We start from the raw sequence: 124,540 nt of genomic DNA, 5'->3' as shown, positions 1-124,540 counted from the left end.
TACCTGTATCCATGATCCTAAATAGAAGTGAGCCTTCCTGGGCTTCCAGACTGCACTGTCTCTCAGCCTCATGGGGACCAGATGGGTGGCGCTGTGATCCGGACAAATTATGCACAATACGCACTAAACGTAGACCACTTTAGCCATCTTAATTAGGCACCGATAAAAATATTTGGTTGGAAAGATATTTTGTTGTGGGAGGGGGTATAATTTAATGTAAATTTGTTATGTGGTCGATCAATTTTGCAGTTAAAAAGATGTGAATGCTATTTTTTTGACCAGTTTATTCTTTTCTATTTTCTCTCAGACATTGTAGTGTTCACGTCTAGAAGTTTAATATGTTCCTTCCATGCCTACTTAAGGTGTCCAATTTTTTCTCTAGCTTCTTGAACATATGGAATACCGTTATAATAACATCCTGTCTATTCATTTTGTCATCTGTGCCATTTCTGGGTCCGTTTTTGATTGATTTTTGCATGCCTCATCATGGGTTGTATTTCCCTGCTGCTTTGCATGCCTGGTAATTTTTTGTTGGACATCAGATATTGTGAATTTTATGGCACTGGGTGCTGCTGGATATTTTTGTCTTTCTATAAATGTTCTTGAGCTTTTTTTCTGGGATGTGGTTAATTTCTTGGAAATAGTTTGATTCTTTCTGGTCTTGTTTTTAAGGTTTGTTGGGCTGGGCAAAGGTAGCATTAGTCTAAGGTTAGTTTTTTCCCACTACTAAGGCAAATTCTGGTGGCATACTGGTTAAGTGCTATGGCTACAAACCAAGAGGTCGGCAGTTTGAATCCGCCAGGTGCTCCTTGGAAACTCTATGGGGCAGTTCTACTTTGTCCTATAGGGTCGCTATGAGTCAGAATAGATTTGACGGCAGTGGGTTTGGTTTGGTTTTTTTTGGTTAAGGCAAATTCGTTTTTAGTACTCAGCCCATTGCTCTGTGACTGAGGAGGTTTTCCGCTCTGCCCTGCCCTGTGTGAGCTCCAAGGATTGTTCCTTTTATTTGGATGGTTTACTCTCTGCCTGCACACGTGTTGATCAGTACTCAACTGGAAACTCAAGGGGTCCTCAGAAAGTCTTCTCATCTCTATACAATTCTTGCATCTTCCCTACTAACTCTAGCTACCTTGACCTCTGTAGATTCCCAGCCCTATCTCTTCAACCCTGGGAGACCTCTGCACTCTGCCTGGATTCCCCTCCCTGCGCCATGACCTGGAAACTCTCTCCAAGCAGTAATGGGACAATCACAGGGCTTACCTTGTTTGTTCCCTTTCTCTCCAGGACCACTGTCTGTCTTTGCCTGATGTCCAAGGTCTCGAAAGCTATTGCTTCATGTATTTTATCTGTATTTTCATTTGTTGCAGGTGAAAGGGTAAGTCTAATCCCTGGTACTCCCACTTTGGCAAGAAGCAAAAATCTCCTTTCTATTTTCAGGAATCCCAAGTGTTGTCTCTGTCTAAAAATATATGGGTACCACTAGAGAAAGTGGTCCAGCAGGCCTCATCAGTAGACACCACTTGTCTTCCAGAACCTAGATGATGTACACAAAGTAGGAAATGTTCCTTGGGAAGAAAGAAGCACAGAAAACTTGTGTATTCTTCAATTCATGTGTATGCAGACCAGCAATAAAAATGGAGACATGGGTTGAAAATAGGAGAAAGGCTCTTATTTTTTCTGACTTAAAGGAGTAGAAAAATAATTGCTCCTGTAGGTACTTGTGAGCTCTTTGTGATTCAAGACCTTTAGGGTCTCCAGAATCTACTGAATCTGAGATGTGACCTATTGAAAAAGCTTGCTGCGGCTTCTGGTTGTCTATTTCCTATTTACTTTTCATCATCATTGGAGGCAGTGATCAGACTCATAGTCGAGGCTGGACTCGTGGCTTTGCTTTCCCTTCCACACCATCTTCTATCATGTGCTGATGGCTATTTTTATTTATGTTCCCATAACTAAAAAAAAGTCATCAAGACAGTTCTGACTCATGGTGACTCCATCAGAGTATAACTGTGCTCCACAGGGTTTTCAGTGGCTGATTTTCATAAGTAGATTGCTAAGACTTTCTTCTGGGGTACCTCTGGGTAGACTCAAACCTCCAACATTTTGGTTAGGAGCTGAGTGCCTAAGCTATTTGCACCACCGAGGGACACCTCATTTTCCCCTAAGATAGCTCTTTAAAAAGCTTCTTTTCATTTTTGAAGTTGGAATTAGAGTCATCACAGGCCATGATGAATTTTTAAAAATCCACTATTTTGAGTCTTTTCATACCACTGTATCTACCCACATTTATTCAAATGATACTTCTTTATCCCTTTTCTCATCCCTTATCCAAGAACCTATAATAACTCCTACGGTCTAAACATTTCTAACAGCATCTTCCCTACTTCCGCAGCATGTTCTTAAGTGGAAAACTGGGCTAAAAACCAAGAAGCAAGTTGATTTACTGCAGATTTCTCACACATGCTCAACAAATTAATTTAATCCATACAAAAACCCCATGGCCGTGGGAACTATTATTTCTGTTTTACAGATGAAGACACTGAGGCACAAAGAGGTTAAGAGAGGGCCTCAGGTCAGCCAGCAGGTAAAATGGCAGAGTGGGTCAGCCCCAGGCTGCCCGGGACTGAGGCAAGGTCCTCCACAGTCAGTTCTCCCACCTTCATCTGCGGCCGCCACTGAGAGCCCCCATGAGGTGGGTAGAGAACACAGGGTTCTCCAAGTTCATTTGACCCCAGAACCACTTTTTAGTAGCTCCCCTTTAGAATAAATAGGAAATGCTGACCTTGTGCTAAATCCCTCTCTGATTCTCAGCATACTTCAGCACTGGCGAAGCCGTCAACTAACAGGTTCTTGTCCAGCAGACTAGTGAACTGAAATCAGCCAGACACAGTGTTGGAAGAACAGAAAGGTTTATTCACAGTTTGCAAACTGGGAGACAAGCAGGGTCTGTGACCTAAGGCTGCCATCTCCCTGAACCGGGGCAGATTTGCTCCTTTTATAGGGAGTGACATACACATGTATGACCAGTGAGGGGAGGATCTTCAGTCTTTTGATGCGTGTGCAGTCCGCATAATTTTAGTGAAGGGGTTTTTGCGCATCACTCTAAAAAGACTGCAGGCAGCCCTGAAAAAATGGTGAGGGCTCGCTACTGCCACCCCAGGAAGGTCATATAGCGGTTAGATTCAGAGTCAGTGAGCCTGAGCCTGGCCTTCTGCCAGGAGAAAACAAGAAACCTGGGGATTTGACCAATCATGGTGCAGTGCTGCAAAATTTGTAACAAAAATGTAGCAAGAGTAGACTTTTCTGAAAAACAACTATTATGGGATGGTTAATAATCCTTTCATGACTGCCTGCCTCACTGGCTTTCTAGCTGGTACATGGTGGTTTTCATTATTCTCCAATACAAACCCCAGCCCGGGCAGCAGGTGCTGCCATCCACGTGACAGGTGTTGTGCCCCAGTTCTCCACAAGCCATTGCACCTGAATGTTCCCTCTCCTTCCTACAACACAACCCGCAAGGGCTGCCTCTCTGGAATTTCTTCATCCGTCTCAGGGTCACCCAAGTGCTATTTGTTTAAAAATCTGGCCAAACCTCAGATCTAAGAAATCTCTAATTAGTCCCATCCGTCTCTGATGGAGGAGCCCTGGTGGTGCAGTGGTAAAATGCTCGGCTGCTAACCAAAGGTCAGCAGTTTGCACCCACCAGCCGCTCCAAGGGAAAAAAAAAAACAAAAAAAAACTAGTGCCAGCTTCCATAAAAACCGCAACCTAGGAAACCTATGGGACAGTTTTACTCTGTCCTATTTGGAAACCCTGGTGGTAGAGTGGTTAAGTGCTACAGCTGCTGACCAAAAGGCTGGCAGTTCAAATCCACCAGGTGCTCCTTGGAAACTCTATGGGGCTGTTCTACCCTGTCCTATAGGGTCGCTATGAATCGGAGTCGGAATCGACTCGACAGCAATGCGTTGCTGTGAGTCGGAATCGACTCAAGGGCAGTGGGTTCGGTTTGGGTTTATCTCTGACAGGTCGTTTACTCTGTTTCTATCGGCACCAAATGTGGATGTTTACACAGGTTTGCATCCCTCGACTGGTTTCTTGTTGGTCCTAAGCTGGTGCTTACTTTAGGGGCAGGCATGTTTTCACGCCTCATGACAAAAAGTTGTGACTTGAATGTAGGACCACAAGTTCTACAGGCACCACATCTCCTTAACGTCTTCACTTTTCTGTCTTAAAGAGAGGACAGATTTGCTTTGAAAGTCTGGCAAGTCCTATAATTCAAACACTGCAGTAGCTACCCCTCAAAGCCTTGCAAGTTCCTCCTAACACCAGGGGGCTTTGAAAAAAACGTTTTCTAGTGTACAACCATGCAGTGTTCCTGGCTTTGTTACACAGAAACAACGAAGGCCAAACCTTACCTATGAGGAGCGAAAGACTTGGGTGTGGGCGCTGAGCATCTCTTAGCCCAAGGCCTCAGTCACATGGGGGAGAAAAAACAGAGAGAGCTTTGGCCAGACTTAATTGAATTAGACCCTTTGCTGGAGATATGTGTTGAGCTGCAGTCTGCCTGTAGTGTTTAGAGTGTTCCTTTCTGTCTACTAGAAAGTCAATGCAAAGCACACTGCCTGACACAGTGCAGGCAGAGGTTGGGACTAAAGCTGCTTTGGGCCTGCTGTGCCCTTTGACTGCCTGGCTTGTTCATCAGGCAGGGCCCTTGGCTCCTCTTCCTGGCTTTGGTCAGGAGCCGTAGGGAGCTGTTCAAAGATGTCCCAGACATGTACTGCTGCCTTGAGTTTTATTATGCATGCTGGCCTCTACCATTTTAATGCAAGATTCCAATAATGTACATAAAGTTATTCGAGATACTTATAATAAGTCACAATTTGGAAGACTCCAGATGTGTTAAATGCTATTGCCATTAGGAGGACATATTTTGCTTTCTGAAGGTAGTTGTGTCCCTTTAAGGCCGCCTGTCTACTTTTGGATAAGATGCACAAAAGAGCCAAAGCCAACACCCACGCATTAGGGTTAGTAATGCTTCTACAAGATACCAAGCACAGGGGAGGCTAAGACTGAGAAGCAAGATTTTGAGCGATGTTCTCCCTGTCAACCTGATGAGCCCATCGTTGCTGAGACTGGTGCAGCGGTCAGGTGCCAGTTCCTGTAGCTGTCAAGTTGATTCTGATTCATGGCGACCCCAGGCGTTTCAGAGTGGAACTACTCCACAGGGTTTTCAGTGGCTGTGATCTTCCAAAAGTAGATTGCCAAGCCTTTCTTCTGAGGTGCCACTGGGTAGATTTGAACCACCAACCTTTTGGTTAATAGCCAAGTGATGGCTAACTAATTTCTGGTTAGGCTACTCCTGTTTGAAAAGTAATGAGTCACTCAACAATATATTTTTAATTCAAAACATATCCTTTTACCTGGCAACCCCTATACCTAGGAATCCAGCCTATTAAAATTATATCGCTCAAGTACAAACCCGTTGCTGTTGTTGAGTTGATCCTGACTCATAGCGACCCTATAGGACAGAGTAGAATTGCTCCATAGGGTTTCCATGGAGTGCCTGGTGGATTCGAAATGCTGACCTTTTGGTTAGCATCTGAATTCTTAATTACTGCACCACCAGGGCTCCAAGTACAAAAGTCACATCTAATGGATCCCATTCTTCCCGAATACGTCTACCGAATACCTAATGTGGATGTTCACAGTCTTGCATCCATTAGGACTGACTGGTTTTCCTTGAGCTGAACCAGTGAGTGCTGTCTTAGGGGGGATGCATACGCAATGTCACCTTGAAGACTAAGGTGTCCTGACCCAAGCCATGATGTTTTCAGTAGCCTCACATGCATGTGAAAACCGGACGATGAATAAGGAAGACAGAAGAATTGATGCCTTTGAACTGTGGTATGGGTGATGAATATTGAATATACCGTGGGCTGCCAAAAGAACGAACAAATCTATCTTGGAAGAAGTACAACCACAATGATCCTTAGAAGCAAGAATGGCGAGATACGTTTCACATACTTTGGACATGTTATCGGGAGGGATCAGTCCCTGGAGAAGGACATCATGCTTGGTAGAGGGTCAGCGAAAAAGAGGAAGATCCTCAACGAGATGGACTGCCACAGTGACTGCAACAATGGGCTGAAGCATAACAATTGTGAGGATGGTGCGGGACCAGGCACTGTTTCATTTTGTCCAATATACACAGAGTTGCTATGAGTCAGAACCGACTCAATGGCACCTACCAACAACATACGCAAATTCACTGGAGCACTATTGTAATTGCAAAATGTTGCAACTGAATGACCACCAGCCAAGGAATAGCTGAACAAGGCGGGGCGGGGGGGCAGCCTTGGAATACTGTATCATTTAAAAGAATGAGGTAACGTCTGTAAGTACTGACTTGGAAAGATGAGGCATAAGTGAAATGTCGTAAGAAATACTATGTAAAAATAAAAAACAAAACTTAGCACTAACCAGTACATAGATTAGAGCAAAAAAACAAACCCAGTGTTGTCGAGTCGATTCCGACTCAGGTTAGAGCATGACCCCAAAAACATGAGTGTGTGTGTGTGTGGCTGACTGCCCAAATTAGGGAAAATGTCAGAAACAGGACATGTGAAATTGCTAATAACAGTTACTTTAGGGGACACTGGAGAAGAAAAGGTAGTTTTTTACAAAAAATTTTATAGTAGTGGGATATGATTTTTTAACTTTTTGTGTTTTCTGGGTTTTTTAAAATTTATTGTGCTTTAAGTGTAAGTTTTCTGGTATTTTTTATATTAAAAAAACCAAAATGTATAAAAAATTTCAACATTTAGGGTAAATAGGTAAATTCAGCAAACTGTAAAGTGAGCTGTAGGCTTTAAGTCACTCTTACTCAGTATCTCCAGCTTACTTTTTATCCATGTGACTTTGGACAAGTTATTAATCTCATAGAACCTCAATTGTTCTCATCTTACAAATGGAGGAGAATTCCTATTCTAACTACCATCCATAATTGTCACACTAAAAAAAAAAAAAAGTTGAAATAAGATCACATGAATGCAGGAATGTCAGACTGCAGTAGTAGAGTTTATCTGCAAGCTAGAACAAGACTCAAGTATATTTAATTTTCCTTTTAATAGTAAGGCTCTCATTTTTTACTGAGAAGGTGTGTGCCTTCTCCATTGGAGGCTCCTGGCAGTGCCCAGACTGCCCTGGCTCCAGTTCAAGTGCTTCACACAGGACAAGTGCAGGGTCATCTGGTGGTGGAACATCGACTGGCAAGCTGAAGGGTTATTTCTTCTTGTAAGGTACCCGATACTGTGTCTCTTCCTACCCTTCCCTGCTCCAGAGGGCAGAAGAGCTATATGATAGATGGAGTTGATCTTCCCCTTTCACTGGGTTTTTGTTTTTAGGGTTTTCATTACAAGTAATTTCTGACCACCCAAAAGATATCGAGGTGGCTGGCTGCTTAACTGAGGACAAATGGCTCCCCACTAGCTCTCATATGATCCCGAGCCATGATTTTAACCAGTGAACCTGAAACTAGAATGTCTCAGTAAGAGTAGTGGACAAGTAAGCCACCTTTTGCAGAAATGCCAATCCTAAAATTCATGTTCTTTTACCCTGTGCATGCATTTGCTGGTATTGTGTAGTTAAAATTATTAAAATACCACACGGTGCATTATATTTTTTTTCTCCTAGCTTTACTGAGGTATAACCTACATTCTAAGTGTAGCTACCACCTCAATCAAAATACAGAATATATAGCATCACCTCAAAGTTTTCTCTCAACTCTTTGCTGCCAGTTTTCTCCCCAAGCCCCAGCCAACCACTAATCTGCCTTTGACTCTTCTAGAATTTCACATAAATGAAATCATATGTAGCCAATTGTGTCTGGCTGCTTTCACTTAGCATGATGCTTTTGAAATTCATTCACGTTGTTTTCTGTATCAACAGTTCATTCCGGTTTTTATTGCTGAGAAGAATTCCATAGTATGGATATGTCACACATTGTTTATCCATCCGAGGGGACTTTTGGGTTGTAGGTATTATCCATGACACTGCTGTAAACATTCCCATACAAGTCTTTGTAGGGCCACATGGGTTAACCTAGGAATAGAATGGCTAGATTACATGGTAGGTGTGTGTTTCGGTTGGAAGAAACCACCAAACTGCTTTTCAAAGTGGCTGTATTATTTTACATTTTCACCAACAGTGCATGAAAGTCTGAGTTGCTCCACATTCTCGCCAACGCTTGGTATGATCAGTCTTTTAAATTTTAGCCATTCCACTGGGTGTAAAACAGTATTCCATTGTGTTTTTTATGTGCACTTCTCTCATAACTAATGTGGAAACCCTTGGTGGCATAGTGGTTAAGTGCTATGGCTGCTAACCAAGAGGTCGGCAGTTTGAACCTGCCAGGGGGTCCTTGGAAACTCTGTGGGGGCAGTTCTAGTCCGTCCTATGGGGTCACTGTGAGTCAGAATCAACTTGACGGCAGTGCGTGGGATAACTAATGATGTTGGGCCTCTTTTCATGTGCTTACTGGCCATTCATCTGTCTTCTCTCAGGAAATGTCTGTTCAAATCTTTTGTCCATTTAAAACAAAATTGGGTTGTTTCTCTTAAGTTGTAAGAATTCTTTATGTATTCTGATACAAGTCCTTTGACATACATTCTTTTATATAGGTATATCTTACTTCATTTCGAAAACCTAAGAATCTGCTATTCTGTTTAGGATTGGGAAGGCATAGCTGGAAGTTCGTATGTTTATAAATTGTGCCATGTTGGACACTGCTGCCTCTGATTCAAGGTTGTAATAGGGTTGGGTTTTGCAACAGGCTCAGTCAGCAAGAGCTCCATAAACAAAATTCTTTTTTTAAAAAATTTTTATTGTTTTAAAAGTTTACAAATCAGGTCAGTCTCTCATACAAAAATTTTATACGCCCTGCTATATACTCCTGGTTGTTCCCCCCTTAATGAGACGGCACACTCCTTCCCTCCACTCTCTATTTTCATGTCCATTCAGCCAGCTCCTGTTCCCCTCTGCCCTCTCATCTCCCCTCCACACAGTCTCATGTGTCTACTTGATCCAAGAAGCTCACTCTTCACCAGTATCAGTTTCAATCCCATGGTCCAGTCCAATCCGTCTGAAGAGTTGGCTTTGGGAACGGTTCCTGTTTTGGGCTAACAGAAGGTCTGGGGACCATGACCTCTGGGGTGTTTCTAGTCTGTCAGACCATTAAGCCTGGTCTTTTTATGAGAATTTGAAGTCTGCATGGCACTGCTGTCCTGCTCCCTCAGGGGTTCTCTGTGGTGCTCCCTGTCAGGGCAGACATTGGCATAGCCAGGAACCATCTAGCTCTTCTGGTCTCAGGCTGATGTAGTCTCTGGTTTATGTGGCCCTTTCTGTCTCTTGGGTTCATAATTACCTTGTGTCTTTGGTGTTCTTCATTCTTCTTTGCTCCAGGTGGGCTGAGACCAAGTGATGCATCTTAGATGGCCACTTGCTAGTGTTTAAGACCCCAGACGCTACTCTCCAAAGTGGGATGCAGAATGTCCATAAACAAAATTTGTCTGTCTTTCTGAGCTATTTCTGCTGGGGCTTATTTTAAAGTTTTACATTTTACTGTGTTTCATATCATTGCAATAATACTAGGAACTTCTCTCAAACATTAGACTGAATACCTGTTGGAGGATTCTAGATCAAAGTCTGAAAAGAAATGAGGAGGTAAGGCAAGGGGACTGACTGAAGCTTAGCTTCAGAGGAGAGATCTAATAACTCCTGTAAAATAAGACAGAAACTAGTAGCTTAACTATTTAAAACCATGACTTTCTAACTGATCAATTACAGTAACGTGTAGCCTAGGGCAAAAATGGGTTTTCCACTGTTTTATTATGTTCATATTGCACTGATATCAACGATTGTCCGTTTCAACTCTTCTAGTAGAACGGATCTGTATTGCAAGTCCTCGAACGCTACCTTAGAGAGTCATGGCATAAAAAATAGCTAGGCAACCTCAAATATTTTGAATACTTGCATTGCAATTTTTTTTTTTTACTTTAAAATGACTTTCAAAGGCTGCAACTATTCAATGGTGGTTGAATTGGTATTCAATCAATCAAATTCACAATACCGATTCTATGATTCTTAAAAGTTTTATAAAAATACTGTTATTGTTTCTCAATGATGAGCACATGTGAAATGTAGGAAATAAACGCTAAACCCTTCGTTATGCTCACGGTCATTCAACGTATGTGCTATCAATGATCTGGCTTCATCAGTCAGGAAAAGGATGGGACCCTGTTCTGCAGGGGAGTCATCAGTGAGGGCAGGAAGCGCCGCTGTCTGAGGAGCCTTTCTGACGTTCGGAACCGCCCCTATCTCCTGTTAGTAGTGCATTCTGCTGGCAGTCTGCTGGGCTTTGGCCCAACCCTGAACATCACGCGCCAATACCGCATTCATGTACTGCACAAGCTGGCTTGAAGCAGTGAAAGGTGATATCGACCCAGAGCGCCAGTGTTTTTTACTTTATTAAACATTAGAGCACAAATGGAGGTCCCCTGTGGAGGAGGGTAAAGGACATTGGGGAAGAAGAAAGGGACACTCGAGAGAGGGTCACACACTAGCACCCCATCTTCACAAAAAGGGCTCGATATTGATCTCCAGGGAGGAGCAGGGCATGGTCAGCTCAAATTTGGTGATGACGTCAGGATGAAGGACCCCAAGCTTCCCGATGCTCTGACCCCGGGCAAAGATCTCAGCACATCGCCCAGGGAAGAAAGCGGAGCCTGGAAAACAGACAGCGAAAAATCAATGTTTCTCCTAGAAAAAAATGCCAATAGATATTTAACACTAAAGCACTTTAGTCTACTTAAAAAAAAAAAAAAAAGCAAGCCACTCTTTAAACCACTGGCTATGAAAAGAGTGCCTCCTTACACTTTCTAGTAGTAAAAGTACATGATAATACACCAAGGTGCTTGTGCATGGAAAATTCAGCTTTATTCATAGATACTTGCTGGATTAGTCTATAGCGAATGCATTTTCTGTTCAGAACATCACTCATCTACCTTATTACACAGAGAAACACACCAGCACTGTCATCTGCAGGCTAAGGTGATCAGCCGGATCTGGTTACAGCCCACAGTGCCAGAATTTGGCTCGCAGTTCTGTCTGAAAAAGAGCCTTCCAAAAAATACAGCCAGAATTCTCCTTAGAAGCAAGGATGGCAAGACTTCATCTCATACACTTTGGACACGTTACTAGGAGGCACCAGTCCCTGGAGAAGGACGTCATGCTTAGTAAAGTAGAGGGTCAGTGAAAAAGAGGAAGACCCTCAACAAGATGGACTGACACAGTGGCTGCCACAATGGTCTCAAAGGATGGCGTGGGACTGGGTAGCGTTTCATTCTGTTGTACACAGGGTCTCTGTGAGTCGGAACCGACTTGATGGCACCTAATAACAAGCAGTTTGGGAGCATCTATTGGAAAACCATAGCAAAGGCCAGCCCCAAACTTTGAGTCAGGCAAGAAGTCCTGTCTTAGTTTAGGGATGAATGCATTGAGCAGCTTACTGAAGCAGTAACAGTTCTTGAAGTTTAAACAGCTTATGAAAGAAAAAAAAAAAAGAGCCAGTAACACCAAAACCCAAAAAGCACATGGGCCCGCTCCATATTCACTAGATTATCTGCGCCACAGAGGAGTTTATCAAGGCTCTCTACTCTATGGAAGCTTTAAAAAAAAAAAAAAAAAGCTGACTCATTTCTCTCACCATCAAATTGAAAAGGGTCAGGCCCACGGCTCCTGACTAACCCAACTGAAGCACTTACTGCCATAAACTATAAATACCCAGCAGAGCTGGGCCACAGCCACCAGGCTGCCATTTCAGAGCGAGTGCATTATTTATGAAAGGGTAAATTGCTGAGTCTCTACTAATGGCTCCAAGGTCAGCATAATTCAAGGAATAGAGATCTGAGTTCGGGTAGGGGGAGGGGATCCTGCTACTGTCAAGTCTGTTTACCATACAGAAACCGGAAGATGGCATGTGTTACCAGACCCTCACAGGAGGCTGTTCATTTCTGGGGAAAGGCCTGAAAACGTTTTCTGCTGTCATTCTTAAACAACCCCAATGCAACCTGGCTGAAATAGAGGGTGGTCTGTTTTGCACATAACCCAAACAAAATTCGGCTTCATTGTCTATTAAAGCCAGAGTTTTAATGAACTGCATTTAAGTACAGTAAAACCTGGTTTCCATGTTTAAGATGGAAACCTGCCAGAGAAGGAAAACTCAAATATTTTCCATGAAAAGGAGTGATAGAAAAGTGGTAAGACTGCATCATGTCAAAGGCAGAAAACACGCGAGACCTGGAAAAACAAGGCAGTCCTGTCGAGTTCCGGCTCTCACAGGTTTCACTGTATTTGGCTATGTGTGCTAATTCACACTTGGGGAGGGGTCAGGGAGGGAAATCAAATAAAATAATATAAAATATTTTTACGTATTGTATAGAGCCTTAGCGAAATGCGAATGTTACTAAATGTGATAAAGATGGCATATTTTAATTCTATCACAATGAAAACCTAACCTAAAAAACAAAACTATTTCCCCCCAAAAAGAAGAGAAATCTTCTGTGATGAAGAAAAGTTTGTATAAAGTACTGACAGGGTACTAAGGCAGTATCATCAAGGATCAGGGGAACTGAGAAGCCCTTCACTCCACCACCCCCGCCCTTATGCAGAGCTGTATCTGACTGAGTAAACCTTTACATCTCAGGGATAACGCCAGCCGTTCAGAAGGGAGGTTCAGATCTTCTGATAACCAGCCTTAGGTTTAAGAATCCTCGCTTTACCGAAATCCTTCTTTTTATCTATCTTCAACTCCTATTTGATTGGATTCATTTTTACTGATGCATAAAACCAGACTCTTTCAGAATCTAAGCCAGATGTGTGCTACATCCTGACAGTGTTAGCAAAAGAAAGCCTACGAGATAAGAACTTTAGAATTTTTACTTTATAAAACAACTTTCTGAGTCAGCACTTTTTAGCAAAAACTCAGTTGGTAAGCACGATAATGTCCGCTGGACCTCTCTCCAGAAGTTTGGATCAAACTTTGCTCTAGCTCATTAGCCAGCTAGGTATGCGGTCAAACAAAAATATTCATATCAGTAAATATAAATTTTCTCTCTTTTCAAAGAAAAGCAAACAGAAGTGAAATTCAATATTATGCTTTATTAAAAACATATCCACTCTGAGAGTATTCTAAATCATATGAATGTCCAAAGCTCTCGAACCAGCACGTTGACCCCGAGAGTCACTTCAGATCCTCAATCGGTCCCGCGGAGGGGCTGCTTCCACGTGCAGCAGCCATCACAGGGGCCTACTGCCCTCGCCTCTAATACTAATCCTCCCTGTTGCTGTTGTCAGTTGTCATCGAGTTGATTGTGACTCATGGCGGCCCCATGTGTGCAGAGTACAACTGCTCCATAGGGTTTTCAAGGCTGGGACCTTTTGGAAGCAGATCTCCAGGCCTATCTTCTCAGGCATCTCTGGATGGGTTTGAACTGCAACCTTTCGGCTATTAGAGTGCCTCACCATTTACACCACCCAGGGACTCTGATCTTCCCCCACGCACCCACATGTAAAAATTAAGTCCAATAATGGGATTTCTGATGTGTTAAAAAAAACTGTATACTTTAAATTGTGATGACAATTTTAACATTTCTTGCCATTTTTTCCATTTCTAATCAGGTCAGATTATGACATAAACACTTGGCATGAATTTCTTCTTGATGCCTCTGTTCAATAAGTGCACGGCTGACCTTCTGGTCTCCATATATACAAATTGAGAGATACATAAAAGAGCCTTCAAGTTTTTAAGACAGCCTAAAAACAGTGCCACTTGACTGACCTTGCATGGGAATTAGAAATACTCAAAGAAAAATTAAAATTACTAAAATGCAGGCATTCTTTAGTGCTTTTAAAACATTTATGGCTCAAACCCAACTTTGCAGGCAAAAGTGAAGCATTTCAAAGGGCAGAGAGAATAACTGCTTCACCAACAAAACAAAGGGAACACGACTCACTAAGGCACAATAAGGCCTGAGTTCAAAGATGAGAGCATCTCCACCATCAGCAGAAGGAAGGCTGTTTAGCCCAGTAACTCAGGCAGATCAATGCAGTCATCATGCTGTAACGAGGACCAAGACATCTTCCCAGAAGTCAAAGAAGCCACATCTGAATGGAACCTAAATACGGGTCTCAGCTTGTGAATAATCAGAACTGGATGGTAGCCAAAGGCTACTTTAACTTAACAAACAAAAGCATTTCTGGAGAAAGAGCCTAAGAAGCCCTGGTGGTGCCACGGTTAAGCATTCAGCTGCTAACCTCAAGGTCAGCAGTTCGAACGCAGCAGCAGCTCCTTAGGAGGAAGATGTGGCCGTCTGCTTCCATAAAGATTTCAGCCTTGGAAACCCTATGGAGCAGTTCTACTCTGTTCTGTAGGGTCGCTACGAGTCGGAATCAACTCAACAGCAATGGGTTTGGTTTGGTTTTGGGGAAACAGCAGCATGTTGTATCTAGACACGTACAGTTGCCAACACAAGGAAAATCGTGTTGCCTTCTGCCTCGGAACTCTAAAATTCAAATTCTATGATCAAACTATGTTACATTTCTTTTATTCACATATTTAAGCCTAAATAGAGGTCCTGGTTTACGGGTATATCAAAGTACATAAATAATGCAATTTTCAACCCGTGCCCCAAGTGCTCCCCAGCAAAAAGCCTCACAGTCTCCTTTTCCACCAGTTCCTCACAGATTACACCGTCAGCTTTGCACAGTAAAACCACTTCCCACACAAAACGGATTCCGGGGAAAACAGTGTTCCTGTTGAAATACATGTGGAAGCCCGGACAAAAGAAACAGCAGTTAAGCACAAATAAGAATTTAATTTCCAAAACTTAGTGGGGTGTAAGTAAGTCCCTTAATGAAAGCTTTTGTAGCATCTCCTCCAAGGCTATAATTGCCTCTCTGTGCTCAAACGGCAGGACCACTTTGAGGACCTTGGGGGTAATTCTTGGGCCGTAATCCAGCCCAGCACCTAGTCTTTAGCACATTTTCTGGCTAATTGACCTTCAAAGAGTTTGTGAGCGCCCTGTCTTGCTCGTTGCCAAACACCTTTCACAGTTTCTTTTAGCCCAGTCTTTCTTTTAGAGTAATATTATAGGCCAAGAGTTGGGAGAGGCTTTCCACATAGAGTCATTCCTATAATTTTATGAAGCTTCGGAAGTAGAAGCTTAAGGGAGGTATCTGAGCAGACCCACAATCCGAAAGGATCAGACAAGTGTTATCAAGTATGATAACAATCTTAGACCTCCTGCCATTGGCTATATTTGACTAATTCGTATGGTACTTCATTTGGCCCATCTCTAAAAATCACCTACTCATACAATTTTACTTTTCCCTTTCTTCATATTATTAATACACGCTTTGGTGTTCAAACCCACATAACTGCTTACAATGTGGAACTTGACCACCCAAGTTTTTTACAAAAAAAAAAAAAAAAAAGATCAAAACAAAAAGAAGGGTGGGGAACACCAGAAAAGGAATGTCCATATATCACATATATCATAGAAACTAATTGAAACTTATCATTGTGCACTGTGAAACAACCAACCAAATTCAAGGACCAAAAACACAAAATACAGAATTACAGAGATATAGTACACCATTGGGCCAAGTGAATATATTTAAATCTCAGCTTTAAATTACTGATTACGTAATATGGAGTCTGTGGGTGGGTGGGTGAGTGATAATCATTTAACCATCTGACTTGAAGGCTGGCACCTTCCCAAATTCTCTCTCTCCTCCCAAATCCTTAATTCTCTTGCAGTTAGATATATATAATATAATCCATTCCATGGTCCAACAACCTATCCTCAAAAATCACAGGAAGGAAAAAAATCTCCAGTGTCCCATTCTGGAGTGAAATTGATGGACTGGATGACAGGGAAAAGAGTGGAAAAGGGTTGAAACCATCATTTCCCATGCTGGACTTTGTCCTCGTTTCCCACCAGTTTTCTGAGGATATAGTAACCGTTACTTACTGTCTAACTCTACCAGCACTGGCGGCACAGTGGTTAACAGCTATGGCCGCTAACGAAAAGGCTGGCAGTTTGAATCCACCCGCTGCTCCTTGGAAACCCTCTGTCCTCTACGGTTGCCATGAGCTGGAGTTGACTCTACGTCAACAGGTTCTGCCAGCACATCATTTACTTGAATCCACAATCAAAGCCCATGCAAGCAGCGGTCAAGAAATCAGACCACATATTGTATTGGGCAAATCTGCTGCAAAAGAGCTCTTCGAAGTGTTAAAAAGCACCTATGTCACTTTGAGGACTCAGGTGTGCCTGACCCAAGCCATGGTATTTTCAATCACCTCATATGCATGTGAAAGCTGGACAATGAATTACAATGAATAAGGAAGATTGAAGAATTGGTGCCTTTGAGTTATGGTGAAGAATGCTGACTATACCACGGACTGCCAAAAGAAAAAACAACTCTGTCTTAGAAGAAATACAGCCAGAGCACTCCTTGGAAGTAAGGATGGTGAGACTCACTCACTCAAGGATGGACATGTTATCAGGAGGGACCGGTCCCTGAAGAAGGACATCATGCTTGGTAAAGTAGAGGTCAGAGAAAAAGAAGAAGACCCTCAATCGAATGTATAGACACAGTGGCTGTAGCAATAGGCTCAAGCATAACAAGGACTGTAAGGATGGTGCAGGACTGGACAGTGTTTCGTTCTGTTTTACGGAGGGTCGCTATGAGTCGGAGCAGACTCGACGGCGCTTAACAACCACCACCAGCGTATCAATATCACCTTCCTTTGCTGAAGCAGAGAAAATACAGAATATAGGGCCTATAAAACTGAACACACACTTATGATACCATACGTGTGAGCACGGTTTCATTCTTCATGGCAGTTGTTCTCAAAATTTTAGAACCAGAAGTTATTTGAGGCCACCAATAGAATTATACAAAAGGGGGAGGACCCAAGGGGGAAAAAAGCACAATGTAGGTAAGACATTAACCTATATAAAAGGAAAAAAAAGTTTAAGAACATGGGAAGAAAAACTGGCATTGGAAACACACGCACACATGCACACACTTTTCCGATCCTACTACACTCTGGGTTGGAAGAAAACAGCTCTGTAAAGTCCATTTAATTTGTAAGTGGAGACTGAATAATTTCCAACTGGTAATATAAAACACCCACTTTCCCTCCAGATGTGTACAATTCTTCACCTTACATCTGAAGTGAAATATTTATGGTACCTAAAGTCTTTAAAGAGAGGAGACCTAATCCTTTGAGTTTAATGGCTATCTTTCATCCCTTTCTGAAGATCAAAAGAAAGAAAACCCCCTTACACAACTTTACAGTGCTAATCCCAACACACCTGCAGACATCATTACCTCTTAAAGCTTAGGAACTGGACGTGAGAGGAGAACTGGGACCTACTTAGCCCCACAGCATGGAACTCGGAGAAGATGCCTGTGTTCACAGTGACTTTATATCAAGACAGGACATGGCAAAATTGGTATTACAAATAAAGACAGGATCCTGGAAGACCTTACTCTTGAAAATTAATCGGCAAAGCCCAGACTGCACAGTCTCCTAACCAATGGAGAAATACCTTTGATAAACAATCACCTTCTTTTGTGAATTTGTGCAGAGAAACCCATAATTTATTTCCATGACTGTCACTTTTTAACATTCCTTATGAAAAATTTAATTAGCTGGCCAAAAACTAAATGATTAAATAGAAAATGCTAGGGAAACATAGGATCTATTCTGAAGTCTAATCTAAACTGTGTCTCTCACAAACACATACACACTCAGATTTCAAAGCCTGACGGAGGGCAGGAATGTGGCAAGAGTTTAAATGTGATCCATCTAACTGCATATTTAAATCAGTCTCAGCTACACTTATGTACAAAGGATTTTTAACCCTAGGTTAAAAAGCGTCTCCACTATCTGCTTTGAAAACTCCTTATTCCTAAATAAGGCACCATTCTACACTTGTCTGACACTTAAATCATTTTTCCAAGGATTTTCACATTTCTTCAGACAGATTTAAAATAACACCTTCAAAAATAAATGGTATGGATCATCCTACCTTCCTGGGCCTGCATATGGCTTTTCCCTGAGAAAAACCTGGAAGACGGCTACTCCTCAAACCAAAGATGAGCAGCTTATTACTTTCTCCACAATTATAGTGAAATAATAATAATAATAGACCGTTGTAGGACTAATTATGGACAGAAAGGCAATGTTGAGTATATGAGACTGTATTTGTAATTTCACATCAGATAACTTATTCAATCAACCTTTGGCCAACTTGGAGTAAACGTAACTTCTAACATGTAATCACGACAGATGTGTTTTCTTTTCAGAACTACACGTCAGCTGACAAGTAGGGCGTGTAGAAGAAAAAGAAAAGTGAAAGAATAATGACAGTGTGAAAATATCGTATGTTGCTTTCTACTCATCTCCTTCCATCTGCAGTGAAAGCAGCGAGTCAGCCCCAGAGCGGCCCTGGCAGAACCCTCTGTGGGACAGGCATGTCACAGATGGGAAAAAGGGAAGCACAAGGAGATTAGGAAACTTGCCGAAGGCGAGCAATCGTATAGCCAGAGAGCAAGCTGGAGGTGAGAAGAGCCACTGAACCGGCACCTCTGTGTGTGGCCCACAGGTGCAGAAGGCCGATTTCATAATGTTTTTAAGCTTTTGGTCAAGCTGTCCATTTCATGTTTGCAAACTTCTAGTTTAAAATAAATAAACAAACCTAAAGAAAAAAAAAAAAAGACCGTGATAACTGACCAGCGCTAACTTAGCACGTAGCCAGGTACGCTCTGCAACATTATTGTTGTTCTTGTTGCTGAGAGTCTTTGGGTCGATTCCGACTCACAGCAACTCCATATGACAGAGCAGAACTGCCACACAAGGCTTTCTGGGCTGTAATCTTTATGGCAGCAGACTGCCAAGTCTTTTTCCTGTGGAACCACTGGTGGGTTTGAACTGCCAACCATTTGGTCAACGAACAAGGCTAAACTGTTGTACTACCAGGGCTCCTTTCTGACTATCTAGATATATTCATATATTCTATCTATCTAAATATATGTAAAAATACATATATTTTTTCTCCATTACAACATTTCCTAATACTTTTGGAAATGTAATGCCCTATCATTTATTTCATTTTGTTACTTTACCACTGACACAGTATTAGATTTAATATATTATTTTAAATGACTAACTTGATTATATTTGGGAAATTTTAGGAAACTTTAAGACAGACTAAGGAGCCCTGGTGGCACAGTGATTAAGAACTCAGCTGCTAACTGAAAGGTTGGCAGTTCGAATCTACCGGTTGCTTCATGGGAGAAAAATGTGGGAGTCTGCTTCCAGTACCTAGGCATGTAAGATGCCCATAAGTGCCTGGCATTCCTGGGCATTTTTCACATTCACAATGTGCCACTCCCTGTGACAGGATGTCCTATTATTACTAAAATGTCAGATAGATAGTTGCTGCTGAGTCTACTCCGACTCGTGGCCATGGGACTATCTACAACAGACTCTTACAGATACCCTTAATCATGGCACCTAAAAGAAAAGCAAGTGAAATTGAGTTGTACAGAGAAGAGTGAGGCTATTTAATCAGCATCACTATGGTAGTCATGAACTTCCTGATCTCTGTAAGACTAGGATTCAAAGGTTTTTTTTAAGACAAGGACCCTCCGCTCAAAATCTTATTTACAAGTACATATACAAGTGGATTTTTTTTCTTTAAAGTGGTTTATAGGTGGAAACCCAAAATCCACTTTAATAGTTGGTGCTCTAAAACATATCCCCTGGGAATGGCCAGTGTCTTCATTAGCTGTAAAAATGCAAACTGGAAATAAATGCCAGTGGTTAGCGACAACACAGCCTAAAAGGCAGCGAGATGCAAGTGTGTCCATGAAGCTAATGCACACAAGGGTGGGTGGGATGAAACCATTACATATGTGGATATGAGAGGAGAGCCAGCCATCTGAATTGTGTTCAAACGTGAAGGGATACTCCATTTACAAGCAAGGGAGCAAGGGAGAGAGAATATGAAAATGATTTTAGTAAGAGTTAATTTTTAAATAACTTAGGAGTTAGCTTGAAACTTGATTCAGTAATCTTAGAGTTGGGTAGCATTTTAATATTGCCAAGAAGTTCAGGAAGGAAAAAAATCAAAATATAAGCTGTAAATTAAGATTAGTTTAATCTTTAAGAAAGAAAAACACCCAACTACCAGTGGCTTTAACAAGGCAGAAGTTTATTTTGCTCATGTCAAAGTCAGAAGCAGTGCTCCAGGGAACTGAGGCCTTTCTTCTGAGTGGCCATGTGCTCAGCAGACTACCCCACACTTATCAACCCCAGGGATTCATCTGATATGTTTATCTATTTTTCCATCCACCCACTCATCAATTCTTTTAATCCCTCCATCAATTTAAGAGCTGGCTTGGCCACTTAGAAGGCTGACATTTAATATACCAGGGCACATTCTCCAAAAGTTCACCGGGCACAGGGGCTTAACCAATCCTCTGCAGCACACCACTGTGCCAAACAGGATGCTGCCAAGTAGACACATGAGACTATGTGGGTAGCTTGTGTCTGAAGAGGAGATGAGACAGCAGAGGGGGTCAGAAGCTGGCTGAGTGGACACGAAAATAGAGGACGGAGAGAAGGAGCGTGCTGTCTCATTAGGGGGAGAGCAACTAGGAGTGTATAGCAAGGTGTATATAAATTCTTGTATGAGAAACTGACTTGATTTGTAAAATTTCACTTAAAGCACAATAAAAATTAAAAAAAAAAACAAACAGGATGCTGCCAAATTCTGAAAGTGATGAAAGTATAACTGAGTCTTATATATGTGTAAGATAAAAATGAAATAGTCAAATTTATCCTTAAAATTCTTTAACTTTCAGGACCTGGGCCCTTGAAAGATCACAGGCTAAAAATGAACTTCTTTAACAACTCTGCATTTGGGTAGTGGCACCCTTTTCTTCAGAATAGTGTAAGCCAATATCTAGACTGGGATCAGGAAAAAAAGGAGCACAAGGTGGTGGTTATGGATTAAAATTGTGTCCCCCCAAAAATATGTGTTGTAAATTCTAACCCCTATACCTGTGATTGGAGCCCTGGTAGCGAAATGGTTAAGAGTTAGGTTGCTAACTGAGAGGTCGACAGTTCGAATCCACCGGGCACTCCAAGGGAAGATGTGGCAGTTTGCTTCTGTCAAGATTACAGCCTTGGAAACCCTATGAGGCAGCTCTACTCTGTCCTATAGAGTTGCTATGAGTAGAAATCAACCTGACAGCAATGGGTTTTGGGTTTAGTTTGGGTTTTCTTGGGTATCACACAAGCAGCATTGACATGGAAGATACACAAAATGCATGCATTTTTGTATATGCTACTATGGCAGATAGATGGCTGTGACAAGACTTTCTGTCCACTGATTGCTCTCTCAAAGTCATATGTGGGAGGCAGCCTGCAAGTGCCGTTCATGGTTTCCTTGTGGAAACTATTTATGTGTGATCATCAGAGCTTTAGTGTGTGACATGGGCTTTGAGAATTAAATAAAAATTGTTCGCTTTTTAAATTTAATTCAAAAAAGTTATTTAACCCATCATTAATTATGTCAATTGCTAAAAAGAAAAAAAAAAAAGTTGACAATATCCAAGCTATTTTTTGTATCGAGCAAAAGTTAAAAGTTAAATTCACTAAAAATAATTTTTAAGAAATTATTTTTTCAATTGTTTTACTTTTGCTGAAAAATAAGTTTTAAATGATTTTAAAGATGTTTGGATTATTACTGCTACTATTATGTATTTATGTAAACTGCTAATTGGTATATCTAATTTGATATATTATAATTCACATAAGTAAATAAATAGCATTAAAAGTTATGCAGCAAATAGTTACAAAGTTAAATGTTAAGTTTTTTAAATTGTTTAACTTAAATTTTTATTCAGTCATTCTTAAGCCTGAAATGAATGAAAAGAATAAGTTTTATACTTTGTCTTTTATGTATATAGCACAGATATAAATATAGTACATAAAGAGATACATAGAGTATCTGTGGTATTACAATTTCATGGAGGGGTAATTACGAAAAAAAAGTCTAAAAATCCTCTTTAGAGAAGAGATAATTAAGAAAATAAAAAAGGCCGAGGAAGACTGTTACAGCAAACCTATCAGAAGGAAAAGTAAGCCAAGTCATTGAACGTGGGACCTGCTGTAGAGCACGCCAATCTGCTGTGAGTACTGAAATGTCAAGTATGGACCAAAACGCACAAAAAGAGGGTGCTGAGTGGAGAACTTCACCTTGAGCCCCTTAGAGAGAGTGAGGCAAGCGCAGTAAACACGCTCAGAAACACTGCAGGACTAAGTGAACAGTATGGAGGTTTTATAAACATGTTGAGTCTTTAATAAAGACTCAAAAGTCAAATAAGCTAACAAAAATGATAGTATTTAAAAACTTGGCCTCCACCAAAAAGTAGAGAACCAGTGTTTTTTACACTGAGTAATAAGATCAAGAAGCTTAAACACTTCCAAACTTTAGTGCAACGACGCCCCTGCTGAGGGGAGCTCAATGTGGACGCGCCACACACACCCTTCTTTATTCTGGTCCAGAAAGTTCCGTATAAATCAAATCATAAGCTGAACAGCCTTATTTCAACAAGTTGTCCAATATACATTTTTCTCATACATTTCCAAGCTCGTATTACACTAAAAACCAGTGTGAAGACCAGGGAAACATCACAATTTCACCCATATTTTGTAGCATCTGAAACCTTTCACAGGTGTCCTTAAAGAGGAAAAAGGTCATGACCTCCAGGTCAAGTCAATGATCGTTTAGGTGTTACTGTAACAGAAGGTGCCTAAATAACCCTTATTTGTACATATGGTGGAGGATTAAATGTGCGGATTACTCGCAAGGTTATTTTTCATTGCACAAAATGAATTCTGAGCAGCATGAAAGCTAGAATTGTCAAAACTAAACGGTCTAAAAAGTCTATCTCTTCATCAGAGGTCTTGTCTGAAGTTAAACTGAAGTTTTCTATAGAACTGTGAATAATCAAAACTGAAATAGGTAATAAAGAAGGTAAAAAAAAAAACCACACTCTCAAGTCATCGCAGCCAATCACATCCAAAGCCCACTACATTCTACAAGAAATTATTTTCGCCACTGATTTGCCCAGCAACCACCGAACTGTTCTAAACACAAAAATGTTGGGAATTTTCCTTGCCCAGAAGTGGTTTTTGAAAAGGATAAATGCATTTTAACATACATAATTTAGTTTGCAATAAACCACAAAAACGAAGGGGAAAAAGCCTGAAAAAAAGTATATACATATGCTAAAATAATCTGATCAAATGCCACCAAAGTATTAAAGCCCTTCTGAAACCTTTAAAATGCCCTGCAGTATGCTAAAAAGTTAAATGTGGTTCTCTTGCTCTTTTTTGTTTTCACTCAACAACTAACCTTATTCTATCATCAGCTCAACATTCTATCTCATCCTATGCTCTTAATTGCAAGGGTGTTCAGCAAATAAAAGATATGTCAGACTAAGTGCCCATGGCTTCCAGCTCTAGCTGCAGAAACACCACGTCTAAGGGTTTCTGCAGAGACCCACACACTGCGGAGCGCTGCTGCCAGCGGAGCAAGCAAGGTTACACTCCAGTGTCAACAGAACTCCTGCGGATCATTGCGGTGGTCAATGAAACGAGTTTCTAGGTTTCTCTTACAATGGACAAAAGCCAGGTTTCTCAAAGAAGAATTAAGTTCTTTCCCACTCATCCCTACCACCAAACAAAGCAGCAAAAAAGGAACCTAGTAGTGTTCATTAAAAAGGACAGAAATTAGGTGTAACTTCTAACGTAACTGACATTAGCAGGAATCTGGTGAGCAGACTTAGGTCAGTTATAACTGCAAAACCACCAGGGATTTTTAATTATTAAAAAGTAAACCATATGTCAGAGTAATAGAAGACAACCCAATAATCAAGACTAGCAGGGAATAGTAGTTCTTAATTTGTTTCTACTCTACTGTTTGGTACTTTGAAGACCTTTTCCTAGCAGAAAAAGCTATGTGCAAGACAAGAGCATAAATCTGAGGTGATGAGGTAGCTAAACACACCCCAGCAACCAAATGCCTCTGTACGTACGTGTGTATTGTACGTGTGTGTGCGCGCGTACATAGAGAAAGAGAGAGAGACAGAGAAAGAAGAACTAACACCAGCTTTGCTAAACTTATTCTGACAAGCCACTTTTTTAGGCCTTGATTTATTTAACCATAGAAAAAGGATAATAGTATTTCTCATTAGATTATCAAAAGATTTAGAAATCCCTACAAGAAATGAGAAACTATTATTTATAATGATACTGTCTTTGGCTTCATGGCTCTCACAGAAGGCATCTATGAAACAAGCGCTAGAACCAGGCAGATGTCCAGGACTCCAGGGAGACTGGCGCAGCCGATGGTGGGGATGGGCCAGTGAAAGAAAACATCCTGCCCTTTTCCAGAGGAAACCAGTTAGACACAATGAAATACGTGCTGACCTGGGCCAAGCATGTGGATGAAGCTCTACCAAAGCGTCTCAAATTCATAAATCTTGCGCAGTTCGTAAATGTAAAAACTTTAAACCACTGCAGTATTCTATTTTGAAAGCCAAAGTAGATTGGAAAGGAGACTCAAGAATGAGTCTGTAAATCTTCATACTAAATCAAAACCCATAGTAACAGGTTGGCCTAAAAACTGAACATAAAGATCTTGTACCACATCAAAAGTAGTTATAGCTTATGAATGTATTTCTTAATTAAAAAAAAAAAAAAAACTCTCAAAAACACTCCAAACCAAAACAGCATATGATAAGTACGGAAATTAAGTACAATCATCAGAATATTCTGTTTTGATGTGGAAGCATATGGGATTCAAGTTACAGTATCATACGTTTAGAATTATAAAAATCTGACTTTTTAAAAGGAGATCAACATAAATTAGCTGTATCATAAAAGGTTCCAAGTGGCACAAATCATGAAATTTTCCCAAAACTGAAAGCTATAACTTTTACCTTCCTGGAGTTTCTTAAATCAGTCTTCTCTTTGGCTTGTAACTATGGCCACCATTCAAACTCAAGTCTTCATTTTCACTGCTCTAGGATATACAATAATACCTTCAAACCATTCTTTTTACCACTACTCTTCATGCCATCCACCCTATATATCGCCAGATAAGTCCCTCTAAATTACAGACCTAATCACACCATTGCCTGCTTTAAAAAAAAAAAAAAAGGAAGAAACAGCTTTAATACTCCCCCCTCCCCAACTTAGCTGAAACCCTTGTTCTAGCATTTAGAACTCCATTAGTCCCAAGCTCCTTCTTCACCCTGCAGTCAAACCACACTGGACTCCCTGCTGCTCTATACACATCACATGTTTCCCATCATTTTGACTTTGTTCATATGGTTTGCTTTGCTTCCTCTGTCTCTGCCTATTCCTTCAAAAGCTCATTTCACTTGCCAGAAGCTTACTAATGGTCTTCTAGATGCCCTCAAGAAGGCGCACGATTTCCCTCTTTTGAAACCTAAAGACACTCTTCTTAGCAGCTTAGTTTGAGATGGTTTGGCGTGGTCTTTTCCCCGCTGGTTCCTTTTTTTTTTCCCTTGACAGCAGGGCCTGTGTCCTATTTACCATTATCTTCTTAAAGCCTGCCTCATGACTGGGAATGCAGACTTCTGAGAAATAAATGTCTAAGAAACTTACTGAGACCAGAAAGTCACAATATTGAAGTGTTGGTTTATAGAAATATTGTCAATACAGAAGTTACACAGAGTATCATATCTACAACATACTCTCCCCCAGTGGCCCATTCAGCTCTTTGCAACCTTTCCAGTCAGAAAGCAATCAGACCTCTCACACAGCACAGTCTGTGTTGGGGAACCAATTTTTACCAGTTAACTGCTTATGAAGTAAGATTTCTGAGAAAAGGCTCTGTAGAGAACATAAAGAAATATGTCACAGGAGATTACAGGTTGCTATTAGAGTGGATGGCAAGGTCTTTAGAGCAGAATTCTAGGAAAGTAAACCAGTGAACAAGAAGTAAGGCAACGTGGCCTCGGGGAAAGGACACTGGGAGGCAGGAGCCCTGGGTTCTATATGCGTGGCCCAGCCCACCTCACCTAACTCACCTGGCCCCAGTTCCCTCATTTGTAAAACCAAGGAACTGGACTGGACAAACCCCTAAATCCCCTCCAGTCCTAACACTCTAAAATTCCATAAGCATAACACATGTCTTTGTGGAATATTTCTAATGAGACATGTGGCAGAAAATGCAGGTAACAACTCCTTGCATCACCGAAGTTCTCAAATTTATTAAAAAAAAAAAAAAAAAGACAATCCACAAATCAACCTAGAAAGACTCATACATTTCAGGTTAGTGTATTTTCAAAAAAGGCTTAAAATAAACACGAAACAGTAACAAAAGTTAAACAAAAACAACTTCTGAGGATTAAGAGAAGTAAACCTAAGAGAAAAACAAAAATATTTTCCACTCTGCCTTGGACAAATGTAAGTAACTACAAATAATACTTTGAAAAATGAATGCTCCATTAGAAATTTAAGATGCCAACAATGGTTATAAAAATGAGGCAGACAGTAGGAATCATTGGTAAAATATTTCTTTCAAGCTGTTTCAGGATCTCTTGTGTTAGCACAATGAACTTAGATTCAAGCTATGAGGATTTAAAAAGCAAAAATTTCAGAATTCCTTGGACAATGAGGAACTAACATATTAGGAATATATGTGCCCTTCCTAGTTTTTTTTTTTTTTTTTTTAGATAGACTAACTTAATCAACCGCCCAAGACAAAGATTTTACTGTATTTGGGCTTTTAAAAACCAAACCCGCCAACGTCGATTCTGACTCACAGCGACTGTATAGGACAGAGTAGAACTGCCCCATAGGGTTTCCAAGGAGCAGCTAGTGGATTCGAACTGCTGACCTTTTGGTTTCCAAAACTGCTGACTAGGGTTTCCACTTGGGCTTTTAGGAGGGATGATTCCCACTCTTCTCAGTCTACTTTATGACTAACATATGTAAGAAGCCCCGGTGGTACAGTGATATGGCTGCTAACCAAAAGGCTGGCAGTTCAAATCCACCAGGCGCTCCTTGGAAACCCTACGGGGCGGTTCTGCACTGTCCCCCTCAAGGATTGCTATGGCCTAGAATCAACTTGATGGCAATGGGTTTTTCACATATGTGAGGTCTTTCGGAGTCAGTTCTGAGGTGTTTTTTCTTTTGCCCTAAAGGCTTCAGACAGGCAGCTTTCGAGCAGCCTATGCTCTCTCAGCTTCCAGTTTGGACTTATAGGTTCACCATGGTGCTGGTGGCTTGCAGGTGCCAGCAACTAGGGGTTACCATGGCTCACTGGAACAAAAATACATGGTGTGGATTTACACGTGCTTTGAAAGGCATTTTCTTAAAATGCTGGAGGGAAAAGGGATTTTTCTGCAAAATACTAACAATTAACTGAAGTTAAGCCTTATCCTCGCCCCTCCAACCAAACCAGGAATCTTTACCAAAAGTACAGCTCAGCCCCTTCTGGGTTCAGTGGATCTGTCCTACCTTCTGATGCTTTGATCACGTAGCCCCCTTTCCTTTCACCAGGAGGCACATTTAGCAGCTGCATGATTCTGTCCAGAAGCCCGTGGATTATCTCAAACCCAGGGCTCTTGTTATAGTGAACAGCACAGAGATGCCTGTAGTTCCTTGCACCTACATCTAGAAAAATAAAAGAATTGGTCACATGCATCATTGCTTTAGAAACTAATTTATGCCAATACAAATTTCAGCAAAGTCAACAAAAAAAGAAAGCTGATTAATAAACATACAGAGAAACATTTAGCCTCAGAAGTGCAAAATAAGATAAAATAGCCTTTCGCAACCATCAGTTTCTCTAAGATGTTTTTATTTAGGGAGATGCTGGTGCAGTGACTGTAATGCTTGACTGCAGTATAAATTGGTAAAACCCTTTGTAAACAATTTAGGACTATCTATACCAGAGCCTTAAAACTTCATACTCTTTTACTCGGTAATACTATCCAAAGGACATAACCCTAAATACAAAAAAGGCTTTAGGTAGAAAGGCATTTGCTGCAACATTATTTCCAATAGTGAAATTCAGAAACAACTAAATAGGGGCGTGGTTACATAAAATACGTGCTAAGTACTAGTAATACTACATTTCTGAATCTGCGTGATGGCTGCACTGGTGTCTACTTTATTATCACTGTTTGAACTCTATATGGTTGATACATACATTCCCTACAATTAAAACATGAAAACGAAGCAGAACACAACAGTTTATGAAAAGTACCATCACAACTATATATGACTATAACCATAAGCCAAAACATTCCATGCACAGGAAAAAAGACTGAAAAGAAATATATCTATATGTTAACAGAGGTCACTATGAGTCAGAATCGACTCACTAGCACACAATAACATCATGTTTGAGTGAGGATAATTTTTTTCCAAGTTTTATCTGTTTTCCAATTTTTCCTTGATTATATGTATTATTCTATTCTGAAAATTAAAACAAATTCTAAGAACTTGATATTTGCAACAGCCCAAGTGTCCTCTCATGGGCAAGCGGATAAATAAACTATGGTACATCCATACAATGGAATACTACTCAGCAGTAAAAGGGAGCAAACTATTGACAGACTTGACAACTTGGATAAGTCTCAAAGGCATTATGCTGACCGAAAGATGCCAATTTCAAGAGATTACATACAGTGGGATTCAATTAAATGATATTCTGGAAAAGACAAAACTATACTGACAGGAACAGCTCAGTTGTCTGGGGTTAGGTGCGAGGAGAGAAGGTGCTACAATGGTGCGATTTGAGGGGATTCTGGGGTGATGGAAACATTATGTGTCCCGACTATGGTGATGGTTACATGAATCTAAACCTTCGTGAAATGCATCTTAAAAAAAAAAATTGCACAGCATATCAAGGTAGACTCAAATCCAGTGGTGTCATTTAACTTTATAATAGGTATATATACTTGGGGCCCTTTAATACTTCTTCATTGCTCCAAGATAAACACTGAATGGATGTTGACCTCGTTTTGCTTTTCAAATTAAGGGAAAGAACAAGCTAATACCTATCTGAGGAAACAGCTGAAAATAAAAAATTGCTTCATATTAGCATATTTTGACCAAAAACTCTCCCCCAGATTGGTTCCCACAGATAATTGTTACTAGCCATAGCGGACACAAAACAGATACACCCAGCCCTTCCAGATATCTAAATTATAAAGGGTCCCTGGGTAATGTAAGCTGTTAAGCACTCTGCTATTACCTAAAAAGTTGGCAGTTCAAGCCCACTCAGAGGTGCCTTGGAACACAGGCTTGGAGATCTGCTTTTAAAAGCTCACCATCTGGAAAATCCTATGGAGCAGTTCTATTCTGCACACTGGGGTTTCCATGAGTCGGAATCAACCCAATGGCAACTAACAACAACTGAATATACTCTGTGCCAGGTACTTAATACCTATCTATCTATCTATAATGTTTTAATTCCCAAACAATCATACAAACCCACCGACCAAACCCACTACCGTCGAGTCGACTCTGACTCATTGCGACCCTATAGGACAGAGTAGAACTGCCCCATAGAGTTTCCAAGGAGCACCTGGTGGATTTGAACTGCTGACCTCTTGGTTAGCAGCCTTAGCACTTAACCACTACGCCACCAGGGTTTCCAACAATCATACAAGGTAGGTATTATTATCACTATAAAACAGTTAAGGAAAAAAATGCTCAGAAAGATTAAGTAACTTGTCCAAAGCCAAACTAACTGGCTAAAACTAACCATAATTAATAACCAGGATTTAACCAGCATTGACTCTAAAACCCATGCCCTTCACTATACTGTGCACCTTAAAGGATTTAGGTGGAAATAAACAAATTAGGGCAAACTTATGTATGGATGTATACCTACTTTACATAGTCAAAGATGTGCATCTGTGAAATGACTTTGATACAATAAACCAGTGTTTTAATTTTTTTTTAAAGTTCCCATGCATTTATCCTTGATAATTATAAATTCTATGTAATCAACTGGAATAAATTATTTTAGAAGTCAATAAACTAAATTATATTAGAAGTCAGTCATCAACAGTATTGTAACTCATGGGAAGTATATTCTGAGTTAAATTCCTAACGGAACCAATGTGGAGAAATAACCATTCTTGCCATTTAATATTTCTGGGTACCTACTGTGTTCAAGGCACTCCAATCCAGGTATCCATAGAGAGTAGAGATTAAAGCCTGTACAGAGCTTGCTCTGACTAAGGCCTCAATAATTATTTTCTAAGTAAATGAATAAAGCCTGGTAAGGGAGGGAAGGCACACACAAATAATCATCAAGGCCAGGACCAGCCGAGGGACCGCATTCTAAGTCAGCTCAAGAGCCAGCTGATGTGGAAAACGTATCATACGGCTGTCGCTCTCCATCCCCTCTGTTTTCAAGGAAAAGAACTTTGGTCTCTAAAAGCTTATAATCAAAGGTGTAAGAATAAAAGATCAATATTAAAACCTGGTGGGCATGAAACCAAACTAAACTAACCACATGCATAAACTAAAATGGGGCCTGATTCATCTGTGGATGCCCGCGCCCTCCCTCTCTAGCTTGCTCTCGTGCTTTTTCTGTCTCTCCCTGAAGGGGAAAAAAATGAAATGAAACAGAACCAAATTATCCCTTTCATACTGCTGGCTTGCTTCTGGGTATCTCTGCCATGTGGTACCCATTTGTTGGTGTCACATGCTTCCACTTGAATACACAGACACGTATTGAAACGACTTTGTAGTTCCATTTTTGCTGTGAGGGACTTAGCCCAATAGTAATGCCACCCTTCAGAGCTGGGCAAAAGAACTGCAAGTTTATTTTGGTAACCTCTGCTTGGGAGTGCTTTTTTCCTGATCTCCAAATTATGTAAAACTTGCCTTTCTGATAAGAGTGCAACATCTGGATTAAAGTCTTAGAATTTTAAAAAACAAATTAAGTGATATTTGGTGGTCAGAATAGTGAAATTACAATAAAAAATACAGGGCCTTAAAAAAATATATATTTGATTTCATTCCATAGAAGTCTCACGATGTTTAACAGCACACACATGCAATAATGAACTGTATGTTTTTAGAATTAATTTTGCAATGTTTTTAAGAGAGGCCACTGACTTTTAGGACTATATATTAAACACACCATAAGAATTAGATTAAACTCATTAATCAGGTCCCCCCTCTCGGCCCCACCGACTGGCTGGTTTTCACATCTCCCATGGGCTACCATTCCATCTAGACTTTTTTCCTCACATCTTGCTAAGATGTTCCCGCTACCGTAGATGAATTGAATGAAAAGAGAAAATAACCACATACTCCGTTCCACCCATTCCTCCTACAAGAAACTGCTAGGTATAGTAAAATTCCCATTTCCTGATATCTTGCACCGAGAGGCCATATTACATCACAGGAAGTTCACTGACTGCACGCCACAAAATAAGAACGATTTAAATTTCATGCCAAAACTAGAGTTTGTTGGAAATGCCTCAGTTCTTTATAACTTAGTTAACAGACCTCTTGTGTCATACCATCAAACAATTCTGCTTTTTAAATGGGCCTGCCAAGTATGTCAGGCTAAATTATACATGTATTTCACAGACTTCAAAGTACTGCCTGAAGAGGCTGATCTAAACCACCCAAAGGAGGGGCAGCTGGCCACGACTCTATAAACTGAAAGAACATGCCAAATGATTTTTCAAAGAAGAGAAAAGGAAAAGAATGTATGTGATGTCCCCTGGTAGGTGACTACTGCACATAACGCAGATGTTTAGAACAGGCTCCTGCTCAGTGGAGATCCTCTTTCACCAAGGTACCAGCGAGGAAAAGCAAACGAGGGGTGCTAGGTTATGTTATCATATATGGGACAGACTGGAAAACAGCAGAGCCTTCGAGAGAACCTTTCCGTCCTTGTTCTCATCCGTATCCACGAGGCCCAAATAAAGATACTGGGAGAAGGGGGTTCTGGGAGACCAATAAGGTTTCCCGGCTAATCAGGGGCTGATCCTAAGCTTGAGATTAATACTGTGGCCAAGCTCAGAAAATAAAGATAAATCACCCTGATGTTTAAGTCTATTCCATCCAACAAATTCACTTTAACATTAGTACCTGAAAGACCCAAAAGGTGGTATTGCAGATATTACATATCCCTAGAGAATTTCAAGGTCGGCCTAAAGGATTACAAGAGCTGAAAGCATCCTCCGAAGATGTAACACCTTGAAAAATGATACCTAATAGTGGGAAATGGGAACTTTCATACACTCTTGGGAGGACTGTGAACTTTGAAACAATCCTTCTTTTGAAAGAGAATTTGACAAGGTATCAAACATGGACTGACCCATTTTTATTTCTAAAGTACGTATCTGCACAAAAGTACCTGGATGTTCACTGCAACACATTTTTAGTAAAAGCCTGCTAACAATCGAAATATTTATCACTACAGTCTAAGTCAATAAATTATAGTGCATCCCTATGCCAGAACATCATGTAGCCCTTAAGAAGAATGAGGCGGATGGATGTCCACAGTATGCATTCATAGGACAAAGCAAGGTGTCACAACAGAACAAGTTTTATCTTGTTTTTGTAGATGCTACAAGTATCCATAGCTATGGCTCTATAAAGAAATGTAAAACATATGGTTGAATATGCATAGGAAATGCCTAGTATTAGGGAGAAGTGCGATACTTATATATATATATATATATTTTTTTTTTTCCAAATGGCTGATTTTTTGGAAGTAGATTGTCAGGCCTTTCTTCTGAGGCACCTCTGGGTAGACTCAAACCTCCAATCTTTTGGTTAGCAGTTCGCATGTTAACTGCACCACCCAGGGACTCCAGATACTTTTTTTTTTTTTTTATGGCTTTAACAAAGAGAAATTTATTCTCTCACAGTCTAGGAGGCTAGGAGTCCAAATTCAGGGTTTCAGCTCCAGGGGAAGGACTTTTTAATAAAAAGAATAAAATTACACTTAAGTTAAAAGTATGTATTCTTGAAAGCTATTAAAGATACTATAAACATACTTTCAATTCAAAAAATAAACATAGTAAAACTTAAGAACAATCTTTCTTGTAACATTTTTATATTACAGCCCTAAAGTATAGGGTCTTTCTTTTTTAGATAATGCTGAAAAACCACGAAACAAATGCGAGGAGAAAACTATGACCTTTGCAATGCACAAATGAAAAGTTGTGTCCTCATAGGTTGGTTTTTATTTCATTAACGTAAACCTGGAATGGATTTTTATCTATTAAAAAATATCATATTCAATGCATGGCAAAGCACATTATATTCACGTTAGCCGATCTTAACTATGTGGAACTAAACAAACTAAAATAACTTTCTATATTAAAAATGATGTATCTGTACAGCGAAGATGCCATCACATATGCGAATGATGCTGCTTCAAATATTGTAATGTTAATCCTCCTTACACCCATACTTTTTGAATTATTAATTGGAAGTTCTACATGCCAAAAATATGAAATAGTAAAATTAAGTTAATCCAGACTGGTGACATAAGCTCCCTTCAGAAAACCACATTCCACATGTGGATGCTTCCATTATTTGATGGCTGTTGAATAAATGGACAATTTCTAAGAGCTGAGAAAATACAGCACAAGCCTGTAATCAGAAGTTTTTACCAAGCTCTTTATCAAGAAAGAGTTTCACGAGAAAACTATAAAGATCTGCCTCCATATTTTAGTAGCTTACAATATAAGACAGATCCACGAACACTAGAGTACATACATATATGGTACAAACTGGCAGCAGATTGAAAGAATAAACCAAATCACAACAGCACAGTGAACTAGTTTATGGTCTATGGCAGCCATGGCAGTCCAGAGAGGAGAAAGGAACAGGAATCGTATATATTGAAAGTAAAGTTAAAAAAAAAAAAAAAAAAAAGTGGATTTCCACATTCAAACTAGGTGGGGTGAAGAAAAGTAGGTGATTCTCTGATTTAGACAAGCTTCATAGAGAATATGAAATTTCAGAAACTATTTAAACAGTACTTTGGGGGGCTAGGGAAATGCAGTTTGTACCAGGATTGCAGCAATGCCTTGGAGGAAGGCGGGTGGCGTGAGCAAGAAAGGCAGGCTTGGAGCGATGTGCTTGGGAGGAAATCCAGGTAACTGGAGCTCTCTGAGTGGTCAAGGGCTGTTAACCTACTCCATCTACTATAATAGTTATTAACATCCAAAAAATTTTAAATGCAGTAGTTGAAACTAAGGTGCAAGGCAATTTGATTATCAGTGTTCTTCATAGATATATGTCCAAATGGTAATTGTGTCATGTTAAATCTAAATCACCTGATGTACTTTACAAGGCCAAACTAGGTCTTCCTCTCTTAGACTCTTGATCCTTTTAAAGGTAAACAGACTCAACCTCGTGATGTGTTTCCTCCTGTCCTTTCTGTGAGATTTTAGACATACCAGCAGCTTCAGTGACCATCAAGGAATAAAGTGTGATTACAGGATTCAATCTGCATTTAATAAAAACCTGGAATATATGACTTCGCGAAATATAGTTGTTTTTCTGGGCACAAAGATTAGCAATCCATAATTAGGTCCTTCGTCCCCCTGAAGTAATGTGTTTACCATTTTGTCTATAGTTTAGTTATTCCGGACATCGAAGAGAATAAACAAAAATATTAACAACCAAAACCCACCAATAACTCACCCAGATGCCCCCTAGGAGTAATTTCAGTGCTGGCTCTACGGACTTCCCTGCTACAAAGCTGAAAAAAGTATCCCAAGGCAGTCTGCATTCAACTTCTCATTCCAAACACACATGCCACTCTGCCCAACAAAAGGCATCAATCAGCTTCGACTCTTGAGTCGTGACTAATTTTTTAAAATGTTGCAGCCACTTTGGATCTGGAGGTTCAATAAATGCAGTGGCTGGCGCAGCCTCAAAGAACCTGAACGTGTCTGATTTAGAGAGGAAGTGTTAGCACTTGAGAAGTGTGCTTGGCTGAGTCTCTAGGCTGGCAGCCTGACAGCCTTACACCACATAGACCATCAGTCAAAGAAGTCCTCACTGGCATAATAAACTGTCCCATTAGGTCAAGCATGAGAACAGGGGCTGACAGTCCATCTACTCTGAGAGGGAGGCAGTCAGATAAAATGTGTGGGAGGCATATTGAAATCCAGCGTGGATTCCATTTTCATTTCCACTGTGGAAGATATACTTACCTACACAAAACTGATGTGAGCCTGGGAGTGTTGGGTTTTTTCTTAATATTATTCAACATGTATGTAAGTGGCAGATGTTGCTCATTCCTCTGTGCTCCTGGGGCACCTTCACGTTCCCTATGAGCACTATCTGTAAGAATCTGCTCACTGCTCTGTCTTTCCTTTAAGACTGGAAACTCTTTCCCCTGTATACCAAGCAGTCCCTAGCAAAGGAAAGGAACTCCAAAAAACTTTTCTATCCATGCACTGAGCTAGACTGCCCACTCTCGCTATCTACCCACCCCTTTTGAACTAGTACTTTGAATATTACTCCCGCTAATGAAGATTTGAGAAGCTTCCAAACTAACTGGAAAACTCTATCATTTGATTTTTGACAGTCTAGATTTTTTCTTCAAAGAAAGTCACCTTATCTGGGAGGATATGGCTAATATAAATCCAACAGAGAGGTGGTTACTGCTTTGAGACAGTAAAAACACTCACGCTCCATTTACTGAAAAGGAACGGGAGATGAATTACTTCAAAAACACCATTCCTGTTTTCTTAATTCCAATGTTAGTACTTTTTGTTTTTCCTATCCTAAAAGAGGGTGCAAAAGAAGAAAAAACCAAGTAAGTCAAAGGTTCAGATAAACAATAGTCCCAAGGACCTTAGCAAAGTGATATTAACCCTTTAATGGCCAGCTAACGTTTTCATGACCAGAATGCTAGCTAGCTGGCCTGCGGGATAGCTGACGTACCGATAACAATAATGAGGATATCAAACAGTACTAACTACGTAGTAAAACTTTTCAAAATGCAATTTCATTTCACCCTTACAACAAATCTAATAGGTGCCATTATTTTCCTCATTGCGAAGATGTGGAAACTGAGCCACAAAGAGGTTAAGTAAATTGCCCAAAGTTAAGCAGCTAGTGAGTGGCAGGCCCTCTGACTCCAGTCTCTCTGGACCCCTGATGCTGTGCTGCCTCGCCTACACAGACCTCCATGTGCGCCAGATGACAAGCTGGGGACCCACACACACATACTTAGGATAATCCGCCAGAAAAGCTTCTTCTGTTATGAAATAAAATCCAGCCCTAAATAATAAAACAAACCCAACCCCACTGCCATGGAGTCGATTCCAACTCACATCGACCTTATAGGACAGGACAGAATTGCCCAATAAGGTTTCCAAGGCTGCGATCTTTATGGAAGTAGACGGCCACATTTTTCTCTGGAGGAGTGGCTGGTGGGTTCAAATGGCCGACCTTTTGATCAGCAGCCAAGCGCTTAACCGTTGCACCACCAGGGCTCTTTGCTAAACATAAAACACCCCAAATAAATTAAAACCAACCTCTGTTTTCAAGACGGTAGACTTACTGTGTACATTTACCTCCCCTCCTTCTTCAAATCCCACTGATATGATAGAGCAGTTTAAAGAAAAAGAATAAATCATTATGGGGCATGGGAACAGGAAAGAATAGTATCAGACAGAATTGAATTGATGGGAAAATAGCAGAATAATTACAACTAAAAACACGTATAAAAGAAGACTGCTCTTTAAGTAGACAAGAACCATTCTTTCTGATGAAGCAAAATATAGCAGAAATGCAATCTTTGAGTTAAAAGTATATGGACTGGGTTTCTGGGGTGAACACCCGGGTGATTTGTTAAAAGATGGCCTATAGCATTAATGCTTAAGAACAGCTCTCTAAACAGGAAAGTCATCTCCAAGAATAAGCCTTGGGGCCAGAAAGAGAAGCAGAGTAGAGTCCATGCCTTCCCAACAAATACACACCTCCACCCAGGACTGCACTGCAGTAAAGTGCTCATACCTACATTGAAACCTCCCTTGTGGCAATTGTGAGGATTCCAGCTTGTTTCCCGCTGTCACCTTCTAGGCTCTGAGCCTCCAGTCCACTAGCCTGCACAGCCTCGTAGGGAGCCCTTGCAATTAGAGGAGAGGCTTATTCCTGAAAAGCATTATAGTATTATAGAACTTTTGAGGAAGCTTAGTCTAATTAGCCAAATCCAGTATTTATAAATATGCATGGATATAACCAAAGATCAAAACAGCATAAAAATCAGAGAGCTAAGATGAAAGGCAACAAGTCAAAGCAAACAGAAAAATCCGACACTGGAGTTATAACAAATTCTCAGTTATCTCAACCAATGGAGGATTTGAGGCACAAGAACCCTCAAACTATTTGCAGCTGGCAAAGAAAATGCTTTCTGATTTCTATTCCAGATTTACTGCCCAAAACACAAATTCTACATAGACTGCTATTAAAATGAACTTTTATTCTCTGAGGACACGTGCACTGAGACTTAAACTTTAGCTCTGGCGTCAAGTCCAATAGTTCTACGTGACCCTACACAAGGCACCACTTTTCTAGCTCAATTTTCCTATATATGTTACATGGGGATATTTCTTGTGCCATCTGTCTCAAAGAGATGTTTTAACAATCAAAAGATAAAAAGTATACTTAAAATCTTTTTTTGAAAAGTAAAAAGTACTATACGAATGCAAGGCAATGCTGTTAACTAAAGATAGGCTGACATTGGCGAATGGACAGAATCCAGCCTTGGTTGAAAAGTTACTATGGACAGTTGATATAGGGTCAAGGTGGTCATACCTTTAGAATATTTTCTAAGATGGGTAAATTCATAACCAATTGTTTCTGACTAGTTTTGGTCATTAAGAATGATGCCACAGTATCTTCTTTAGGAGGAAGCTAAGGAAAAGGCCTTTGCATCTGCCAGCTTATTCAAAAGAACGTTCAGGAAGTCCATAGATTCTAGAGCAAGAGTTGCTGAATAGACAATGCTGGGTCTTGAGCTGTTAAATCCAGGGAACCTAGGAAACGCTGCCAGCGGTTTAGTCATTTGAGGGCACCACTCACCAAGGACCACCAGAAAGACAGCTTGAAGCAATCACAGTCTGGCTTGTGTCAGAGACTAGAGACATGGATGTCTGCATGGAACAGGCCTCCCTGACAACCAGGTTTAGGTATTTACTAAATATACAATATATTTATCAAACAACTCCTGTGTTCCAAATGATGGACCAAGCTACTTCCAGGACTAACAAGCCCAGATCATACTCAAAATGGAAAGAAAGTGATATAACAGAGATTGTGAGGAGTCACGATAAACTAGAATGACTTGATATGAAGTACATTAAAACGATATGCCTAAAAGTCATGTGATAAAGGAAAAAAAAAAATTTTCCACAGTACTTTTCAAGTTGAGGTTTTAATAGGGCTCTTCATAAATCTTACCAAATTCTTTGCTAAAATGTGCTTTACATGAAAAGGGATAAGAGACACAGCAACCAACTATCTAGACCTTGCTTGGATTCTGACTCAAATAAATCTACAATAAAAACTACCTTTATGAAACTGGGAAAATTTGAATACTAGGCTAGATATTTGATGATCTTATGGCATGATAACGGTGTTAGATTATTAAAAGAAAAAAATAAGAACAAAATAGAAGTAGTGATCTTTATTTTTCAGAAATATATACTAAAGTATTTACTGACAAAATATTATAATGCCTAGGATTTACATTAAAATAATATGGGGAAGTAGGTGGGGGTATAGATGAAGGAGACTGGTCACGTGTTGACAGTTGTTGACACTGGGTGCTGGGTTCATAGAGGTTAATTACACTATTTCCTCTACTTGTACATGTGTTTGAAAAATTTCATAATGCAAAAAAAAAAAAAAAATTTTAAGCATATTCATCGACGGTGACTCATTCTTACCTCTGCTAGAATCTTTTACTACAATGTCTGAGATTTCAAACAGCTTCAGAGGAAGGGGCATCTTCCGATTCGCGGCTATTGTCTTTAGAAGGCCAGGAAGAAGGGTAGTGCGTGCCACCTGCAGGAGAAGACGTGAAACTGCACTGACCAAATGGGAACCAAACAGATCTTCTCGGTTAAAGACAAGCCAAAAGACTCCTTGGCTTCACAGGAAGATATTTCAGGAAAACCCAAATCATTTTTAATTGTCAATTCCAGGACCACTAAAATAACTGAAAAGACTCTGGCTTCCAAACTTACAAAATGAAAAATCAGAAATCTGATTAAAAGTAAGTGAGCAACATGCGTCTGCTTCGACTCAACCCCTACAAGTACGCCAGCACAACCAACCAGACCACATCCCGCAACTACCCAGCGTCCCTCTGAGATGACGGCAACATACGCAAGCCATCCCTGCCCCTCTGTTGATAGGGAAAAGTGGCACACATCAGTAATGATAACCTGTTTATCTGTTGATAAAAAAAAAAACAAAAAACGATAAAGCAGGGGTAAAATATAGAATCTGTCAAGTCTAAAAGACATACTCACTGTCATTTCTAATGTATTTGATGCAGAAATATTGATTCTTAAAACCGTGCTAAGCCATAAGTATTTATAGTACCATTTAATGGATTTCTGTTTGTTTTCTTCCCACTTACACAAAATAGGTACAACAGGCTGTAAACCCTAAAGAACATAAGAGATACCATATCTTAATAAACCTATCAAACTTGATTAATAAAACTGGGAGAAAAAGGGAAATTTGGAATAAATCAAATAAAAATCCATTGAGATTTACTGAAAATCACTCTAACCAAATACAGTGACCTCAAAAAACATGAAAACTTGTTATCGCAATTCTTCCGAAACCAGTCAAAGGATTCTTCAAAGCTCCGGTACCGAATGTCGAGGAAGAATCCAGGTACTTGACGCATATTATTTACCAATCGGTTATTTAATTAGTGTAGCTCTAACCTAGGTAGCTCTACGGAATTTAGTAGGTTTAATATTTACTATTAAAGTATCATTCTCATTAAAATCTTTCTAAACTCTACATGAAACTGCCAATAAACTAGAAAATTACAATGAAAGACAAAGACAGCAGAGTCAAGAATTTAATGGGGGTACTGAGAACAGGTTTTGATTCTTTTATTACAAATGAGTAGAAAAGAGATGAAATTTGAAAATAATATTTAAAAAATCAATTATGAAATGAAAAGTTCAGACTAAAGAGACTGGGCCATTTACAACAATTAAAAAAAAAAAGAAGAGATTGGGCTAGATAGCACAAAGCAAGTGAGAACCAACTATAAAGTTAACTAAAAAATAATAAAAAAAACTTTTAAGAATTTTTGCCAGCAAAGCCTGTAAGAACCAACTACAAACTTACCCAAAAAGAGATTAAAAAGCTTGTAAGACTTTGTCATTTGAAATATAATGACAGAAGCGCCTTTTCCTAACCCATGCATTGCTTCTTGGTTTTTACCTAAATTCTTATCTACTTAAAATTCGTACCTGAAATTCTGCTGTTTTAGGATTACTTATGTGCACTGCCTTTGTTGCAGAGATATCCAAACCAAGTTTATCAGCAATATCTTCTTGGGAGCACTAAGAAGTACATACAAAATAGATCAATATGGAAAAACAGTGGCTAAATTTAATATAAAAATTATTTAATGCTGTAAGTCAACTTATGATGCTCTTGTAGCAATGTACATTCTCTACATAAGTCAGTAAGTTAAGAAGAAGGTAAGCATAAACATACATCTATTAATTTCAGGCCCATAGCAGATGCAACTTAACATTAATAGTTCTCTTACCAGAACTTCTAACCTTGATTCAGAGCTAAGGTGAATGTTCACATGGAGATGGTGGTATTATCTGCACCTCCGGTCTTATTTATAGATTCCTTACCCACTCCCTAAGTCTTACACATTTCTCTGTCTTTACCTAAAACACCCCCCCAGCCCTACTTGCAGCCATCCCGGAAACCAGTGTGGTAGGTAGAAGTCAGCCCTGGTGGTACAATGAATAAGCACTTGGTGGTTCAAATCCATCCAGCCACTCCTTGAAAGAAAAGGCATGGCGATCTGTTCCTGTAAAGCTTGTAAGCTTAGGAAACCCTATGGGGCAGTTCAACTCTGTCTTACAGGGTTGGTATGAGTTGGAATCGACTCGATGGCACACAACAACAACAGGCAGAAGCTACACAAATAAACTCACTGACTATTAGACACATCATGTCCAATAAATGAGACGAGATGATAGAAATAATGTGCCTGGCACAGAGTAAGCACTTGATAAATATTAATGATGATGATGATAAATAAATCATTACTAAGAATGAACAATGATTACACACCTTGATGCTAGCTTTCTGGAAAAGAATTTAAAACTTAACATGAAAACTAACGTGCCATCATATTACTGTACTATTTTCCAACATTAGGCAATATCGCTCATCTCACTGTTCTACAAATGGTCTTCAAGGACTAAATGATCTGTTTTCGCTTAGAAAAAAGGATGGTATAGAACAAGTGAACTGGTAACCACTTCCTGCCAGTTCTAGTGACTCTTGCCATGCTTTCTTGGGAAAGATTCTGAAGCCACATCCAGGCTGAGCAGAAGAGGGTGCTGGGATCTATGATGGCTGCAGAGAACAGTGTGTGTGTGTTGGGGCGGGGGGGGCGGAGGGGGAGGGCAGGGCCAGGCCTGTGGCTACAACTGCTTCTTCTATGGCATGGGGAGTTTTTGTAACAAGATTTCAAGATTTAGATATGATGTCATCACTAAACGAGGACATGCAACTTACACGATGCAACTCACTCTCAAACAGAACTAGCACTGACTGTCTCCATAAAAGAATAAACTGCTCCGCAGACACGTGGCTACATAGCTAAGTATATGAGTAACCTTGTGCTTTATCACAAGGGTGGACAATAAGATACAGCAATAAGAAGCAGTTTAAATCAAGGTAGCCTTAAGTGGCAATAGCTAGGTATATTAAAAAAAAAAAAGTTGCTGTCAAGTCGATTCCGACTCATAGCAAACCCCCAAGACAGAGCAGAACTGCCCCATAGAGTTTCCAAGGAGCGGCTGGCGGATTCCAACTGCTGACCTTGGGGTTAGCAGTTGAGCTCTTGACCACTACACCACCAGGACTCCAAGTTAGGTATATAGGAAGGTACATTTTAAAAATGTTATTTATATGTTTATTTTAAAGTGTTAGATAAAAATATAACAAGTAAATGAAGCCCATAATTTTTACAGATATTATTGCTTATAAGGCCAAAGTAGGTATTTTGTATTAAAAGAGAGTTAATTTAAAAGAAAATATTATAACCAGCATGCAGATATAGCAAAAGTCATAATGATGAGATGTGAATTCCTGATATTTGGAAAATGAAAAACTATTCTTTAGAAAGAGGGGCTGTTACTCTAGTGCGAAACCAGACGCACCTATACAGACCCTCTTTGCACCTGAGGCTTCTAACTTTCTAAACACCTTTAGTGTTGTAGTTCCTAGAGGAAAAGTCTTCTCACAAATCGGAAACTTTCCACCACCCTGCTTCTTCCCCCCTAGTGGAACTGTGTTTTAAAGTGACTTCTGACAGCACTGTTCCCAACAGCCCTGGTGTGGCAGCTCAGTCACAGGCCTGGGATGCAGACAGGCCTGGGCTTGAATACCTGGTCCACAGTGGGCTGGCTCTGTGGCCTGGGACCAGTTACTTAAACTAACTGCTGGTAAGACAGGAACGCCTGCCTCACAGGGCTGGACTGTGGAGAAATGGGACTAGGTCCACAGAGCCCTCGGTGTGGGGTGAACACTCTGCAGAGCCACCACAATTCGGGGTCAGAGTATGTGCTCTTCTCAGGGAAAATACATGCAAAACTGTTCACAATAGTTAGTTCTGTTAAGGAAAATAGGATTTGAAGTGGGGAAGGGAACTGAAGGGGAACTCCCATGGTTTAGTCTACATAGCTCTGTAAAGTCTGAATCTTTTGTATTCCTGTGCCATTTATATAATTTCAAAAAATAAAAATAAACTTCTCTGTTTTTTGCATTTCATTTTACATGAAATCACCGATGCTCATGTCTCCTTCTCTCTCTCTCTATATGTACATACACACAGAAGAAATACAACCAGAATGCTCCTTACAAGTGAGGATGGCAAGACTTCAGCTTGCTTCCTTTGGACACGTCATCAGGAAAAACTGATCACTAGAAAAGGACATTATGGTTGGTAAAGTGAAGGGTCAGTGAAGGTGAGGGAGGCTTCTTGTGGCATAGGTTGACACAGTGGCCGGAATGATAGACTCAAACACAGCAATGATCAAGAAGATGGTACAGGACCAGGCAATGCTTTGTTCTGCTATACATAAGGTCACTATGGATTGGAGCTGACTTAACGGCACCTAACAACAACATATATATATGTATATATACATAAACACAGAAGCACATATGCGTGTGCACGTGTGTGTATATATGTATATATACATGTATGAACAACATGGTTCTACAGACCCAGCATACATAGTATGGGGCTATGGAAAAGCACTTAGGAACCAAAGGTCAGGATTCTGGTCACAGTTTTGCTTCTGTGTAAAATTGTTAGGTACTTATCCTCTCCAGGCCTCAGGCTTTTTCACTGGTGTAGTACCTGGCAAACAAAAGATGCTCAACAGAAGTTGTGGGGAGAATAACTGCTCAACAAGAAAAATGAAGGTGTTGAACTAGAAGATCGCTAAGGTCCTTCCAATGTTGATGTGCCATGAACTGGAGATGCTCAAGAAAGGGCCGTGAGAGAGGCCGTATCTCCTTATGGTCACTCCTACTCCCACCTCCAGTAAATACTCTAAAGGGGTGAGAATTTTAGGGCTAAAACGAGCTATCTTTTTTGGTTGTTTTTGTGTGTTTTGCCCTCGGTTGTTAAGCTGAAACTTAGTTGAATACTCAGGAACTACACTGTATGCATCACAGAAATGCTCAGCAAAACAGAAAAGAGAATTACAAATTGCATACACATTTTATTCTTTCAAATGGTCAATCTGGTGGCGGAGGGGAGCATCCATCTCTTCCTGTAATAAAAGTCATTTCCTGATTTAGGCTTTTTATGTCAGCTTTTCAACTCAAAGCAAATGTTTGTGAACACATTCAAAGACAAAGAAATAAGTTTAATGTGGAACAGTCCAAAAGCCCTTAACCAGGGTGGCATCTCGTAGGCATGGCCATAACCAAGTTAAGACCAAAAGTTTCTAAATTGATAAACTTGGTTCTGAAATTCATCAGAAACCCTCAACATTTACATGATACTATAAAATATGTTGCCATTTAAGTCACTTTTTCTAGTCCTTCATATTTTTCTGTTACTACAAAAGAAATCTTCAATACTTATTTACCAGATATGGTATAATCTCAAATAACAAAGCCATTCTTCTAGAACCTGGAGATTTTAGTTGTCTAGATTTTATAAATTCACATAGGAATCGTAGAATAAATAATTTAGAGATTCAAAGTAAACAAGCAGCTGAGCAGAAAAAGCACGTAAGACGTACCAGAGCAAAGGTAAGCCCCTCAGTGAAGCCAGCTGCCGCCATGTCATGTCTTAGAAGTTCTGTGAGCTTATTAAGAGGAAACTAAAGAAAAAAAAAAGGATTCATTGTATTTCCATCAATCAAATTTCCTATTTTTTAACAAAAAGATTCAGACAGAACACATCATTAAAGAGAAAGCCTTTCTAAGGTACTGTTAGTCCCACCATCACCTCCTCCCCACGCGTCACCCCACTATTCATACAGATGCACAAATCCCCTCTCCCACACACCATGCCTACCTTCAACCCCAGTTCAGAAAATGAATTTCCCAGTTTAGAGATTCAAAAGGGCTCCAAGCTTGAAACCTGTCTTTCTTCAAAGAACTAGTCATCACAGGTTTTCAACTTACTCTGATCAATTGGGCATCTCTTTTGTATCCTCCCAATAGCAAAAGCCTCTCATAGCATGCCAAAATCCTGTTTAATCTCTCTGTTCGGCTTTTCTCCCAGTCCTCCTGGCACTCAGTAATCAGTTCCTAACAATAAGGTGTCTTTATTTAAAGGTGCAATCTTACTTGATTAGCTATGGTGTACGTTTTCGGAAGACTCATCTGAATGTTGTTATATCCATAAGCAATGGCGGCATCTTCTACAATATCACAGGCATGGATAATGTCAGCTCTGGTTGGAGGGATTTCAATCTCGATCTGATTCCCATTGCCTATGACTTCTGACTTTAAATGCATCCTGGTCAGAAGTTTTGCAAGATTTTCTGGAGTTTCTCTGAAATAGGAATGTATGAAACATAAGCTTCACTGGATTATTTAAAACATGTTAATATTCTGCTTTAAAATATCCTACTACCTGAAACAGTAACCTTTCTTTTTTGAGTTCCATTTTTGTTAGACCCTACACATCCTAAGAGCTGATGTTCCATCAACACTTAATTGACTCTGAAGGGGAATCAAAACCCTCTTCCAAGCATTCTTTCAGGAAAGATTAAATACTCTCACATGCACGTCATTCTTGAGTTCTTTCAACAGTAAGTAAGTGAAGTTTTCAGAGCATACCTGATTCCAATTTTTTTGTTAATTAGATCAGCTCTCACTATCTCCTTTCGGTAAGCCAGCTCCTTAAAAAGAAAAAGAATAGTTGAGAAGCTTAAATTCAGGGCTTCGAACTGGTTCCTTCTGGGTCGCCTCTCTGCTGAGAATTTGCAATCCACTCCAGATATACTGACTCAGAATCTATAGTTTGGAAAGATCCCCAGGTGATTCTTATGTACAATAATTTTGAGAGCCACATTGTTAAAATGTAGATTCAGATTCAGTATATCTAGGAGTAGAAAGGCAAATTCTCAGCAGGGGGTGGAACTGGAAGAAACAATTTGAAGCCCTGCTTAATCATTCCCCATCAGATACCGTTTTTGACTCTTTCCAATTTTCTTGTTGTTGTTGAATTTCATTACCCTCCCAAGAAATTTTCATTAGAGCCAGAGATTGGAAATAAATCCGGTGTTTCAAAACATTATTATGGAGGAACAAATTCATTACATTAGATTCATATATGAACATTTTATTTGCTAGACAATTCACACTGCTGGGAACTAATATAAAACACCAAACATTTTTCTCTTATTTCTGATTAACCACCATTCCCTATAGTAAAATACTGGCACACTGCATCATTTCTAAGACGTTTATAAATCTTGCTAAAGATTTTCCATTTCATCTCATGCAAGCAGGTGTATGTGACCGAGAGAGAATAATTCAAGCAACACAATGTACTGTCTGGCACACTAAGTCTACCGTGTAATGAAGATATTCCTTTCTTATCAGTGCCCAGGTTGGGGAATATAATCTACATTCCATGCTGACAAGCACTTGGGCACTGGGCTTGCTCTCTTGCTCCTGCTACAACAACCTCACCATGTAAAGAACATGGATGGAGGGATGGGTAGGGGGATGGGTGGATGGATGGGTGGGTGGGTGAATGGATGGGTAGGGGGATGGGTGGGTGGATGAATGGATGGGTAGGGGGATGGGTGGGTGGGTGAATGGATGGGTAGGGGGATGGGTGGCTAGGTGGGTGGGTAGATGGTTGGATGGATAAGTAGGTAGACAGAAGACTGACATTCTACAGCCATTATTATGAGCATTGTTCTCATCATCACCATCAGTAAGCAACTTCTTAAATACTTACTGGAAAGGTATGTGATTTCCCATTAGCAAAAACTACCTCAGTTGCTTCAACCCTGAAAAAACAAAAGCCAAAAATAAAGTACTTTAGGAAAAGCCGTTGCTGTGGAGTCAATTTTGACTCATAGTAACCCTGTGGCATGAGTAGAACTGCCCCATAGGGTTTCCAAGCAGCAGCTGGTGGATTCGAACTGTGAACCTTCTGGTCAACACCCAACCTCTTAACCACTGTGCCACCAGGGCTCCACGTAGGAAAAAAAGGGCTGTAAATTCTAGAAATGTGTATAGTTAACAAATCTTCCACTTGATCTACAACTATAGCTTTAACACATTCCATCCATTCGCATTCCAACACTACTGTTGGGTTAATCTTCCTGTTTACAGTATTACTGTCCTATTCCATCGCCACGGGCTCCCATGTCCCTTTAGGCAATGCCCACTTGATATGTTTACTTCCCACTACTCCAAAGCATGTGTCTATATATGGACTCCTTGCCAATATTGATGTACACAGTCTAGGCTTTACCAGGGTGGTTTGTTACACAACCAACACTAAATAAAAAAAAAAACAAAAAAACTGATAGAACCACTAAAATGCATATTAAAAAAAAAAAAAAAGATGCTGCCCATACAATTTCAGTCACGTTTTCTACAGATATTCATTTATTTTTAATTATAATTAATACTCTAGAATAAACTATAATGCCAGCACACAGTAAGGGACATGTAGGTTTGTTAAGTAATTTTTTTAATTGAAAAAGATGTGCTTTGAAAGAAATATAGCAATCACACTGAGATATACCAGGTACGTGCTGTGCTCTTACAGATGCTGCTATGCCTTAGTGTAGCTGTTAGTTCTGCTGTTCCCCACCTTTACTTTCTCAAACTCAATCATCCTTAAACACAGCTTAAGTTTCACTCCTTCACGAAGCCTTCCCAGATCGCCTCATTTGACAGTAACATGCTCTTACAAACACCTAGAACATCACTGAAACTTTTAAAAATACTTCAGTCACTTTTTATTTATTTTATACATTATTTCTGTATATGTCTTATGTTCGAGTTTCAGGAATCATAAGCTTCATTTTTATATTTAGCACAAGGCCTTAATGCCTTGCCTTCAGATCAGTGGGTAATCAATAAAAAGAAACCCAGTGCTGTCAAGTCGATTCCAACTCACAGTGACCCTACAGGACAGAGTAGAACTGCCCCATAGGGTTTCCAAGGCTGTCATCTTTACAGAGGCAGACTGTCACATCTTTCTCCCAGAGCAGCTGGTGGGTTTGAACAGCTGATCTTTCGGTTAGCGGCTGAGCACTTAACCACTGCACCACCAGGGCTCCTTAGGCAATCAATCAAGGTGCTAACTGAACTTACGTGAATTGATTCTCACAATATTCACTGAACATGGTGACAATAATATCAAGGACTATTTTTGCCTGCAAATGGAAAAAAAACAGCATGGTTATCTATAAATATACCTTCTCTTCACACAGATGGAAATGAATATTTAATATAATTTAGTCTCCAAACATCTAAAAGTGGCCATTTACATGTACGTTCTAAAAAAGGAAGTGGAATAAAAATGTATGAGCTAAAGTAGGGCCATTTTTATCGCAGATGTTCTACATTTATGCAATTCTGAGTTATAATCCGAGATTGAGATGAATGAATCACTTGCTTTTCCTGCCCCCACCCTTGGATTCACCAAGTTTCAAAAGACAGAGAAATGGCTAACTACTGGAGAAAATCTTATCCATCTCATAAGTCTCTGCATGGCTAACTACTGGAGAAAATCTTATCCATCTCATAAGTCTCTGCAGCCAGGCTGTCTGATTCTTGGGGCTCAACCACCTATTAGTGGTATGACTTTGGACAAGTCACTCCTTATCATCTCTGTACCTCCGTTTTCTCATCTGTTAAATTAACGTCACTCGGTTATCATGAGGATTAAATGCATATTTTTTTCCCAAAGCATTTTTTTTTTCCAATTAAAAAAAAAAAAAACATTTAACCAACTAATAAGGCCCTTAGTATACGCAAGCCTTGGTTCTAAGCTTTGGAAAAAAATATGGTCATCTTACTGGGATATATGTTTTGCTCATACTTGTTTCACTTGTATGTCTAAGCTTCGGGGAAGATATCCAAAGTCTGTGGACACGTTGTCAGGAGGGATCAGTCCCTGGAGAAGGACATCATGCTTCGCAAAGTAGAGGGTCAGTGGAAAAGAGGAAGACCCTCCGTAAGGTGGATTGACACAGCGGCTGCAACAATGAGCTCAAGCATAACAAGGATTGTAAGGATGGCGCAGGACTGGGCACTGTTTCGTTCCGTTGTGCATAGGGTCGCTAAGAGTCAGAACCAACTCGATGGCACCTAACAGCAACCGTTTTATTGTAACATAAAATACCTTACAATGGTCTTCAATCCTTTAAAATGTATGTGAATGCCATTTATCTGCTCTACTTCTGTTGTTCAGCCTTCTCCTGCCATTGAAGTTTAAACCAAACCTATTGCCATTGAGTCGATGCTGACTCATAGTGACCCTCTAGGACACACGAGAACTGTCCCGTAGGGTTTCTAAGGAGCATGTGGTGGATTCGAACTGCAGACCTTTTGGTAAGCAGCTGAACCCTTAACCGCTATGCCACCAGGGTTTCCCCATTCAAGTTTAGCTTTCTTTAACTGCTTAATTGCCAGCTGACTCTATGCCTTCCCTAACGTGTGTAAAGTCAGAGGCAGTAGAAAAAAGCTTTCATAGCAATCCATTCCAATAAATGTAGTGACAAATGAACAGCTAGTGTTCCATATATTCTAGATATCTTTATATGCATAAATCTTTTAACAATTTGGTAAATAAAACTTCTTTAGAGCCAATTCATTAATTTTTTTCCCAAGTACACAAAGGTATGAAATTATTCAGCATTCAAATTAAGTCAACTAAGAGAAATAATCTGTACAGCTCTCCTTATAGCACTCATCCCAGTCTGTTTATATGAGTATATGGCTAACTCTTTCCAAGAGATTAAAGAGCTCCTCGAAGTCAAGAAACATGTCACTCATTATTAAATTCCTGGCACTGGGAAGACCGTAGGTATTGATCAAATAGTTGTTGAATGAATGAAAGCACCATAACCAAAGTACAGAATATCTACATCTTTCTAATTTTCAAAATATCTAAAATATGTTTATACCTACAAAACAAACACATTTTAAAGTTTAGCCATATATCTTGGCCCAGAAGTAAAATCATTCTCGTCTGATAGTATAAAGATAGGACAAAAATTTTACTTACCTTAGTAAAGTCAGTTCCTGTGCATTCAATAAACACATTTCTAGTCTTTACTGTTATTTTGGAATGGTCCCCTGCAAAGAAAACAAAACAATAACAATAAACAAAATCATTTTCAGAAATATAAGTGGGCTAAAAACTCAGCAAAACGGAAACTACATTTTTAATTTAGGGCATAACATAAATCAGAGGTAAGGGGGTATTCAACTTTTATTTTAAGTCCCCACTGTGAATCAGGAAATAAAAATAAAAAAGCCTGTTTTGAGTGCATACATTGTGTCAGGTGCTGTGCCAAGAACTTAACGTACGTTGTCTCATTTAATATTTACCTTGTGGTAAAGATCACCTACGATGGAGGTGCAGACAAGGCAACTAAGGTTCAGAGGGAGTAAGCTACTTGACCATTAATCACAAGCTAACAGGCAGCCAGGCTGAGATTTGGGTCTAGATCTGGATAACTCCAAAGCCGTGCTCCAAAACACCGTAACTACCACAATCCAAGATCTGAAGGAAGGGAAGACTCTCCTTCCCACTGTGAATCAGCTCATCCTCCTTCTCACCTCCAGCACCGGCAAACATCTATGGCTGACATGTCATTAAATTTTATAAATACATTTAAGTTGCTTCACCAAAAAAGCCTTCAGAAAGGAGTTAAGATGGCAAAATTTAGTTTGAAAGTTTCAGTTTAACTATAAAAATGCAGACCAGACAGAGTTTGACTTTGAATTGAACTACATTAATTGCTTGCTATAACCAGAATAACAACACCTTTTGGAGGAATATAACAGAATCCAGAGACTGGCATAGAAAAATATTTATAAATACTTGTGCATTTACAAATTTCATAAAATCACCAGTGAAATGTTAGATCACTCCATTTCTTGAATGAATGAAAAGAGCTACTACAATCAAATCTACAAAAGACTTGAGATGTTCAGGTTAAGAGTTATTTGATTTGATTCAGCCAAATCTATTGAGAATTCTACAGCAATGTTAAAGAAGAAACAGCGAAATTCCATGAGGCTTTTGAAATAACTCACCATTGATGATTGGAGGCATTGAAAGGACTACACCGTTGCTATCATAGATAACTGGGTACAGAGGTTTATTTTCAATGATATGTAAATAATGTTTAAGCTGGTTGTCAGTCTGGAAAAAAAAATTAAGTCAAATAAAACTTGTCTTTTATTTCTAGCACTATAATTAGCTTACAAAGCTACCTAACATAAAAGAGAGGGGGAAAGTCAGGCGCAAAAAAAAAAAAGGCTCACATTACAGACAGCTCTGAATTTATAAGATATTCTAATATAAATTAATATCTTAATATACTTGTACCACTTCATCTCCTACTGGGGAAAGGTAAACCAAAACCAAACCCATTGTCGCTGAGTCAATTCCGACTCACAGCAACCCTATAGGACAGAGTACAACTGCCCCATAGGGTTTCTAAGGGGGAAAGAGAACACACCTGAGTGTTTTAAAGAGTGAAAATAAATTGGCATCAGGTACCTGAATCATCTCAAACAAAATACAACCATCACTGAACTATTCAGGTAAATAGGAAGAAACTGTTTGCAAATCAGACCAGGATAATAGGTGCTTTTTTGAATGATTCCCACTACTTCCATGCACTGTACAGTGCCTACTGAGTTCACTTTCACTGTCGGGACTCTAAAATGCTAACAATGGGTGATAAACACTTTGCAATTGTTATTTCTCACATAAAATTAGTTAAATCTTAAACCTGCATGAGTTCTAATTATACCTAAATACGAAGGTTACAGTGAGGTATGGCTTATTTTAGGGGTTCTCAATCCTAATCGTACATTAAAATCATCGGAGAAGTTGAAAAAATAACAAACAGAACTATGCCCAGGTCCCATCCTAGATCCAGTGAATCAGTATCTCTGGGCTGGAGCCTATTTTTTCCTTGTGTCTGGTGTTCTTCATTCTCCGTTGTTCCACTTGGGTTGAGACCAAATGATGATCTTAGATGGCCGCTCACAAGGTTTGTGTGTGTGTGTGTGTGTGTGTTTTAGATGAAAGTTTACAGCTCAAGTTAATTTCTCATACAGAAATTTATACACATATCATTATGTGACCCTAGCTGCAATCCCTATAATGTGACATCACACTCCTCCTTTCCACTCCAGGTTTCTCGTGTCCATTCAACCAGCTCCTGTCCCTTTCTGCCTTTCTCATCTCACCTCCGGATAGGAGTTGCCCATTTAGTCCCATGAATCTACTTGAACTTAAAAAGCACACTCTTCACAAGTATTATTTTATGTTTTACAATCCAGTCTAAACTTTGTCTGAAGACTTGGCTTCAGGAATGGTTTTAGTTCTGGGTTAACAGAGTCTAGGGGCCATGTCTTCTGGGGTTCCTCCAGTCTTAGTCAAACCATTAATTCTGGTCTTTTTACACGAATTTGAGTTCTGCACTACACTTTTCTCCTGCTCCGTCAGGGACTCTGTTGAGTCCCCTGTAAGGGCAGTCACTGGGGTAGCTGGGCACCATCTAGTTCTTCTCGTCTCAGGCTGATGCAGTCTCTGGTTTATGTGGCCCTTTTGTCTCTTGGGCTACTATTTTCCTTGTGTCTTTGGTGTTCTTCATTCTCCTTTGCTCCAGGTTGGTCAGGACCAATTGACGCATCGTAGATGGCCAGTTACAAGCTTTTAAGACCCCAGACACCACTCACAAAAGTGGGATGCAGAACATTTTCTTAATAAACTTTGTTATGCCAGTTGACCCAGATGTCCCCCGAAACCATGGTCCCCAGACCCCTGCCCCTGCTACTCTGTCCCTGGAAGTGTTTAGCTGTGTTCCGGAAACTTCTTAGCTTTTGGTTTGGCCAGTTGTGCTGACTTCCCCTGTACTGTGTGTTGTCCTTCCCTTCACCTAAGCTGATTTTTGTCTACTATCTGGTTAGTGAACTCCCCTCTCCCTCCCTCTCCACCCTCGAATATTTTCTTCTATGTTTAAACCTTTTCTTGAATTCTTATAATAGCTACACTAATATATTTTTTTTTATTTATAGAGGAAGGAAACTTTCCTTGTATTAATAATAACTAATGTTTGCTTACAAATTTATATTTTGCAAAGCACTTTCACATACATTATCCTATTTGATCCTCACAACAGACGACAGCCCTGTGAAATAGATGTTACTGCACGGTTTGTTAGAAAACTGAGGTTCAGACTTGCCCGAGGTCAGACGTATAACTGGTAGCCCTCTGACCATACCTTCTCTTTCACTTTGTGAAGCAGTTACTTCACCTTTCACCTCAATTAGGGAAGTTTTTTTTTTTTTTAATTTTGATTGTGCTTAAAAATGTGGAACGCTTCATGAATTTGCGTGTCATCCTTGCACAGGGGCCATGCTAATCTTCTCTGTATCGTTCCGATTTTAGTGTATGTGCTGCTGAAGTGAGCACTATATACTAAAACCAAAACCAAACCCAGTGCCGTCGAGTCGATTCTGACTCACAGCGACCCTATAGGACAGAGTGGAACTGCCCCACAGAGTTTCCAGGGAGCGCCTGGTGGATTTGAACTGCCAACCCTTTGGTTCAGAGCCACAGCACTTAACCACTATACCACCAGGGTTTTCACTATATACTAGTATTTTTTAAAAAAGCACTCATTACATTTCGCTAGTTCCAAGAACTCGCTCTGAAGGAATTTCATGATTTATGCTGGTGGCGTAGTGGTTAAGAGCTCATCTGTTAACCAAAAGGTCAGCAGTCCAAATCTACCAGCCGCTCCTTAGAAACTCTAGGGTGTAGTTCTACTATGTTCTATAGGGTTACTATGCATCAGAATCAACTCGATGGCAATGGGTTTTTTTTTTTTTTATTTCTTAATATAAAGGAGCCCTGGTGATGTAGTGGTTTTAAGTGCTTGGCTGCTAACCAAGAGGTCAGTGGTTTGAATCCACCAGCTGCTCTGTGGGAGAAGGATGTGGTAGTCTGCTTCCGTAGAGGCTTACTGCCTTGGAAACCCTATGGGGCAGTTCTCCTCTGTCCTATAGGGTCACCAGGAGTCATAATCAACTTGACTGCAGTGAGTTTGGATTTTTGTATTTGCGTAATATAAAAGAACATTTACCTTGTATATGTTCATCAGTTCACAGGCTGTATACTCCTTGGTCTTATTTAGAGGCTTGAATTTGATATCTGAAGGACGCTTTGCAGTATAAGTAAATGGGCCTGACAAAGTGTCCAAATCATGAGTACCAATAGCAACCAGTGCTCTTTTTCTAAAATGTTAAAAAGAGAGAGATATGTGAATATTCCAAAGCAGAAATTCTAAAGATAACACAGACAATCTAAGAAATTATTTTTTAGATACTACCCTAAAATAAACTGTTGCTAAATGGCACCTTTTTTTTTTTTTTTTTTTTTTAAATGGCACCTTTAGGGGAATACAATGAACAAATTCTCTCAACCATTAAGAATAATGAGAAATTACAAAACTACTTAAAACACATTACCACATTTTTATACAAATAATGTGCACCTTCTCCGTTCGTTTGCCAACTGCTCCCTCCCCTGAGAGGTATTTTCATAAGCACCACTATGTCAATTTTTTCACATGTTGCTGTAAAAAATAATTAGCATAGTGTGCTTATGAAAATACCTCATGGGGGGAGGGAGTGGTTGGCAAACAAACATAGAAAGTGCACATTATTTGTGTAAAAATATGGTTTTTTGGCTGAAATATATTCCTTGTCACTATGCTTTCCCAAATATTGTTACTGGGACATTTTCAAAGTCAGCATTTCCTTTACCTTCTTTTAATCTGTTTCTTCTTAGCATCCTCAAGTGAACGTAAATGTTTTCATTAAATTAGAATAAAGTACCAAATTTCTACATTTTTTGGCTTTTCTATTATTTTCCTCAATTTTCTGTCAGATAGCTATATTATTTAGTAATAAAAAATTTTAATTTAAAAGCTACAAATAACATTTAAAGTTTAACTTATGTAAGAAAAGTCAAAAGCTATTAATTTCATTTGTTCCATAGTTTATCTGCAAAGGATTGAAGGTAATTTTAGGAACTTACAGCAATATACAAAGCAGGAGAGAAAGAAACAGAAGTAAGGCTGTAAGAGGTGATATCACTACAGATACTACAGACATTAAAAGGATAATATGGGAACATTATGAACAACTTTATGCCAATAAATTTGACAACTCAGATAAACTGGATACAGTCCTTGAAAAACAGAAATCTCCAGAGTTCACTAAAAAGAGGTTAATTAGGATTTACTGACAGGTGGCGACTCTGGAGCACCAACATACTAGGAATGTGTCCTATTCCTCCCCTTAGAAAAAGCTCATGAGTTCCAGAAATATCAGATAAAATAGAACTTAAAGCTGAATTAAGTGAAGGAATACCCTCTGAGTTACATAAAAATAGGTTCTTAAAACGAGGCATATCCAGAAACCTATGCTTGTCAGAAATCTTATATCCTGTTTTTTATTTTGAAATTACATTTAAATTTTTATTGTTTTGTTTAATAACTACATAATAACAAGCTAACAAATAGACTCTTTAAAGAGCTGGAAATAAATGTTACTTCAAACACGAAAAAATATTGCTTCAACCACTTGGTAGCAGCAACTGTGTTTCAGGGAAGAGAGAAACCTAGTGAGCCCTGGTTAAGAACTTGGTTAAGAACTGGTTAAGAACTTGGCTGCTAACCAAAAGGTCAGCAGTTCAAACCCACCAGCTGCTCCTTGGAAATCCTATGAGGCAGTTCTACTTAGTCCTATACGGTCACTATGAGTTGGAATTGACACAACGGCAACAGGTTTTTTTTTTTTTTTTTTAAGTGAGCTTAACCACAGGTGTGATTTTTATTTTTAAACATTTTCATCACAGAAAACACTGACTATTCTCTCTCAGCCCTGTCTATAGCCTATCCCACACACAAGAGCTCCTCCTAGTCTCCATGATTTAACTGCAATTACTAAAAAATAAAAATTACTCTTCTGCTTTTACTCAAGACATATGTAACTGCCAATCACGTTTTGAGCAACATGAAATAACCAGTACATCTCAGGACTACACAAAGAAGCTTGATGTGTTAGCTAAAGCTTGAGTTTTCTGATCATCAGTGGTTTCCGGAACACTGAAATTAGCTCAAGGACTCCCACTGTTACCTTTCTTGACCTCTAAATTATATAGATTTGAAGATCTTTGAGGGAGCCCTGGTGGTACAGTGGTTAAGTCCTTGGCTGCTAACCAAAAAGTTGGGTGGTTTGAACCCACCAGCAGCTCCATGGGAGAAAGATGTGGCAGTCTGCTTTTGTAAAGATTACAGCCTTGGAAGCCCTATGGGGCAGTTCTCCTTTGTCCTATAGGATCGCTATGCATCGGAATTACTTGGACGGCATGGGTTTTTCTCGGTTTGCATCCCTTGTAGAAGCGTGACAGGAAATGATGTATAACAATGTCAAAGATACAGTAAGTAAGTTCAGTTACTTTAAAGTCAGAAGTTTCATTTTAGAGATTACTCTGACAATTTATAATTATAGCCATATTTTTTTTTCTGTTTATAGAACTACAGATCACACTTCAAATTATCATGGTTTATATTTAGTAGCATAATCTGCTACCAACGGTTTGAACCAAGAAAAAATTTTTTTCTAAGACTAGATATGTATTTTCTACATTATATTCAAAATCTATCTCCTGTTTCTCTATGCATACACCACTCCTAAGCAGAAACAAATATCTGACAGGTAGCTATCTGATGAAGCAAATTTAAATGCTTGTTACTCTCACATATTATTAATTTAGAAATGCTTTTAAAAAAATTTATAAAGGAGGAAAAAAGGAAGGGGGAAGGAACGGGGAATAAAAGGAGGGAGGAGGAAAAAAGAGAGAGGGAAAAGGAGGAAGGAAAAAGGGGAAGTGAGGAGAAAAAGCGGAAGGTGGGAGCAAGACAAGGCAGCTACAAACCTGCAAATATTCTGATGTAATTTCTCCTGAAGTTCAATGAAACTGTCATAGCGATCTTTGGTGAACTTTATATTGCGGAGAACTGCTGCTACAGCATAAGGGCGTATTTTAGCTGTCTGAAATTTATAATATCATTAATATAGTAATGCTTTTCTTTAAAATAACGTCTTGTAATAGAAAGTTAGCTGCCCTCTTGACACGGTCACCAATTTTCTTTTCCAACAGGTATATATTCATTCACTCAACACATAAATAGCGGTGAACAAAGACAAAGTCACAGTCCTCAAGAAATTTACATTTCAGCAAGATTTTTGAAAATTAGCTAAAAATTGAGAAAAAAAATGAATCTTTAATATTTTTACTGTACCAGCACCCCCCAAAAAGTTGATTATGGTTATGGTTAATATACCATTATTCTGGCAATAAATAAACACTTGGATATTATTTTCCAAAATTATTTATGAAAAATAGATGACTTGTTCCCTTTTATTTGTCAGTAAGACAAACTGACAATTTTTAAAGCGAGAGGCTAAGTATTAAAACATCATTTTAGCAAATGAACAAAGAAGGGCACATTTGGCAAAAAAGATTTGTTCCTTTTTCTTCCTTACCTTATACACATACATACGAAAGAGATTCTTAAATGAAAAAGAAAAAAAGGACTTATCCTCATTTACCTCTTCTGTGATAGTCAATTTCTGGATTTCTCCCTTAGGCAGTACCCGTTTATATACTGGAGCCTTTATCCTAAAATAAAATTAAATGAAACATACAATTAATCAAAATGTTTGATAAAGTAATTATGTCTACGTAAGGCAAGTATACAAAACAAACAGAACGAGGACAATGGATTGAAGTTATAGGATGCCTCATAAGATAATGAGTTTCCTAGCAGATGCTAGAAAACCATTAACTAAGCAACTGTTTAGCTGAAGGGCTGGATTAGATAACCTTTAAGTTTTACTCCAAACATAAGATTTTGGACTTCTAAGAAAAACACAACTTATGAGTCAGAATTGACGAAGGCAACAGGTTTGGATTTTCTGTTTTTGTTTTTGAAATAAAGATTCCTGAATCCCACCAGGACCTAGTGAATTAGGATATACAAGGGGAAGGCCTGGTGAACGATACACTTTGAAGACATTTCCCTGCAACTGTTGTCACCAGAAGAGGATGAGAACTACTGTTTTAAGGCAGTGCTTTGCACTTCCATGTGCTTGCAATGAGCTAGGGATTTTGTTAAACTACAGATTCTGATTCAATAGGTCTTGGATGGAGGAAGAATTCTGCATTTTTAACAAGGTCCCAGGTGATACAAATGCTGCTAGTTCACAGACTGCACTTTGAGTACCAATGGTTTTAAGTCACTTTTCCAACATTTATCTGATTGCATGAGATACCTGTTAAAAATATAGATTTTGATTAGGCAGGTTTGAGCAACACAACTCTAAGGGATTATCCCTGACCCTAGGACACAAGTATCTGATTGTCATGCATGGAACCAACTGAGTCAACCCTAAACTTCAACCACCTTAACCAAATGCCTTTCAAGACCCATCACTCACTTAAAGCCTCACAATTTCAGAGTCCAGCCCATCAGCCAGAGGTTCTTATTCTTTTCAAATAACCAGCAAATGTATAATTAATCCAAACCAAAAGTAATTATTTTCTGACAGCTGCTATTGTTTCATCTGTTTTTTACTTTATATAGTCACTCTTGTATATGCATTATATGAACATCTAAAAGGGGCCTTTTGAACTCTTCTTCATTATAGATTAGATAAACAGCACGAAGGTGCTAAAGAATTTTTTTAAATTAAGAAGCCATAAAATCATTAACCACTCCAGTTTTAAAATGGTTCAAAAATGAAAGGCTAAGACTCAGCGTTCAGGCAAATGCTTGAATGGCTACAGCCCACATGAATCTCATCCTCCAAACATCCCTCTTTCTGAGCAGATCTAAAGCTGTGAACCTGTCCGACAAGATTTTTTTCTAAAAACTTAACTAAAGGTTGCTGATAATGACAGGGATTAAAATAAAAGAAATGAAATCCAAGTTAGCAAAGTATTTAATGAACATGTTTCTTTACCTTTCTTTGAAGACCTGAAGTCCTCGGACCAATCCTTCCAGACACAGGAGATCATATCTATTGGCAGGAACGTCAATTTTGTAAAGAACAACATCAGAGGCCTTGGCTGCCTTTTCATTGCCTTGCTCCTTACTTATAAGTTCTTTCTCAGAAGTCTAAAACAAGCCAAAAAATAGAAGTTAATAAAACTAAACTCTTTTTTAAAAAGTTGAATCTATCAGTCCTATGAGGCAGTAGTTACTTTTTCTGCAACAAAAACAAGACGGGTTTGAGACTACTAAATGCTATAATAATGACAGACAGAAAATACTCCCACTTTTACTGAGCTCAGACATCTAGCTTCCTCAGTCATCCCAAAATAGCACACGCCCACTGTTGGTTTTTAAAAAGGTTTTTTTGCTTTGTTTTTTAATTTTTTTAAAATTGTACTTTAGATGAAGGTTTACAGAGCTAGTTTCTCATTAAACAGTCAGTACACATACTGCTTTATGACATTGGTTAACAACCCCACGACATGTCAACAATCTCCCTTCTCAAACTTGGGTTCCCTGTCACCAGCTTTCCTGTCCCCTCCTGCCTTCTAGCCCTCACCCCTGGGCTGGTGTGCCCCTTAAGTCTCGTTTTGTTTTATGGGCCTGTCTAATCTTTGCCTGAAGGGTCAACCTCAGGAGTGAGTCCATTACTGAGCTGAAAGGGTGTCTGAGGGCCGTACTCTCAGGGTTTCTCCAGTCTCTGTCAGGCCAGCAGGTCTGGTCTTTCTTTGTGAGTTAGAATTTTATTCTACGTTTTTCTCCAGCTCTGTCCAGGACCCTCTATTGTGACCACTGTCAGAGCAGTCAGTGGTGGTAGCCGGACGCCATCTAGTTGTACTGGACGCAGTCTGGTGGAGGCTACGATAGATGTGGTTGTTTTTTAATTTTTATTGTGGTAAAATAAATATAACAAAACATTTGCCGTTTTGTAAATAAAGTTTTACTGGACACAGCCAGGCCCATTTATCTATGGCTATTTACATACTACGATGGCGTAGTAGGGTAGTCGGGACAGAGACTATCTAGTCTATGAAGCCTAAAGTATGTACTGCCTGGCCTCTTACAAGTCCCTGGGTGGCACAAATAGTTAAGCGCTCAACTACTATCCAAAAGGTTGGCAGTTTGAATCCACCCAGAGGCACCTTGGAAGAAAGGCCTGGCAATCTGCTTCTGCCTTAAAAAACCCTATGGAACAAAACTGCAACACATGGGGTTGCCATGAGTCAGAGTCAATTCAAAGGCAACTGGATTTTTGGTTTGGACCTTTACGGGAAAAGTGTGCCCATTCCTGATCTAATGAAGATTAAAACACCACAAAGAACACAGAGCAAACAAACAAACAAACAACAGTGTTAAAGACACAAAGCAAAGATAATTTTCCAAACAAAAGAAACACAACTTCTTACAGGATAATGATAATGGCTCTAAAAGCTAAATCCTGTGGGCACCCAAACATAGAAGCATCGTCAGAATGATAATACAAAAACACATCAAAAACCATTCAAAGAGATCAACAGATGTTGTGGTGACAGTTAGAAGGGATCACAGGTACAATGAGAAGCAACCTAGTGACAGTGAAGACAAAGATACAGAGCAGCAAAGAATGCAGGCAACCCCGAAGGAGAGTAGAGTAATATTAGAATGGTTATTTTTAATGCAGTGGCAAAGAGCTTAATTATGTGGAAATTCCACTTAACCTGAACTCCCACTATTACCACCATCAGTAACCTGCTGAAATAACCGACGAATTCCTATCAAAATATGCAATGATTTTTGTTTTACATGATGCCCCCCAATGCCACAACAGGAGTAGTTCAAATTAAGAATTATAATCTATACTTGCACAGTATGTAATGGACTCACTTTTGGTGGATAAGCACTGTGTGCCTAACTCACGCTTGAGGAACCAAAGGGTCCCCACAATGCTATGACTATCTAAGGCCAAGTCAAGCAACAAACATCATATACCCTGGCCATCTCAAACCAAGGAGGTGTATTTAAAAAAAATTTTTTTTAATTAGGGAAATGAAAACATAGAGGAGGAGGAGGAGTGAAGAAAGATGGGGCGGTGGGGGGGAGAGGGACAAGAGCAAGGAAGAAGAGGAAGAAATAGAACTTAAATAATGTTTAAGCAAAGGGGTCAATAAAATTACTGTTGTTCAGTGAAGAAAGTAAGTCACCTTACAGGAGATGCTGGATTTCAGAAGAAACCTATATGAAGAAAGGGAATAACATGGAGACCAAAGAAATAAAAGCAACTGAATAAAACATGGCCTAATTCCTTTGTAAATAAAGACTACAAGTAAAAACCAATGGCTGCCCAGTCAATTCTGACTCAGGGTGACTCCATGTGTGTCTGAGAACTTTGCTCCATAGGGTTTTCAATGGTTGATTTTTTAGAAGCAGATCACCAGGCCTTTCTTCCCAGGGGCCTCTGAGTGGGCTCAAACCTCCAAACTTTTAGTTATTGGCTGAGTGTGTTAAGCATTTATACCACCGAGGGACTCCATAAACAAAGACACTGCTGCTTAAATCTTCTTTTATTTTCAGTATTTCAATTCATGCAAAGACCATATTCAAAGATTGGGTTGTCAGGGCACCAAATATCAAAGACCACATAAATTTTAGGGCAAAAGGAATCAATAGCAATCATATAATTTAAACCCTTTGTTTCACAGATAAAAAGAAAGTCCAGAAAGGCTAAAGTATGAGGCTCAGAAAAACAAAGTAACTGTCCACCGTCACACACCTAGTAAATTCTGGTGCTGACACTACGATTCTAATTTTTGGATATTCAGCTCGATATTCTTGGCTATCACACAGCCTAAAAAATCATTGTGAGAATTAATAAAATTATTAATAAACTTTAATGGAAATCACAGAAATTTCAGCCTACTTCTCAAGCATCTAGATGCTCAATATAAAAAGTATCTTCCTGTATCAATAATAAAGAAACATCAGGGAAAAATGAGGCAAAACAATACACACTTTTGTTAGCCTGAAGATTTTTTTAAACTCATACCTAAAATAGTGTCAGAAACCACAGAGTAGATCAAAAAGATAGAAGGCTTAGGGAAAAAAATAACACTAATTACAAGAGAACTATTAAATTAACTTTTTAATTATAAGCATAATGTCTTTGGTCACCATTAATAATATATTTGTAATTAAAGTATTCTGCCCATACATGTTATTTTTTTAAATACCCTAATCATTATACCATCAAAAGACCAGCAAAGTCCTTTACATTCATTTTCTAAGCAATTCATAAAAAAATAGGTGAGCTCACTCTCCAAGGAAATCAGTGTGGACAGTAATGGGTTAGGAATGAACTGAAGCTATTTAAATCAGCATGGAGGAAGGATGGGAGTGGGGGCAAAGAGGGCCTGAAGAAGGGGCTGCTAGAGGCCAAGGAGATGAGCAACTCCAGCTGAAGAACATGTCTACTGCTTCCCAGGTTCCTCTCCACGGTTAACCTGCAAAACCAGAAACCTGCTGCCATCAGGTTGATTCTGACTCGTAGCAACCCTAAACGACAGAGTAGAGTTGCCTCACAGAGTTTCCAAGGCTGTAATCTTTACGGAAGCAGACTGCCACATTTTTCTCCCATGGAGCAGCTGGTGGATTCAACTGTCAACCTTTCAGTTAGCAGCCGAATATTTAACCACTGTGTGACCAGGGGTCCTTCTAATCTGCAAAAGGCTGTGCTTACTAGGGAGGTCACTGCTGGAGAGTTCATGCTATTCTGGGGGTATCTGACATGTTCTACCCATCTCCACAGCATTAGCCTGATAACCTGAGGTAACGGCATAGACAATAAGGCATGAACCCCTTTTGAGATTCTAACTCAAGTAAAAGACACTCTTAGAACTGGAGTTTAGCCCCCTGAACACAGAAATCCCCATGGCCCACAAGGGCATGATCTTAGGTAAGTACAAGGCAACAAAGATAAATACAATAAACCCCGACAAATGAGTTTATACATGGATTACGTGAAAAATAAACAAATATCAATACATACAATTTCATCAAGTTCCAGGCCAAATTCAAAACATAGTTCATCAAATTCTTCGTCAGCTAGGGGGGGAAAAAAAAGAAATTGCTAATTTTAATCTGTTTGGCATAATTGAAAATAGTATATAAAATAGTATGTATTTTTTTATATAAAATGTATTTTTCTATTATTAATGGTGTTAGATCAAGCAAGCTAAATATTGGGCATCAGCTACAACAATTTAGGAACCAAAAGTAGTTGACCAAAAAAAATAAAATAAAAGAATAAGAAAAGAGAAACAAAATTATTAAATGGTTGACTAACCCTTACTAGCATCAGCTACAGAATTAGGTTACCTGCACCGGGAATTTTCCATTTACTTAGAAGAAAAACAACCATTGAGCAGGGATCAACTATAATGTAGGCTCCAAATCACAGATCCAACATAATAGAATAATATTATATAAGCTCTATTATTTAAAATTCTCTAAGGCAGCCTAACACTTGGCTTCGGAGTTCACATTATCAGTTTGAATTCTGATTCTGCCACTTAGTAGTTCTGAGAGCTTGGCATCTTATGCAAACTTTCTGAACCTCAGCCGTAAAGCGGCATTTTACAGCCATTTAAGCACGGAACTGTTGGAGAGAATTAAATGAGATCATGCAGATAACGGACATGGCACAGTGGCCTGAAACATAAAACCCAAATCCACTGCCGTCGAGTCAGTTCCAACTCACGGTGGCCCTATAGGACAGGGTAGAGCTGCCCCATAGGGTTTCCAAGGCTGGAAACCTTTACAGAAGCAGGCTGTTTGAACTGCTGACCTTTTGCTTAACAGTTGAGTGCTTTAACCGAGTAGTATTTCTTCTCAGTTTTAAATTATACGTCACTTTGTTTTGGTGCTGGATAGAGCATTTCCACATTATCCAAAATTGAGCACAAACCTTACCACCACCAGTATATTCTAGTGAAAAGTTGGTCTTAAGATTCTGGATCCTGACATTGAGCTTAATCAATTCAACTTCAACAAATGTTTATTGAGTGCCTACTATATGCCAGGCACTCAAAGGTTACAAAGATAAATAAAACACAACTCCTGCCTTAACTACTTTTTATTTCAATAAAGAAACTAGATGCACAAATAAATATATTAAGAACAAGGTATGGAGGTGGCACAAGAGAAGTAATCAGCTCAACTGAGGGCAGGTTAAGGACTCACAAAAAAGATGAGTTCGTTAGGCAGAGGCTGTGGGGACTGAAGCAACAGGATGGCAAATTTGGAAACCCTAAGTTGTTCAATGGAGCCCTGGTGATGCAGTGGTTAAGAGCTCGGCTGCCAACCAAAAGATCAGGAGTTCAAATCCACCAGCTGTTCCTTGGAAACCCTATGGGGCACTACCACTCGGTCCCGTAGGGCTGCTATAAATTGGAGTTGACTCGACAGCAAAAAGTTTTTTAAGTCGTTCAATACAGATAAAACATACAGTACATGGCAGGAAGTGGTGGTAGATAAGATGGAACAAGTAGAAAGAGGCCAACTCAAGACACATCAAAGAATTTGCACTCTTTCCTGCAGGCAGTGGGAGCGAGGAGGATTTTTAGTTGAACAAACGCATGGCTAGATCTCCATTCTGGAGATCAATGACTGGTGGCAGGGTGGAGGATGGATTGGAGCAGGGAGTCCACTGCTACAGGTGAGATGCTGTGAGGGGTTGATTTAAAGCAGCAGCAGTGAGTATGGGGAAGAAATGAATATGAGTGATGTTAGAGGCAGAATGACTGGATGGGAGGTGGGAACAGTGAGTGATCAGGGGTTGTCTAGGATGACTTCTAGGTCTCTAGCTGGGGTGAAGTGGTAGGTAGGGGTATCACTAACTAGGCAGGGAATACAGAGGTAGCCAGCCTCCAAGATGGCCTCCAGTGATCCCTGCCTCCTGGTATTCCCACCTTCATGTGAACTAAGGCCTGAAGCAACCACATGAGTGAGATCGGAAGCAGATTCTCCAGCCCAGTCAAGACTTGAGATGACTGTAGCCCAGTGGACGGCTTGACTGTAAGTTGGCAACAGACCCTGAAACCTCAGCATAGGCGCTACCCAATTCCTGACATTCAGAAACTGTGAAACAATACAGTAAGTCTCTGGGCTACTAACTTCCTGGGCAACAACTTGTACTGCTCTTACTAATGTTGTGTAAATTTGTCCTCACTTTAAAACAACTGAACCAACCTCTACTGGCAACAAATTCTTCAACACAATCACCTTCACTTGCTGCCTGTGTAGCTCTTAAATCACTGAAAAGGCTTCGAGTCTTTTCTTGCACTAAAGTAAGGCTACATAAGAACCCTGAGTGCCTGCTCTGACTTACCTACACATTCTTAGACACCCTTAGGAACAGATCTCATCTGTGACCCGGGAACTGCCTGTAAATGTTTTTACATGCCTAAGTATTGGGGTAATTTGTTATGTAGCAATACAGGTTTTAATACCTGGAATTGGGGTGCTGCCATAACAAAAACTTCAAATGTGGGAATGGATTCAGAATCAGGCAGCAGGCTTTAAGGAAAGTGTTAAAGAAAACCTACAATGCCTTAGGAAAACAACAACAAAAAAACATTGCCAATGAGTTGATTCCAACTCATAGCAACCCCACAGGACAGAGTAGAACTGCCCCATAGGGCTTCCAAGGAGTGGCTAGTGAATTCGAACTGCTGACCTTGGTTAGCAGCCAAGTTCTCAACCACTGAGCCACCAGGGCTTGGGGAAACTGTTAACAGAAGCCTCATGGTCTTGGATGAGGATGCAGGTGAGGACGTAGAGGGAAATCGGGTAGACTGGAGGTTACGGAGGAGCCCTGGTGGCAAAGTGGTTAAGTACTCGGCTGCCAACCACCAGCCGATCCGCAGGAGGAAGGTGAGACTGACAGCTTCTATAAAGATTACAGCCTGAGAAACCCTGTAGGGCAGTTCTACTGTCCTCTAGGGTCGTTATGAGCCAGAATCAACTAAACGGCAGTAGTTTGGGTTTGGGAGGTTACTGGAAACTGAAAGAAGGCAAATCCTTGTTATTCAGAGGCAGAAAGTTGAGCAATGCTGTTGTCTGCAGTTCTGCAAACTGTAGAAAATGTACCCAATCAAGTGGGTGATGTACCTGAGATTCCCAACCAGAGTGTTGAAAACACCATCTGGTTTTTCCTTACTTTTTCGAACAAAACGTAAAAGATAAGTGAAAGGCTGCTAAAAAGCAGGGGCTTGACAGTGTTGGTAATTCTCAGTCTCTCCAGATGTAAGACAATGTTAACATTTAGAAATGGCTTCTGAGAAAAGCAAAGGGCATTGCCAGGAAAACATAATCCAGTGATGAAATCAGGGGTATGACAGTAAAAGTTTTTCTTAAAATGTAGATTAAAGGCGCTACTTATTAAGAAACAATGCCCTCCAAGATCACACAAATCCACTAACTCACAGCGGGGCTTATATAGTTAAGGGCATTGTATCAGCAGAAGCTCAAGCTAACTGCAGAAATCTGTGGACATGGTTTTTGTCTAATGAAATGGAACCTGGTGAAATTCACCAAAGCCCCACAAAGTTTTTAAAAGCATTACATGTGCAGAAACATTGCCAGCTTGGACTGAACGGGACAGAGACAGGGCAAAATAGTCTTTGGATCCCTAAGATTCTATTAGCAGGAAACAGGCTGAGAAAACTTAGCTGCAAGCACCTTCTTCCTTCCACAAGGGCCACCTGGAGGACAGAATCAAGAGCCTAACAGTTGGGAGTCATGGAGGGTTATTCCAGACTTTGAGACCTAATCAAGGAAAGGCAGCATTCGCCAGCTCAATTTCAGAACTGCCATGCCCCAGTGACTCCTCTGTGTCTCTTGTTTTCTCCCTTTTTGAGCAAGGTCTACAGTTGTCATCCTATGACCACCCCTAACATACTATTGTATGCTAGGTGTTTTGTTGTGTGACAAGTCTGTTCCAACTCCCAGCAGGTCCATGTGACAGAACAGAACTGCCCCATAGGATTTCCTAGGCTGCAATCTTTATGGGAGCAGGATTGCCAAGTCTTTTCTCCTGCAGACCCGCTGGCACGTTTGAACCACAGACCTTTGAGTTAGCAGCCAAGTGCTTAACTGTTGTAATACCAGGGCTCCTTTATTAACTGAGTAGGGGGCAGATAACTTGTCTCTAGTTTCTCAGGCCAGGAGTAACAGTTCTCAAGGAGCTGGGATTAAGGAACCATACCTGAGATGCCTCATCCCCACCTGAACCTGATTTAGAAGATGAGCTTCTAGACCATAAGCTGCTGCTGTAACGGGATGATACTTCTGGGGTGCATATATTTTGCATGGCAAGCTGTCAGCTAGTTCAAGGCATAACTAGGACTGCAGAATCTGCTTCCAGGTCATTCATGGTTGTTGGCAGGCCCCTGTTGCTTACTGCTTTTTTGCCAGAGGCTTCAATTCCTCCCACATTGGCCTCTTCACAGGACTGCTTACATGGTAGTTGTTTTCCCGCAGAGTGAGAAAACCAAGAGAGAGCAGGGAAGTGAGAATGCTCTCGATAGCCACAGTTTTTAATAACATCTCAGAAGTGATATATAGCCACTTCTGGTAGACGCTTTTGGTCACACCGACCAATCCTGGCACAGTATGGGGGGGGACTACACAAGGGTGTGAATACTAGGAGGCAGGGATCCTTGGAGGCCGTCTTGGAGGCTTACTACCAAGTTATCCTTTGGTCCCCAGTGGCTGTTCCTCCCACATGCCAAAAAAAAAACTGAGTAGAAAGGCAGTAAAAAGGTAGAATAAGGAGACAAAGCTGACCTAGAGGAGTCAGAGGAGCAAAATGGCCAGAATGAAAAAAATGGGTTGAGAAATATCCTTGATAAGCAAGAAGGTGGTGAAGGAGAAGGTGGTGATTGGTAGAAAAAATGGATTTTAGGATAGATAGAAAGCAACTCCTAGAGGGGCTGGGGAAAAAAAACGTGGATAGGCAAAGCGTGAATGAATGAGACATTATCTGAAAACAAGGGGAAAAAAGGGGGGGAGGAGGTGAGAAATAAGATAGTGCCACATCATTTGGAAACCAGATTCTTTGATGAACATGATTTCCAGCTCCCACCTCAATCTAACTAAGAATAAAAAGGTTTCAAAAAGGAGCTCAGCAAATATAAACTAATGGTATTTCTGACTGATTTAAAGCACATCCTAATAACATTAATCTTCTGACTGAAATTTTTTAAAGACCCAATAGCTAACAAACAGGAAAAATCTAGCTTACTTGATCTTTCTAAACATAAAAAAAAAAAAGGAGGGGGCAGCTAAGGAATATATTAAAATACCAGATGACAGTAAACAGTTTATAAACCTCACCATTTTAAACAACTTGGATTGTTTCTTACTTCCTCAGAGATGGAGCCCTGGCTGGGAACTGATTACATACGGTTTGAACAAATATTTGCCACATGCCACATTGTGCAATTCAGGTATATTGTACATGATTAGTGAGCTTCTGGTTTAGAAGGACAGGTAAGAAATGTAAGCATAATACAAAATAAAAAGCTATTAAGTAATTGGAAACCCTAGTGGCCTAGTGGTTAAGTGCTTTGGCTGCTAACCAAAAGGTTAGCAGTTCGAATCTACCAGGCACTCCTTGGAAACTCTATGAGGCAGTTCTACTCTGTCTTAGAGGGTCACTGTGAGTTGGAATCGACTGGATGGCAATGGGTTTGAGGTTTTTTTTTTTTTTGGTATTAAGAAATTAGAGCTGAGCTCTAGTTTGAGGAACTTAAGACAGAATTTCACGAGTAAGAAAACTTAAAAGAACAGAGCATATGAAAGTGCACCTTCTAGAAAGTTTTTCAAAAAGCTAACTTTATTTTCAGGAGCTCTGATGGGCACAGTGGTTAAGCACTCGGCTGCTAAGCAAACGGTCGGCGGTTTAAACGCACCAGCTCCTTCATGGGAGAAAGATATGGCAGTCTGCTTGGTAAAGATTACAGTCTTAGAAACCCTATGGGGCAGTTCTACTCTGTCCTATAGGGTCACTATGAGTTGAAATTGACTCCATGGCAAAAGGTTTAAGTTTATTTTCACAGTAACGTTTGACAAATATTTTATTTTGTGAAGCTGTACACCCAACTGTTACTAAAGCCCATAGGGCTTTGTTATCATATGGAGCTCTGAAACCAAAAAGCGCTGTCACGGATTAGCGGCTACAGCTTTTATAAAAGCTGATAATTAGGAGGCGAGGCAGATGTTATTTCAACTGCTACAACTATGTGGTAACTGACGATTGTATCTAACACTTCGCTGTTTTTTTTTTTTTTTTGGTGGTGGTGTTTTTTAGACCTGAAGAAGAGATTAAGTGTAGCATGAACACTAAGACCCCTGGGGGAACACTCCTTGTAATTCAAGCCTCAGTTCAAACGTTACCATCTTATCTAATGTTGTTCTTAGCACAATACCCTGTTTTATTTCCTTCACAGCATTTAACATTATCCAAAAACATTTCATTAATGTGCGAGTTAATGATTGTCGCCCTCAGTAGAAAGAAAACATGGACCGTATGTGTCATGCTCACCGCTGTATTCCCAAGTGCTTAGAACAAGCGCTCGGTAAACCTTAATAAAATTAAACAAAGATAGATGGGATGCCGTTACCTCTTTTCTGATCTAAACTACTCCCATCCTCACACAGTTCCCACAGCCCTCTTCTTATTGCACTAAACTGGCTGCGCAACCCCAGGCTTCATTCCTACGCTCTGGCACCGAGCTCCATGCCAGGCACGCTCAATGCGAGTTCACTGAATGAATGACACAGCCGGCCTGGCACGAGGAGATGATGCAATGGCAGCTGCGGCGATGCGGGTTTCCAGAGGCAACCTCAGAGGCAGGATCCCAGCCATGCCGCCCCGGTCCTCAGCCCTCCCTGTGCAGATCCCGACCGCCCCGGGCCAAAGCTGGGCTCCCACGCAGCATGAACGTTGCGAGGACGCCTCCCGGGATGTACAGCCCAGGCTTTGGGGCTGACACTCACTGTAGGTGCGGCCCAGGGCTTGGAAGAGCAGACCGCGCTTCACGCTGACAGTCGGCATGGCGAGTCGGGCTCACTGGGCATGCGCGGTCGCCGGGCTGCCGTCAGCGACCGCAGTGTTTAGGACCCCGTCGGTCTCGTCCGGGCTGTCTTGAATATTGCCAGTCTTACTGCAACAGCCCCTGCTCTCTATTTTTCATACGAAAGCAAGCGGATTGCCACTATCTATGTTGTAAAATATACATGCACTGGATGAATAACTTACAGGCCGGAGAAGAAGACAAAATTGGATGGAATCGGCTAGACTTTTTCCGGCAGTAAAAAGGATAGACAGGATTTTTCAGCAGCAAGGGACCTGGAGGTAAACGACACCAAACTAGATGGGGCGGGGCGAGAGGGGCGGGGCTTCGTGGAGGCGGCTACTCACCTCTAGCAGGAGAGGAGGAGAGTTGCTGGTCTGGGTAAAAGGTGAAGCGGAAAACCAACCCATTGCGCTGGAGTTAATTCCAACTCATAGCAACCCTATAGAACAGAGTAGAATTGCCTACTGGCTGGTTGATTTGACTGCCGACGTTTTGGAAGCAGGCGGAAAAGCAGCCAGGAGACGAAGGTTTGCAAACCCAAGTAATGGAAGCGGGGAAAACTGTAGCAGTTGGTACTTCATTCCTTAATTTACTTTGTACCTTTATGAGTCTTACATCATGATTGTTTTAAATTTATATTTATTAAGGTATAATTCACATATCAGGAAATTCTTTTTTAAAACATAATTGAGTGATGTTTAGTATATTCACAGAAATATTCAACTATCACCACTATCTAATTCTAGAACATTTTCATCATCCCCAAAAGAAACCGTACGCCTTAGCATTCACTCCCTATCCTTCCATACCCCTACCCCGCTGCCATGGAGTTAATTCCCACTCATAGTGACCCTGTAGTACAGAGTAGAACTGACCCATGGGGTTTCCAAGGCTGTAATCTTTACCGAAGCAGACTGCCACATGTTTCTCCTGCAGAGAGGCTGATGGGTTCAAACAGAGGACCTCTGGTTAGCAGCCTAGTGCTCTAACCACTGCACCACCAGGGCTCCTTTCCATACCCCTAGCCCCTGACCACCACTAATTTACCTTTTTTCTGTATGTAGTTGCCTATTCTAGAGAGTTTATATTAATGGAGTCATACCATATGTGACCTTTTGTGTCTCACTTCTTTAACTTACCATAATGGTTTCAAGATCTGTCCCTGTTGTAACATGTAACAGTACTTCATTCCTTTTTATAGTTGAGTAATACTCCACTGGGAGCCTTGGTGGCCCAGTGGTTAAGAGCTGGGCTGCTAAATAAAAGATGGGCAGTTCAAAATCACCAGCCACTTCTTGGAAACCTATGGGGCAGTTCTACTCTGTCCTGTAGAGTCACTGTGAGCCAGAATCAACTCAATGGTAGGAAGTAAAACTCCATTATATAGATGTACAATTTTATGTATCCGTGCCTCAGTTGATGGACATTTGGGTTGTTTCCACTTTTTTTAGACCTGGGTTTTGCTTGAACCTTACAGCAGGCCTTGCTAAAGGGAGGCATTTTTAGAGACTTCTTTTTGAAAGATGAAACAGGCTGACATTTACTCAGCACTCTCTACCCTTCAGATACTGTGCTCAGCTCTCTGCCAGCATTAGCAGATTTCTATAAACAGCCCAGAGTGTAGTACACTTAGTAATGCTTCCCACTCCCCAAGATATCAGGTCCTAATCCCTGGAACATGTAAATGTTACCTCATGTGGAAACAGGTTCTTTGCAGTTGTGATTAAGTTAAGGATATCGAGATGGATTATGAGGGTGAGTTCTAAATGCAGTTGTTCTTAGGTGCCGTTGAGTTGGTGGCAACTCCATGTATAACAGGACAAAACATTGCACCAATCTTAAAATAGTAGGTATGTTTGAGGCTGTTGTAACTGCTGCGTCCGTCTATCTTATTGAGGGTCTTCCTCTTTTTGTTCACAATCTACTAAGCATCATGTCCTTCTCCAGAGATTGGTATCTTTCATGGATTGAATTATGTCCGTCCAAAATGTGTGTATCAGTTTGGCTGGGCCATGATTCCTGGAAATAATGTGATTTTCCTATATGTTGTAAATCCTGCCTCTATGATGTTAATGAGGGAGGATGGGAAGCAGTTGTGTTAATGAGGCAGGACTCAACCTACAAGATTGGATTGTGTTTTGAGGCAATCTCTTGAGATATAAAAGAGAGAAGTGGGGGTGGGAGGGGCTAGAGAGGAACCTCATACCACCAAGAAAGCAGTGCCAGGAGCAGAGCACGTCCTTTAGACCTAGGGTCTCTGCCTAGAAAAACTCCTGAACTGGGGGAAGATTGATGAGAAGGCTGACAAAGAAAGCCTTCCCCTGGAGCTGATGCACTGTGATGCCTACTTTACTGTGAGGAAATAAATTTCCCTTTGTTAAAGCCATCCACTTGTGATATTTCTGTTATAGCAGCACTAGATGACTAAGAAAGTATGCATATAAGAGGGAGGCAGAGGGAGATTTGACATCCAGAGAGAAAAGGAAGAGACAATGTGACTAGGAATGCAGAGATTGGAGTGATGTGGCCAGATGATAAAAGATGGAAGGAAGAGATTCTGCCCTAGAGCCTCTAGAGTGGGCCTATCAGCAACCTGATTTTGGCCCAGTGAAACTGGTTTTGAACTTCAGACCTCCAAAACTGTGAGGGAGTCATCCAGGCATGGACCAGTAACTTGAAATTGGTCTCTAAAATTGGAGGGTGCTGAGAGACCAAAGAAAGAGGCAGGCAATCCCAGTGTGGCGGTGAAGGACTTTATTAGGGAGACTTAGAAGGCAGTCCCTGGCAGATGTAGGACCCAAGCAAATCTCCACGATCCACAGTGGGACGGCAGAGGTTTTACAGGGGTCAGGGACAATAGTGGCTACATGCCAGGAGAGTTACATAAGGCTGCCTCAGCAAGGTCCCATGATGGGTTGGGAAACAGCAGCGAACTAATGGAAAGCATGAGGGTAACTGTGTCTGGCCTCACAAAGCCTGTTTTTCCCTTCAGGAGTAAATTTCTATTGTTTTAAACCACCAAGTTTGTGGTAATTTGTTACAGGCACTATAGGAAACTAATACACTGAGGTAGGTGCTATTCCCATGTGTTACAGAGTAGAACTGCCCCCTAGGGTTTTACAGGCTGTAATTTTTACAAAAACAGATCGCCATGAATTGGACTCCACTTTATGGCACCTAACAACAACGACAAGGCCGTACAGGTGAGGGAATCATAGCTGGGCCAGATTTAGGTCTCCCAAACACTTTTTTACAATGTTGTTATACTTTCACTGCCCATGGCTGCAGGCAGTCTTATTTCAGTACCCAACGTAACGGGTTGACAGGGATCTCGTGAATGGCAAACATTCCCAATGCCAAATACGATTCTTGTTCAAAAATCGGTGCTTAGCTCATGGATAAAGGACTTCTTGAATGATTGCATGCTGAGCTGCCCTTCTCTGGGAATTTCAAAGTGCTCTGTGGCTTCTGGACCTCAGTTTCCTCATCTGTAAAATAAGGGTAATAATACACACCTTAAGAGAATTATTATAAAGATTAGAAACAGTATTTTTTTTTCTTTTTTATTGTGCTTTAGGTGAAAGTTTACAGCTCAAGTTAATTTCTCATTGTAATGGATTGAATTGTGTCCCCAAAAAGTATGTGTCAACTTGGTTTAGGCCATGTGTGGTTGTCCTCCCTTTTATGATTTTCCTATGTGTTATAAATCATAATCTCTGCCTGTGGTTAAAGAGGGTTAGGATGGGATGTAACACCCTTGCTCAGGCCACATCCCTGATCCAGTGTAAAGGGAGTTTCCCTGGGGTGTGGCCTGCACCACCTTTTATCTCTCAAGAGATGCAAGGGAAGCAAGCAGAGAGTTGGGGACCTCATACCACCAAGAAAGCAGTGCCGGGAGCCGACAGAGAAAGAAAGCCTTCCCCTGGAGCTGATGCCCTGAATTTGGACTTGTAACCTACTAGACTGTGAGAGAATAAATTTCTCTTTGTTAATGCCATCCACTTGTGGTATTTCTGTTATAGCAGCACTAGGTGACTAAGATGCTTGTACAAAAATTTATACACATAGTGTTATGTGACATTAGTTGCAATCCCTATAATGTGACAGCACACTTCCCCTTTCTACCCCGGGTTTCTTGTGTCCATTCAACCAGTTCCTGTCCTTTCCTCCCTCCTCATCCTGCCTCTGGACAGGAGCCGGCCATTTGGTCTCATATATCTGATTCAACTAAGAAGCACACTCTTTGTGAGTATTATTTTATGTCTTATAGTCCAGTCTAATCTTTGTCTGAAGAGTGTGCTTTGGGAATGGTTTTAGTTCTGGGTTAACAGAGCATCTGGGGGCCATGGTTTCAAGGGTTTCCCCAGTCTCGGCCAGGCCATTAAGTCTGGTCTTTTTATGTGAGTTTGAGTTCTGCTCTAAACTTTTCTCTCACTCTGTCCGGGACTCTCTGTCAGGGCGGTCATTGATGGTAGCGGAGCACCATCTAGTTCTTAGAAACAGTACCCTTAAATGACTACTGTAGTTCTTACCACGTTGTCAGTCCTGGAAGTAGGACAGTGTTCATGATGATTAGCTATCCTCTGAGTCAGTTTCCTGTTATCTGCAGGCCACTCAAGGACATTCTGTTTCCTCCCCCACATCTCCCAGCTTATCCATCCTGCTTTTCACCTTTGTGCACATACAGGTACCCCGTACCTTCTCTGTGACTAGCTAATCTGTTAGAAGATCCTAATGAATAAGAAAAAACTAGGCCATGCATGCTCATCACTAACGACATTGGCCGAGTGGTAGGAAAGATACTTGACAAATATGGAGATAAATGTATCAAAAGGTGTAGGAAGGTACTTATCTAATTTTAGGGCCAGCCAGAGAGCAGGAGCACATGGTAGCAGAGAGCAGGAGCACATGGTAGCGGAGAGCAGGAGCACATGGTAGCAGAGAGCAGGAGCACATGGTAGCATTTCTAGGAATGCTTTCATGTTGGGCCAGCAAATGTGAAGAGATTCCCAACTCATTAGAAATTTGTTGTTGGCTGCTACAGAGTCACCCCTGACTCGTGACCCCATGCACATTGGAACGAGATGCCTCCCCGTGCTGCACCATCCCCATGATTGGTTGCAGATCAGACTGTTGTGATCTATACGGTTTTCATTGGCTGATTTTTGGAAGTAGATAGCCAGGCCTTTCTTCCTTGTCCATCTTACCCTGGAAGCTCTGCTGAAACCTAGGCACAAATTAAAATTATAATGAAATATATTTTCATACATACCAGAATGGTAAGAATTTGAAAGTCTGACAAAATCAGAGTTTGGCAAGAATATGAAAGTACAAATGGATACGACTTTGGGAAATATGGCCGTCCCTAGAAAAGTGGGACATATGCACACTGTAAAATGAAAACCAAATCCACTGCAATTGAGTTGATTCCGACTCATGGAGATTCTAGAGGACAGAGTAGAACTACGCTGTGGGGTTTCCAAGGCCATAAGTCTTCACAGAAGCAAACTGCCATATCTTTCTCCTGTGCAGCAGCTGGTGGGTTTGAACTGATGACCTTTGAGTCAGCAGTCAAGCACTTAACCACTGCACCACCAGGGCTCCTTATGCATACCCTGCCACCGAGCAATTACACTGCTAAGAATATTCCCCAGAGAAATTCCCACTTAGGTACACCAGAAAGCACAAATAACAATGTTGATTGTTACACTTTATTATAACAAAAAGCTGGGAACAACCCAATATCCGTCAGTACTAGAATGGGCAAATCATCATGGTAAATTTATACAATGACACACCATACAGCTGTGAAAATGAATGAACTACAGCTGCGTGGATCAACTTTGTTGTTGTTGTTAGGTGCTGGGGCGCAGGTTCCAACACATAGCGACCCTGCGTACGACAGAACGAAACACTGCCCGGTCCTGGGCCATCCTCACTTAGTTATGCTTGAGCCCATTGTTGCAGCCACTGTGTCAGTCCATCTCGTTGAGGATCTTTCTCTTTTTCACTGACTCTCTACCACGCATGATGTTCTTCCCCAGGGACTAATCTCTCCTGATAACATGTCCAAAGTATGTGAGATGTGGTCTCACTATCCTTGCTTCTAAGGAGCATTCTGATTGTATTCCAAGACAGATTTGTTCATTCTTTTGGCAGTCCACGGTATGTATATTCAGTATTCCTCACCGACACCACAATTCAAAGGCGTCAGTTCTTTGGTCTTCTTTATTCATCTGGGATAAATCTTAAAAGCATGATATTAAGCAAAAACAAATTATAAAACAATATATAACAATATATCCAATATGGTGCCATTTATATAAAAATTGAAAAAACAGGCTAAAGAGTATATTGTTTAGGCATACATAAATAGGTGGTAAAACTCTAAGGAAAAGTAAAGGATGATAAACACAAAACGTGAGACTAGTTAGCTCTGAGCTGGAGAGGATACAGCCTGGGCGGTTAGAATGCCCAAAGGGTTTCAGAAGTATCAGTAATGTTCTGTTTAACCTGGTGCACCTTCATGATTGTATTTTAAGAAATTGAAGATGAAGGAGAGAAAAAAGATGAGTGTGGCATTCTTTTTGTGGGTGAGAAGGCCACAAATACTTGCCAGGCTGTGTTGTTCTTGTTAGCGGCCCTTAGCCCACACTCATGGGGACTCAGGCAAAAAGGAACAAAATACTGATTGGATCATTGTGATCCTTAAGGTTTTCATTGGCTAATTTTCATAAGCAGATTACCAGGCCTTTCTTCCTCATCCATCTTAGCTTGAAAGCTCCGCTGAAGCTGTCCAGCATCATAGCAACGCACAAGCTTTCAGTGGTAGAAGGGTGGTGGCTACGCATGAGGTACCTTGGGAGTTGAAGTAGGTGTCCTAGGTGGGGGGGAGCATTCTAGCACTGAACCACCACTGCCCTCTGCCAGCCTCTGGCTGAGTGGAAGCAGTAGAATTACCTGACATCTGACGTTTTAAGTTTTTTTTTTTCCCCCCATAAAAAACTATTTTAAAATTCCAGTCTAATTTGTAATTCTTGTCCTTGATCATGAGATTATTTTCTTCTTTTTACCTTTATATGATAGGAATTGTATTGCATTTTGTAACTGTGTAATTTACAGGTATTACATTTATTGTGAGGAAAAAAAACCAGGTTACTGTAAAACCTGATGTGTTCAGTTCTCTGTCCAACCAGGTATGGATAGACAATCCAGTTCCGTCATCACCACAGAGGTCAGAGCCTGCTTAGATCTGTGTCATCCTGATTGCTTTTGCCTGTAAACCATGTAATACTGGAGATGGAGGAATTCTCTGAGATGATTGTGCCACTTTCCTGTAATGCTTGTGGGTTGACCACCAGTTGGGAAACAGACGGGCTGGAAGTCCTCCTTATGCAGTACTGTATCTGACAGCATTGTGAACTGGAGCAACAGATAATTTACATGGGTACGCTGGGATTGTATGCAGCATAGCCGTTCTCTGAAAGTAAACACTGTCCACTCCCAACCTGCTTCCTCATCCATAAAATGCATATAGTAACTACTTGTATGATTGTGAGGATAAAGTATAGTAACAATTTAAAACCTGCAAAGTGCCATTCAAATATTAGATATTTTACTCCAGGTAACAACCCAAGTGGTCCGAGAATATAAATTCTCTCCGGTGTTAAGTTTAGTAAAACTTGAGCTACTGTCTCCCGGGGGTAAGCAGGATAATACCAAAACCAAAAACCAAACGCAGTGCTGTCGAGTCGATTCTGACTCATAGCAACCCTGTAGGCCAGAGTAGAACTGCCCCACAGTTTTCAAGGAGCAGGATAATAGATTGTAGAATTTACAACTTCACATTTACAGTTCAGTGATATTGATTATATTTTCCGTGTTTTGCTGCCACCGTCATCACTAACCTCTTCTAATATGTTCCAATATTAAGTCTATTAACATAAACTCAGTGCCCCTAGACAAAAACTTCCCTTTTTCCCCTCCCTTCCACACTAAAAACCAACTAGTAAACATTAATCTTTGGTTTCTATATGTTTGCTTATTTCATGTAAGTGAGCTCACACAGTATTTTTCCTTTTGTGGCTGACTTCTTTTGTTCTCAGGGTTCATCCATGCTGTGGCATGCATCGGAATTTCTTTTCCTTTTACAGCTGCATACTACTCTGTTGGATATGTACACCACATTTTGTTTATCCATTCATCCGCTGATAGACATTTCGGTTGTTTCCACATTTTGGCTATTGTGGAAAGTGCTGCAATGAACATTATTGTACAGGTTTCTGTTTGCATTCTTGCCTTCACTTCCTCTAGGTATATACCTAGGATTGGGATTGCTGGGTCCTGGAATTTTAAGACATGATCAAAATCCACTTACTTTCTTGGGCTTCTGTTAACTCCTCTGTCTGAAACCCAGGAGGTCTGCTAGGCCCATCAAAAATCCAGTTGAATAATGCTGACTTCCTCATTGTCAAACCAAAGGTAATTTTTAATTGCATTTTAAAAGTAAATTTGTTCAGCATTTTATATTATTGAGCATTCCCTAATTCTTGAAATTCTCCTTGGTTTGCCTTCCAAACTATCACCCCAATACCATTTCCACAATATCGCCAATGTAATTTTTCCAAAATACTCAGTTGATGATGTTGTTTTTCTGCTTAATTTCCTTGAATTCCTTCATGTTGCTCTTAAGATAAGTTCCAAAGTCTTAAACGTGCTTTTGGACCCTGCAGTGTAGGGCATCTACTTACCTCTTGAATCTGTTCAACCCTGACACTCTAAGTTTTAATCATTCTGAACTTCTTTCAGTTGAACTGCCACATTTCTGGAAGAGGAGGGAGGCACCTGGGCCTTATGGACAACGAGGGATTTAAATGCTCCCAGGCCTCTTTCTGCTATGCTCTTTTTTGGCATCCGTGTTGTTTTCTTTCAGCACAGATGAGTTTCCTCCATGTGGTGAGAAACAAGGCCACCAAAGGCTCCAGACTTGCACATCTTACAGCTTTTTAAATAAAATGGACTTCAAATTCTCTGTGGTCCCAAGTCTAAAATCCAGCATTGATTAGATGTTCACTCCTAGACCCAATAGACCAATGCACTGGAGTGAGATACGGGGTCCAATTACTCTAACATGGTGACTCTCAAGCTTACCCTGTGAATGAGAGAGCAAAGGAATTCTGGGCTGATTATCCCAAGTGTCAGCAATCATAGCCAATTAGAAAAAAGACATGAGGGAGGAGGAACATTGAAAAAGAAAGGGAATACAGGAGGAAGAAGAAGATTTGGGGCAAGGAGAAAGTTCAGTTTCTTTCTGAATATGAGATGCCAGCCTGCTGGATGTCCAGGTACAGATGTTCAGAAGCTTGTACAAAATACACACAGAAGCGAGAGAGAGGCTAGAGATTAGAATGGGAGCCGTCTGTGTTAAGATGGTTGTGGGAGCTGAGGGGGTCACTCAGGGAGAAGATCACCAGGAGGATGTAACTCTGGGGAGCACCTACTCTGAAGGCAGGGAAAGTGTAGTGGAGGAGATAGAAAAGGCTGTGAAAGAGTGGGTATGTGTCAAGCGTTCGAGATAGGCCAAACCCTAACACAAACTCTTTCTCCTAGAATTTGCATAACTGTCCAAGAAGGTAGGTTATTATTATTTTCATTTTAAAGATGGTCACCTGAGCCTTATCAGTATTCAGTAATTGTTCAAGCTCTCTGTTAGTAAGCAGTAGAGCCAGGATTCTAGTCTGACTTATTTATAACATTTATTAATAAATAAAAGCAGAAATTACCACATTAGGAAAAAAGTTATAAAATTGATAAATCTAAGACATGGCACTTTGGGAAAAAAATCTCTGCCTGTCTAATGAAAAACCAAAAAACCTGCTGCCATTGAGTTGATGACGACTCATAGTGACCCTGTAGAACAGAGTAGGACTGACCCATAGGGTTTCCAAGGCTGTAAATCTTTACAGAAGCAGATTATCACATCTTTCTCCCAGGGAGTGGCTGGTGAGTTCGAACCGCTGACCTTTTGTTTAGCAGCCAAGCGCTTTAACCAGTGCACCACCAGGGCTCCTAATGAAAAACATAATTCACAATACAAGGAGTGAGAGATGGGATAAAGAGAGAAGGGTTTACTCACAAATATGGATTAAAAAATGGTTTGCAAGAATTTGAAAATATGCAATGAACATAATTTGTAAAGAAAATATCATCAAAATGAGATTTAATAACAAATAGAGATATTGAATGGATCTATAACCACATAAAAAATTGAAAGAATTTGTTAGAAAAATCCTGTAAAAAGAAATGCCTGTATTTGTTTCAAGTAACAAATAATTTGTATGATGAAAGTGTCCTAATTAATGGTTGTAATCATAAAAACAAAACCTGTTGCCACCGGATCAGTTTCAACTCATAGCTACCCTATAGGACAGAGTAGATCTGCCCCATATGGTTTCCAAGGAGCACCGGGTGGATTCCAACTGCCAGCCTTTTGGTTAGCAGCCATAGGTCTTAACCACTACACCACCAGGGTTTCATAAAAAAAAAATAATTCACTTGATAGAAGTAGCTCAGATAGGCTAGCACATGCTAATCCCTCTTAAAAGTACAGATGCAAAAGAAAAAAATTATGGCAGATAAAAGCTAAGGAATATTAAAAAAAAAAAAAGCACTACCAATTCCAAGTTGTCACATACCAGAAATCCAAGATTGCTTTAACAATATAGAAGTCTATTAAAATTATTTCTCTATATATTTTTTGTTTTTGAATTCTTGTAGTTGTTTTTAGTCTGACTAATATAGAGAACTGTTAGCACTATACTGGACTGCCTCTCAAGTAGGGATAATAGAAAAATCTGGAGCCAAGCAAAGGAGCCTGGAGTCGTGAACCCTGGAGGATGCAAGAGTCTTCAGCAGTCCACTGGACAGCGGACAGCTAGATGCTGCCAGTCACTGTGAGCTCCTTATGAACCACCCCTAGGTGGGTTTAGCGTCTGAGGCCAGGGACCCATGGGCAGCCTTGCCTCAAGGGAGGATGGGAAAGGCACACTTAGAATTCATGTAGTTGGCTTCCTGGTCCTGTGACCAGGGGAATCGGCCACTATGCCTGACCTGGGGACATGCAGGGCCCTCACGTTTCATACACGTGAATGAGAAAATATTTGGCTTTCTGATTAATGTTGTTGTTTAGTGCCGTGGAGTTGACACCAACTCATAGTGACCTTATATATAACATAAGGAAACATTGCCCTGTCTTGTGCCATCCTCACAATAGTAGGTACGTTTGAGCTCATTTTTGCAGCCACTGTGTCAATCCCTCTCATTGAGGGTCTTCCTCTTTTTTCACTAACTCAATTTTACCAAGCATGATGTTCTTCTCCAGGGATTGATCCCTCTTGATGACATATCCAAAGTATGTTAGACAAAGTCTTGCCATCCTCACTTCTAAGAAGCATTCTGGCTGTACTTCCTCCGAGACAGACTTGTGATTAATACATGTTGTGAAAGTCAGAAATTTCCCGCTCTAAGGACTCTCAGTTTAGAAATAAAACTATTTTCCTTTTAACTTGGCAGTGGGAACATGTTAGCAGTAAAATGTCACGTCACAGAAAGACATTGTCACCTTCTTGCTAGGAGAAGTTATCTGTGATAAAAGGGACAAGAAACAAAAGGAAATGATTTTTAATTACTCATTTCCAACAGCAGACTTTCATAATCTATGAGACAATCTGAAACGTTGCCTTCTTGTTCCTTCATTAGAGTTTCGAAGGAGAAAGAAGAACCATACTTGGGTAATAGAATCTCAGATCTTCACACAGGTCTGTGCTGGCTTTCTCTCACCATCCTATCCCCAGCCCCTTCAGACTTGCCACAGGAGATGCTTAGTTTTTTGTTGAACTATTATAAACTTACATTTATTGTATTATGTATATCCAATGCTCAGCACGTACTATGTGATTGATGAATATTTGCTGATTGAATGGAAAACTAACCCCAGCCCAGACTGTGACTAATTTGGTCCTCTGCACTCACTACATACCCTTCAATGACTTGTTCCTCTGTTTTGACAACATTTCTTTCCTTCCTTATAATTTTATTTCCAGAACTTTCTCAGGCTCTGGAAACAGACAAACCTATTTTCCAATCACAGAAACCTAGTTCCACTCATACAAGGTGAACAATCAGTTTGACCTCTAGTCTCAGATTCTTAAGTGGTCAAAGGAATAAATACTACCTACCCTTACCCTGGAAGGTTGTCGTGAGGTTTAAAGCAGACACGGCACGTAAAGTACGTAGCACAAGACCTGGTAGGTGGTAACTGCTCAGTAGTATTAGTATATCGTGCACAGTTTTGAACTGCAACCCGGAAACCAACTTTGTTTTTCCCCAAATAATGGGCTGTCCACAAAAAATGAAGAGCAAAATAAGCAATGGTTTTCACCCTGGGTTTTGGTGAACCCTCCAAAGTTCTGTCACCGATGGGGATTTCATTTTGCTCAAAGTAGTCACCTTGGGAAGGAGGAAGATGCTGAGAAGGTAGGAGCCAGGCTGTCTATCCATTTTCAACCAGAGCAGCTTCACTCTGATTTGTTTTATAAATTGAAGTTCTTTGAAGATGAAGAAAAAAAAAATCTAAAAGTTTGAAAACCGTTATCCTCCACCACAATGCTTCTCCGCGTTGATTTTAGCTCTAAATGTCATGTATCAGTTGTAAAGCTATAAAGAGGCCTAGGTCTACTCCCTGCACTAGCTGGCTGGGTTGTCTTGGGCAAATCAGTTAACTTCTCTAAGCTAGCTGTTCTGTGAAATGTATAGTTTGTAGAGATAATACCTAAGGTTCCTGTTTTCCTATTTAAATTCTAGAGATTCACGAGATTCACAAGATTCATACAGAAGAATTGTTTTAAATAGCTTGATAAATTAAAACCTTCTATTTGAAGGGAACCCTCATGGTGTAGTGGTTAAGTGTTAGGCTGCTAACCAAAAACTTGGCAGTTCAAATCTACCAAGAGCTCCTTAGAAACCCTATGGGGCACTTTTACTCTGCCTTATAGGGTCGCTATGAGTTGCAATAAATGGCAATGGGTTTTTTTTTAACCATTTAATTACAGTAATTATTTAAATCCAGTAACCTAGCACTCAACACACACACAACATGTGTTGAATGTCAAATGAAGGAGTGAAGGACTTAATTGTTGACTAAATGGTGATGAACTGTTAAATTGACTGAGCCTTAGTGGGACCATGCTGGGCTTCATTGGGCTGTGGTAGGATATGGCAGTTCTTTTCTAGCCAGGCAGGTAATAAAGGCATTATTAAGCAAGTACAGTTAGCTCTAAGTGACTAGGGTCAGGAATTCTGGGTGTCTTGCTCTTCTTATTCATCAACAGATTGTAAATCTAATTAATCAACCAATTCTACCATTTGTATCTCCCGTGCATATCTTAAATCCATCTTTATTCTCTATTGATACCAAAGTAGGCCAAGCCGCCATCCTCTCTCACTAGAATAACTTCCTTAGGGTCCTTCCTACTTCCATTCTTATTACCTCTGATCTGTTCTCAATAAATAGATGCCTGTTATTCTCTATTGCTGGACCTGTATGATGCTTTCAGGGCACGATCGTGCTCCTGGTTATATACATATGTGGTTATTTTCTGTTTCTCCCAACAAATTGTGAGCTCCAGGAAGACAGAGACCTTTCTTATGCACCATTATAGTCCACTCCACCCTCTTGCACCTATCCAGTACCTAGCATTCTTTCCTCAGATAGTCAAGGAATGAATGAATGTGAATCCTCAAAGGCACAGAGACCCTGTCTTAATTCACTTTTGTGCCACCAGCACCAAGGTTGGGCACTATTTAGAATCCTTCCATGCATCTGATACAAAGCAGACACTCAATAATTATTTGCTCCATATTTGATTCAATTGATGAAGCAATGAATCACCTCTCCCAAGTTTTAGGCCAAACTGTATTTGAATCTTCTCTACTCTGTTGCTTATCAGCTGTGTGACTTTGAACCCTGAGTGCTTTTAGTTGCTCGACTGGAGTTAAGGCTTACTTCATGGGGCTGCCGTTGATGAGATACAGCCTGTGATGGGCTCTGCACTGGGTACTCACGGTGCCCCACCTACTGCGGGGAGAAGGCTCAGGAAAAAATTCGAAAAGGACTGAAGAAAGTGGTTCCTCAACTAGGAAAGAAACCCCACAAGTTTTGTGTACAAGAAGTCACAAGAAACTCCCCTGAGTAGCTGGCCTTGGTATTTTTTTTATCCAAAATTTTCCATATTAAAATATTGAAGGAGAAAGGAGCATGGGGCTAGGAGGTCTTGCCCTCTTCCAAATCCCCTTGAGCAATGACTCAACAGCCACCAGCCGCTGAGGTTTCTCAACTCTACAGTAATTAATATTTATAAAGAAAACATAGTGGATGCCCACAAAGACTGGTTGTCCCTGGATGGTTAATCACTCAGCTATTAACAGAAAGGTTAAAGGTTGGCATTTCAAATCCACCTAGAGGTGCCTCGGAAGAAAGGCCTGACCGAAAAGTCACAGCCATTGAAATCCTGATGGAGCACAGTTCTGCTGTGACACACGTCGGGTCGCCATGAGTCGGAATCCACTCCACAGCAGTTGGTTTGGTTTTTGTGTTTTTTCCCAGAAGGATTAGGCACTATTTAGAATCCATGCATCCATTTAACACATCATAATTGAAACTCTTCACAGGCTTTTATTGCTCTTGGTGTGAAGACTCAAACCCGAAATACAGCCTGCAAGGCCCTGTAGGATCCAGCCTTTGCCCACCATTTTTGCCTCATCTCACTTCAATCTCCTCCACGTTCCCTGAGCTTCCTCCCTGCTGGTCTTTGAGTTTCTGCCACGAGGCTTGTGACTTGTGTTTCCCTTTGCCTGGATGATCCCCTAGGTTAACTTCTATTGGGTGCGTCCCTCTCATGGGGACCTCGCGTGTGTCAGAGAAGAACTGTGCTCTGTAGGGTTTTCAGTGGCTGGTTTTTTGGAAGTAGATCACCAGGCCTTTCTTCTGAGGTGCCTCTGGATGGCCTCGAACCTCCAACCTTTCCGTTAGCAGCAGAGCACGTTAACCATTTGTACCACTCAGCGACTCCTTTCTGTTGAGTACATTTATCATGATAGCTCAAGTCAGGGTCAGTTCTTCGGAGACTTCCCTGACCCTCCAGTTTAGGTCCTAGAACTTTTTTCCATTCATTCATTGTAGGACCTCACTTTGTAATTATACACCCAACTGTGTGGTTATTTGGCTTCTGTCTCTCTCCCCATAACCTGTGCTCTCTGAGAGCAGAGACCATGGATGACTCCAGGCCCATTGTATCACCAGTGCCCAGAATGGTGCCCACCACATGGTAGGTGCTCAATAAGTGTCTGTTGAATGAATGAATAAGTGAAAGGCTTCCAGGGCCTGGGTATGGATCTGGGGACATAAGAGTGAGGAGGCCAGGTCCCCACTATCTTGTAGCTTGGAGGTGGTGTTCGGACACAGACCAATAAACAGATGAGTACCCTACGCTGGGAGAGACTATTCCGGAGAGGCTATTCCGGAGAGGCTAAGACCTGCGCCTTCTTTGGAGCACCAGCCATCCCCAGCTGCAGGAAGTTCGAAGGAAGCAGTGGGTTTAAGGGCGAATGCTGAAGTCAAGTGCACGGAGACGCATCGGTTGAACCATGGTCAGATCCCTGTGGAGATACCAGGTCACCAGCGAGGAGGTAAGAGCCTGCGCTGCCAGGTTCGGGCCGGCCGCCAGGTGACCCCTTTCCCAGTCTCCTGTGCCCCACCGGGCGCATTCTCGCCTGTGCCCGGGGGTGCCGGCCAATGCGCCCTGGGCGCGCCAGGTGCTCCGGGGCACGGGCGCTCGGGGTCAGCGGCTGCATTTGGCGCCTGTGATTGGCAACCGCCAGCCTCAGCCCGGGAGCGCCCTCCCACCCAAGGCGAAGTCAAGCCCCCGCCTGGCCCTAGGCAGCCTTCTCCTCCTCTTAGGCCCTCGACTACCCAGCGCAGGGCGGGATCCGGCCGCGCACTTACCCCGCGGGCCGCGGAGCAACCAGGGTTCCAGGCGATACGATCTGCGCAGTCCTCGCCAGGGCCGGGCCATAAAGATCGATTTTGCGCCGCTCAACGTCCCGCTGGCGCGACGGCTGCAGACCGCGGCGGTGCTGGAGTGGGTCCTGTCCTTCATGCTGCTGGGTAAGGGGTCCGCGCACTCCAGGCCACGGAACATCCAGGCGAAACGCCGTGTGAGTGGAGCTCCGAAGACCCGCTCAGAACCGCGCTGCCCTTGCTCCCTTGTCAGCCCGAGCAGGAGGTCAAACGGCGTTTGGAGCTAACTTGGACCTCTCCTCTTTGGCTTTTGGTGAACCTCGTAGCAAACGACTGTTTACCAACTTTATTTTTCCCTGTCCTGATTTTTTTTTTTTTTTGAGGTATACTTTACCAACAATAAAACGTACAGGTTATAAGTATACTTATTTTAAGTACTCTTATTCTCGATGAGTTTTAACGAATGTATATACCCGAGGTAGCCACGTCCCAATCTAGCCGTAGGACATTGCACTTTAGCCTCTAAAAGTTGGTAAACTCGTTTCTCTTCTTTAAGTTGGGAAATGGAAAAATAAAGCTCAAGTATTTAAAATCTAATTCCTTCTCTCTCCACCTTGATGGCAAGCAGCTGTGTTTGTTTTCCGTGTGTAAGGTCTCCTGGATGCTGAAAGATAAGAAAGCTGCAGCAAAACCAAGGCATTTAACTGCTTCTTTCAGGCTCCATCCCTGGCTGAGAATTTGCGATTCTGCCCCAGATATACTGAATCAGACTACATTTTAACACGATCCCCAGGTGATTCTTATGTATAGATCAAGAATCACCTGGGAGTCTTGTTAAAATATCTGGGGTAGAAAGGCAAATTTTCAAGAGTGAGTCGAACCAGAACGAACTGGTTTGGAAGCCCCGAGCAACAGAACGGATTGGGTGGTATCTTAGTCATCTAGTGTTGCCATAACAGAAATAACCATAAGTGGATGGCTTTAACAAAGAGAAATTCATTTTCTCACAGTCTGGTAGGTTACAAGTCCAGATTCAGGGCATCGGCTCCAGGGGATGGCTTTCTCTCTGTCGGCTGTGGAGGAAGGTCCTTGTCGTCAATCTTCCCCTGGTTGAGGAGCTTCTCAGGAGCAGGGACCCCAGGTCCAAAGGACACACTCTTGAGAGATAAAAGGTGGTGCAGGCCACACCCCAGGGAAACTCCCTTTACACTGGATCAGGGATGAGACCTGGGTAACGATGGTGTTACAATCCCACCCTAATCCTTTTAACCACTGGCAGAGATCATGATTTATAACAGGAAAATCACAAAATGGAGGACAACCACACATGGCGTAACCACGTTGACACACATTTTTAAAAAAATAGGGGGACACAATTCAATCCATTACAGGTGGCTCCTGTGTGGAAATAATTTGGCCCAGGAGTGTGTTCCAGCCTGATCCCAAATTAAATCCACTGTAGAAAAACGCACAGGAGCCAATCACTACACATGAGACGTTAACCTTATGTGGTCTGGCCTTGGCCAGATGGGTCAGGAAGCCTTATCTGAGCCCTTTTTTCCGCATGCTTGTTCTACTCTTGGTTGGAGTAAATGGGTGTGGGGTGGAGGGAGAGATCAATTATTGGGATCCCTTTCTGTTTGTTTTTTTTTTTTTCTATGGGAGCTGAAACTCTCCTGAAGGCTGAGGTCATTCACCTGCCATGAGACCGTGGGTCGTGTGGTGTTGGTTCCAGTGAGGCAAATGCAATGATTAAAACAAATCAAAACAAACCTCCGTGCACTGAAGAGTTTCCACTTTTAAAATGGTTTGACATTTTGCATTAACTAGATCAGTGATTCTCAATCATAGCTGCACAGTAAAAATCACTTGAGGAGCTGATAAGAAATATGGATGCTCAGGCTTTTCCCCCAGAATTTCTAATTCATCGGTTTCAGAAAGGAGCCCTTGCATCAGAGCTTTTTGTTGTTGTTGTTGAAGATCTCTCCCAGTGACCAGTGTGCGCTAGGCTTTACTGAGAAAAGAAATTCAAAATATTAGCTCATTAAGTCCTTTCCATGTGGCCCGTGAGGACTTAATGAGCTAATATTTTGTTTAGAATGTTTAGTACAGCACCTGGCACGTACCAACCCTTCGGTAAAAGAAATTCAAAGTATTAGCTCATTGTCCTCACGGGCCACATGGAAAGGACTTAATGAGCTAAGATTTTGTTTAGAATGTTTAGTACAGCACCTGGCACATACCAACCCTTCGGTAAGTGTTTTTTGTTATTATCTTTGTGTGTCTTTGGCCCGCAGCAAAATGGAATATAATCACACTAAAGTTGTGCTTTTCTCCTTAAAACCAGGAAATAATCTGCAGGGTGGTAATTTGAATACCCTACAAACAGATGTCCCTGTTGGCCTTTTAACTAGCGGGTTAAAAAAAAAAAAAAAATTTTTTTTTTTTTTAGGTCTCCATTAATGATCTTGTCTGGATTAATCATTTTGTGGGATTACACTCCATTTTGCTCTGGGCCAAAGAGACACAGAAATGATAACAAATAACAATTACGAGGGCTTGGCATATGCCAGGTGCTGTTCTAAACCAGACACACTTGTTAACCCATGTTGTTCCCAGCCAGTGCACCACAAGCACAGCCACCACCTGTCAGTGGAGGCTTGTTTGTTGCTGTGATGCCAAACAGGTTTTAGTAGAACCTCCAGGCTCAGACTAGGAAGGAAGGCCTGGCAATCTACTTTTGAAAATCAGCCAATGAAAACCATATGGATCACAGCAGTCCAACTCGTGCATGGGGCCACTATGAGTTGGGACCAACTTGATGGCAGCTAATGACAAAACAATTCCCACAACAACCGGATGAGATAGGTGCCGCCCCTGCATTCATGTTACAGATGAGGGAACTAAGAGGTGAAGTAAATGTTCAAAGTCGCGTGGCTCGTTAAGGAGTGGAGGAGCTGGATGCAAACCCAAGTAGTCTGCCTGCAGCTCCTGCTTTTAACCACTATGTTGACCATGTTATAGCTTGAACTTGGAGCTGGATATCCTGACTGATCATTCAGCACATCTCTGATAGCCTAATGTACTTTTCTTTCATGCCGCTTATCACCACTTGTATTTCTGTATGCCTGTGGTTATTTGGAGGAGCCTTGGTGGTGCAGTGGTTAAGCGCTGGGCTGCTAACTGAAAGGTTGGAAGTTTGAACCCACCAGCTGCTCTGTGGGAGAGAGATGTGGCAGTCCTTGCTTCCCTAAAGATTTACGGCCTTGGAAACCCTGTGAGGTAGTTCTACTCCATTCTGTAGTGTCACTGAGTCGGAATTGACTCAATGGCTATGGGGGTGGGTTTTTGTTTGTGTACATGGTTATTTGGAGGTTCCCTACATGGGGCGGAAGGAGTCCTGGTGGCATAGCAGTTAAGCAGTTGGCAGTTAGAACCGACCAGCCACTCCGGGGGAGAAAGATGCTGCAGTCTGCTTCCGTAAAGATTTATAGCTTGGAAACTCGAGGGGGCAGTTCTGCTCTGTCCTATAGGGTCACTACGAGTCAGCATCAACTCGATGGCAACAGGTAGGTGGTGCAAACTGTTTGTACTTGACTGGTAACCTGAAGGTTTGAATCCAGCGGTACCACAGAAGAAAGGCCTGGCAATCTGCCTCTGTAACAATTATAGCCAAGAAAACCATATGGGGCAATTCTACTCTATCATACATGAGGTCACCATGACTCGGAATTGCTTCACAATGGGTTTGGTTTGGTGGTGGTTTGAGAAAGTCTTGTGCTCACAGAGGGCAATACCTAATACGTGCTTGATTCACGAAGGCTTTCAGTAAATATCTGTTCAATGTCTAGTTTCTTTCTGTCACACAAAAGAGAAAATGCTTATTCACCGCAGTTTCCCATGTAATCCCCACAACAACTCTCTGAGGTAAGCACCGCTCTTGCACTCGTATAAATGAGGGAACTAAGCGGTAAGTAAATTGCTCAGGGTCACGCTGCTCAGTGGTGGGTGGTGGAGCCACATGTTGCCCAATGTGAAGACTAGTGATTTGCACTTGGCAGGTGCTCAATACACAATTCTTAATTCGAATCGAACTACGATGGTTCCATGGACAATTTATTTAAATATTTTTCTTCCACGCATCTGACATTTGTGTTATAGTTGCACATTTATTTTGTATAATCATACATCTGGATAGTTTTATTATAAAAATTTTCCAGTATACAGAGAAGTAGAGAGAAGGGTATGAACTCCCGTGTAACCATTACCTAGGTTTACGGTGATTTAATCTTTTGCTGTATTTGTTTGATTTATTATTTTGCTAAAGTATTTTCAAGTAAGTTACATTGTGATGTTTCAGTTCCAAATACTTTAGTATGCACATTTTAAAAATAAGGTTTTATTTATTTATTTTTTACGTCATCACAGTACCATTCCCACACTTAACGATCTTAAGAATAACTCCTTAAAATCATGTAAACCAAGTTCGTATTCAGATTTCCTGAATGTGGCCAGACATACACTTTTACTGGTGAACCTGGATCTAAACAAGACTCGCATGTTGTGTTTGTTTTTATGTCTTTTTTAATTTAGAACAATGCTCCCCTCTCTGTTTTCTTGTTAATGATATTTGAAAGAGCCAGGATGTCTCACCTTCAGAATTTACCTACCTGTTTCCTTACTGTGTTACCTTGTTCCCTGTATTCTAAAATGGAAGTTGGATCTAAAGGCTTGATTAGATTTAGATACAGATCTTTCTGGCAAGATTTCTTCCCAGCTGCTGATTTGAATCAGGATGTACATAATGTTAGGAGTGTCCGAGATTGATCAGTGGGTCCGGGTATGGGTCCCCTAGTCCCTTCTTCTGAAGTTGTGATTTTTCCCTTTACAACCAGGAAGTAATCTGCAGGATGGTAACTTGAACACCTTGCAAACAGATGTCCTGTTGACCTTTCAGCTAGTGGTTTAAAGCCTCCGTTAATGATAGTGCCTGGATTAATCATTTTGCTTGGGACTGGAAAAATGGTGGTTTTCTTATTCTGTCTTTCATTCTTCATCATTATTGGAATTTCTTTAAGGAAGAACTTTTCCTTCGCATTTATAGGGCCATTTGGCTACCCTAGAATGCAATGTTTACAGGGAGGGCAGGATAAATGGTTAATTCTTTCCTTTAAATCATCAGTTTTCAAGCAAAGAGTTGATGTAAACAGCTACTTCCAAAGGTAACGAGAGATTTTATTTACTGTATTTTTTAAGATCTCAAAATCAAAATCCTGGAATGCGTTTTCTTTTCCACCACCAGGTGAGTTTAAGCTGTTAGCACTTGGGATGTACTCAAAAATAGCAAAACGTTCTTTGAAATCAAACACTGTTTCTTTGAGATAAATGTTAACTACCGGTCACCCAATTTTAAGATGGAAAAAAAAAAATGTTAGAAACTTGTATACCACCAAGCTGCTAACTGAAAAGTTGAAATCTAAAAAACAGAGCTGACGTATATTAAACCTCATCTACCTACCCCATGTGCCAGGGATTATTATTACTTGTGTCTTAGGTGAGAAAACTGAAGCTCAGAAGTTTGAGTATCTTACCTAAGACCACATGTGAATAAGTGGTAGGACCATGATCTTTTACTGAACGGGCTTAGGTATATATTTCAACAGTTTTATTTAGGTAAATCTGACATACAATATGTTGCTCATATTTGAAGTATACAATTTGGTAAAAGATAAATGCATGTCCAAGAAGCATCATCACAAATCCGGATAGTGCACATACCTATCATTTCCAAAGATTTCTCTGTAATTCCTGCTCACCCCCATCCTCAAGCAATCACTGATCTGCTTTCTGTCACTACGGATTATTTTACATTTCCTGGAGTTTTATGTATATAAGGAGCCCTGGTGGCCCAGTTAAGTGCTTGGCTGCTAACCAAACGATTGGTGATTCAAACCCACCAGCTGCTCCGGGGGAGAAAGATGTAGCAGTCTGCTTCTTACAGATTCCCCAAAACAAAAAAACCAGTGCCGTCGAGTCGATTCCGACTCATAGTGACCCTATAGGACAGAGTAGAACTGCCCCATAGAGTTTCTGAGGAGCGCCTGGCAGATTTGAACTGCCGACCCTGTGGTTAGCAACTGTAGCACTTAACCACTACGCCATCTTACAGATTACAGCCTTGGAAACCCTATGGGGCAGTTCCACTCTGTCCTGTAGGGTTGTTATGAGTCAGAATCAACATGTTGGCAAAGGGTTAGAGTTTTATATTAGTGGAGAGTCATGGTATGTACTCATTTTTGTTTGGCTTCTTTTATGCAGCATAATTATTTCCTTGGTATATCAATAACGACAATAACAACAAAAAACCATTGCCATCAGGTTGATGCCAACTCATAGTGACCCTATAGGACAGACTAGAACAGCCCCACGGAGTTTCCAAGGAGTGCCTGGTAGATTTGAACTGCCAACCTTTTGGTTAGCAGCCCTTGCTGGTATATCAATAGTTCCTTGCTTTTTGTTTCTAAGTAGTATTACATCGTATAGATCAATTTGTTGATGGATATTTGGGTTGTAACTGTTCTGAGTAATACTGCTGTGAACTTTCACTTACAAGTCTTTGTGTGGACGTATGCTTTCATTTTTCTTGGGTGAACCTAGGAGTGGAGTGGCTGGATCATAAGGCAGTATGCATGCTTAACTTTTTAAGGAACTGCCAAACTTCTTCCAAAGTGGTTGACGATTTTATATTCCCACTAGCAGTGTATGAAACATTTTGGTTGCTCCAGATCCTTGCCATCAGGTCATAGGGAGCGCTATTAACATTTTCGGGTAACTTTTTATTTTGAAATAATTTCAGAAATAATAATTACAGAAAAGTTTAAAGTATTTAAAAAAAAAAAAAACCCACTGCCGTCCAGTCGATTCTGACCCACAGCTACTGTACAGCACAGAGTAGAACTGCCCCATAGAGTTTCCAAGGAGCGCCTGGTGAATTTGAACTGCCGACCTCTTAGTTAGCAGCCATAGCACTTAACCACTACGCCACCAGGGTTTCCGTTTAAAGTATTACAAATCCTATATTCCTTCATCTAGATTTCCCAAATGTAACATTTTGCTATGTTTCCTTTGTCATTCTCTCTGTCTTCATATATATGTATAATGAATACATATGAATAATATAAAAAACCAAACCGGTTGCCATCACCTTGATTCCGACTCCTAGGGACCCTATAGGACACAACAGAACTGCCCCCATAGGATTTCCAAGGCTGTAAATCTTTGTGGAAGCAGACTGCCACGTCTTTCTCCTGCGGAGCAGCTGGGGCATTCTAACTGCAGACCTCCTGGTTAGCAGCCCAGCACTTAACCACTTTGCAACCAAGGCTCCATATCTGCGTATATATTATATAAACAAACATATTATTATCAGAGCCCTGATGGCACAGTGGTTAAGAGCTACAACTAATAACCAAAAAGTCGGCAGTTCAAATCCACCAGCCGCCCCTTAGAAACCCTATGAGGCAGTATCTGCATATTGTTGTAGGGGAAAAAATATCACAAAATTTAGTAAAGCGAAAAAGCAAAAAGACAAAAGTTGAGAAGCAGACAAGCATGCTGCCAGAGCTAATGTCTGCCGGAATCCCAGGAAATATTATAGAGTAAGCAAGACTGGGAAAACGGACAAGCGTGCTGCCACAGCCATGTCTGCTCCAGTCCAGAGAATATTACAGAATAGACAAGGGGGAAAACGGACAAGCGTGCTGCCACAGCCATGTCTGCCCGAGTCCAAGGAAGGTTGCAGAGTCATCAGGACATGTTAACATTGCAAACGGGCAAAACCATCGAAAGCGTCACCTTTTCACAGATTGGCTAGAAACCTTCATCTTACCTTCTGAATTGTCTTTCTTAACAATCGTTGGTACAGGTTTCAGTAAGGACAGTCAGGAGGGTCTTCACTGGTCCAACACATTTCTGTTCACTACATGTTAATAAGAAAAAGATAAGAGTGGAAAGTCTTGTGTGTTCTGGCTTATGTAAAAGGTTCCCTAAAAGATATTTTCTAAGATTAGTCTATCGTCTTTATATCTCAGGGCCCAATTAATGTGTCCTTGTGAGTCATTATGAGTTCTTCTGAGCCTAACTCCTGCTGGGTTATGTTCTCTACACTCAAGGACAGGGAACGATGATTCCAGTGTTATTTCCTAAATCAATATATATCGTATAAATAAATGTATTAGTATTTTCTGGACTCTCTGTAAGTTGGAGACATGATGTCCCTTTACCTCTAAAGACTTCAGTATGTATTTCCTAAAATCAATGACAACCTCTTATATAGCCACAGTATAATTATCCAAATCGGGAGAATAACACTGATGATGTACTATTACCTAATCCATAGACCTTATTCAGATTTCAGCAATTGTTCCACTAAATACCCTTTGTGGCAAAGAAATCCACATGCTGTATTTAGTTGCCATATCTCTCTTTAGTCTCCTTTAATCTGGAAAACTTTGGGGGAGGGTATCGTAACATTTACTTGAATGGATCCTACTAGATTCTTGGACTTTCATGAACACTATTGCGCTACTTTTAGGGTGGATTATCTCCATGGTTTTCAGTTTGTAACTATACAAAGTATTGTGCTTATTTTGTTCTCAAGCATGAAAACCCCTATGAAATATTCATAACAGGGAAATATTTGTTTCAAATGGATACTTGCCAAAATTTATTTGCCTTCTTTAGGCAAGAAGTGGGTCCAGTAATGAATTTGATTTGAAACAAGAAAACGTAGTTTCCTGCAATTGATACTTTATTATTTGTTTTCATGAAGAGGGAAACTTCTTTTATTTATTTTGTTGTTGAGAATATACACAGCAAAACATCCACCAATTCAACTATTAATATTATTTTTACCTCCAAGTAATACTTTTTAAAAGCAGTGTGGAGCAGCAAAATTCTGCAAAGGTGCCTGGAATTGGTCTTTCAGCACCATCCGAAGAAACTCTAGGAGACAAGACCTCTTAGAACTGGACTTTTAAAAATCAGAAGAATGTCACACTTACATCGTTATGTTCAGGGGGTAGCACTGATTGGGGATTTAAAATACAACACAGAAATAAAGCCTCTAAGAATCAGAAGAAAAAGTGTGCTAATGTTTTGTTTGCTTCTGAATCCATTTTCCTTCTCAAGACTAAGTTCGATAGTTACAATAAGGAGACTACTCAGTAATGATACAGAAACGGTTTCCTGGGGAGGGAGGAATTAAAACTTCTTCGAGGAGAATGGGAAGGATACACAGACAAGTTAAGTATTTAAAATTATTTCTTATTATTGGTCATTATGTAACACAAGTAAATAACTTTTAACGGTTTTCACAATGTTTTTCTGATGCAGGTTGCTCATGAATATTTAATGAAATCGTTTTCAAGATGAGAATATTCTTGTATAAGTGGATTTTTTCTGCAGAGCTTCGGTTAGTTTTTTCCCCTTAGTAGAGGCAACTTTATTTCTTTTTCAAAATAAAATTTTTGAAAAAAAAGATGACTCACGCCATGAGAAAAATTAAAAAAAAAAAAAAACGTAGAAGAACGTTTAGTAGAGACTAGGACATTTTATATTCCCATCCAGACATAATCATTGTTAATATTTGGACATATTCCTTTACTCCTGTGCATGTATTAGAAATTATTTTATCAAAGTAATATACGCACATAAGAACAAATCAAATAACATACTGGCTCGGACAGCTTAAAACTGGTGCTTTTGTGGTTTTGGAGCAGTCGAATGGTTCATATGGTTCAGCCTGATAATAACTGACATGTCTTGAGAGTTTCCTTATGCCATAATCATTCTCAAGACTTTCTGTGTATTATTTTATTTAGTCTTCACAAATCAATTATTTCTCCATATTATGAATACTACTGTCTGGTAAAGTAGGGAAACTAAAACCTAGAACTTAAGAAATTTATCAGCTTATGTACATCAGGTCTTCGGCTGAAGAGGCGCTGAAAGGCAGAGAGCCTTATTAAGATTCATTTGTTTTACTTTCTTAAATAATTTATTTTTGTTGTGTTGAGAATATACACAGCAGAACATACACCAATTCAACAATTTCTACATGTACAATTCAGTGACATTGATTACATTCTTCGAGTTTTGCAACTGTTCTCACCCTCTCATTCCAAGGTGTTCCTTCCCCATTAATATAAACTCACTACCCCTAAGATTCCTATTTAATCTTTCGAGTTGCTTTTGTCAGTTCGATCCCATGTAGATAGATCTTAAAGAGCACAATGTTTAAGGCAGACATTCTTTACTAGTTAAACCAAAACCAAACTCACCGTTGAGTCAATTCTGACTCATAGTGACCCTATGGGACAGAGTAGAACTGCCCCGTAGGGTTTCCAAGGAGCAGCTGGTGGATTTGAACTGCTGACCTTTTGGCTAGCAGCCAAGCTCTTAACCACTGTGCCACCAGGGCTCCATGCCTAAGTAAAAAAAAAAAAAAAGTAAAGCCAGCTGAAATTCGAGCCTTCAGTACAACTTGGTTTGTGAATTTAGACAAACTTAAAAGGTATCAACATCAGTTCTGAGAACTGGACAATGTACTGGAGTAGGCCTTTGCATCTTCCTCTTCCCCTTTGGCCTCTAATTCAGAAGACTTGAATTACCTTGGGTTGCTTAATGAGATAAAAACAGAAAACAGAGGTGAACTAGTCACCTAGTTTTGTAATGTCCTCTTCTTTAGCTCCAATTTAGAATCAAGCGGTTAAAAAACTATCTTGGTGCCGTTTATGATGTGAAATATGAAAAGAATCTATGCAATGTGTAGAGTGGGAGTTTTAGAACAACTCTTCTGGATACCAAGGTATCAGTGTGTGTGCTTAAACCCACTGCTGTCAAGTTGATTCCGACTCATAGCAACCCTGTAGGACAGAGTATAACTGCCTCATAGGGCTTCCAAGGAGCAGCTGGTAGATTCGAACTGCTGCCCTTTTGGTTAGCAGCCAATCTCTTAACCACTGTGTCACCAGGGCTCCATATTTCACTTACTGTCCTGTGGTAGCAAATTAAAATGTGGGGAAAATGTTATATACAAAAGGGTTCACTGCAAAAGGGGTTACGTTTAACAGAGAAGATTTGTTAGAAGCCCAAATCGTTCAAAAATGAATGGTTGAATTACACTGTCAGTCAATGGAGTATTGATCAGGCCTTAAAAAATAACATTTACCATAATGCTGAGTGAAATAAGTCAGCTACCAAAGGGCATACATTGTACGATTCCACTTATATGAAGTATCTAGAAGAGGCAACTGTATGCAGACCTAAGGTTATTAGTGGTTACCAGGGCTGGGTGGGAGGGAGGGGGAAAAGGGGACTCACTGCTTGGAAACACGGAGCTTTTGTTAAGAATAATGGAAAATTTGGAAACGGGTAATGGTGATGGTTGTACAACATGATGAATACAAGTAATGCCACTAAATTGTACATGTGAAGAATGTTGAATTGCCAAATATTTCGTTATGTACACATTTACCACCAAGAGAAATGTTTATGAAGGTGATATAATGCCAAACTTATAATACCACACTGCTAAAGTGATGTAATTGCAGGTGATAAAATACAGAATAAAAACTGTATGATCGTCTATGTTAAAAAAAAAAAAAAAAAAAAACCTGTTCATAGGAGAAAAAAGATGAAAAGGAAAACTTTATATTAGTTATTGATGGGTGACAAGGATAGAGCTGATATTTTGTCTCCTTCTACTTTTTGAATTTACAAACGTATAATAATAAATGTATGTATTATAACAATAGCTTACATTGAGTGCTTGCTTTGTGCCAGGCAGTGTGGCATTCCTTATGTCATTTATTCCCCCAGCAGTCCTTGGAGACACATGCTGTCATTAGCCCATTTCACAGATGAGGGAATTGAGGCTCAGATGGTAAAGGGACTTGCCCAAGGTCAGGCAGCTATACTCAGTGGCAGAGTCCAACATTGGCAGTCTAGTTCCAGACCCAAGTCTTAACCATTATATATACAAAACATATAATGAATGTTAAAAAGATATGCAAAGGAACTGGGCTAAGATTGAATATTAATGACTCTCAATACCCACAAAGCAGAGTGGAGGCAGAAAGACAAAGAGAGGCATCAAGGAGAGGTTTAGTGTCTGCCCACCAGGAGTTTACAAGGTAGGCCTGACTCATGTTTTTCAGTTGCACTTTCTTATTGGCTTATCTGCTCACACAAGTCATATGGAAATATGTTCTTGTAATAATTGCAAGCCATAGAAATGTGTATCTAAGGGAAAGATAAAGCTATATAGAGTACATGTGATTGGGTTAGTGGAACATTGAATCAGTAGCTTGGAGACTTTTTTTCTGGATCTGCCCTTGGCTCACTCTGTCAAATTAAGTCAGTTTGCGTTTGGTCTCAGTCTCTCCATCTTTGTAGTAAGGAAAAGCGACTCTTCCATCTACCTGATTCTTATGAATCTGCTTATGCACTTGCAATAACTACTCGTAAATTACTGGGGTTGTTACCATTAGCTGAAGGATGGTGTGTTTTTTTTTTTTAATTAAAGGGCATGGGCTTAGGGATTAGGCAGAACCAGGCTTAAGCCCTTTGGGCCCTCAAAATTCCTGTGCCTCAGTGTCTCCAAGTGAAAAGTAGGGACAGTAATACATGTCTTGAGGGTTGTGGGGAGGAGTAAAGGTGATTGCCTGTGTAGAGTGACTGGGCGATGGTCACCTCTCAACTGTTGTACTTCCCTTCCCTAGTCCGCCTTAGCTCAACCTGATCTGGCTTTAAGTAAAGAAGAATGAGGCCTAACTATGTTTCTTGTACATTTTTGTACATTTTAGTAAATCAGCAAAAAATTAACCAATGATGATAAGTTGTCAGTCCTCTAACCTGGGTGGTAGGAAGCAGGTGAAGCAACATGGAATGACCTTGGCATACATGAGGGTAGAGGGCATGCTTTTGGCCTTGCTTCTGAACTCTTGGAAGCTTGGCGGTTCCAGATGGAACGAAACACCCCTCTCTGTTAACCTTTGTTTAAAAACCCTGGAAGGAGCAACAAGTCAATGCTTTGAATAGGTTCAATTGTCTGCTTTGGTTAAATCCACAATGGGAAAGTCATTAATTTAGGTATTACTAGAAATTTAAATACATGTCCTGTTCTTGGTTTAAAACACACACAGAGAGAACAATAATAAATTGAGCCACCATTGCTCAGTTACCTTAATGGATCATTTTTTAACAAAGTTGATAAGGAATGGAAAGGAGCGTGGCGACTGAAGTCAGCACCAGGTTGGACTTGGCAGCAGATAATGGAAGAGACAGGCGATGGAACTCCCTAAAGTAGTAGTAATAGCTGGCACTTGAGCACTTATTATTGCTAGACTGTATCTTTGCATACATTCTCTCTCTCGTTGACATATTTCTCTTTTTAAAAATAATTTTTATTATAACACAGCACAGGTTTAAAACCATGTATAGCTTAGCTTAACATAATCACACTAAGGTAAGCACTCTGGTAACTCCCACTCACGTTTTTTCAATTTTTGCTTTGTGTATTTCGAAGCTTAGTTATTAGGTGCATAAGCAATTAGAATTGCTCTGTCGCTCTGAAATGGTGCAAGAAGTGGCACATGACCTAAGATCTAGAGTCCTTCCTGTGCTGTTTCAATCTCTGTCAACAGAGTTCCTGGAAATGAAGTTTGTGGCCAGAAGGTGCCCTCTTCATAGGCATACGAGTGATGGCTGCTCAGTCAAGGTGAGCACCTGTAGTAGGAAATTCTGTACATCCCCTCAGTCAAGGATGTCCCTCCGTATATCACAATGGGGGAGGTAGAGTATGGTCATGGCTAAGGAGGCTGAAGTCAGACAGATCGGCCATGTACATACGGTATCGTTTGGGCAATTTAATTAACCTCTCTCCGCGTCCATTTTCTGTTCTCTAAAGAAGGGATAAATTACTATGGCTATTTTTTATTGGTACTAAGTTTGTTGTTAGCTGCCGTTGAGTTGACCCCGGACTCGTGGCGACCCCGTGCGCAACAGAGCAAAACACTGCCCAGTCCTGTGCCATCCCCGTGATGGGTTACGGACTGGACTATTGTGATCCATAAGGTTTTCATTGACTGATCTTCAGATGTAGATCACCAGGTCTTTCTTCCTAGTCTGAAATGGAAGCTCTGCTGAAAGTTGTTCAGTATCACAGCAACACACAAGTTTCTGCTGACAGCTGGGTGGTGGCTGCACGTGAGGTCCATCGGCCAAGAAATGAACCCGGGTCTCCTGCATGGAAGGTGAGAATTCTGCCACTGAACCGCTAAGGCTGCTAAGTACTAAGGCTATAATGAATGTTAAATGAGAATATTCAGGCAGAGCACACAATACGATGCTTGGCATATGGTAAACATCTAATAAATATTATGTCATTTGTTTATTGTTGTATTACGGTCTTAGTTATCTAGTGCTGCTGTAACAGAAATACCACAGGTGGATGGCTTTAACAAACAGAAATTTATTCTCTCATAGTTTAGGAGGCTAGAAGTCCAAATTCAGGGTGCCAGCTCGAGGGGAAGACTTTCTCTGTCCGTCAGCTCTGGGGGAAGGTTCTTGGCATCAATCTTCCCCTGGTCTATGAGTTTCTCAGCATAGGGACCCTGGGTCCAAAGAGTTCACTCTGCTTTTCCCTCTGGTGGTGTAGTAATTAAGTGCTATGGCTGCTAACCAAAGGGTTGGCAGTTCAAATCCGCCAGGCACTCCTTGGAAACTCTACGGGGCAGTTCTACTCTGTCCTATATGGTTGCTATGAGTCGGAATCAACTCGATGACACTGGGTTTGGTTTGGTTTTTTTTTCTCTCTCTTGGTGGGAAAAGGTCCCTCTCTCTTTGCTTGCTTCTTTCTCCTTTATCTTTTGTAAGATAAAAGGTGATGCAGGCCACACCCCAGCAAAACCCCCGCTCTTACATCAGATCAGGACTGTGATTTGAGTAAGTGTGTTGCACCCCACCCTAATCCTCTTTAACATGACCTAATCCTGCCTCGTTAACCACAGCTAGAGATTAGGATTTACAACACATCCAACAATTAGATCACAAAATGGAGGACACTCACACAATACTGGAAATCATGGCCTAACCAAGTTGACTTATATTTTGGGGGGACATAATTCAGTTGATGACAATTACCACACTGGAACTGAGGCTCAGTTCAATATCCCCTGTATGTATAAATCGCCCTCCCGTGGGCCATCCATTGTGTAATACAATGAGCAGATACTAACGGACCTTGATTTCACGAGGTGTTTTTTGTTTTCTTACAGCACAGGAGTGCATTGGAACCCTCGTGATCCTGATCATACACACCTGTTGGTTCCTTCAGGTCCCTTACTTGACAATGGCTTTACTTTGACTGGTGTACTCCGGAGCTAGGAAGCAGGAGAGCCCAGTGGATCAGAAGCTGGGCCGTTTGGGGCTACTTTAAGGACTATTTTCCAATTCATGTGAGTGGCATTGTTTTATGGGATATTGATTTGAGCTGGGAGAAGAATGGGGATTTGTTTTCATTGCCTGTTTTCCAGCTTGTTCCTTTTTAGAGGGTGAAAGCGTACAATTTGGCCCAAGTTGCTAAACGGACTCTAAGTTAAATTGACAAAAGGACTCTGAGCTCAGGAGATAGTTTGGAGATTTGGAAACATCTCCAGCCTAGAGAAATGAAAAGAGTCCTGCTCTCTGTTTTCTCTTGACATAAGAACTAATGCTGAGTCCTTTCATTTCTCTTTGGAAACTGATAAGAGAATATGTCATTTTTTATCTCAATATAAATGCACTGTAGCTCATCAAAACTTGGGATTTGGATCCAAGTCACAACTACATATTTGGATTTCACCCCCATGGAGTACTGGTTGCTGGAGCCTTTGGAAATTTCTGTGCAAACCATTCGGACCTCAAGGAGCTGTTTCCTGGCTTTACTGCATGTTTTCATATGCTCCCCTTTTGGCTCTGTTGTCCTTTCTTCCGAGAATATCTGATGAGTATTGGGAAGTGAAGGCAGATGACTGCAGTGATTGAGGGTGGCAGGAGCATGCAGAATGTCCCCTCCCAAACCCAGTCAGGTTTACAGTCTCTTAGGGCAAAACCTTGTGTCCTTATCCCTATCTAGTATTTCCTATGCTGTCTGGATATTTCATACCTCTTCCATTGGACTGTAAGTGCTGGGAGGACGCAGCCTATGCCTCTTCTTCTGTTCCATCTCAAGCATCTAGCACAGTGCCTGAGACACACCTAAGCTCAGTAAATATTTGTTGCATTAAAAAAAAAAAATGACTGAATGCGTTTCTTGTATCCAGATGTGAAAGGAAGAATCATGGGTCAAGTAAATGGCACATCACACCTTAGGAGAGGCCCTTGGCATGCTTTTGTGAATAATAGAGAAAGAGAATGTCCTCTAATGTGTCTTGAAGTAATGACAATGATAGAAACTAAACCTACTCAACTTGGCTATCTTTTTATTTCCAGATTAACTATAACTTGGTTCAGGAACAGGGGTTCTTTTTGCTATGCTGCTGTCAGCCAATGGAAGACTCTTTGATTAGTGAAACCGTAATTCTATCAATTCCAAGATAAAATTAAGCCAAAATGTTTTAAAGATACTTTTATGGATGTGTATAGCTTGTGTTGGTAGCTCTCATTTGTACTTCAGAGGCTCAATTTGTTTAGTTTTCCAAGTTGATCAGCTTATGGATGAACCATGAACTGTAATAACTTATGGATTGTTTTATGTTTATGAGCATTGTGTAGGTAACTTATTATTGTCCTTGCATTTCTTGGATATGAAGAATAGTACACTCTCTTAAAAAAATTATAATGTCAGGATCAATAAATGGCATATTCAGGAATAGAATATTTCGTGGTCTTCCAGGTTTTTGTTCTTCCTATTAATTTCTCAAGTCTCTGTTATCGCTAGGTAGCTGTTAGGAAATGACTAAGCATGAAAGAATCAGGATCCATAGCTGGGTTCTCATATTCTGTTTGTGGAAGTTCACTCATATAGCCCTGGGTTCTGGAGTCCAGTCTGCACTGTCACTCTATCTGACCTATAGAGGGCGCACTAAAACCCCCAAACTGCTATAAAGGGAAAAAAATCCCCTCTCTGTTGTTTTATGCAGACATTGGGTTAGAGTTTTTCAAAAGGAAGAAAATTAAAGGAAAATTTCAAAAACACAGAAATACATTTACATTATTGTGTGCCATCGAGTCGATTCTGACCCATAACAACACGATAGGACAGAGTAGAACTGCTCCATAGAGTTTCCTAGGCTACAATCTTACAAGAGTAGATCACCAGGTCTTTGCTGCCGCGGAGCGGCTGGTGGGTTTGAACTGCTGACATTTTGGTTAACATCTGAGCTCTTAACCATTGTGTCACTAGGGCTCCATTTACAGTATACACCCCCCCCCCCCACACACACACAAAAAAAACCCATTGCATATACTGTTTGTTAATTTGAGCCCTGGTGGTGCGGTGGTTAAGAGCTTGGATGCTAACCAAAAGGTCAGCAGTTCAAATCCACAAGCCACTCTTTGGAAACCCTACAGGGCAGTTCTACTCTGTCCTATAGGGTTGCTATGAGTCGGAATCGACTCAATGGCAACGGGCTTAGTTTTTTGGTTTGTTAATTCAAAGTATAGCTAAAGGTGAATTTGAATATTGTAGCTGAGAGCAAGAGTGACAAATTCGTGGTTTAAGAGATGTCTGTATGCCCCTCTCCCATGGGCATGCCAGAGACAAAAAAAAAAATCAGTCTTAGAATTTTCTTCCATAGCACTCCCACAGCCACTGCAGTTTACTAGAGTTGTCACTTGAGATGAAACTTATCTGTAATCATTGGTTTATAACATCATGAAATCCCTTCCTTTACTACAACCTTAAATGTCCTAAAAGCTAAATAAAAAACCCGTTGCTATCGAGTCAACTCCTGCTCATAAGTGACCCTATAGGACAGAATAGAACTGCCCCACAGGATTTCTGAGGAGCACCTGGTAGATTCGAATGGCTGAGCTTTTGGTTAGCAGCCATAGCTCTTAACCATACACCACCACGGTTTCCAACAGCTGAATAAAAATATCCAAATATCCAGTGGAGGTTTAGGCTGTCCTTGTCTCTAAATGTAGAGGTTTCTCAATCATTTCCAGAACCAACTTCCCTGGACAACTCCTGGTTCAAGCCTGCCCATCTACTCTGTGTCTGCCCCAGTGGCTGCCTCTCTGGATATGAAGGACAGACAGACATAACTAGATCTCGTGTAGTGAAGAATCAGTGGGGTTTTAGAGAACCTTTGCTGAATGTTGTTTGTTTAGCTTTTACCCAAGAAGTTTTTATAGCTATGATGTTACCTCCTGTTGAGTCAGCCCCTGATTCGTGGTGACCGCATACAAAATGGAATGAAATGCTCCCTGATTCTGTCCCATCCCCATGATCCTTTGTAGATTGGACCGTTGTGATCCATAGGGTTTTCATCGGCTGATTTTCAGAAGTAGATTACCAAGCCTTTCTTTCTAGCCCATCTTAGTCCGGAAGCTCCACTGAAACCTGTTCAGCATCAGGGTAGCACGCAAGTGTCCACTGACAGACAGGTGGTAGCTGCACACGAGGTACACTGGCTGGAAATCCAAGCCGGTTCTCCCTCGTGGAAGATGAGAATTCTACCGCTGAATCAGCAATGCCTTTCTCTCTGGCTGTAAGTCCTCGGGAATCCCACCTCCAACCCATTCCTCTTGGACTATTTTGGTATGTCTATACTCTTTTTTTTTTTTTTATACTCACCAAGGAAACCCTGATGGTGTAGTGGTTAAGTGCTATGGCTGCTAACCAAGAGTTCAGCAGTTCAAATCCGCCAGGCGCTCCTTGGAAACTCTATGGGGCAGTTCTACTCTGTCCATAGGGTCGCTATGAGTTGGAATTGACTCGACGGCAGTGGGTTTGGTTTTTGGTTTTTATACTCACCAAGCAGCCCTGGTGGCACAGTAGTGAAGAGCTCGGCTGCTAACCAGAAAGTCAGCAGTTTGAATCACCATCTGCTCCTTGGAATCCTTGTGGGGCAGTTCTGTTCAGTTCTATAGGGTTACTATGAGTCGGAATCAACTTGACGGCAACAGATTTGGTTTTTTTTTTTTTTTTATGCTAACCAGGTATCAGCCAGAGCAGACTGTATGTTTTGAAACTTATAGCCTCTTTTGTTTACTCATTAAGGCTGGGCAGGTAGCAGGGATCACATCACAACAGCCTTATGTACCGTGCGAAGGAATTTAGATTTCATCCTCTGGGTAAGCAGCAGGGAACATGTGAGAAATTTTTAATAAAGGAGGAGCCCAATTGGATTTTGTGTGTTAGATCATTCAGGCTGCAGCGTGGAAACAGGTTGGAGGGAGGTAAACATTGAATCTGTGATGGTGGAACAGGCCCATTGCCATGTTCTTGGGAGAGATGATAAGGGCTAAAGTAAAACATTGCCATGATAGTGAAGCATAGAAGAAGGGATCAATATGAAGAAATGTTTGGACAGGTCAGTAAGACTTAATGATTCATTTAGACTCATGAAGGCAGCTACTGTATTTCGTCTGTAGCAGATGATCAATAAATGCTTTTGGATGAACGGATGAGTAAGCCAGTCAATGCAGTGACTAAGAGGAATAAATTTAAGAAGAGCCTATGTTTCTGACTTGGGTGACTGAATAGATGATGGCCTCAGTCACCTTGATAGGTAATGTTGGACGGTGAACAACTTTGAGGGAGAATTTAATGAAGTGAGTTTAGAAACATGGAGTTTGAGGTGACGTTGAGACATCCAGTTTCAGGTGTCCATTGGGCACTTAGAGATGTGGGCCTGCAGCAGATGGATTTGAGAGAACTCAGCACACACAAGTGATGGTTGAATCCATGGGTGTGGATGAGGTTAGAGGACAAGAGATACAATGAAGGAATGCTGGGAAATAGCAAATACAAGGGTGACTTGAAGACAGGGAGCCTGAAGAGGAAACAGAAAAAGTGACCAAAGGGGTAGGAGGCAAGCCAGGAGAGCCAGGTGGCTAGAAATCCACCGAGGCTCTTTCCTGTGGAAGAGATGCCTCCACCTGTCACTCTGCTGACATGGAGCAGAGAGGATGACCATGCCTTGAAGTCAATGAAAGTTCAAACCTATCTTGGCTCAGATCCTCTTCCCTCTGACTCACCACCCTCTGCCTCTTCCCAAAAGAGAGTGATTCAGAATCCTATCATCGTTCTAAAATTCCCCCAGTAATAGAAGCCCACAAACTACATAATTTTCTCTGAAAGATGAAATGTGTAATGCACTTACAGCAGTCTAACACATTCTGTTATAACTAAAAAAAATAGATAAAATCGAGAGTGGAGGGAAACATAACAAGACATTAAAAAACAATTATCTCTGAAATGTAGATCATGAGTGGTTTGTGTTTTCATCTTTATTATTTATATTTTCCACTAAGAGTCCCTAAATTTATAATCAGAAAAAGACTCTTTAAAGTTATTTTTACGTGGGAAAGCCTAATACAAAGACTAGACAACTATGCAGCTGTCTTAAATGAACAACTTACCAAAGTCAGACTAGACATTTTTCAGAACTGTATAGAGATGTGCAAATGATCTAGGTTGTTTGTCAAATGTCTGAAATATTTAAAGCCATTTATATTATGAATCCAGGTTTGGAAAACAAGAATCTATATAGAATATCTGAAAACAGGCCATTATGTTTTTAGAAGATCCACTGCAGCTTCTTGAAGGATATACTTTTCAGTTCTGAGCAAAAACTGACCGTGGTGATGATCAAGGCCACCACATATGACCAAGCAGGTTATGCATGGAGCAACTCCAGGGGAAACCTTTGACTTGGAATGCAGTGTGAATGGGGTTCTGCTGAGTTGAACCTAGCTCAACATGCCCAAACATAACAGTGGACCTAGCAATGGTCTGGTGACATTTGATAATCCCAAACCTTTAAAATGCGGTGCTTCACGTTTTAAAGACCTAATCCCATACCTGCCAAATGTTAGATCTTATGAATGGAATACATTACGAAAGATTTAGCTGTGTAGAAGTTATAATCTTACCAAGCATTCCAAATGTAAACAGGGTAGGAAATTTTCTTTGATGTTTGCTGATGCCATAGAACATTATGAAAAAAGTAAATGTAATTTTTTTTTTTTCCCGAGAGGGTAACTTTTGTTTTGTTCACTACGGGCCAGTCTCAGTTTCCAAGAAAAGTGTGTCTTATGTGCTGAGCAAAGAGGGAGGTAGAAACATTTCAGCCATTGTCCTTGGGGGTGCAAAAGAATCATTGAATGCACATCCTGGAAATGTCACTGTGTTCATCCGCCAGCAAAAAGGATTTGTTAAAATGGCTTTGACCCATGGGTAAGTAGCTTTTCATTTTATTCCCTGGATCAGGGAAGTTATGACATTATTAAATGAACAAAAAGAGGTAAATAATTTTTCTAGCCCTTAAAGACAGACTTACCCAAATCAATCTTAAAATATAAGTAGGTATGTACATTTTTAGGGAATGGAATACGACCTACCAGCCAAAGTAGCCAAATTAACAATGGCCGAAGCTATAACTGAAAAAGAAACTTCCTGGAACCTTGATTTTGTATAGAATAAAATTCTGTAAATGGCTAGACTGTTGAAGTACTGTCCAAAAGATTTCAAGAACACGGCCGTTTCAATGTAGGTAACATGAAGTTATTGATATAAAGAGACTTGGAGTCCCTGGCTGGTGCAAACAGTTAACACACTTGGCTGCTAACCAAAAGGTCGGAGGTTCAAGTCCACCCAGAGAAGCCTTGGAAGAAAGGCTTGGTGGTCTACTTATGAAAAATCAGCCATCGAAAACTCTATGGAGCACAGTCAGCTCTACTCTAACACACGTGGCATCACCATGAGTCAGGATCAGCTTCATGGCAACTGGTTTTTAGTTGCAAAAGTCAGCTGGACAGACTGAAATATTAAGTCCTTTTCATCTAAAATTCAAATTTTTACCCTTTGTTATTTGCAGTGACTATTTGGTCCCAGTGTTTTCTTTTGGTGAAAATGAGCTATTTAAACAAGTAAACAACCCTGAAGGCTCATGACTTTGAAATTTACGGGAGAAACTGCAGTGTATCAGGAGGTTTGCTTTGCCACTGTTTTATGCAAGAGGAATTTGTCAGTACAATTTTGGCTTCATACCCTGTATGAAACCTACCCACACTGTTGGTATAACCTAAAAGTTATAGTGTACACTGAAAATTAAAGGCTCGTTAAAATGAGTAAAAATATTATCTTATTGATCAGCTGAGCAATGTTTATTATTAATGACTGAAGTGCCAGTGTAGGAGAAGTGGCTTTGAATAAGAACTTCCTAAAATAATAATCCTATAGGGCACCATGGTTTCAGGGGACATCTAGGTCAATTGGCATAACAAAGTTGATTAAGAAAATGTTCTGCATCCCACTTTGGTGAGTGGCATCTGGGGTCTTAAAAGCTAGTAAGCAGCCATCTAAGATGCATCAGTTGGTCCCTACCCACCTGGAACAAAGGAGAATGACCCAAACCACCTGGAACAAAGGAGAATGAAGAGCACCAAAGACACAAGGAAAGTATGAGCCCAAGAGACAGAAAGGGCCACATAAACCAGAGACTCCATCAGCCCGAGACCAGAAGAGCTAGATGGTGCCCGACTATTACCCATCACTGCCATGACAGGGAACTCAACAGAGAGTCTCTGATGGGCAGGAGAAAAGTGGGGTGCAGAACTCAAATTCTAGTAAAAAGACCAGACTTAATGGTCTGACTGAGACTGGAGGGACCCCAGAAGACACGGCCCCAGGACTCTCTGTTAGCCCAGAACTAAAACCATTCCAGAAGCCAACTCTTCAGACAAAGATTAGACCAGACTGGACTATAAGATATAAAATGATACTTGCGAAGAGTGTGCTTCTTAGTGCAAGTAGATACGTGAGACTAAATGGGCAGCTCCTGTCTGGAGGCGAGATGAGAAGGCAGAAAGACAGGAGCTGGTTGAATGGACATGGGAAATGCAGGGTGGAAAGAAGGAGTGTACTGTCACCTTATAGGGGGAGCAACTAGGGACACATAACAATGTGTGTATAAATTTTTGTATGAGAAACGAACTTGAACTGTAAACTTTCTCTTAAAGTGCAATTTAAAAAAAAGAAATGTATGAGAGATTTTCATTAGAAGTTGGTGCTGTTTCCCTGTTTGCAGCAGTTGTGAGGAACTGAAATATCAACAAGTGTTTGGAGTTAGCCAACATTCATGTCTAGTGTCTAATCAATGTTCTGTGGAGGGTTACGAAGAAGTATTAAAAGAGGTTTTAAATTGCTTTCTTTTTTGATTTCGAAATACGAGGAAGACAACTGAAAAAAAAATCCTATGGATGTTATTTAAGCTTCATTTAGAGTATACCTTTTATTTATGAAATAACTACATTTTCCATTTGGATGGATATTGACTGTTTTCAAGAATACTGCTACTGAGCTAGAGGTAGAATCCGCTTTTAAAAACTAAGTTTCTAATTGCCTGCAATAAATCTATTTTTCTGTACCAGTAGGTTATAACATAAAAATTCTTTGATGAATAAGTTAATATCAAAGTCTACTAATAGAAGAAAAGCTCTGTATAACAGACCTCGCCATCGTATTCAATTCACATGAGCGTCAGTTTCAAAAGATGTTTTTAGTATCCATCATCTGCAGACTAGCTATATTTATGTTGTTCTTTTTCTAGTCAGTCCTGACTTGTAGCGACCCTATGTACTACATATATGTAGTCTAACAATATGAGTCCGAATCGAATCGACGGCACTGGGTTAATATAGCCTAGTTTTATTTTAAAAAGTTGTATGTTTGGGGAGATTGAGGTGGGGAAAGAGGGTGACAAACATGTTAAAGAAGACTGAGGAACAAAGAAATTAACAGGTCGAAGGGACTGCTGAGCTGAAAATGAGAAAGTGTCAATAACATAATTAGCCAAAACTATACTTTTTTTTTTTTTTTTTTATACACTGTATAGGGTTGCTATGAGTCGGAATCTACTCGATGGCAATGGGTTTGGTTTTTTGGGTTTTAAACACTTTATATGAAACTGGAAGTAATGTTTTCACCATAGATTAATGAAATTCAAGTATGGTTATATATATATGTATATGTGTATATATATATTTTAGGTCTATTTCACTAGAGTAGGATTTTACTATTGTCGGGTTATAAGAGCTTTGAATTTCATATGCAGTCACGCAATGTTATTTTTAAATGCTGTCTTTAGCTAGATGGAATGTTAGCAGACTGATGATTATTTCCTATCATAGGAATAACAAGTTTAAGTTTGCAATTGTACTTTTTAAAATAAGCTGGCCACATTTCTTTGGGACAGTATTAATCATTTTGATCTCTTACGTGCCAAGTACTATAGTTGGTATTTTGGGGCATATAAAGAAAATTGTAAGACATTATTTAAGAAACTAAGAATCTAAAAGAAACTCATGCACACATGAACTAACTTGTAAATGTTGAAAGTGTATTCTGTTGAGTTAAGTGGTTACAGTTATCCTCTGGTTGGACTAAGCGTTTTTAAAAAAGTGGCTTGACATTTGATACAGCCTGGTTACTGACAGAATAATTAATTGGCCAAGAGTCAAATGGAAATTACTGAATCTGAGTTAGTTGTAAATCCTAGAGAAGTACACCTGTGGGTTTTGCTCATGTCCGCCCAGTGTGCTTCTCTGAAAGATTCAGAATAAGGGAAAATTGCTTCGGTCCACTCAGTGGCTTTAATACCCATTGATAATTTTTGCTCAAATCAGTTATTATAGTTGTGGTTGCAAATTGGTGATTTTCTAAGTCTAGCATTTCTTCAACATTTATTAGTTGGCATCCAGTTCTGAAGAAGAACTTTCTCTTCTCCCAATATTAGATTACTTTGAATTATAAATACCCAGATGGGCTAATCAATGATGTTTGCATGTAGCACAGAAGGGCTCCAATCCCATCTCCTCTCTCCTCAAGACTCTCTCTGACTTTCTATTAACTCCTGAACCTATTTTCTGATTATGGATGTCACAGAAGTGTTGATTCCATTTTTATTCTTAAAGTAACATTGAGGAAATATAAGCAATGCCATCAGGAAATTGGTTTTTATATCACTAAGTTGTACACCTGAAAAATGTTGAATTGGCAAATGTTGAATTCTATGTATTTTTACAATGACAACAAAAAGAAATTGGTTCTGTCCAACTGTAGGCCCAGCATGACCAATAATGGCTAATGTTCATGTGCCAGCCACACTTACAAATTCATATTGACATTCAGAAGGCATTCATTATGCATCAGCCAGATGTTTCGAAGGTGGTGGCGTTGGCTTGAGGCCTGAGTAACTTCAGATGTTTCATTTATGTTCGCTGACCCTCAGATTTTACAGCTGTAAAGAGGAGAAATAATAATTGTCCTATCTTCTCTCAAAGGAGCCCTGGTGGAGCAGTGGCTAAGTGCTGGGCTGCTAACTGAAGGGTTGACGGTTCAAACCTACCAGCTGCTCTGCTGGAGAAAGATGTGGCAGTCTATTTCCACAAAGATTACAATCTTGGAAACCCTGTGGGGCAGCTCTATCCTGTTCTGTATAGTTGCTATCAGTTGGAATTGGCTCTACAGCAATGGGTTTTTTTTTTGGATTTTATCTTCTCTCAGGGTTATTCTGGGGATTAAATGATATGAAAAGTAGGAAAGCACTCCATAAACTCCAAATGATAGTTGAACGTTGGCTGTTATACAGAGCAGAAGCCTGTCCCAATCCCATTGTTGAGAGCATTCAAATGTGTTCCAATTTCCCTGTGTAAGTATTCTTGCCAAAATGTTAATCTGAACCAAATCATGAAGTAATCAGACAAATCCTGATTGTGGAACACTGTAAAAAAACAACTGGCTTGGACTATTAAAAAATAAGTGTCATGAAAGACAGAAAAAGGAAAGGCTACTTACAGACATACAGCAGCTGTCAGGGATTACGGGAAGAGCAGCTGTAAAGGGTATTATTGGGACAATTCGTAAAGTTTGAATATAAATTAAATACACACCCACCCCTCACTTATCAACGTGGTTAGGTTCCAAAGACCAGGTCATTATGCAAAAATTGGCGTTATGTGAAAATGGAGGATGACCACAACAGATCACAAAATGGAGGATGACTACAACATTACATAACTGCCAGATTACATCATTATATAACTGCCAAATTATTACATAACTGCCAAACCACTGAGAATCATGGTCTGGACAAGTTGATACACATACCTTAACCACCATAGTCTGCATTACTCTCACCTCGACCTTGGCATTTGTTACCGCTAGACATACATCATTAATGTGCAAAATAGATAGCAGAGTTTTTACTTTTGTGGCAAATGTGAAATGTTGGATAATGAGATAGTCAGTAAATGAGTAGGTATAAAATAATTTTTTATATAAATGTTAAACATTGTGGGTATGATGATGGTGTTGCAGTTCTGTAAAACAGTCCTTATTCTTAAGTGATAACACATGCTGAAATATTTAGACTTGATGTCTATAACTTACTTTCAAATGATTCTACAAAAATAAAAAAAATGAGAGAAACCCAGTGATGTAAAATGTTAAAATTTGGTGAATCTAGGATACAAGTGCATATTGCATTATTTGCAAGGATCCTGGGTGGTGCAAATGGTTAAGCACTCACCTGCTAACCAAATGCTTGCCAACTGGAAACCACCCAGAGTTGCCTAAGAAGAAAGGCCTGAAGATCTACTTCTGAAAGATTACAACCATTGAAAACCCTATGGAGCACAGTTCGACTCTGACACACATGGGTCGGAAGCTGCTCATTCCTCATCTTAGGTAAATGCAGCACAGCACAATAGAAATTAGAGCAAGCTTACTGAGTGCAGAATTCATATATAACCAATCCTGAATTGTTGGATGGAACTTGGAAAAGGCAACAATTGAGAGTGCCAGTGGTCAAAAGCAGCAAAACATAAACAGAAGCTGTGGTTCCTGATGACTCCACCATGGCAAGTAGGCACTGGCTGATTTTTCCAGGGCAAGAAGTGCTGTTTCCCAGCAAGGGATAAATGAAAAGTCACCTACAAAGGAGAGCCAATAGGAATAAGCTCGGACTACTTGGCAGAAACCATGCAGGCAAGAAGACAAAGGGATGACATATTTAAAAAATTGAAGGAAAAAAATTGCCTGCCAAGAATCATATATCCAGGAAAACTGTCTCTTAAGTATGAACGTGAAATTAAGACATTTCCAGATAAACACAAGTTGAGGGATTTGGTAAAAACCAAACCAAAACTACAAGAAATACTAAAGGGAGTTCTTTGGTTAGAAAATCAATAATATAGGTATCAACCCAAGACTAGAACACTAGGCAGAGCAACCAGAAGTCAAGCCAGACAGGGAAATCCAAAAAAAAAAAAAAGCAAGATTATTAAAAAAAAGAAAGAAAGAAAAAGCCCAAAACAGGGTAACAGCAATGTTATTATACAAAAGAACACAACATTAAAATAATAAAGAGGGACTAAGAAATGTAATCATACACCTTCCATATGGAGAGGAAGATACGGTGATACAGAGAAATAAAAGTTTTAAATTTAGGAAAATAGGGGTAAATAATAAGGTAACCACAAAGGAGACAACCTATCCTACTCACCAAAATAAAATACAAGGAAAAATACAGACTCAGCGAAACAAAATCAACAACAACAAATATGAGGAAAGGATAACATGTAAAGAAAACCTACTCAGCACATAAAATCAAGTGGGAAGAAGAATCTGTCAACAACAACAAAAAAAGACATGATAGCACTAAATTCATACCTATCCATAATTACCCTGAATGTAAAGGGACTAAATGCACCAATAAAGAGAGAGTGGCAGAATGGATTAAAAAACAAGATCCGTCTATATGCTGCATACTTAGAGACACAAACTAAAACTGAAAGGATAGAAAAAAATACATCAAGCAAACAACAATCAAAAAAGAGCAGGAGTGGCAATATTAATTTCTGACAAAATAGACTTTAAAGTTAAATCCATCAGAAAGGATAAGGAAGGACACTATATAATGATTAAAGGGACAATACACCAAGAAGATATAACCATATTAAATATTTACGCACCAAATGACAGGGCTGCAAGATACACAAAAGGAACTCTATCAGCATTGAAAAGTGAGAGAGACAGCTCCACAATAATAGTAGGAGACTTCAACACACCACTTTCAGTGAAGGACAGACAGGACATCCAGAACGAAGCTCAATAAAGACACGGAAGATCTAATTGCTATAATCAACCAACTTGACCTTGTTGACATCTACAGAACACTCCACCCAACAGCAACCAGGTATACTTTCTTTTCTAGTGCAAATGGAACATTCTCTAGAATAGACCACATATTAGGTCATAAAGCAAGCCTTAGCAGAATCCAAAACACTGAAATATTACAAAGCATCTTTTCTGACCATAAGGCCATAAAAGTGGAAATCAATAACAGGAAAAGCAGGGAAAAGAAATCAAAGACTTGGAAACTGAACAATACCCTGCTCAAAAAAGACTGGATTATAGAAGACACTAAGGATGGAATAAGAAATTCAGAGAATCCAATGAGAATGAAAACGCTTCCTATCAGAACCTTTGGGACACAGCAAAAGCGGTGCTCAGAGGCCAATTTATATCAATAAATGCACACATCCAAAAAGAAGAAAGGGCCAAAATCAAAGAATTATCCCTACAACTCAAACAAATAGAGAGCAACAAAAGAAACCCACAGGCACCAGAAGAAAACAAATAATAAAAATTAGAGCTGAACTAAATGAAAAAAAACAAAAAAACAAACCGAGTGCCGTCAAGTCGATTCCAACTTATAGCGACCCTATGGGACAGAGTAGAAATAGAAAACAGAAAAACAATCGAAAGAATTAACAAGACCAAAAGCTGTTTTTTTGAAAAAATCAACAAAATTGATAAACCACTGGCCAAACTGACAAAAGAAAAACAGGAGAGGAAACAAATAGCCCAAATAAGAAATGAGATGGGCGATATTACAACAGACCCAACTGAAATTATAAGAATCATATCAGATTACTGTGAAAAACTATACTCAAACAAATTTGAAAACCTAGAAGAAATGGATGAATTCCTAGAAACACACTACCTACCTAAACTAACACAAACAGTGGTAGAACACCTAAATAGACCCATAACAAAAGAAGAGATTGAAAAGGTAATCAAAAAACTCCCAACAAAAAACAGCCCTGGTCCAGATGGCTTCACTTCTACCAAACTTTCAGAGAAGAGTTTACACCACTACTACTAAAGGTGTTTCAGAGCATAGAAAAGGACGGAATAATACCAAACTCATTCTATGAAGCCACCATATCCCTGATACTAAAACCAGGTAAAGATACCACAAGAAAAGAAAATTATAGACCTGTATCTCTCATGAATGTAGATGCAAAAATCTTCAACAAAATTCTAGCTAGTAGAATTCAACAACATATCAAAAAAATAATTCACCATGACCAAGTGGGATTCATATCAGGTATGCAGGGATGGTCCAACATTAGAAAAACAATTAATGTAATCCACCACATAAATAAAACAAAAGACAAGAATCACATAATTTTATCAATTGATGCAGAAAAGGCATTTGACAAAGTTCAACACTCATTCGTGATAAAAACTCTCAGCAAAATAGGAATAGAATGAAAATTCCTCAACATAATAAAAGGCATTTATACAAAGCCAACAGCCAACATCACCCTAAATGGAGACAGCCTGAAAACATTCCCACTGAGATCAGGAACCAGGCAAGGATGCCCTTTATCACTGCTCTTATTCAACATTGTGCTGGAAGTCCTAGCCAGAGCAATTAGGCTAGACAAAGAAATAAAGGGCATCCAGACTGGCAAGGAAGAAGTAAAAGTATCTCATTTGCAGATGACATGATCTTATACACAGAAAACCCTAAGGAATCCTCCAGAAAACTACTGAAACTAATAGAAGAGTTCAGCAGAGTATCGGGATACAAGATAAACATACAAAAATCAGTTGAATTCCTCTACACCAACAAAAAGAACATCAAACAGGAAATCACCAAATCAATGCCATTTACAGTAGCCCCCAAGAAGATAAAATACTTAGGAATAAATCTTACCAGAGTTGTAAAAGACTTATACAAAGAAAACTACAGTACACTTCTGCAAGAATCCGAAAGAGACTTAGATAAGTGGAAGAACATACCTTGCTTGTGGATAGGAAGACTCAACATTATAAAGATGTCTGTTCTACCAAAAGCGATCTATACATTTAATGCAATTCCAACCCAAATCCCAATCACATTCTTTAATGAGACGGAGAAACAAATCACCAACTTCATATGAAAGGGAAAGAGGCCCTGGATAAATAAGGCATTACTGAAAAAGAAGAACAAAGTGGGAGGCCTTACTTTACCTGATCTTAGAACCTATTATACCACCACAGTAGTCAAAACAGCCTGGTACTGGTACAACAACAGATACATGGACCAATGGAACAGAATTGAGAATCCAGGCATAAATCCATCCACATATGAGCAGTTGATATTTGACAAAGGCCCCAAAACATTTAAATGGGGAAAAGACAGTCTTTTTAACAAATGGTGCTGGTATAACTGGATATCCATCTGCAAAAAAATGAAAACAAGACCCATACCTCACTCCATGCACAAAAACTAACTCAAAATGGATCAAAGACCTAAATATAAAATCTAAAACGGTAAAGATCATGGAAGAAAAAATAGGGACAAAGTTAGGAGCCCTAATACATGGCATAAACAGTATATAAAATGTTATAAAGAATGTAGAAGGAAAACTAGATAACTGGGAGCTCCTAAAAATCAAACACCTATGCTCATCCAAAGACTTCACCAAAAGAGTAAAAAGACCACCTACAGACTGGGAAAAAGTTTTTAGCTATGACATTTCTGATCAGCGCCCGATCTCTAAAATCTACACGTTACTGCAAAAACTCAGCTGCAAAAAGACAAATAACCCAATTAAAAAATGGGCAAAAGATATGAATAGACACTTCACTAAAGAAGACATTCAGGTAGCTAACAGATATATGAGGAAATGTTCACAATCATTAGCCATTAGAGAAATGCAGATTAAAACTACAATGAGATTTCATTTCTCTCCAACAAGGCTGGCATTAATCCAAAAAACACAAAAGAATAAATGTTGGAGAGGCTGTGGAGAGATTGGAACACTTACATACTGCTGGTGGGAATGTCAAATGGTACAACCACTTTGGAAATCGATTTGGTGCTTCATTAAAAAGCTAGAAATAGAACTACCATAGGATCCAGCAATCCCACTCCTTGGAATATATCCTAGAGAAATAAGAGCCTTTACACGAACAGATATATGCACACCCATGTTATGGCAGCACTATTTACAATAGGAAAAAGATGGAAGCAACCAAGGTGCCCATCAACAGATGAATGGATAAATAAATTATGGTATATTCACGCAATGGAATACTAGGCATTGATAAAGAACAGTGAGGAATCTGTGAAACATTTCATAACATGGGGGAAGCTGGAAGGCATTATGGTGAGTGAAATTAGTCAGTTGCAAAGGGACAAATATTGTATAAGACCACTATTATAAGAACTTGAGAAATAGTTTAAACTGAGAAGAAAACATTCTTTTGTGGTTTCGAGGCGGGGAGGGTGGGAGGGGGGGAGATGGGTAGTCTCTAATTAGATAGTAGATAAGAACTATTTTAGGTGAAGGGAAAGACAGCACACAATACAGGGGAGGTCAGCACAATTGGACTAAACCAAAAGCAAAGAAGTTTCCTGAATAAACTGAATGCTTTGAAGGCCAGCATAGCAGGGGCAGGGGTCTGGGGACCATGGTTTCAGGGGGACATCTAAGCCAATTGGCATAATAAAATCTATTAAGAAAACATTCTGCATCCCACCTTGAAGAGTGGCATCTGGGTTCTTAAATGCTAGCAAGCAGCCATCTAAGATGCATCAATTGGTCTCAACCCACCTGGATCAAAGGAGAATGAAGAACACCAAGGACACAAGGTGATGAGAAGCCCAAGAGACAGAAAGGGCCACATGAACCAGAGTCTGCATCATCCTGAGACCAGAAGAACTAGATGGTGTCCGGCTATAGCTGATGACTGCCCTGACAGGTAACACAACAGAGAACCCCTAAGGGAGCAGGAGAGCAGTGGGATGCAGACCCCAAATTCTCATAAGACCAGACTTAATGGTCTGACTGAGACTAGAAGGACCCCGGTGGTCATGGCCCCCAGACCTTCTGTTGGCCCAGGACAGGAACCATTCCTGAAGCCAACTCTTCAGACATGGATTGGACTGGACAATGGGTTGGAGAGGGATGCTGGTGAGGAGTGAGCTTCTTGGATCAGGTGGACGCTTGAGACTATGTTGTTATCTCCTGCCTGGAGGGGAGATGAGAGGGTGGAGGGGGTTAGAAGCTGGCGAAATGGACACGAAAAGAAAGAGTGGAGGGAGAGAGCGGGCTGTCTCATTAAGGGGAGAGTAATTGGGAATGTGTAAAAAAAAAAAAAATTTTTTTTTTTTTAGCAAGGTGTATATGGGTTTTTGTGTGAGAGACTGACTTGATTTGTAAACTTTCACTTAAAGCACAATAAAAATTATAAAATTATAAAAAAAGAAGTGCTGTTTCCAAGAGCAGCCTGATGAAGCTGTTTTTCCCCTTGCGGTTTAAAAAGAATTATGCAGCAGCTTGCATCTAATCTAGTCTTATGTTGTAAACATTTTTTCTTCTCTTTAGTAGTAAAAACTCTTTTTGTGGAAAGAGTAACTTCTGGTTTTCTAGGGCTCCAGGGACTCTTCTCAGAAGTATTCTGATTTTCAGTAACTCAGTACAGAACTGTTTACTTTAGCTACTCTACATTCAAGAGCAAATTTCAGAGTCTCTTCTGCCATTGATTTTGGTATTTTCTTTCTTTCCTGTCTTCTTAATGACCTTTTGCTTTCTTCATGTATGAAGTCCTTGATGTCATCCTACAACTTGCCTGGCCTTCGTTCATTAGTGAATAGAAGAAATGAAGTAAAAGAGCTGAACAGAACATTTCGAAGGGCGACTTGAGGAGACAAAGTATTACAACGAAAAGGGCAAAGACCTGGAGTTAGAAAACCAAAAGGGAAGAGCACGCTCAGCATTTCTCAAGCTGGAAGAATTGAAGAAAAAATTCAATCCTCAAGTTGCAATATTGAAGGATTCTATGGGCAAAAAGTTGAACAACACAGGAAGCATCAAAAGACGGAAGAAATACACAGTTACTGTACCAAAGAGAATTGGCTGACATTCATCCATTTCAGGAGGTAACATATGATCAGGAACTGATGATACTGAAGGAAGAAGTCCAAGCTGCACTGAAGGCATTGGCGAAAGACAAGGCTCCAGGAATTGATGGATATACTAGTGCATATTGTAATTTTTTGTTGTTGATTGTATTATTTGAAAAGACCCTGGATGGTACAAATTGTTAAGCACTTGTCTGCTAACCGAAACATTGGCGATTTGAAACCACCCGGAGTTGCTGTTGCAACGATGGAAGCGCTCACTTGTCTATGCCAAGAAATTTGGAAGACAGCTACCTGGCCAGCCGAAGAGATCTGTATAAGGGCCCATTCCAAAGAAAGGTGATCCAATGGAATGTGGAAATTATCAAACAATATCATTAATATCACATGCAAGTAAAATTTTGCTGAAAGTAATTAAAAAATGGTTGCAGCAGTACACTGACAGGGAACTGTGAGAAATCCAGAAGAGGCTGTGGAACCAGGGGTATCACTGCTGATGTCAGATGGATCTTGGCTGGAAGCAGAGAATACCAGAAAGATGTTTACCTGTGTTTGACTACGCAAAGGCATTCGACTGTGTGGATCATAACAAATTATGGATAACATTGCAAAGAGTAGGAATTCCAGACCACTTAATTGTGCGTATGCAGAACCTGTATATAGACCAAGAGACAGTTGTTTAAACAGAATAAGGGGATACTGAGTAGTTTAAAATCAGAAAAGGTGTACATCAGGGTTATATCCTTTCACCGTGCTCATTCAGTCTGTATGCTGAGCAAATAATCCCTATATGAAGAATGTGGTAGCAGAATTGGAGAAAGACTTATTAACAAGCTGTGACATGCAGGTGACACAACCTTGCTTGCTGAAAGTGAAGAGGGCTTGAAGCACTTACTGATGAAGATCAAAGACTATAGCCTTCAGTGTGGATTACACCTCAACATAAAGAAAACAAAAATCCTCACAACTGGACGAATAAGCAACACCATGATAAACAGAAGAAATATTGAGGTTGTCAAGAATTCTATTTTGCTAGGACCCGCAATGAACGCCCATGGAAGCGGCAGTCAAGAAATAAATTGACTGTTGCAATGGGCAAATCTGCTGCAAAAGACCTCTTTAAAGTGTTAAAAAGCAAAGACGTCACTTTGAAGACTAAGGTGTGTCTGACCCAAGCCATAGTATTTTCAATTGCCTCATATGCATGGGAAAGCCAGACAGTGGATAAGGAGGAACCAAGAAGAATTGACGTCTTTGAATTATGGTGTTGGCAAAGAATATTGAAAACACCATGGACTGCCGGAAGAACGAACAAATCTGTCTCAGAAGAAGTACAGCCAGAATGCTCTGCAGATGGTGAGGTGAAATTTCCTCTCTTGTGCTTTAGGTAAGTTATCAGGAGGGACCAGTCCCTGGAGAAGGACGTCATGCTTGGTAAAGTAGAGGGTCAGCGAAAAACAGAAAGATCTTCAAGGAGATGGATTGGCACAGTGGCTGCAACAATCGGCTCAAACATAGTAATGATTGCCAGGATGGCCCAGGACCCGGCAGTGTTTCTTTGTGTTGTACATAGGGTAGCTATGAGTCAGAGCCGACTCGAGGGCACCTGACAACGACATTCAGTAGCAGCACCAGACCAGCAGGGGGCAAAGTGAATAGCAGAGAGGATGCCAACATATGAGACAAGTGAGAGAAACGTTATTTATTGTATTAAATGCCATTTAAAATACAAATAGAAGTTGCCGGATTTGTTTTTATTAATTGGATTTGTTGTTATACGGGTAAAGGGTAAATATATTCCCTTAGAAAATTCCCATAATACAGATAAAGTGAAAGTTCCCCATTCCTACCTCCTTCCCTAGAGGTAACCACTGTTACCAGTTTGTTATCCCTCTTTCTAGACTTTCTAGACTCTCTTTCTAAGTCTAGACATAGAAGGTTTTTGTTTTGTTTTTCATAAGTGGGATTATACTGTATCATTCCTATAGCTTTCTTTTTTTCACTTAACAATACATTTTGAGCCATCTATTTTTTTTATGTGTGTATACACGTATATATGATCTCATTTTTTAAAAAATTACTGCCCAGGATTCCATCGAAATGACCATTCCAATAATTCTTTTATTGAGACTTTTAATTGACTTTCAGTTTTTTTTTTATGATTACAGTGAAATCCTCAAGACTGTGTATTTCTCTAGTACAGACCTTTAGCTGTGAAGATACACACAGAGACACACGCACATTGTGTTATTTAGAAAGACAGAAGAAGAGTCAGAGTGGAAGCTCGATGCCACACGATGAAGGGATTTCATAGTCAGCAACGATAGCCTACTGTGGTCTGGCTCTCGGCTGTACCAGAGGGAGAATGCTGGTGACGCGGACGCCCAGCCCCGTTCACATACCTCACAGCTGCAGTCAGCACAGCAGCTCATTTCAGTCAAAGTCCAAACCACCAGGACAGTGACCGTCCAGTGTCTGCTGAGAAGGAAAATTCTTTACTTGATACCAGCTGGGGTGGTGTGATGACTGCAGGCAGCCAGTAAAATAAAGAAGGGATCAGAACGAGCAGGCCTGAATGGATTCAGAGCTGTCTGTTAGAGACAGTTGTCTGTGGTGGCGTGGTTTTGGTTTCTCGTGTGTGATGTAGTCTCTATTTTTGCAGTTGGCCCCCCAATCCCTGTTCATCAGACTCAGCACCCAACCCCAGAGCAGACTGAGGAGTTGTATCAGACCTATCTGGAGGAGCTCAGGAAATTATTTGAGGAGCACAAATGGAAGCATGGTATTTCTGAGCACGGAACTCTCATTTTTGAATAATCACACTCTCAGAAGGCGTAAGGGAGGACAAAAAAACATTCGATTGAGAGAATAAATAATAAGCTTTTTTTTTTCTTTGACTGTGGCATCAATTTATAACTGAAAAGTATTATTTATGGTGGCCGATACTGATGTTTTTGTCTGTGGTAAATAAAAACACAGCAGATGATTATTAGATAATGTTGGGGAGGACTATAAAAATTTTAATAATATTCCTCATTTGGGAAGGAAAAGGTTTAGAATTATTCATGTGTTCCCCCAAAATTATAACTTCAGAAACAATTTGATCCTTTTACTAAACATGACCATAATATAAGAAGGCATTTTGACTAAATATGACATTATGTTGGTCAGCACAGCTGGAATATTTAAGAGATAGTATGTAAAACAATTTGCCATATAGAACTAGAGATCGTTTCTTTCTTTTTTAGCTTGAACAGACCGTTTGTTAGTGACTAATACTACTTTAATACTTAGAAAATGTGATCCTTTAGGTCATGCCGATCAATGCATTTTTAAACAGTAGTGCAGAATTTTATGCAGTTTTGGAAATAGACTAAATCTATCATATGGACATCCATGTGGACAAGAGTATGTATCTTCATTTTTATGTGTGCTTAGAAATACGTTCATCTGCTATAGACAAGGAGGTCTATTTGGAAAATATGCTTTTGCAGAGGTTTTGGAACACTGAAATTTCAAGAGATTTTCATGTTAATATACATGAAATTTTAATTTTTTTCCCAAATGGCCCCTTTGGTGCGAGTTATGAAAGTGCTCCCTCTGGTCAGATGTGGTAGCACAAGTTATGAAACAAAGTACCCTCTGGTGAGATGTGTCTCGTTCAAAGTTGACTCAGGTTATTTGAATCTTCTCTAAAGAGGTGTATTAGCTGCATGGAAGTGGAACCTTGGCTGTCCTGGTGATGGCTGGCTCCTCAGTGCCTGGATCAGTTCATGGCACCTAGTAGGCGTACAAGACTTTAATGAACGCGTGTAGAGATGAACATACAACCAACCTTTGCCATAAGGCCAAAAATTGTTAAAGTTATACCATACGATGAAACCTATTATGAGACAAGACCCACTTCCAGAAGGAGATAACTTGCTTTGTTTTCTGTCCTGCACCTGTAATCCACAGTACTGTAGGCTGGCTCATACAGACCAAGTCAGAGGGAGGTTTGTGATAATTAGTCACTAAGAGTCAGTAAGTAGGTAAGAAGAATATACGGTTTCCAAATGATCTCCATTGTCGGATATTTGTTTCTGTGCCTCATCCACTCTAGATATTTGAGGGTAACTTTACAGAGTTGACATATTACTTATTGTTAATATGTCTTTAAGCCTCTGATTTTCAAAACATTAAGCCCTGGGCTAAAGCGTGGATTAGGTTCAGCGATAGCGAAACAAAATTATACTGAATGTCTTGAGTAGGAAAGCATTTCACATAGCAAAAAAAAAATGGGCCTTCTCCATTCCTCTACATGAGGTCTTTTGGCCTGCATTTCTTTGACTTCATACTAGTTAAGTGATCCAGGAGTCCATTGACCCCAACAACTAAAGCCCTTGAAGTTATTATAAAATCCATGTTTTTATTCCCTTGGAGAAGCTTATTAAAGGCCCGTAACACATAGCCTTTTGCAATTTTACAGAGGTATAAATTTTAATCTCCTACTTAGTAGTGAGGAGGCCAAGCTGACCACCCAACATCAGCTGGATTATTTTGTAGGCAGCTAAAACTCAAAGCAGGGATTC

The 124,540-nt window shown here is 40.3% G+C and overlaps 2 protein-coding genes and 1 non-coding gene across 4 annotated transcripts; 1 reads left to right on the top strand and 2 right to left on the bottom strand.

The window, feature by feature from the left end:
* Nucleotides 1-10,505: 10,505 nt before the first annotated feature.
* On the bottom strand, nucleotides 10,506-70,444 carry FARSB (phenylalanyl-tRNA synthetase subunit beta). Of its 2 annotated transcripts, XM_010601660.3 has the most exons (17): nucleotides 70,339-70,444; nucleotides 63,326-63,381; nucleotides 59,273-59,427; nucleotides 57,860-57,929; nucleotides 57,183-57,298; nucleotides 54,322-54,472; nucleotides 51,254-51,362; nucleotides 50,217-50,287; nucleotides 48,299-48,360; nucleotides 46,926-46,977; nucleotides 45,794-45,855; nucleotides 45,299-45,506; nucleotides 44,746-44,826; nucleotides 40,702-40,794; nucleotides 39,148-39,265; nucleotides 27,701-27,856; nucleotides 10,506-10,781 (listed from the first exon to the last, which is right to left on the bottom strand). In XM_010601660.3, the coding sequence occupies exons 1-17, from the start codon at nucleotides 70,394-70,396 to the stop codon at nucleotides 10,630-10,632; spliced, it is 1,770 nt and encodes a 589-aa protein (XP_010599962.1). In that variant the 5' UTR covers nucleotides 70,397-70,444; the 3' UTR covers nucleotides 10,506-10,629. The 2 variants fall into 2 exon arrangements, with proteins under 2 accessions (XP_010599962.1, XP_023396896.1); XM_023541128.2 differs by lacking the exon at nucleotides 27,701-27,856.
* LOC111749493 (U6 spliceosomal RNA) lies at nucleotides 53,542-53,648 on the bottom strand. The gene has a single exon (XR_002784626.1). It is a non-coding gene; the product is annotated as a U6 spliceosomal RNA (small nuclear RNA).
* A 9,402-nt stretch (nucleotides 70,445-79,846) lies between the features above and the next one.
* Nucleotides 79,847-123,026, top strand: MOGAT1 (monoacylglycerol O-acyltransferase 1). Its single transcript, XM_003405882.4, is given in 8 exon segments — nucleotides 79,847-79,972; nucleotides 86,217-86,640; nucleotides 101,832-101,902; nucleotides 101,904-102,011; nucleotides 102,344-102,544; nucleotides 107,763-107,941; nucleotides 108,582-108,781; nucleotides 122,632-123,026. Coding segments are annotated over 8 exon segments (1,464 nt in total). The 3' UTR covers nucleotides 122,787-123,026.
* Nucleotides 123,027-124,540: the final 1,514 nt, after the last annotated feature.

The sequence above is a fragment of the Loxodonta africana genome, chromosome 6 (genome assembly GCF_030014295.1).
Source record: "Loxodonta africana isolate mLoxAfr1 chromosome 6, mLoxAfr1.hap2, whole genome shotgun sequence".
NCBI lineage: Eukaryota > Metazoa > Chordata > Mammalia > Proboscidea > Elephantidae > Loxodonta > Loxodonta africana.
This window is presented reverse-complemented; position numbering and strand designations above follow the sequence as displayed.

Coding starts and splice junctions, on each gene's coding strand:
- FARSB (XM_010601660.3), bottom strand. CDS start 70,396: ATGCCGACTGTCAGCGTGAAGCGCGGTCTGCTCTTCCAAGCCCTGGGC. Junction 63,382..70,338: donor AGCCCTGGGCCGCACCTACA/GTGAGTGTCAGC, acceptor TTCCCCCCCTAG/CTGACGAAGAATTTGATGAA. Junction 54,473..57,182: donor TTACATCAGAATATTTGCAG/GTTTGTAGCTGC, acceptor TTAACATTTTAG/AAAAAGAGCACTGGTTGCTA.